General features: G+C 39.2%; 1 protein-coding gene across 1 annotated transcript; it reads left to right on the top strand.

Moving 5' to 3' along the window:
• Positions 1-62,214: 62,214 nt before the first annotated feature.
• NWD2 (NACHT and WD repeat domain containing 2) lies at positions 62,215-114,685 on the top strand (the record flags this gene model as incomplete). The annotated part of the gene is made up of 7 exons (XM_082282695.1): positions 62,215-62,365; positions 83,249-83,337; positions 88,082-88,198; positions 106,355-106,555; positions 108,132-108,276; positions 108,582-109,171; positions 110,750-114,685. 7 exons carry the CDS (start codon positions 62,215-62,217, stop codon positions 114,683-114,685), a joined length of 5,229 nt encoding a protein of 1,742 aa, XP_082138821.1.
• Positions 114,686-144,179: the final 29,494 nt, after the last annotated feature.

Raw genomic sequence — 144,179 nt, 5'->3', positions numbered from 1 at the left:
ATTTATGTTTATTCACAACATGTTCCCCTTCTTATAGGTTATTGCATGGCACTGTCGCTGTTGGGGCGGTCACGACACACATGGACAGTGCCTCTTTCAAGGGCCAAAAAGCCATTTATGAAACAAAGCAGCCTCTTCTATACACTTTTTGTATGTTGTCATATGTGTTACAGATTCATTGGCTGCTAAACTACTACAATATACCTACTGGCAACTATTAAGTAAAACATATAGTCATTGGCTACCTATGGCACAAGCATTCAAGCATTCAGGAAAATAACAGGTGCGGATATGTTGCTGTTTTCTCCTTCTATTGTTTAACTTTCTTGCTTCTGTTGATACTACATTCTCATGGGTAAAAACTAATTGTTTTTCTTTTCACAGACTTTTCTCACAGTCCTTCTCTAGCCGAAGTAACAGGCCTGAGCCATAATTTTACAAAGGCAACAAGGCCTTCATTTTATAAGGTTTTACTTAAATGCCACATGGCACCATAGCCCACTCAGCACCTCCAGCAGAGTCTCACAACAGCTGTTCTGCTGTGCCTGAGGGAGCTGGTGTTCCAGACAAGGAAAATTTCTCCAAGTTTTTTTCTTCATACCAGGATATCATTTTTAAGAAATGTAGATAAATTAAACACCTACCACTGCCAGGTGCTTGATTTTCGTCCCAGATATTCATGATTCAATATTTCAGAAAAAAAACCTACATAGGTGTAGGGAAATTTAAGTACTATTTGGAAGTATTGTCCACACAAGGAAAAAGTTGGGACTCCTTATTCTAAAAATACATGTTTCAGTTTTTCAAAGGTCTTTGAGTAGAATTGACTGACAACTTCTGGCTTTTAACACATATTTTTGTACAAGGGCTATATAAGGTCAAGTCTCAAAAAGAAAAAAACACAAGATCTCTAACAAAAATTCACATCTCCTGTTCCCAGCTGTCCTAAAGCACCCAGATGTGGTCTCCCACAATTGGCTTAATACTCTTCTAAGATTTCTCATTGCCTTTTCATAACAAAATTACAGTGGATTTCTAGAAGAGTAGGAGACCTAAACCTGAGTTTCCAAACCTTTACATTTCATTCAAGTACTTATGTGCAAATGAAAAACACTAACCCACTAAAACTGACAGCAGAGGTTATATAAATGTCTTGGGCTTTTGATGGGATACCCTTCCTTCTCAGACCAGGGTAAGAGAGCAGAGGAGGCTGCTGCTCTGATGAGTTCTTTATTTCATAGTCTCATAGCTTTCTTGAAGGCAGAGTTCAAGGGGGTTACATGATAAAGCCAAGCAGCAATGGCAGGCAGAAAAGAGCTGCTTCTTCTAGTTTCTTCTATATTTTTTTCTTACAGAAGTGTGGATTATATTTTTGTTAATAGACCAATAAGATTAACACACAATTCTAGTCTTCCTTTTCTTAACCTATTCCGGTCTAATTCTAACAGTCGTAAGTCTTACGCAAGTGTTACACAGGTACTACACAGATTTGTGTGTACAGTTTCTATCAGCTCTTACTGTTTATGTGAACACTCTATCTAAAAAATGTGAACAGTATCGTTCTATCTATATTTTGTCTAAAGTAAAGAAATTCTGTGAAATGGCAACACTGCTGCAGTAAGAGCTGTGCTTTAAGGTCTCTGCTGCAGCTTTTTAATGTTTAAGGCACTTAGCATATATTTCTACTAAAAGTTAAAAATCTGTATTTCTATTTCACTTTGGTGTGACTGCATGTATCTCTGCCTGTCCAAAAGTTTTCATTCAACCCCTGTGCTTTAGCTTTCCTCTAGGCCTGAGTCCAGAGAAGCTTTCACTCCAATAGAAGTGAACTATTGACTGTGGTAATCGTAATCATTCAAAATAAACCCCAAATTAAAATCAAGCATAAGAGGAAGGACATCCATCAAGCAGATGGAAGAACAGTCCCCCTCCTGTCTGTTGTCAGACATTTACATGGGTAATTCAAATCTCCATAAAGACTTATCCATTTCCATTGTTGGTAAAATAAGCAAACAAAACAAAATAAATATAAAAATACCCTGTATTTTAAGTCTTCTAAACAACTAACCAAAACCATAGGAACAAGCACCAAAAAAATTACAAAAAAATTAAGATGCACAAATTCTGCCCAAAAATGCAAATTACTGTTTTGAAATATTAAATCAGACTGGATAACTGATAAACATTTTTTGTTAGATTTGGCTCAGTGATTTAAAGTCATCCCACCTTGTTAGGGACAGAAGTTGTTTTCACTTACCATCTGTTGAGTGGCTTTTCTGCAGCATGCAAGTGATCTCTACCAAATTCAAAAGCTGATGTGTCTGTACCACAGCACTCTCTTAGATGCCATTTGACAAAGCATGTTGTAACCAGACCCAGGTAGAACAGATGTTTTAGATTTCTCTTTCCCCCCAGTAATTCCTACAAATAAGAAAGGGTATATATGAGTGAATTACATGTACAGAGCTGTTTCCAAGGATGTCAAATTTTCATTTATTTCACAGGAGTATGAAGCAGAAGGCATAGTTTCATCACTGCTCCCCAAGCAGTGTCCAACAATGAACAGCCATGGGAATTGTTACGGCCGTCATTTACACAGGACACAGTTGCAGGCCTTATCTGGCCCTTATCATCAACTGCAAAAATGTCACTATGGCTCAGGATTATCAGGGCAGCACCAGATCTTCACACTGCCTTGCAAATGTTTTGTCAGTCTCTAAGTCCACTTTAAAAGCCCATATACACAAAAGTCAAAATAAAACTGTCTGATAAGATTTAATGGTTTACTAACACTATTCTTAAATGGTTTTTAATGGAATATTATGGTACATAATCTTATAACAGGCACTGCTTGAAGCTTGCTAAAAGCCTTTGGTAGGCTTGTTGTTTCTGCCGAAAATGGAGATAGATATGTTTATTTGATTGCGTTCAGTCCCTTTCCATTTAAACCACATTTAAAATTGCATCACCTTTATGTCAAGAAACGTAATGACAAACATACAGGCGGAAGAGGAAAGCAGTTGAAAAAGGTAGGCTGTTTTTAAATTTGTAGATCTTTAACAACAAAACTGAGTGGAAAAAGAGTATGTAAAACATGAATTGTGAAACAGACATAACTAGGTATATGAAAAAAAAGGAAACTACAATATTATCTAAATTCATAATTGCCTTAATTGGAATGTGCTCGGGTTCTTCCATCTTCACACATGATTTTTCTTCCAGGAAATTTTCAGTTTTTTATTTATATTGAAGCCAAATCTTCTGGGCAAGGAAGAGCCAGCTCTGCTTCAAGAAAGTGCTATGTAATCATTGATACAGAGCTGTGTTAAATACCTCCGTTATATCATCCTCTATTCAAGGCTTTAAATGTACTTCTGAGCTGCTTGAAAGTTTGAGACAGAGGCAAATCACTTGGTTGACATTCGTGATACAAATTCTGATGCAAATCCCTCTCTTGATAGATAGGATCCTTCAAGTGCAGAAAGGCAAGGTCCAGATATCAACAGAACTCATCTTCTTGCCCCTAGCTTGAGCTGATCCCCTTAAAAAGAACACGCACTGAAATACCAGCAGGTCCAAAGTAGGGCCACTGCCAGCATGTACACATCCCCCTGTGCCTGGTCACAAGTAGCACAAGAAGCCAAGACTCTGCAGTTCTGGTGCAGATGACACAGGAAGAACCAGAATTCTAAATAGGACCTCTGTGCAACTCCAGTGGATCAAAAGGTCTAGATATCACTCCATGGAAAGAAAGTACTGACCTAGCAAAAATTAAGCTGGAGGAGAATTTTCCATTACCATAGAGAAATATGAGCCCATGAGGCCTGAATTTACCTACAGATTTTTATAATTCAAAATACATTTTTTCAGGTCTTCAGTGTTTTAACAGCTTTGCTTTAATTAGTTTAATCAAATTGCATTTCAAGCAAAGTATTTATCTTAATACAATACAAGACACATTCAACTCTCCCATACATGAGAGTTAAGGATTCACAATACCACATATAAAGCAAGGAAAGAACAGCCTGGACTCTGATGTGAAAATAGGTAGGTTACAATGGCTGCTGGGCAGCAAAATATTTGAAATTCAATTTTTGCTGTCTCTGTCCTAAGAACTTGCAAGTCTGATGCTTCTCACCTATTGTGCTCTTATTTGACAGTCTCCCATGTCTGCTTTACTCCTTAGATTTTAATGCCTTTGCACCTATTAGTTTATCTAGTCTCTCCTTTGTCAGCTAACAAGCCCTGGATGAGCAGCAGCAAGCCAAAGCTTAGGATGGACAATATACCTCTTTTTGTTCTCACATCATCCCATTCTGCATTTTTCCATTCCTTTTGACAAACCCTTTATTGTCAACATATTTAATTTTGCAGCACAACAAAGCCTCAAACTTTCGTTCACATCTCATTCACTAAACTTTTATCAGCATAAAGGATAGCTAAGTTTTCTTTGTCCCATTAGCATTCACCCACACTCAAAACATTAAAACTTCATCTCAGTACTCACAGCACTGCTTTCTGGAAACTAATAAACATCTGTTCAATCTCTCTCTTTATTCAAATCAGATCTTTCCTTCAAACCTCTGCAGTACTTTCTTTCACATTACCATATCGGATCAGGTCTGGTCTTAAAGGTTTACCATCCCAAATTATCCCTTGGACCTTGCCTCCTGTCACAACAACTTAGTCAGAAACGCCTATTCGTCTCCTTCTCCTGCTACTTTTTCACACTCCCTCCATGCTACCCACTCTGCTAAAAAAAAGAAGATAAAAAGCCTTCACACTCCAATATGCCATCCCCCTTCCCCACACATGCACTCTCATTCAAAATCCTCCTGAGATCTATTTTTGGTGAGTCCTAATAAAAGTCACAGTTCTTCAACCCCAATGTTGACCTGAAAGTATCCTGAAGATCTAAAGGGAAAATTTAGATACAAATAGGCTCTTCTTTCCATTCTGCCAGAGCTTCTCCTTGTAGCCAGCTTCTCACAAAATCTCTGCTCCATCCTCATGTCCTCTACAAATGATGCAGTTCTCACCTTTTCTGTGCAGTCACTACTTTGCCAATACATAAATCACTTTAGAAGACGTACTTCTGAAGTGCTGCTTTTATCCTGTCTCAAAACTGATTTGTGATTTAGCTAAATTGTTATAAAACTCACTTCCATAATTGGTACTGAAGTTTTCAAAACCAGAGACGATTTCCCACTTTTGTTGAGATTACAGAGATATGACGTGCATTTCAAGCCCATCATGTCTATATTTTTCCCTCCTTTTTTTGCATTTTATAGTTATTAAACTTTTTTTGAAGAGCCGAACAGCTATTACATAGTCAATGAGAAATAAAACAAGAGACAAATCAAATTACATTCCCAGCTGCAGATTCTTTTTAAAAATCAGACCAAAAAATGTTCCAGAAAGATTAACAGAAACAAGCAAGTGTTCCTTCAATAAAGGTTAGGCAGTGGCTTTAGATTAAATAACTGTATGTTTAATTTTACTGAAAAAAAAAAATACATCAGTAATCAGCTGACCAGTGAAAAGATACAGTCTTGGACTACAATGTATAGACTATCATGGTTTTTTTCAGTCTTCCAGTATGAAAGCTGCTTATGTCTACTAAGACTAAAGTGAAAGATGTCCTTTCTCATTTGCATTGTAAATGCCCACAGCTACTCCCACACCCAACACCAAGAGCAAACCTGTATAGCAATTCAGAATAGATTTCCTTGCTGCAGCAAATTCAGTGCCTGCTGTCACTGCAGCAGACTTTCCTGAAGTGTTACTCAACTGCCAACTTAGAACCAATTTTGAAATAATCCTATTAATATATTACAATTAAAATCCTGTAATTAAGTCCATTGTTTTTGCAAACCTATGAATTCTCTATGAACTTCTTAGTACTTGGAAGCCACTTTCATGCTTAATCTCAGGAGGAATAATTAGTGTGAATTACCTCAGTCCTCCCACAAGTTCTCTAGAGAGGTACAGAAGGCCCCATGAGAGTGTGCTCCTTCTCATTCCTGGATGGACAGCAAATTGAAATGTAATGCAAACCAAAGAGAGTGTGTTCCAAAGAGAGGATTTCATTACCTCTTTAGTCATATACTGATTCAGAAAAGTTTTCTGTCTATATTTCTCTTCCTGACTAAGTGTCTTGACTAAAAATAAATGCTTTTGCTTTACTACTCCTAGCTTTTGGCTCAGAAGGGCTGCTGAGACCTTATTTAAAGGAGTTCTCACGTATCATAAAAATTTTGTTATGACACCAACTGCAATTACATGACTGAAGGTCAACAGCATTGCACATCACATTTCCTTACAGAAAGAGTTTCTGAATGTTTTCCTTCACTTGTAAGACTGTAATTTGAATAGTCTCACAATGCACCTAAAAATTGCTTATACTCAGAAATCATTGGTATCTCAAATCAGCAGCTAAGTTGATGCTATCTGTGAGCACAGTCAATACAAAAAAAGCATTTCTTTTCTGCATAAGTTTTCTGCAGCCATTGGACTGCACTTTCTCAGGTGTCTTCATCAAGAACACATGGATTCAATACACATATCTAATCTTGTTTTCACAGAGAAACTTAGAAGTAACAGAGCTATTCTAAATCAAAACTTATATAAGATGGCAATTGTCTTAATTTATAGCTATATATTCCATTTCTCCCTGGTAACCACTGACAGAATCTGAGAAAAGTTGTGTCAGGGGAGGTTTAGGTTGGATATTGGAAGAAAGTTCTTCACTGAAAGGGTGGTTGGACACTGGAACAGACTCCCCAGGGAAGTGGTCACTGCACCAGGCCTGACAGAGTTCCAGAAGCATTTGGATAGTGCTCTCAGGCACATGATGTGACCCTTGTGGATGGTTCTCTGCAGGGCCAGGAGCTGGACTCGATTATCCCTGTGCATCCTCTCCAACACAGCTTATTCTACAACTTAGGTACATCCGAACATTTGAGTAAGACATACTATTTCTTATGGGGATATGCAAAACATATTTTCCTGGTTGTTCTTTCATCATCAAAATGAGTATCTGCCATGCATAAGCTGCTCACCTGTCACGGTTTAACCCCAATGGCCACCAAGCCCCACAAAGCTGCTCACTCACTCCTCCACCTGCAGGACCAGAGAGATAATCCAAAGGGTAAAAGGTAAAATACTCATGGACTGAAATAAACTAAGTTTAATAGGGAAAGGAAAAGCCACACACGCAAGCAAAGCTAAACAAGAAATTAATCCACTGCTTCCCATGGACAAGCAGGTGTTCAGCCATCCTCAGAACAGCAGGGCCCAGTCACATGTAACACTGACTTGGGAAGACCAATGCCATCACACCAAACATCCCCCCATTGCTTGTTCTTCTCCCCACTTTATACACTGAGCACAATCCCTTATGGTCTGGAATATCCCTTTCGTCAATTCACATCACCTGTCCTGGCTGTGTCTGCCCCCAACCTCCCACACATTCCCAACTTGTAATATGTCATTATAAAAAGCAGAAAAGGTCTTGGCTCTGCATAAGTCCTACTCAGCAATAACAAAAATCTCTTTATAATCAACCCTGCACTCAGCACAAATCCAAAACATATCCACGTACTAGCCACTGTGAAGAAAATTAACTCTATCCCAGCTGAAACCAGCACACAACCTCATAATCCCCTCAGCAGTGTCATGAAGCTACCAGATGTTTGCAAGAAAGAAATGCCAGTGAAACATTAGAATTATTCATTTACCTGTTGACCCTCTTCCTGAGGGGATCTGAGACGCCTCTCAAAATCACGGGAATAATCCTAATGAGATTTTCTAGTAGATAAATTATCTGCAGGGGGAGACAGTACCACTCCACAACTAAAGAAATAAAAGAGCAACAATTCACTTAAAGATATGCACATTCCTTCTCACATTAATTTACAGTGAACAGGCATTTATTATGCTTGACATTTTTTAAAAGAAATGCAAGCAGCTGGTTGCTATTTATTTTAAGTACTCAGCATGAAGTTTTCCATGAAGTGACTGTCTCCTAACAAGACATGAAAGCAGCAGGTGTGGAGACCTGATTTCCCTCCTCCTCCCAGCATGCAGTATTGTTAAATGAAAAAACATTGTAATTTTGAACTTACAACATTAGAACAAATCTGTTACTGCGTTGAAAGCCAGACAACTTAAACAAGAGAGGCTTGACAGCTCTTCAGGTACTTTCACTTCAGTGCCTTTTGGGAAGAGACCAAGAAAGGCAGAGCTACAGCCCTTTTTCCATTGTTATTCCTTGGAGCTTATGGCTTTATGCAGCATGGCAGGTTTGGACAGAGAAAGTAGAATTAACCAGGTAGAACATGGAGCACCAGTGTCTTTTAGGGCAGAGCTAGGATTCGTGATCCTTTATACGGGCTAAGAGACTACTGCATGGTGCCTGAGCCACACACAGGAGGGGGACTGAGTAGCCCTGGTTCTGCTGTGGGCAGCTAAGATCATATCCATGAACTGTTAAGGAACAGCTCTCCAGCACAGGAAACTTGATCTTGAGACAAGTTCATTCATAACAATTGACCAGCCCTCAAAAGAAGCTGACACTTGAAATATTGCAATTTATTAATAACACTAATCATATTTTGGGTTTTTCTTCTCTACAATGCTTTAGGCCGTTAGCAATGCAGACAGGAGGACAGCACTGACATGCCATGGCAACACTGCTGATGTTACAGATTACGTGTTTGTCCAAAGGCATTGTACAACATTGCTCCTGGCAACAGAGACAGGAAAAACTGCATCACATGCCTACAGTCACATCCTGTAACCACTGGAACATGAGAAAACAGAAAAAACCCAAGGAGGTGTCAGACAGCTACTGCCACAGCTCACATCACACAAACAAATGCTGCCTGATGTCACAGCAGATCTCTTCTATCAGAAGGATTATCCCTACAGTGTAAACTCAAACATCTTTGATCTGTTAGAGCAATGTATTGGGTTTAAATTCAAACGGAAAAAGCATCTTCTCTTTAGCTTTGTTATGTGTAGAGTTATAACCAGGACTTCATAAAGCTTTATATTGGCCTTTTACCATTTCAGTAAGAGCACTTGGCCTCAGCATTACCAGTATAGCTTCCCTCTTCCTTTGTGCATCACTTTGCAAAGGTGTGCAGAGCACTAACGATACAGCTTTTTCTACCACGGAGCTTCTGTTGTCAGCTACTATGTCACTACTATCTCCCCTGCTAGCACTTCATGTTGCAGGAGTTCTGTAGAGTGTGTGCAAGACTTGCTTCCTAGTTGTTGTAAAGCCACAGGAGGTTCATATCTTATGCAGGAGAAAAATGATGAACTGCAGAAACAGAGACCTGGCAGACCATCTCCTGACTTCAGGGGTAACAGTGTCTCTGGCATGATAGTATAAAGTCTCAGTCTTCATACAGCACTTTTCCTGCAATCATATAATACTTCAGTTCTCTTCAGTTGAACAATGAACAGAAACGTCCCAGCACAAAACTTTCTACAGTATAACAAAAATTGAGTCACAACTGCCAAGACAGAAGTTGTTAAGGCATTGCCAGTAGATTCAAAGATATCTAATGATTTTAATGAGATGCTGTTGTTGTAGTCCAGAATACTAATCACTTCTCACACAGAAGAGAATACCCCGTGTATGCCCAGAAGATAGCACTGATTTCCTCAATTAATGTGTTTCTACACCTGTTTTGCATTAGGTTTTCAATGCTGAGGAGTGCATCTGTGTCTTTGTCCATCTCCTGTTCTGTATCCTGTATCTGATCTCTTACTCTTTTTCATGGCACTTTTTACTTTCAACAATATGGCATATTCCAACAAATTTTTAAAAGCCTTTATTTTCACAGTTCAGCCATTTCTACAGAAATTAGAAAGAGCAATATAATTACTTATATATTGATTATAGCATAAGTCAGCCTGACCTTCACATTAGATGCTTCCCAGTATCCTTGTTAATTACCATTTATTCATGGTCATAGCTATGAAGCTTCCAATAATTAATATTTTATGTTTTGCTGTTCCACTCCTCTAAGTTAGTCTTCCTTTTTGCCTTTCAAGTCTCTGGCACCGCTATTGGAAAATTTCAGGTTCAGAAGAAACTATTTTTCTTTCTTTCCTTTGCAGTAATCCCTCCCATCCCTCACATTATTTTTATGCTCTATCTACAAGGTGCATATTTGGTAGGTTTTGAGACACAAAAGGCACTTTTTTAGGAACACAAAAGACCCATTATAAAAACTTCATACTAAATCTTATTTTTTGTTTCTTGCCAATGTCATTGTCTCAAAGTCTCAAGCACATGGGAACAAGGATCCAGGCACGTGCTAACACATAGCAAGGTCCAAGGACTACTAATCTGATGCCATGAAGATTTTTTGCCTTTTCTTTTATACCCCTGTTATACCTTTTTACAACTTCTGTATTCTTAGTGCTTTTTCCCTACATTCTTGGACTTGTTTTTCAAGCTAGGAGACTAAACATTTTAGAAGCTTCGTAGCTAGGGATCAGTGTGCCCCAGACCCCAAGGTCCTCTCCAGAACATAGTCTGTAAACCAAGATAGAACCATCCAGGGGAAGGCTCCTTGGGGAGGGGGGCTCACTTGAGCCTCTCATTAGGGAATCTTTGATAGATGTGCTAATTAATAAAACCTATAATGTTATACCCGATCTTTTGGGATATATTTGGCAGGGTGCATTTCGATTCATACGACCTGGACGTGTACACCTAAGGATCCTTAAAATAAATACCAAGGTAAAATCCCTTTTCCCCTTCTAACCGTGTATGCCTCTTGATTTTAAGACCAGGAAAAGGCATTAATCCAAGAGGTTCATATTTTACTGTTACAAGTTCCGGTGCTGATACTAACAGCAGACTCATTCAAAAGAGCCTAGAATAGGTTCATGTACTTACTTGTATTTTAAATATGATGTAATTTAAAGATGCAGGTTTTTTCAGCAGAAACTATGTCTCAGCCCTCAGCAAAATTTTTGCTTACAGTTTACAGAGCAACTGTGAAAAAAAGTTTCAATTACGAGAACAGCCAGAGGAATCTGTCATAAAAGTCAAGAAAACTGCTTTATACAACAAAGCAAGCCATACTGTTCTTTATATTGGTTATGAAACTATGACTACATTTTGATAAATGAGACTAAATCAAACAAATATGAAAGAAAAAGCATCTAATTTTAAGCAAAATAATTCTCAAAGCAAGTTTGATTTAAGAAAATTAAGAGGGATAGTGTACATTGCTGAGCATAACCCCCTCAGACTATTCAGTCTATAACAAATATAGGAGGAACATGATTGATTCATAACATAACAAGGAACAGAAAGATTACAGTAGCTGAAGTCACAGAAGTCCTGAGGGCGGTAAGATACGATAAAATTTGGCTTGACATACAGTATCTGTTCTGTGAAATGAGATTACTCAAAGTGCAAACGGAAAGAGTGAAACACAGTACACGTTCATTACACTTATGGCTTCGTAATAGTTCAAACAGCCTAGATTTCCTTCTTTACATCTCTTACAGGGTCTGAGAAGTAACAGAACCTTGTACTTTCAAAGACATCTACAAGGATATATTTTCCTGTTTTGAACATTACAGTCCATTTTCAAAGTGTTTAGAGATGATAAAATCCCTACTTTGATCTCCACTTCCAATACACCACCACGGTCCTACAGCATATAGTAGATAAACCTCACTGCTGGTGAAAAACAGTTAAATACATTCTAAAATTAAGTATGCTGGGGCCCTTATCAAAAAGGAAAAAATATTTGCACATCCTTCTATACAATAAGACTATAGACTGTCCTGTCTTCTGGAAGCATTAACATTTATCTATTTATATCCAGGTTAAGTAGGTGGTTACCAGACTTTTTAAGTTTTTTTGGCCCTACACATGAGTAAAGGTAGCAGTAGAACCAATACATGCCTTAAGTTGCAGATGAGTTTGCTCATGCACGAGTAGGGCCATTCCAAAAGCTAAGATGCTGTTATCTTAGGTCCATCTTATGTTAAGTGGATTTTTGTGGTTTTTTCTGTAAGCTGCCTTTTGCCGGTTTATTTATTTATTTTTGACATGAAATTAGACAGCAGTCACCTTATGGGAACATACAGAGAAGATGGACCCAGACTCCTCAGCAAAGTGCACAGAAACAAGCAAGTTACAAAAAGGGAAATTCTTTTTAGGTACAGAAATTTCACCATGGCAGTAGTCAAGTATTGGGATAGGTTGCCCACAGAGATTGTGGAAACTCTATTCCTGGAAACAATCAAAATTCACCTGGACAAACCCCAGATTGTCCAGGTGAGTTTTGAGCATCTCCAGCCTCCTTTTGTTTAAACAAGGTTCAAAGCAACCTCCACAGCTCCTTTTCAAACTAAATTATTCTATGATTCTGTAACTGACAGGTAAGTTGAAGGACCATTTTGGTCCATTAAGAAATCAAACAGCTGCAATCCAAGCAAAGAACAGGTCACAGCTTCTCAAATTCTAATTTTTGAGTTAGACTTTCCTGAAAATTTACAGCACCTTTTTCATAATCCTTCAAAGAACAGCACATGTGAGACATTATCACACTGAAATCAGACTACAGGACTTGCTTTTTTTACAAGTTAGCTTTCATTTAGTCTTTCATCATATTCTTGTTGATGTTGAAATAAGTAACCTATGGCTTTTAAATAGCAAGTTAAAAGGGCCTTGCAGGTGGTGATTATTTTTACTCATGCTTGCTTTCCACAATGTAGATGCTGACAATTCCTCAGTACTTTGCAGCAATGATCCCCTCTAAAAATATAAGATCCAAACTACATAACACCTACACAGGCATTTCCTGATACCTACTGGTGAAGCTGTTATGCAAATGGTGAGGTGGTTTATACAACAAATAATTTTGGCTGCAAAAAAATTAGTTACGTTGGAGTTTTCTCAGTAGTTGAACAGAGCTGCGTAAGTATGATCCCTAGAAGTGTTATTAGAAACTGGTCCTCAAGCACACAGCTGGGAGCAGTGGGTAAGCACCTTCACTCCAGAAATTCAACAGCTGGTACTCTATGCACCCCAACCTGCCACTACACATCAGACAACAGCTGAGGGAAATAGAGATGCTGAAAATATGTCATTGGCTCAGTCTCAGACTTCATACAGCACTTTTCCTGCAATCATATAATACTTCAATTCTCTTCAGTTGAACAATGAACAGAAACGTCCCAGCACAAAACTTTCTACAGTATAACAAAAATTGAGTCACAACTGCCAAGACAGAAGTTGTTAAGGCATTGCCAGTAGATTCAAAGATATCTAATGATTTTAATGAGATGCTGTTGTTGTAGTTCAGAATACTAATCACTTCTCACACAGAAGAGAATACCCCGTGTATGCCCAGAAAAGCAGCATGAGCCAATCATAACAAACCAAAATAGCAAATTTAAATTTGGAATTTCACAGTGATTCATTGACCTGCCTTTTTCAAAAGAGCCTTTGAACAGATGTCATTGCTAAGTCATGTTAAAAGAAGCAAATATTTTAAGAATGCTCACTTTGCTCCCTGATACAATTGAATCAAGCCATCTGTGCTATAGTGGTCCTTAACCAATAATCTATCCCCTTAGAAGGTACTAAAAATCATCCCTGTTTAGTTCTCTGCACAGATCCTTCTATAAGATACACCTCTAAGGTGTTCTCCAGAGAGTTAGACAAAAGTGGAAAAAAACCACCAAAAACCCCCACACTTGTTTAAGATAGGAGTTCTGATTCTTGTTTTGTTTACCCTTTCCTCTTCACAGAGCCACAGAATGGGTAAGGTTGGAAGGGACCGCAGTGGGTCATCTGGTCCAACCTCCCTGCTCAAGCAGGGTCATCCCAGAGCACAAGGCACAGGATTGTGTCCAGGTGGTTCTCGAATATCTCTGATGAGGCAGAATCCACACCTGCTCTGGGCAATCTGTTCCAGTGCTCAGTCACTTGAACAGTAAAGAAATTCCTCCTCATATTCAGGTGGAACCTCCTGTGCATCAGTTCCTGCCCATTGCCTTTTGTCCTATTGCTGGGCACCACAAGAGCCTGACTGCTTCCTCTTGGCACCCTCCCTTCAGATACTGACAGACATTGATGAGGTCCCCTCTCAGCTGTTTCTTCTTGAGGCTGAACAGGCCCAGCTCTCTCAGCCTTTCCTCACAAGAGAGATGCTTCAGTCCCTTAATCATCTTTGTCACCTCCTCTTCTAGGAAAATACAAAATTTAAACTAGAAGAGTTATGTGAATATTTGGAATCAGAATGTTCTCCAAAGACTAGAAATATCCTCCTGACAAAGTAGAGAACTGCATCTTCAAAAGAACCATAAGTCTTAAGTATTTCTACTTTCAGAGCACAAATTTCAGTCCTCTTCGAGATACATAGATTTGATGACTTGATTACAATGCCCAAAAATAGCCTTTGTTTAATGGCAGTGATGGAAAGGCACAATCTTATCTTTAGCTGTTTCCAGATCTGCATGACTGTCTTAATTAGCATTGGAGCATTCAAACTTGGCACCCTGTGGTTTTTCTGTGCCTTTCTCAGCAACATATTTATTGCTTTTTCCACAAGACTGTTTGTATATTTTACTAAAATAGGGACACAATTATGAGGTCATGAGGGGTTCCACAGCATAAAGCAGTTTAATCTGTATTTTCTAATCCTTGAAAACAAACAGAAGAGAAAATTTTATCGTTAGCTTCCACCCACGCTGAGACTGAAAACTCAATTGGCACAATAAAACACAATTATAATTGCTGTTAGCAACAGGTAACTCCAAGAAGTCACCTGGATTTCTTCCAGTTAATCGAATACTCAAGAATACTTAACAGGTTTGTTATTGTGTGGGGTGTTTTTTTTCTTTTGAACAAAATATTTAAGTATTTCCCAATGTTGGATGATGAGTCTCAAAAGTTAACATATTTATAAAAGGTTACAGGAATGTTTTCTCAACATTCTGTGAGGAAAATTTTGGAAGGCAAATGAATTTAAGAGAGTAGGAGAAAAACAAATGCTATTACTGAATTACTCCACACACTTTTACTTCCAAGTACCTTCTAATCTTTTTTTTTGGACTGCAACTGCCAGTTTTCCATACTGCCATAGGAATGGAGTTTCTTTCGCTGCGCAGTATTGCTAAGGCAGCCATTTGGCTCTAAGATAAAGCCAGATTGAAGGTCAGTGAGCAGACGATACCAGTATAAGCATGAGGTAGCAACAGTGACCTGAAGCTAAGAGTACAAGGTAAATGCAACATTTTAATCCTTTCACCTGACACCTCTGTTTTCACATTCTTTTTCTGAGCACGATGGTCCTGCTCTCCTGCAGAGCTGGATGAGCAGAGACACAACCCATCAACAGACCACACTTCTTTTCCCTCTGGGAGGTCTGACAACTGCAGGTCCTTTGAGACATGCTCTTTATTCCACCCAACTAAAGTCTGGTGATTCTGCATTTCCAGAAGAGAATTATTTTGGCCAGATGTGAAAGTTACCACAGTAATGGTGATAATCAGCAAAAGTTACAAACTTACATTTCTTCTCTTTATTGCAAATCAGCTCAAAGTCAAAAAATGAACAAATAAATCCATTTTCTATTACTTGCTAACTTCTGGAACATTATCAGAAAATATTTAGATGGATTAAATGTTCAAACATTAAATAAATTTACTGTAACTAAGTCAGGCATCCTTTTCAGGAAGCTTCAGTAGTACATTAACTCATTTCTCATTTTGAGGTGAATGTGTTTTTCTTATGAAATAATTATTATGTAAGTATAATCCTGATGATACAGAACCTAACCTTAGGGGGGTTATTTTGAGCACCTCCAAATTTGATTACATAGTAATTGTTAGACCATAAAAAGGAAATATTACTTTCAGTCTTCATTCAGGCTCAAGTCTTTGAACTGTTCCCTCAATTCCTTACTTCCACAAGACAAAGTCCTAAACCAACCAATTTAATAAGTCTTTGTCTGGTTTCAATAGATTTAAAAAATCATCATCTATGCAAGCAAGCTTACAATCACATCCTAAGGGGAAGAAAAGTGTGTCTCTTTTACTGAGGAAAATGTTGCAAACACACATGGATCTGTTTTTTACAGCTATTTAAGTGAAAGACTGTGGCAAGAATCAAATGCTCTAAATCAATGTAACAGCTTCATTAGGTCACAATTTTCTGTCAAGCAAGCACGTGAAGCAATGAATTAATTCTACCCCCATTGCTGAAGATTGTGCTTCAATACATACCTAACAAATTAAAGAGATCTTTAAACTTTGGACTTAAACCAAATCAGAATTATTTGGATGCAGCGATCTATGTAGAACTCTACAGCAATGTGCTCAGGGTATAGTGGCCTTACTCTAAACACATTACTGTGCACCCACTCATAATATCAAATCATCTGCATCTCATAATATCAAATAATCCATCACTTGTGCAAAATAAAGCCAGTAAAGATTTACTCATCAATACAAAGAACATCCCTGGCCCACACACTCACACTGCCTTTATCACTTTATCAGAACAGAACAATATTCTGCTCAAACACAGACACACAAGACAACCAACCACCAAAAAAACCCCACCAAAAAAGAAAAAAAAAAAAAAAACCAAGCAAACACCAAAAAAAATCCCCAAACCACACCAACACCCAAGAATGCCTTATTCACAGCAGGAAAATAAAATACACAATTTTTTTTCTTATTTAAAACTAACAGCAAAGCAGCTTTTAAATTTGGTGGTCTCCTGGGCTAAGCTGAACTGCTACTTAAGCATTCTTTTGTGGGAACAGAGTCTCTTTGAAACATCCAGGGGAATTTTTAGAAAAATACGTAGCTTCACGATTGATAAGGAAAGAAAATATATATTTTACATGTTATTTAGAAGAAAGAAGAGTTATGGGCATATCTGCAGAGCAAGAAACCAAAATTAGCGCAGTGCTCCTCTGAATAATAGCTTCTGCTTTTCAACAGGACTATTTATCCCAAAGACTACGTGCTGTGATGCATCTCTAACAGTTTGATCATCTAAGCACACTCATTCAAAGCTCAACAGGGACAGTGCCTCATGTTATGTAGATACAGCCTAAATGTCAGCATCTGGAAAAGAGATAACACATTACAGGTATTTGTAGAAAGAACAGCAGCTTCATCCATTGTGTTTCTTCTGATAAACCAACCCAAGGATCTTGCATCAGGTTTAGACTGGAAAATACTTCTTTTTAGGAAAGCTGCAAGGACTAAGCATGGCTATAGTCTCTGTTGTCACAAAAAAATCATAATACTTACCATGGAGTTTTTTATAATTATGCATGATGTAGCAAATATGAAGTTGTAGGGTAACAACTAAAGATTGTTCCTAGTCATAAAAGTAGAAACACCATAAGGCCTTTGGAGATGAACCATTCAAAAGCAGAACAATGGCCATACTCCAGGAGCTTTAAGATACCATATATAGTGTTCCATAAGTGGTAAGAACACAAGGAATATATTAAAACATATTTGGTATTCTAAAAGTATAATCAAATGTACAATAATTATGATACTTTACACAAACAGCATGTTCATCATCATCATGGCTGAAAGCCATACTATATTACACTTCCTTACAAGCTTTGAGCAAGCTTCTTTCTGTGACATCTTCCCTAACAGTTACCTTCTGCAAATTGACTCAAAACCATTAAATGGAGATTGATAATACACGTTTCAAAAATTAAGAAATTTAGCAATGTCTGCAAGATATGAGCTTCATGTGACAGGAAAATCTCACTTTTTCTCTATTCTACATTCAAAGAATAGCAAATGTAATATTTAGTTTCCAAAAATCATAATATTTGCTATATAGAAAACATTTTCTATCTGGGGCAAGAAGCTATTTCATGACTCTACATTCACACTAGGTGTTAGCTTCTGAAGCAAGTGTTTGGAATAATCTTTCAATTCTAGCATACATCTTTACAAGTCTGGCTAAGAAAAATAAACCAAACAACTTCTTTATTGCCCAGAGAGTTCGGGATTCCCCATCCTTAGAAGCGTTCAAGGCCAAGCTGGATGAGGCCCTGAGCAACCCTGACTAGTAGAAGGGGTCCTTGCCCATGGCAAGGGTGTTGGAACTAGATGATCTTTAAGGTCACTTCCAACTCAAATCATTCTATGATTCTATTAACATATTTTGTGAGCAAACAGTTCACTGGATGCCACTCCCATAAATCACTTGAATCAGTCATCGGCTTCTGAAGGTTCAGTCTGAACATTAGACATGGCCTCTAAACATTAATGTAGCACTGGAACAGGTTAATTATGATTGTCATGGAATTTCCAGTCCTGAAGGCTCTCAAGATTTGGCTAGACTGAGCTGACCTAACATTGACCACAATGCTACCCTGAGCATGAGCTCAGACTAGATGACCTACCCAGGTCCTTTTTAACAAGTCTTCCACAATCCCACAAATGCACAATAAAGAATTTGATGCAGAAACTTTATGATGGACCTTATCCATGAAACATTCCAGTAGGATACACTCTAGTTTTTAATTTCTGATGGGGTACACTTTTCCAGTACAAGATTCCACTACCCCACATTAGTTTCCATGCTTCTCAAGATCACACAAGCCATTATCTTTTAATATTGCAACCAACTGTTTTCTCCTAGCAATAATCATCAAGCTCCAAGACCCTGTTCACTACGTTATTTATAGTGTGAGCCTCAAGGGCACTGGACGTAACATAGATCTCTTAAGGGAAAATTAGTCAAGTGTGCAATGTTGCCTGGAAAAGCCACTCTGGCACTTTTATATGGGCAGCTAACTTTCAAATGCCACTTTGACTGGCAAAACACTTGAAAGAGGTTTTCCAACAAACAATCTTCAAAAATTCTTTATCCTCTTTGAGAAAAAGGTCATGAATTCCATTCAAACCTTAGCTTTGATCCCCCTGGTCTCCACAATCAGCATATTCTGTAGCAAACATTTTAAAGAGAAACTGATAACTAAAAATGCATATGCACTCAGCTCCTGGATACGAAGAGATCCTGAGTCCCAATGATTGTAAAAAAAATACCAGCACATCTCAAATAATGCAATGTTTTTTAATCTCTAAGTTAACCTTTACTTGGCCTACATTTAAGACTTGCTTCTACTAAAAACAGGATTCAATCTTTTTGTTGATACCATCATTCATAAAGGCAGCAATAAAGAAAACAGAAGTCAACAATTCTGTGTTAATTACATAAAAGAAATCCACTCACCCCTTTCTTTCAGAAATCAGCTTTTACTGCTACAGAGTAGATCCAACAGAGAAAAACCTTACTTGCCAAGGGGAACACGAAGAATGTCTGTGCTCTAGAAGAAATAGGCAGGGAAACACTTCAGTTGTTTTACAAGGCTGTATTATCCTTGCTGCCAGTGGAAACGAAAATTTTCAGGAATACCTTGCTAATAGTATGAAGAATGACATGAATGTAAAAGACTTGGGGAATGAGTATCACTTGTGTACCTACTTCCTCTTATAAGTGAGCCTGCTGATGTGAAGCCAAAATTATACAGGTCTGTAACAAGCTCAGAGAGACCAGAGTGACACTCTTACCTGAACTTTTTCCTTTAGGCCTTCTAGTTTTCATCAGTTTAAGATATCTAAGTGACACAAATAAAACTAGAACTTTGAAGTTGCAGCCTGCAATCCTGGAAAGATGAATTAGCATGTCAGCATTCAAATAATGCAGATTTACACAAGGCTGGAATAAATTCCAGCATTCAAAATTAATTACACCTCAATTGTTACACTTTCTCTCTTTGACCAAGTCTCTTTTTTGCCAAGAATTGCAATAATATCAGGGAAACCAGACCTGGAGCATTTAGATCTTTATAGATTCAATAAAAATAACCCTACCTTCAAATAAAAATCCACTAACACAGTGAAAGGCAAGGACTACAGACTAGGCAGTAAGGAAATAGCTACCTAGCAACTATATAAAAGTTTTTGTCATCATTGCAATTGAAAGGATTTTGAAGCTTAGCCTATCAGTCCAGATACTCACACTGAAGACCTATAGATGCTTACATTTGAACGGCTTTTGGTGAACATGAAGGATTTCCCTCAACTTCAGGCAATTTGTTGTTTAGTAGTCTAAATGGGGTAGATAGATACAGCACCATTACTCACAGCCTGATTTTAAATTATTGAGAAAGTAACAAATGTCATCAGGAACCCTAGAGTGCTTTCATGCAACCAAATGTCACCTCTTCCCATGCAGTAAACACTCTCCCTCATTAGACAATCTGCTTTGCAGAGATGGCTCCTTGCTTTCCAATACAGTCACTGCTAGCACCTCACTTGGTATTTGCTTGAAAAAAATTGCTTTGACTAAGCCTACTCTTTGATTGCAGTCACAAATTAAGAAAGGAATTAACAAAAGGAAAAAGGTCACTCATCCAACCTATATTTATCAGGGGCTTTTTCCCCCCAATGGACCCTAAGGATAAAACTCTAAAGAGAGCAAGGAATATGCAGCAAATCAAACAGGCTGCTGGTTTAACTGAACTTGAAATCATGGATTAAGTTATTTCTCAGTTAAATCTCAGTTTTTTAATATAAACTTCTCCATATTTCTTCCAAGACAATTTTCTAATTCAAAATTAATAAGAAGTAGAACACCCATAGCAGGTGTTTCAATACTACATAGCATCCCATGAAAGGAAAATACTAAACTTCATCCCACAGCCATAAATAAAGCATCTTTTCTAATAAAACTTTATGACCTAGTTCCTTCCCAGGCTGGGAAAGGATTTATGAAAGGACACACACTTCACTTTCTCATTATCAAGACAGTAATAAATTGTCAGTTAAGTTTCTAAATTAACAGATTTTATTACATTTCCATATTTGCATTAACCCCTTTGAAATACCTGTGCAGAAAAATGTAGTCCTCAAAGCAGTATATTATGGTTACAATACACAATGAAATTGTGTTAAAATGTGATCCTGTGTGATACATACCCAGACAAAACCAACTGAAAGACCAACAAGATGTTTTTGGTGGGGTTTTACTTGAGATTCAATATGCAGCCTAGATTTCTAATCCTGTCACACTTTCAAGGCTCAGATACCAATTATATTTTCAGGTAAACATGCCTCTGATAAGTCAAAACTGGTCTTCCATCTGTGCCTCAGAAGTCTTTTGATATCAGCATGACTACAACTATCTCTGTCACCTCACAGCAAGTCTATTGCAATGACACCTTACAAATATTTTAAAACACTCCATTGATGCCTCCATTCACATTTCAATCAAGCTGATGTTACATCTTTAACATTTCCATAGCGTTTTTTACCTTCAGGATAGGACAGGTGTAAGGGATTTAAACCATTTATATGCTTTTATTCCGGAACTTCTAAATACTTGGATTTTTTTTTTCCACTTAGTTTCAACATTTTTATCCTATTTAAACATAGCCAGTCAAGAAATGACACTATCAAAGCATAAAGATCCCTTCAAAATTCATTCAGTACAGATGAAAAAAAGCTTATGAACCTACGAAACAAAAAAATTAGTTCAGGAGCAAGACAAGATAGTTACAGATCCAAAGAATAAACTTTAGGCCTGCCCTCCCCCCAGCTGAGCATGGTCAAAAGGATTTCCTGTCTTTGCTCCCAGTCTTACAGCAATAATCCCTACTCCTCTGGAGGAGCTCTAATTTTACTGACACCATGTGAAAGGGAGACAAATAGAAGGAAGACACTGCAGGAGCTGCAGTTACCATCCCCTATGCACACCTCATCTGAGCACCTGCACACCAAGAAGGAGAGGCAGCTGGCCAGCAGCTGCTGGTTCACAGGTAGCCTCTCACCTATTTCACTTCTTTGCTATAATGCATGGTGAAATAACCTCCAGGGATTTTCACACCTTTAAAAAAGGGCAACTCTCAAGATCAAAAAAACTAGGGACACAATCTAGGACTTCTCTGCTGTAGCACACACATTCCACCTCTGTCTCCGGTTCCAGCCATTCCACGGAGAAAACTACTCACCGAAGATAAAAGCACTTTGGATACAAAATCTTTTGTGGACTTTTATTTTCTGCTGCGCTTGTCTTTTTCTTTCTTTTAAACAAAAATTTGAAAAGCGAAAGGGCAGATACAAGACAGCAAGTCAGGAGAAAGGGCAGACTATGCCACATCACCACTACCCTTCCTTATTCATACATTTACAAAGGCTTTAACGCGTACATCTGAAAGACAACTGCACCAAGCAAGTTTCCTCCTGTTTAAATTATGTCTTACAGTAATACTCCTTCACTATACTAAAAGCTGAACCTAAAAGCATTTCACATTATGACTCAAGTGGAGCAATGATGCATTTTCTACATTAAAAACCTAATAGGAAGAGGCAAGCCTACTGGTTTTAGATAATTCTATTTTTATTTCTTCTAAAAATCCTTTCATCCATTTGAGTCTTACTTGACTTCCACACAGCTAAGGTTTCCCCTTTTTTCTGCCTCCATGTCAAGTAATATTTGCAACTACTTATGGAGATATCTCAGCCACAATACCATTAGGTTATAAACATTTAACACTTGCTCACATATTTCTGAAAAGCGGGGTGCTGTTCTTGTTACCTGATTCTAATAGGGAATTTCTAACTCATCACCACTTGTTATTAATCACAAGAAGGCATAAAACCTGCATTCAAATGGGAACTTTGCTATTTACATTTTCTGCAAACTTGGTTTGCTTGCAGACACACATTACACTTAAATAAAATTTTTAAAATCCCATTTTGAGATCCTAAATAGAACATAAAATGACCAAGGTTTGATCATTTCCCTGACTAGGTGCCATGGCTTAACACCAGCTGACAACCAAGCCCCACAGAGTGGGATGGAAGAGAAAATTGAAAGGGTAAAATTGAGAAAAAAATCCTGGGTTTAGATAAAGACAATTTAACAGGTAACATAAAAGCCACATGTAAAAGCAAATCAAATCAAGTAATTCGTTCACCCCTTCCCAAGGGCAGGCAGGTGTTCAGCCATCTCCACAAAAGCATGGCTCCCTCACACATAACAGGGACTTGGAAAGACGTACACCATCACTCCAAACATCCCCTTGTCCTCCTCCTCCCCACTTTATGGCTGAGCACATCACCATCTGGCATGGAATATCCCTTCAGTTAGTTGGGCTCAGCAGTGTTCCATCCCAACATCTCATGCACCCCCAGCCTCTTCACTGGTGGGGTGGGGAGAGAAGCAGAAGATGCCTTGCACTGCTCAGCAGTGACAAAAACTCCCCTCATCCCAGTGTTATTGACACTGCTTCCAGCACAAATCCAAAACAGTGCCATACTTGTCACTGAGAAGAAAATTAACTCTACCTCAGTCAAAACCAGCACACTATGCTTTTCTTACTGGATCCCTCTTCCACTGTCATTTGCTCCAGGGCTGTCACAGCACACTTCTGTTGACCTGCTGAATAGTCCAACCATTTAAAAAAAAAATAAAATAAAAGCCTCCAAGTCTGCTGTTATTCAATTAACTGGATTTTTTTTTTACTATTTAATTTACTTGACACAAATGCAGTTGGGCAATCTGGGAGAACCTTCGAGAATTCTGTTGCTTTTCTTCAGACACACACTTGGTATGGTCTTCTAGTTCTCATGAAGACCACATCCTCCCAAGAATATAGTGTATATATAGTATATCCAGCAAGAAGGAAGCTTCTTCAGAAAAACTGTCATTTACACAAATAATAGCAGCTGCAGTTACACTAAGGATATAACATTACAAAAGCTGATCATGTCTAAAATTAGGTCATGAGCTCATCTCAACCAAGTCATAAATAAGTTCTTGGAAAAATATTGCACATAGTCATGGGTACAGCACAGGCAAAGAGAACTAATTCCTCATTCTAAAGCAGCTACTCATTGCTACTTAATTTCATCAGTCTTCAACACGATTCAGGACACAGCCATGTTAGGAATTGTACAGATACAGAACTAAATAAACTCACCAGAGCAGGCAACCTACAGCAAAGAAAGTTGCTAGCTGTTAAGAGGGACTTGGCAGTAGTTGTGGGGAAGATGTCATTCAATTTTGAGTAGAAAAATGCCATAATTGTCATAATGCTTTGTTTAGATTTACTTACATGCTGCATAAATCGCTTTACATGAACACTTGTAACCACTACCACCTGCGAAGACAGGCTGCAAACTTACCAAATCAAGGCAACTGTGGCAAATACCCACTTTAACTTCTAATTTAAAGACTATCAGGTGAAAATAAATGAAGGACCAGGCTCATGAGCTCTAGTCATACATTCCTTATTCAGCAATACTACAGAGCTGTAGTTCTTCCTTTGTCATATTAAACCTTCAGCCAGCTCTCCTTTCAATTCAGTTTTGAAAATGTTCAAATCCATAGATATAATCTGTGAAGAATATCTTTCAGGTTAAAGTTGACAACAAGTCCTGTAAGAAAATAATTCCTTCATACGGTTTAAGAGAAAATGAGCATGAATATGTATAGTGTGAATACAGCTCTTCACAAGTCCATAGGGAGGAGAATTTTTGTTACAATAAAAAAAAAAAAAAAAAAAAAAAAAAAAAAAGTAGGGAAGGCAATCCCAAATCTCTTTAAATGCCTTTCCTGAGGTTTGATTCAGAACCTAGTAATTAGTCCAGAAATGCCTTCATTCCCTATTTTAAAATGTTAATTCCTACATCCCTTCAAAAACCACAGGAAATATCAGGAAGAGGTTTAGTCACTTGGAAGCCATTTCAAATGTAGTGTAAGTGCTGCCTCACACAACGTAAAGATTAAACTTGCATGATATTCAAATGCTACTATAACAAAAAAAAAGTGGAAGTAGAAGAGACACTGCATTTTTTTCCCCCACACCTCTTGTTTAATGTCTACAAAGTTGGTTTTTTATTGCAAGATGAAAGATTAATATGGAAGTTTTACTATAACTTTAGTTGTACATTGACAGGGACAAGAACTAGCCTGCCAACTGGTTCCTATAATTATAGGCAAACTACAAATTTAATTGTGATATTAATTAGTTCTCTGATCATTTTCTTTCGTAATTATTTGCTCTTAAGTTATGCATATTTTCACCCAGGTATTGTGTTTTACTGATTTTAAAAAATTAAAACTGACTATGTTGGACTATAGTGATGCAGCGGTTTCCAACTGGACAAATACAAGTCAAAAATACGCACTTCACTGTAAATAAAAGTACTTCTCACCAGTTTAATTATAATGTACTAGAAGTGATAAGTGATTGCTTTTCATGAAGAGGAATTGAAATGCTAATTAGCACTTTTTTTAATAAGCATTTCAGTTTATACAAGTGTTTACTTGCAACAAAAAAGGATTAATATAACGCTCCTTTTCTACAGTTGCATTGAAATCTTCCACTACATTGTCTTTATACAGAACTTCTTTCTTCTTAGAAAGCCAGTGTAGTGGTATATGCAATAATCTTTCTAGCTTCCTAAGTCTTGAACAAAAATGAGTGAAATCATGAATTATGCAATTGATCTTAAAACCTTTTATTTCTACTGATCTCCAGAGTTAAAATTCCCAGTTTTATGTGCTTTCTTGTCCAATAAATTGGATTGATTTTCATATAATCAGTTAAATAAGCACATGACCATTTTGATCTCAAGCATGTTCCTTTTCACAGAACCTGCATTTATTTCCACAGTCACAACATTGTTTTTATATGACTACATCTATAGCTCTCTTCCTTACACCTTGTTCATGAACAGTTTTATCCACAATTCTGCATGAGTGACCTCTTGATTGATATCCTGTTAAATATAGAGTGTCCCTGTCCAAATGTGCTACATTCCAAAGTATACAGAGCACTAGTTTCTCACTTCTTTTTATTTCCTTCCTCCTCCTCAGCTCAGTAGGTCACTATATTAACCTCACCTTTGATCTGCACACAAGCCACACATCATTTTCCAGGCAGATGTAGACAAAACAATACAGGGCATACGCCAAATTAATAATCTGCAGTCAGTATGGTGGGAAGCTTGGAACTAGCTATCAGAAACAGAGCTCAATATGGCTTCCAAACCCAGTTAGTTCAAGCTGGCTAGTGAAGAAACTGGGGTGTTACTGGCCTCCCACCACCAAGCAGGTGCAACCCCATTGCAGTGCCAGCCCAGACCATAAATACAGGTATTCACAATGTAATCCATGCAAGGCCAGGGAGGACGACTACTTCAGCTCCAATTTGGATTAATTAAATAAAGTTATAAGGCTCTAAAACCGCTCAAATCCTACCTACACAGATCTCACATCTACTTGGAGGCCCTGGCAGTACTGTGCACATGAGAGCTGTTCTGTCTGTTGTTCTTTCCAATTCATTTCCACAGAGATGCCAGTTCATAAATGACAAACCATACATGCTTTGGTACTCATCTTCGGTCTTAATCCTAAAAGCAAATCAAATACAGTAACCCTTCAGCTCAAAAGAAGTCTCATTTAATCTTACAAGTTTCCCTACAGACAGTAATATCCTTTTTTAATTTTCTAATGTCTTCAGAACGTTAAAGAAAATAACCCACCTGCACACTGTTCAGGCAGCAGTGTCAGGCACTGAGATAGGCAGCATTTGGTTCATGGCTTTAAGACTCAGATTTCACCCTCCCTAGAGGGTGAGTTAAGGGACTATCATGTGTAGCATGAAGCTGGTTATTTCATTCTTAATGCATCCTTGACTAAAATCAGCACTTCTCCCGAAAGGAAGACAAACTAAGCCAATATGCTTAAAATTTTACTCTCAATACCCATTACAAGGCCTTAGAAGATAAGAAAAGGTAAGCTTTAGAACCCAAGCCAATTTCAATTTGACAAAGACCACCTGTCTCAGAAAACTGAGGTCCCTTAGGGTGCAGGGAAGTCAGAAAAAAGGTTAAAAAAAAATCTAATTATCTGCTCACCCTCCTCCCTCAGACACTAGGCTGGCAATTTGAGGCTTAGGCTTTGGTAGTTCCAATTCTCAGAGGATTTCCATGGACTACCCCTTTAGAACAACATAGAAAGAACATTTAATTAAGTTGGAAGGCAAACCAGTTAGAACCATCAGGAAAGAGCACTCCCCAGTAGATCTGTATAAAGAATTCACAATTCCATTTTCTCTTACCAGTGACAGGAAAACAGATCTTTTTATTACAAGCTCTGGGTTTGCTGGACAGGACATGGCATACTAAGCCACAGTAAGAGCAAAAGTGTTTACATTTGGATGCATTAGTGAAATCTGAAGAAATAAAGTACAGAGTTCACACAGAAGAACAAAAGAACACACAAGGTTGAAGACCACCTGAAATGCACATTAGTCCTTGCAAACGTCTTTCAATTGTTTGCCATTAAAATATCTAAGTAAAAATTGAATATTAACTACAGAGTATTACTGTTTAAGTCCACTGTATGTAACATATTCATTTCACTCTTAAGTTAAATCTCAGTGCTCACATTTGCAATAAAAATCCACTTAGGCAAATAGAAACTCTGTCTTACCAGCTAGAATTCTAAGAACACATGCCAAACTTGAAAAATCAGGAAATTTCACTGAACTTGGCACAACACAAAATGTACAAAGTCAAAATTTTAATTGCTAAAATTGTGAGCACACCTACTTTACTCCAGCTCACACAAAATCATTTCTTTTTGAAGGAGCAGCTTCACCCTTAGCTAATTCGCTCTTCAGCAAACAAGGTAGTGTATTGGAGCCAGCACAATTATACCCATCAACACTTACTCGAGATTTATATGTACATTTATATAAAGACTAATACAGCCCTTAAATTTTCATGACTAGCTGCTTGTGATGAGGGCCTATTTTCTCTCTAGCTATACCACAATTCATGGGCTGCCATCTGGCCCTGTAAAAGCAGCCTTTACAGAGACAGAAATAAAACAAACTTTCATAGTTCATTCCTATTGCAAGAATAAAAGTAAAATCTGCTTATTCTACTCCTGAAGCTATTTTTAAAACTACTTATCCCAACATGCACATTACTTATCATTTGTCTGATACCCAACAGGCTTTAGGCTGAAATGAGATTTTACTCTGTATTAGGTGATTGCATCTTGTGCAGAATGCTTGCTGGCTACCAAAAATTGTTTGCTATTCTGCTTTGAACGCCCGACTCAGTAACTGACATCAGGAGCATCAGTTTGACATGAATATGTAGATATGTGAAAATCTGTGGTCAAAACAGAACAGACTATGATGAAAGGTCAAGTCTGACAGCTGGAAAGAAGCCTTAAGGCTCCTCTTCAAATCAAGTTTGAGTTTTATTCAAAGGTCAATGTCACTGTGACCTATTTCACTTTTCTTCACTAGAAGGACCCAAGAATGCTTTGAAATACAATTGGTCTAGGCATTTGGAGAAAACTTAGAAGTTAGTAAAAATTTATCACTGCATGACCAGCACAATGCCCGCTCAGTGGTTCAGTTCTTATGATTTAAGGGGTTTCTCCACATCATACATTTTTGCATCAAAATTTAGAAGCAGTTTCAGTTTTAGAATGTTGCAAAAACCACTCTATCAAAGTGGTCAGCCTAATGAATACTGCCTCAAATATAATATACATCTTTTTCACACAGCATTACTTCAAGTAACTTGATTTTTTTTTGTTTCAGAAAAGCCAGTGATTTTTGTACTCCTAGTGAATACCAGTCAATGGTCATTAGAGCACTCCCATGGGAGAGATCAAAATGATACCTACTCGTGATTTTTTCTCCCAGGAGACTTCCTCAAGCATCCTCTAAAGATGACATACCCTGTTTGTTCAAGTCTAATGTGACTACTGCATCAACTGGCATCACAGGTAAGATCCATAATTACCATCTAAAGTTACTAAATAAGACATTTCTTAAAATGAGATCTGAAGGTATAGGAGATAGTTTTACTCTGTCAGTTTAGGAAAACCTACACAAATTGACTATACGAAGCTCATTCTTATTTCATGTTTCAGATTATTGCAGCTTTCAATTTAGACCTTGGGGTCCTGCCTGATTATAGCTGAATCCTCAAACTTTTTATTGGAGTTACTAACTGCATTAAAATTTCACTAGAGTCATTGATTTCCTTGAAAGATTTTGCATTAAAGATGAGAAAAGGTGTAAAAATACAGCAAGCATGCATGAAGTGACCAAATCCTTCCCCAGACAAAAGTTTAGTCTAACATTTTCCCCTTGCATGGACCCTGTTTGATAAGGGATCTAGACCAGGCAGTGTTTCTAATGACTTGCATATCTTGGAAGCACACTAAGTCACAGGTGTAGCTATAACAAGCTACAAGTTAAAGAATTCTCACTTCACCTGTTGCAAAAATAAACAAATCTTAATAAGGTAGTAACATATATTTTCCTATCCTCCCCTCCCCCAAAAAAAAGCCCCAGAAACAAAAAACACTTCTATGGCAGGTATCTCAAGATAGAACTAACATTGTCTACTTTGTTTTGAAGTTTAAAAATCATACAAGCAACATTTTAATGAAAAAAAAAAAAAAATTGGGATTGGAGGACCTCATTACATACTACTACTTTTTGCATTAATTACCTCCCAATAAGTATACAGTTTCCCTGAAAATTCACAGATAAAGTTCCTTATTATCAATATCACTACACATCACAATTCAATACCTTAATATAAGAAAATAAATGTAATAATAGCTATATTTCCTAATGTATTGACTGTGGTTCACCCCTTATTTTAAAAACAACATTAGTACTGCTTATACCATAAGAAGCATTTCAATGCTTTGCAGCTCCTGGGCAAGAGATGCACAAAGGGTGAGATAAATATTCGTTTTATGGGTAATTAGCCAAATACAATTTAACATGAGACAGCTTTAGCATAATCTAACCCTTACAGATGGGGTGACATCTAAGCAATGGCATCTCTTCCCCTCCCAGTGGGAGATTGGTTTTTTCAGCTCAAGTACATCCAGAACTTTTGGAGACAGCACTGCTTTGCATCAGCACCTGGCTAATTTCAATGCACATCACAGCATTAAACATCCCTTTACAATGTGCAAGAGCACATGTCCCACACCTGAAAAAGAGACAAGTATTCATCCACTCCAACACCTGTAGGCCACACAGAGCTGTTCTGCAACTACAAAAGAGGCATGGGAGAGGACTAAACATTCATAGGAAACATAAGCAACTACGAGTCAGTTTACTGGAGCTGGAAGTTCTGCTTGCAACTCCCAAAATTCATAACTGCTACTATGCATGTTAGTGTTTCCATTATACTTGCACAGACAATTTTCAGGCGTTGTTAAGTCACCAGTTTCCCTTCCAAGGCATGGTTTAGAGTTTTCACTGCACAGATTTTGTGCAACTCTTTCATCCAAGCTCACAGTTACCTCATGGGGAAGCACCTTCCACAAAAACAGAGGCCAGTCTTCAAGAAGGTGCTGCAAAACTTAAACCACTAGCTCTGCTCACTCACACAGAGCCCAGACATAAGCTTCACTCACCTGTATGGCTAACCAAGCAGAACAAGAACTCAGACTGGGAAGGGGTGTATCATGGCTGCCTCAGGGGAAAGCTAGACTTCAACACAATGTACAACATGCTGAATTGAGAGAACAGTCAGAGAGAAGGACACAGCATTTTTATTTCTACAATCAGGTTGGGATAACCAGCCCATGAGCACGACTCAGTCGTTACCAACCAACTTAAAAACCAAGCAAGCCTCCCTCTCCCCTCACCTTCTCCTGACAAAGGATCTTTCTCTCCTGCCACATGCAAAGGCAGTGCAAACATCCTGCAGAGCCAAATTCAGTTACACACAAACCCCTCTTGCAGGAAAGATAGGAACATCCAAGTTCACCTCACTATGCTAGCAGAAAGCCAGTCTGTGTGAGGTGTGCATATAGAGAAGGAGAAGATATTTTCAAACATTAAAGAAAAGTATTTTGCACATTAGCAAAAAGCATCTCCACAGGAAAGCCTGCTCAAATTTGACTACACTATCAGTGCTCTAGCTGCTCTAAGTAAAGAAACCCTGCCCACATATTTGCATAGACTCTTTTCTGAAGCAGAGCAATAACCTCTAAGCACAATCACCTAACAAAGGTGTCAGTTATGGAGTTGAACGATTCCTTATCAATAGCAATCACTTTATGAAGCTTGCAACACATGAAGGCACTTCCTCAGCCCTTGCATATTTCCTTTCTAAGACAGCCTGTGTATGCCTATAGAAGCAGGGCTTTATGGAGTGAGCTCATCCCAAGTGGAAAAAATCATAAAAACTTGACACAGAAAACTTTCTATAAGTTTCCTTTCTCCTCTTTCCTCTTTTATTTCCATGGAAAACTCATCACAAGCCAGTGGATCACACCTCCTTTATCACCAATAAGCTATGGCTTCTTTTCTGACATAGCTGTACACTTAATTACATTTCTCTCCAACTCCTCCTAATGGAGTCATGAATTAGCCAGGAACAGGCACAGGGTATCTCTCCTATGTTCAGAACTAAAAATCCAAATATACTACAACAACACAAACATGCCCACACCTTCAAAATTCCTCTATTATTTTCTTTTTCTAATGTTCCTTCCAAGATCTTTCCTCAAAAAGAAACCCAGGCCCACTTCCTAGGAACTTTTGCCTGTCTCTTTTTCTTCCTTAGCTCCTGGAAAAGCAAACTTCTACTTATCCTTTTCTCCTTCAATTTCCAGGGAACAAGCAGACAGAAACTTATAGCATACTTATAGAATTTCTCATTCAAAACAAACAAAAAAAAACCCCCAACCAAACAAACAAAAAAAACCACCAGTGTCAGCAAACCAATCCTCCCATTACCTTTCCTACTGCAAGAGAGGCAAAGAGCACAAAGCAAACCCCAGGAAAACATGTGAATAGTGGTCTAGGTTTCCTTATGTCACCCCAAGACATGGGTGCAGGTGTCACCAGGCCTGCCCACTTCCCCATTGGAGCTGGATGGGGAGCACCTGCTCTGTGGGGCAGCAGGGAGGGCTGATTCTATTTGCTGTTATATGCCATGAGTCTGTAGACACTTTAATTGGCTTTCATAGCTTAGAAAGAGCTGGAATGTCAATAACTTTTCTCTTTCTAATGAAACCTTGCCCAAACTCCATTTTCACTTAGAGAAAGCTAATGGCATTGCTTTCTAAAAAATGCTTGTATTGAGTAACTATCGTTTATGAAGTAGCAGCTTGGAGGGGGGTATTTTTAGCTTTTCTCCAATTATCTATGAAAACTGTAGTTCTGTGCAAACTGGAACATATTTTCTTAAATCAAATACTAACTCACATTCTTTTTGTAGAAAAAAAAGTCTTCATTATATCTTCTGGACCCAATAAAAACAGGACAGTTATTCTGTGACATTTTGATGTGCCAGGAATTGCTGAATAATCTTCTTTTACTGATTTAAGCCTTTTGCAGATTCTGAAAAGCCAAAGACTGTCTTATAGTTTATGAACCTTGAGATACCAGAAAGGAACTGACCGAATAAGTCTTAACTACCAAAACATGATGTGCTAGCACCAAGGAGAGTTAATCCCAACCAAAACTAATCTTCTAAAACAGATGACCTGAGCCAGCTTTAACTTTAGCTGGGCATGTATATTATGGCTTCAGCTGAATTATTACTTTGTAGTTTCTCTCTTTACCCAAGGCACTAAAAGGGTCACTTTTTATTTTGTGCCCCTCTCAAAACTTAAAAAAAAAAAAAAAAAAAAAAAAGCTGAAACAGCAATAGAATAGCAGGCTTATGTTAAAAAAAATAATTAATTAAAAAAGCATAATGCTTGAACAGTGTCTCCTCCTGTTTCTGCCCCAGCTATACTTTGCCACAAGGGACCAGTGTGGCTGCTGCTGCAGGTGCAAATCCTTCACCTCTTGCCACCAGTCCCAAGCATCACCCCATCCACAGCCCAGCAGTGCAAACCAGCTCCCTGTGTGTCGCAAGTTCGGTTTGTAACCGGGCGGAAACACCAATTCAGTGTAGTGGTTTGGTCCAAAATACTCATTACTGTTTATCTGCTGTGAGTTAAGAATTAGGAGAAATGCAAAGCAGGCACCAAACTTGAAAGAATATAAAGAAGTTTATTAACAGACCTAAAAGAGGAAAAAATAATTATACCACCTTCAGAACTCTCCTCCTCCCCCCACCTTCCTCCCTTCTCCCACTGACAATGTAAAAAGACAACCCTTAAGATGTTCAGTCTGTTTACCACTTCCATAATAACCTTGTTCAGTCCATTTAGAAAGAGAAGTCTCTTCTTGCTCATGCTATGAATGAAAGCAGTATCACAACGAGCCAGCCGCCCACTTCCAAATATTGTTCAGTCCATTTAGGAAGAGGAGTCTCTCTGCCTGCGTGTGAGTCCTTTCCCCCGACTTGCAGCTTTTCCCGCAACTGCTTTTGAGGGTCCACTCTTGAAGTTTTTTGGGGTACAATTTTAAGGTTGAGCCGTTCAGAAACAAAAACAGAGGCCCTTCTCCTTCCCTGGGAGCAAAGGGTCTTCCTCATCTTCATCGTTAGGACTATCTCTGGGAGCATCTCTAGGTACTGAGGTTTTCTCCTTTCCCATTTGCAGCAAAAGTCCTCATCTGGTTCATCTCTCCCTATCCAAACTTCTCATGAAATTACAGCTGCGTCAGCATCTGCCTATCTCAGCGCAGGTGCTTTTGCTTACGAGTTGAACACTCCACCCCCCATATCTTCATGAAATTACAACAGGATACTCTGATATATCATAGCTTCACAACAGAATTTCAGCTTTAAGCATCTCCTCTCTCTCTTCCCTCAGGTTTCAGCTCTTCACAGCAGTAAAAGGGTTAATCTCACCTCGGCCTTGCAGCTTTGCAGCTGGAATGTTGAATTTTTCTTATCACAATGGAGAGGGGGGAGAGCCGAGCCGCTCCGGCTGCCCATGGCAAGGCAGTGGGGGGGGTTCCATGGCTGGAACAGGTCCATGGCTCCAGGATGGCCGTGGCCCGGCCCGGCCTGGCCCAAGCAGGGCCTGGGCCGGGCCCGCTGGCCCCCACATGGGGCCCGCAGCCACCTGTGCCAGCGCCGGAAACGAGAGAGAGCTTGGAGGGGAGTTTGTCTATTCTTAAATGTGGATCACAGAGGTGTTCACAACTTTAAGTGGCTTAAAGAATTGTCCATATTCAAACTGGCCAGCTGATAGGTTCTATCAGTTCCCAGAGGAAACTGTAAGCATCCCTTAGCAAGGACATCCCTTCCGGGACTATGCTTGCTAACCTATGACACTGTGTCAGGCAACAACCATTCCCCCACTCCTAGCAGTGAGAACAAAACACAGCTCACGAGGGATCCTAAACCCCAAATCTGTCCTATACAGCTGACAAATCTGGACCACCCGACAGGTGGGAATGAACACATTCATTATCTAAGTGCTGGATCTCTCTGCATTATATAACGTATGTTTGGGATTGTTGGGAAATGTTGTTTCTTCATTTTCTTGCAAGAAGCCTAGCTACTGTGTGTGCATCAAAGTTCTCTTACTGCCAGCAGCTGAAGAAGTGTGGGTGCCAGTGTGTGAATACCAAATAATAACAGAATCCCCAGGAGACATCTGATTCAATTTCCTCTGCAGTACAAGACAAACATGAAAATTCATTGTCTTGATTAGCTTTAGTGCAGGGAAACAGCTTTCACAGCTGATCGTAAATCTTTTGGATTATCTCATTTAGCTTTTAACCTTCCTCTCCTTTTCGTCCCTACACAGATTACTCCAGCCCAGACATTCATTTATTTGAATAGCCTAAGACATGCATATGTTGTCTCCAGTCAGAATGTGAAGCCTCTGAAGTGCACAAATAATACTAAAACCATTATAAATATCCTTCAGAGTTTCTTAGTGCAAACTAAGATCTTATTCCTAGAAATAAGAAAACTACAAGGAGCATAATCATCACAGATAAAATAAACTACTTTCCTCAAAACTGCTAGTATTAAAACTGGGGAATGGGAGAGCACTTTAAAAACTGGCAACTACTGTGTTTTAAATCTTTTCCAAGGACCTCCAGAATGACATGAAAGCCAGTAATTTGTGATAGCACAGTGTCAGTGGGGGTCACAGAAACAGGGGAAGAGTGTTGTGATCTAATGAGACGCTGGCAGCATACCCACATAGCTGCAATATTCTTATAGTCACTGCATCTGGATTATCTGTGCCAACTCTTCTGCTCTTCCATGGCTTCATCTGTGATGTTTCTGTTTCAGCTACCAAAGGAATTCTGCAAATGTCAAGAACAGTTATGACCAAGAGAGAAATCACTCTCCAACATGTTTTTCCAGAATTTTATTAATGCAAATGATGATGGAAATTACTTATCTGCTTTCAAAAGGCATATGGGAGATTAAATCACAAACAGAGCATCATATCTCAATCTGGTTTCTATCAGTAGTCATCCTCATAGGTCAGAAAATCTAAAATCAAAGCTGTTGCCTGTTGCACAACACAAAATACAAGGAATCAAAATCTCACGATATATAGTCCCATCCCAGATACTCTTTGGCCTTAAAAATGTTTTAGAAACTTTATTTAGCTATAAATTTCATAGAATCTTCACAAAATAATCAAAACATTGTCTCTCAAAGGTGCAAAATGTCCAGAAAAATTGGGATGTGCTTTTTCTCACCATCTCTTCTTAATATAAGTAGGAAGCAATGAAGACCAGCAGGAATATTTTGTTTATGTTTCTTTCATTCACATACATGCCCGCAAGACCTTAGAAGAAATATGAAAATTAATGCTTGCCTTCAGATAGAATTTGAAGACACAAATATTCAGGACATCTCACTTTCATTCTTCAATTTCAGACCTACTCTAAACTAGTTACCTCAGTTTCCTCCACAGTCTGCAGGGAGAGATGGGCATGTTTAACCAGCTATTCAATTCATATCTCCTAAAGCCTCTCAGGATGCAATATAGAGTCAGTAGAGATTTTCTCTCATCGTGAATGAAGACAGCCCAAATGATTGTTTAAACTGGATATCTGACTTTTAGAAAACTAACCCACAAAAATCCTACCTAAAACTCTTCATGTTAGCTTTTCCATACAAGCTGCACAGAAAGAACTGTAACTAACAAACAAACATTAGCTGACACACATTTTGTCTTTTCCCAGTTATTATCAAATCAATAATACAGAATACCAATAGCATTGAGAGAGTCTGAGGATCCATCTCCAGATATTCACCAACCATTGTCCATGCCAGGTACACATCTGGTCAACCTGTAGCAGACAAGTCTGGAGGAGCTTGAGTGAAGGCTGCCACCTCTTGGTGAACTAAATAGCACAAATTATGGCTTATCAGCTGGAAAATGACACGACATAGTTGTTGAGTTAAAATTCATTCATCCAAAAGTCATTAATAGATCCTTTATGTCATACCAGTGTATGTTTTAAGGTACGTTGGTGTGACATAAAAAATAAAAGAAAAAACCTAAATTATACCGAGTCTTCTACAGAAGCCAAAATCACAAAATTAAAAAAAAAAAAAGTGAGTTTTAAGAGTTTCAATTCAGAAATACACCTAGACTGTCATAGAGTAACACCAGTTGGGGTGGTGTCTTATATTCTAAACAAATTATATATCATGAATAGTATTTAAATGCCCCTTTAAATACATAGCACATCAAATAAATACTTAACCATGTGAAGACCCTTTTTTCCCCTCCAACTGAAATGTAAGATTGATTTATAAAAAGTTGCCAATTTCTTTTTATTTTCTTCTGGTGCAATGTCACAATTTGAGTACTCCAAGCTTTTTCTCTTCTGTGGCAATTGTTCTGTAATATTGCTAAAATCCCCAAAGCAGCAAGAGCAGCAGTGCAAGAGTTGCTGCTGTTGCTGTTGTTTTTATCACAGACCTGTATACTGAATTAAATCCAATGATTACTCTGCAAGATCTCAATAAATATCAGCATGTGTTTGAAATAACATTTGTTTTGTATTTTACAAATATTACATTGATCCAACTTGTCCTCAAGTCTTACACAGGACAGCAATCTGACAGTGATATAATCCACATATTTTTCTTCATGTAAAATCATACAAGGTAAACACAGAGCATTCAAACACCATTTAAGTTTACTTCTGTTGAATTTCTGCTTGATGAAGAAAGAACATATTTACTCCTCTGGCCAATACTAAGAAGAGAAAAGTAAATGAGAAGACCAAATTAAAATGATACTTCTATTTTAATATGAAGCAAGTGCACAGTGCATTTATTAGTATGTGAATACAGTTACCAGAATGATGCTACTTTTACTGACATGCTGTGTTTTATTTTAACAAGTCTGAGATATATGTTCTCCTGACTATACAAAACCCATTGCAAGAAAAATCAGAGAGGCCATTTTGCCCATCTGCCATACTTAGCCTGGGGTTTAGGTGTTAGGATGGGGGCATGAAGGGAAGAGATGAGGCACAGACTTTGTACCAACATCCACTGAACTTAATGAGACCCTCTCAAAAGAAGGTCCCCTTCTTCCTCTTCAGAAGAGTCATGGTTAAGCAGAGACTAAGTTCCTAGTTAATCTATAATTCTATTTCAGGTAAATCTAAAAGGCTCAGTCCCTGCAGAGGCCAGTGCAGCTGGGGTTTGGGGTCAAGACATAAATGCTGGGTGGATAAATTCTCAGAGAAGTGCTTGTTCTACGCAGTACCATATTCACTATTCTGCTGGCATCAGCACTGCTAAAAGTTCCTGAAACATTTTAAAAATTACCTATTATAACTCTTAAAGCCAACTGTAGGAATTGAAAACTCTTGCCAGGTATCTGCAATGCTGACAGATCTTTTTATAAGCCTATAGAATGTGTTTCTAAAAGTTTTATCACATTAATTGCTTTGCAAAGGCTCACTTTGACATCGCCCATTGGCTCCAAGTTTATAGCTCTGTCACATTAGGCAGTATATCCTACTTCAGTGGCACCAGATATTTATGGAATAAAGAAAAATATTTTAGTATCAAAGAAGTATTTAAACCTTTAACAGGATGGATTACCAGCTCTCTCTCAGAAGAGGTGTACAGACACATATAAATATTGTGGCTAAACTGACACTGAAGAATTACTCCCACAACAGGCAAATCCCAGAGAACAGGAAATTAATTAATTTGTTCATAGTGCAAATAATTTTACTTTCTACTACAGACCTAATTTAAGGAGCACATTAAGTTCTGGAGCCAATTTTTTACAGAAGATCTGTACAGTATGATTTATCTTACAGTAGCTAGTTTGCCAATGCCTTTTTTTTCCTGTCTTCTGCAGAGCTTTCTGACTTCTAAACAAAACCCTCAGCCAAAATTTTTTTTAGCGTAGAAAAATCATGAAAGAAACTTGAGTGTCAGCATGAAGGATTTGATTTTATAACAGCAAATACATTCCTAAGAGAATGAAACATTCTTGTAGCCTCTTAAATTCTGCTTTCTAGACTTCTAAGTATGAATTACTTCTAAAGACTGAATATCTCCCTAGCAGGAATTTTTATATAATGTATGGATGACTTGTTCTGGCCTGCTACACACAGAACATACTCCAGTGTATGTTCAAGAAACACATTTTCCTTAGCATTGGGATTATATGCCCTTCCCCACTGCTGGTCTCTGTGCATTACCTGTATCCCAACCCCCATTCATATGTACCTACCAGAGCATGCAGTGTTACCACATACTAGATTTGGAGTCTTCCAAGCACACAATGAAAAATATGACACGAAGTATAAAAACTAACTTGAGATCAAGCCAGGTTGTTTTTCACCTGGCATTTGGCCTCCTTCATATTTGTGACTTGCTCTCTGGGTACGAAACAAACCTTTTCTGTTCTGTTCTGTAACCTCTTAATAAGGCTGACATTCTTCTTGTAAAAAGCTTGAATACTTTTTTCCTCCCACAGGAGAGCTACAACTACCCTGTTCTAAACAGATTGACATATTAGGGGAAATTTGAAAATATGGTAGCCAGGGCATGCATGTAGTTTTTTTGCTCCAGTGCATGGACCTGTTTCATCTGGAACCAGACGATTTGAGTTTGGGAGGAATGGGTTGCTTCTGAGGGGTCAGCAGGTTCCTGGGTGGAAATGGGGGTGTTTGGTGATTTGACAGATGGAACTGCCTTTATCTTCAGAGCAAAATGAGTTTTCAGTGTAGAGATATGAGAAGCAAATGTATCATTCATATCTGAACAGGTGTTAAAAATCTTATCCCTCCAGCAATGCAGTAAAGTAGCTGTACTATTATGTCAGACTGTGCTCCCACAGAAGAGTCAAATCCATGGACAGTAAGTCTGAAACATTGCTATCTCTATTTTAAAATAATCTAGCATGGAATCAGAGCAGGAGCTCCAGACGTTGTCACCAACAGTTTGTGGTGTCTAGGTGGGTGAGTGGAAGATAATCCATATGGTGGTGATAATACAATATGGAACTTAAGCTTAAATCCTAAGAAAACCTACAGGTATCTACTGTAAGAATATTTTTTAAATCTGATTTTAGGTTCTTTAAGGAAACATGTTTAAATTATTGCCCACACCATTTATAATTAAATCAATAGAGGATCATCCTTGTTCATAAGCTCTATTCTATCTTGACAATCTGAATCCTTTTTGTTGGACATTTCAAGATTACTTTTCTCATGAAATTTGCATTTAATTCTGACTAGACAAAGGCATGTAAATGAGCCCAAAGTCATAGCACAGTGGCTTTCCCTATATAAAATATATAAGTTGAATAAGCAATAACAGAGCCTCCTCACGTATCAAGATAATTACAGGACATACCAACACTTCTCTGTTCATCTTAGCCACTGCTCAGCAATTTTTAATATCAGCTTATCTTGTGCTTTGACTAGCTATGAGCTGCCTGGACTAACAATAGCAAAGAGGATATTAATTTAGCACTGGAGATGCATGCTGTAGTTTGACCCAAATACATCCTATTGTTGAGGACTGCTTGGGGAAATTTTATGGCTTCTGTTACTTAGGAATTAAATTCAGTGGAAATGTTCTGATGAATACTTGTCAGAAAATGTCAATGTGTGGAACACAAACCTTTATTAAAAATGTCTTGGACTTGACAATCTTTTGCCAAATGCTTGAGTGTTCTAGGCCTGGCTGTTCTACGTCGTGGAGCCTATAATGGAATCAAAATCCCTCAATGGTGTGCCTGTCGCCAGGACCTTCCCAAAGACAGAAGCACAGCTCTTTCAAGGTCCACATTTTCAGGGTGGATCTTTTGATAAATAACCCAAGACTCTGGCTCTGCAGCGGATCTGGCAATCTAAAACCCCTGCCTCTATCCAAGACAAACCCTGGAATTTTAGACCACCACTCAGTGAATTCAGCACCTGGCCAACAAGAATTAGACAAGGCCATTACCAGCCAACATGAATTAGACAAGGGTTAGATGTTCATAGAGTATCTCCAAACTGTAGCAAGCATTTTTAATTTTTTAAAAAATAATAATGTTTTAAAACAATTTACTTGGTAACTTTTGAAAATAAAATGGTTCCAGTCCAGTTCTTATCTGAAAAAAAATTTCCATCATCATATTGTTACAGAGGGTAAGGACCCAGCCTTTATCAGCGACCTTGCTTACTAACACTGTATTAATGCCTGTACAGGTACCTGAGCAGCGGATCTTGAAAAGCCTACACTTAGGCCCACTTAGTCTAATTCTAGAGCTGAGAGCTTGAAAGACAGATGTTTTCCACTAAACAGAGAAAAAGACTCTCCTTTGCTTCTGAGAAATATAGAGGGAGTTCTTGCTAGCAGATAGAATAGGAGCATCTTTAAACTTTACAGCATGGATGTGGAATGGAAGCATTGATGGTTCCCTTATGATTTCATTGACCTTTCTGTAAGTAAGAGATCTCTTTAGATGGAGATACTCTTCAGTGAATAAAACCTGATTAAACTCTTTTCAAGCCAACTGAAAAAATGGAAGTAGAAGGCACCTGCAGCACCTTTTCTACCTCAAAAAAGCACAAGATAATAGAATGAGTTAAATATACTGATGCGCTGAAAAGATCACTTTAATCAGATTCATGTGAGGAAGTCAAATTGAAATTACTATGATGATCCATCTGAGCAGTGACCTGTTTAAAATGCGCATTTAAAATACTAGTTTGGGATTTGAAATCTGGTAGTACCTACCTCTATGTCGCGGGTTCGGTTTGTAACCGGGCAGAAACACCAATTTAGTGTAGTGGTTTGGTCCAAAATACTCATTACTGTTTATCTGCTGTGAGTTAAGAATTAGGAGAAATGCAAAGCAGGCACCAAACTTGAAAGAACATAAAGAAGTTTATTAACAGACCTAAAAGAGGAAAAAATAATTATACCACCTTCAGAACTCTCCTCCTCCCCCCACCTTCCTCCCTTCTCCCACTGACAATGTAAAAAGACAACCCTTAAGATGTTCAGTCTGTTTACCACTTCCATAATAACCTTGTTCAGTCCATTTAGAAAGAGAAGTCTCTTCTTGCTCATGCTATGAAAGCAGTATCACAACGAGCCAGCCGCCCACTTCCAAATATTATTCAGTCCATTTAGGAAGAGGAGTCTCTCTGCCTGCGTGTGAGTCCTTTCCCCCGACTTGCAGCTTTTCCCGCAACTGCTTTTGAGGGTCCACTCTTGAAGTTTTTTGGGGTACAATTTTAAGGTTGAGCCGTTCAGAAACAAAAACAGAGGCCCTTCTCCTGCCCTGGGAGCAAAGGGTCTTCATCATCTTCATCGTTAGGACTATCTCTGGGAGCATCTCTAGGGACTGAGGTTTTCTCCTTTCCATTTGGAGCAAAAGTCCTCATCTGGCTCATCTCTCCCTGTCCAAACTTCTCATGAAATTACAGCTGCGTCACCATCTGCCTATCTCAGCGCAGGTGCTTTTGCTTACGAGCTGAACACTCCACCCCCCATATCTTCATGAAATTACAACAGGATACTCTGATATATCATAGCTTCACAACAGAATTTCAGCTTTAAGCATCTCCTCTCTCTCTTCCCTCAGGTTTTCAGCTCTTCACAGCAGTAAAAGGGTTAATCTCACCTTGGCCTTGCAGCTTTGCAGCTGGAATGTTGAATTTTTCTTATCGCAGTGGAGAGGGGAGAGAGCCGAGCCGCTCCGGCTGCCCACGGCAAGGCAGTGGGGGGGTTCCATGGCTGGAACAGGTCCATGGCTCCAGGATGGCCGTGGCCCGGCCCGGCCTGGCCCAAGCAGGGCCTGGCTGGTCCCGCTGGCCCCCACACGGGGCCCGCAGCCACCTGTCCCAGCACTGGAAACGAGAGAGAGCTTGGAGGGGGAGTTTGTCTATTCTTAAATGTGGATCACAGAGGTGTTCACAACTTTAAGTGGCTTAGAGAATTGTCCATATTCAAACTGGCCACTGATAGGTTCTATCAGTTCCCAGAGGAAACTGTAAGCACCCCTTAGCAAGGACATCCCTTCCGGGACTATGCTTGCTAACCTATGACACTCTAACACAGACTTTCTCATCAGCTTAAGCAAGATGGTTGATATATCAGTATTTCCTGTGCAAAATGAGGAGAGACTTACAGAAGTCAGAGGAGCTCAGGAAAATATCTATTGAGAACTGCAGAGTGCCCAGGAAACTTAATAAATCAGCTTCTGAGTTTTTTTGTAAATACAGTGGGGTTTTAATGAAAACTATCCTCAAAAGTATAATATGTAAGCAATCTTACAGATAGTTCCTGCAGTTTTCATCTGTTCTATATTTAGAAATAACGTAACAAATTCAAAGATATTAAAATGGTAGGAAAAAACCTCAGGATTAGAAAAGAAACATAACAGCAGTAGCAACCAAAACAGATCACTTATGATTTTTACTTTTCCCCCAGTCTCCCTGAAAACTTACCATGTGTTATTTGATGAATAAAAATGAAGCCTCTCTTCTGTAATTTAGCTCTGTTAGGAATAGCAATAGAACTGCTGTAATAGTTTAAATACACAAATTATGTGCATAAAAATATGTTGCTCAAAAGAAATAGTTATATTCCACCTCCTCTAGAAGATCACAGTAAACACGTGAGATTTGCTTCAGAAAACTCAATTCAACAGAAGTCTTCAATTCACTCTCCATCAATACTAGATGTGCCCCCTCTTTAATACCTGGATGTTCCCAGGTTAGGTCCTCGGGCTCCCCTCTGTCTTTCATCCTTCAAAGTGCTTTTTTTCCTCACATCCTTCTATAACCCCTCTCTAAGACCCTTCCCTTGGGAACTGCTCTGGTATCTTCCTGCAACTGCCTTTTGCTGCAACACTTTTAAGCAGGGAAAGGAAAATTATCTCAACCTTACCAGATGGGAAATAGTGGTGGGATCAGGACATGGCCTCTCTGCAGTTTCCTACACTGACTGTCACTGTGAGAAGGTGGCTGCTACATCCTGAGTTTCTGAAGGCAAAATACCTCCAGGAAATACTATTATAGATCTTTCACATTTAAATAAGCAACAGAATATATCACTGACTTTCATTCATGACATAACATAAGGGTTGTCTGTAATAAGCTAAATGTTTCTGAGTCTGGACTGTGGAGCTCTTCCTACTCCTGTGCATTCAACCATCTTTCTCCTGCCTCAGCCTCTTCCCTCCTCCATAACTTTCTCTGGCTTGACTTTGCTTGCTACTTTACTTTTTCTCTCTTTTTGCATCTTGCCTTCTCATTGGACATACAAGGAATTGGTACTATCTTATGTTCTCAAAGTCCTTTAACTCCAGTTTCTCTCTTCAGCCTTTGTTCATACTATTAACTCCTCTGCAAAAAGAATCAAACATACATTGGTGATTCCCCTTCATTTAAAACTCCTTTAAAAGGGCAGTAACCTCTACTACCCTCCTTTATGTTTTTTACTTCAAGCAGACATACAACTTTAGCTGTGAACAGCCATTAATGTTATACAAAATCACAGACTTTCCATTTGACAAGCTCTTAGTGAACATGTGTAAATACCCAAATTCCAGTACAGAAAAAAGTTGTGCAATGAAAATAGCCTCTTCTCCAGAATACTAAGTGCAAGCTTATGCTTGGCAGATCTCCTTGTATTTTTATAGATTTTTTTTTTAAACTTTCAGGAGATCCTGGACAAAAAATGTTAAAAATTAATTCCAGATCACAGAATCACAGAATCACAGAACAGGTAAGGTTGGAGGGGGTCACTGGAAGTCATCTGGTCCAACCTCCATGCTCAAACAGGGTCATCCTAGAGTATGTTACTCAGGATTGTGTGAAGATGGGTTTTGAATGTCTCCAGAGAAGGAGACTCCACAACAACATTGCACAACCTCTCTGGGCAACCTGTGCCAGTGCTCAGTCACCTGAACTTTAAAGAAAATCTTCCTTATATTCAGGTGGAACTTCCTGTGCATCAGTTTCTGCCCATTGCCTCTTGTCCTATTGCTTAGCACCTCTGAGCCAGGCTCCATCCTCTTGACACCCTCTCTTCAGATCCTTATACACATTGATGAGGTCCCATCTCAATCGTCTCGTCTCAAGGCTGAGCACACCCAGCTGCCTCAGCCTTTCCTCACAAGAGAGATGCCCCAGTTCCTTAATCATCTTCATAGCCCTTCACTATCTCCTGGACTCACTTCAGGAGATCCATATCCCTCTTGTACTGAGGAGCCCAGAACTGGATACAGTACTCTACATGAGGGCTCACCAGGGCTGAGTAGAGGCATCAAGACCTCATGAAGAGGGAGGATAGTAGCAGACAAACTCTTCAAGAAAACCTGCCACAGTCCAGGACCTCAAATTTATTTTGCTGAATGGTTCTCTTCATACCTGCTACCACAGCTTTTTCCCAGAACACCACAGGTGACAGAAAACTCAGCTGTCACACCAAAGGGAAAGGCAGCACACCTCCCTTTCACGGCACAGGGCATCACTGCTGCTGCTGCAATCACCTCACAGGCCTGGAGAGCTTTGTCCAAGATGTGATGCTATCTAGAGCTGGATGTAACTGCTGCTTCCACCCTCTCATTTTACATCACAAGTTAAACAAGCACATTTAACAGTTCCTCTAGAAAACTTTTTCTATAGAAGATAGGATAGCCTGTGATACGACCCTTGTTAAATTATGACTAGAAATTAAAGGAAACTATGCAAGGTGTCAGATGAGACAGTAATCCGCACTTTGTTCAAAAAATGCTGGAAAAGATCCTCATTCTTCCTGTAAGAGCATGCAATAATATTCTCCATGACACAGAGTCCATATAAGCCCATGACACAGAGTTCCAGAAGGCACAATTCAGAAAACAAACAAAAGCTTGCTCTTTTTATTTTCTTTAATTATTAGTTTGTATTTATTTTATTTTTTGTTTGTTTTGGAAAATTTTGGGTTTGGTGAAAATACTGAAGCTAGCTTTCTGCTTAACATTTGCCACCTTGTTTTGCTCAGTCCTAAAAATTACCAGCCTCCTGTGCAAGTACACAGGGTCCCCTGTGACCACCAGGATGTCTCGGAGGGGAGCCACTCTGTGAAGGCAAGTGTCCAGTGTTATAACATTCATTCTGCTGTAGGGTATTTGTTTCTGGAATGCTGCCCAGTTACTTCTGACAAGCTGGTTATGTTGCAAGCCCAGTAACGTGTTGTGACACAATTAAAAATGAGGGGATTTTGCACCAATTTCTATTAATTTAAAAAGACTAATCCTGGTTGTTTCTTTTGTTCCCAAGAGAAGTGCATAATGAAGTCTAAAGACTGTGCTGCTCAAATGCTAGATTTTCCCTTTCATTTGGGCAAATAGACAGGCAATGAAGAATTTCTTATCCAAAAGAACTAATGGCTGCCTCTGTCACCTTTTCACTTCAATTATTTAGACTTCCTCCACACTTATGCTGGCTTCCTGCTGGCAGCACTGTCTATTAATCATTAACTGTCATTGTGCTTTAAAAGAAGGAAAGTGAAAAGACTGCTGAAGAACAAATATAGACCTTTCTTTTTTTCTCGTGAAAAATAAATGACAGCTGTGTGCTACCTGGATTTACAGTGTCTTCAAATATGGTTTTGGTTTTTTTGTTTGGTTTTTTTTCCCCACAGGGAATAATTAACATTCTAGACAAATGAGCAAATTGGCTGATCCAAGTAAATACATATTCCAGGACTCCCTTTTTCCTGTCATATCAAGGCCCAGTAGCCTCTGATAAAGCTTACAAGTCATCCTCTGCCACCAGCTCCAGACAAATATCAGGAGAATAGGAGTATGTTCTCTATGTAGCACTGAAGACTTAGCCTATTAAATCAATGGAAAGCTGTCTCTTCCCATGGACAGACAACCTCACCTCCTTCACTATTTCCCAGGAACCCTTCCAACAGTGTGCACTCTTTGGCCTCCTGTAACAGGACTCAAAAATCATAATTCTTAAACACTGTTGAGATCACCAGAGGACTTTGTCCACTGTAGCAAAGTGTGCAAAGAAGCAACTGCTCATCTGTACCACCAAAGCCCATCCTCCCCGGGGTGTATGTATCCAGTATGCCTCCTGGATTTGGGGAAGTTAAGCCACCTGACAGGAACTTGAGATAAAATAAAGGTGGTACTGTAGACCAATTATCTCAAGTCTAAAAAGATGTAAACAAGGCTGGAGGAGGCTATAACCCACAGACTCATTTGCTGAGTCTGGGTTTCCACACTCTTCCCCACGAACTGAGAAGGAGCAGGAGAGTTTTTGGGGGTGTGAAGGCAAAACCTCTGGTCTGCATAAGACAGAGGGTGTGAACATCCACCAGCAGAGACTACAAGCTGAGTTTTGGGCCAGATAAGAAGCAGACCCTGCAGATGTTGCTTTTTATGACACCAATTGTGTTCTCTTACATAAACTAGCTTGGTTGTGAAACTCCCCACCACCCCAAGGGAAGATCACATTCAAATGAGAGGCATCTGTCAAGTCTCAGAATGGTTCATAACCCATCAAAGACCCCTGAAGTGCCCCTCAGATGAATTTCTGGGGCCTTCCACCAGAGGACTGCACACAATCCACAAATGTTGCAACAGATCCAGTGTTGGAAAAGAAAATGTAAAACTCCTCCCACGGAAGGGGCTTGGGCGTACCCACCTGCACCTGAACATATCCTAACTCATTGAACTCTGTTTTGTGGGATCCTCACCACTGAGAAGACCAGAAGAGGACCAGTAGGACACTACTGGATCTGCAGATGTGGCGATTATCTTTCTATTTAGCGAGCACACACACGCGTAATGTGCACCTTTTCCGGGTTAAGTAAGGGTGGCCCGTCCACCCGAGTCAAAATCGGTAGGTTGCCAAAGATGTTACATTGGCTTGACGCGGTATGAATTCACGCCTCGTGGTGTGTGACGAGCAATAGTTCTCACAGTCTGGCCCGTCAGCAGACTCGGGCACAACCAAGGCTACCAGTGTCGTGGCCCTGTACAGCATGAATGCCACGTTCCTGTGTAGGCCCTGACCGTATAGGGACAGGGGCCCTGTGTCCGATGGGGTCTGGTACCCTGTCACGTCTCCACCGCTCGACGCCACTGGGTTGCGACCAGCGCGGAGCCTTCAGGTGGCAGGACGCGACGGCAGGCCCAGGCTTGCCCCCATGATGGAAGACACAACCACCGAGGAGCGCCTGCCCTGCCGCACAGTTGCCTGACTGCCATGTGTACCCCCTCAAGAACACAGAGGACAGCTAGGCTGGCCCTGGCTAGCCAAGGAGCGCCGCGTTCGAAAGTCCAGTAAACTGGAAGGTCCCATGAGTCACGGCAGCACTACCTTCCAAGCGCTGCCGGACTTTACCCAGCTATACCACCCCGTGGGTAAGGGGCTCGACGGCTCATGTCTCCAGACCCACTGGCAAGAGGTCTGGGGTTGCATGAGAATCCGCCACACAAGCTTTTGTCACCGAAAAGGTACTATCGAGTGGGAGGTGAAGCCACTCAGTAGGGCGGGAGGGTCCGTGTTCTCCCTTCCACACTGGGGCGGAGGCCGATTCGGTTACCCCGGATGGGGCATCCAGTGGGACCAACGAGGAGGTACGGCCTTCGCAGCTACGCCCAGTTTGTAATTTACTCGTCCCGCCTTAAGAGAGTCATAGTTACTCCCGCCACTTAATCTGTCTTTCTGTCACTCTCTTTCTCTCCCCTACTCTCTCTTTTCCCTAATTCTTTCTACCTCTCTCTTCTTCATATTAACTGTTAAATAAAATCCTTACTATTGACATTGGCATATGGTCTTGTTTGCACCTTAATTCAGGCAATAATCTAATAATCTAATAATCACAGTAATTGGGTTATAACACCTCCTGTGCTATCTTTCCCCGGTAGACCACAGACAGGATCCTCCCCTGCATGTCCTACCAAGTGTCCTTCTCACTGAGGAGTCCACAAGAATGTTCCAGGTCCAGACACTCTTTTCCTGAATGCTTGGATTTCCCACAACTTGTTTTCCTGCAGCTCTTCCTCTTCCTCAGTTGTGGGCTGCTCTGGAAGCCACAGGCAGAGCTGAATGCCTGCCTGTACCAAGCCAGACACTGCAGACAGAACAAGAGCATTCCCCAAGCCTTGAGCTTTAAGAACACATAAAGCACATGCCATGGAAAATACTCCAACATCCACTTCAATATATACTCTCAATTTCAGTTCTTAGAGACTGAAAAGCCACTATAAGCAGAAAATCACATCAAACTGCTGCTATTCACTGCACACTGTTTTGTACTGTTTTGAAATACACTATTGCCACATATCTGACCCCGTCACTCCAATAAATAATTCATTGTATCTCTCACTCCAATGCTTTCCTGCAGGGTCCAAGAAAACAGAATTTCAGAGAAAATAACGTCTGTTGAAAAAATGGCCATTTGAGTGTACATAATGAAAATCCTCCTTGAGTCGCAGCACATCCTGACAGAGATGGAAGTCAGCCCCAGTTGGAGAGGCAGATGTGAGGACTGAAGGGAGCTGAATCTATATGGCCAAAAAAAAATATTGTCATTGATCATCTTAGTGTGTCCCAAAAACACAGCAAGACTCTGAAATGTAACAGCTATAAGGTGCCATCTATTTCTATACTGTTTCAAAATGTCCCAAAAGCCCTTAGGAGTACAAAAGTAAACAGCTTTATACATTTCCCTGTGATACATAATTGTCTGTGAGTAATAAATTTACGAGATTAAAGTTTGTGAGAATTAACTATTGTCAGACATTTTCAGTGCCGTTTTCTCTGAACAATCATGATATTGCTGCACTCTAAAGGCACAGACAGTTATTTGCTCAACAGATTATCCAGCAGTGTGCTTTTATCTTCTGAACAGCTCAGCTGCCCATCTCCCTTGGAGAACAGCAAGCAACCTCTATAACACCTTTAATATGAAGAATGAAACTTTAATTCATTCCTAAATACAGGTCACACCCATGTCAAGAAACCTCTGTGCTGCTGACATCCCAAAATACTGCCAAACTGCAGCCACATTACTTGCCAAGCAGTGCTGCAGTGGTGAACAGATCCAGCAATGCAAATAGCCCCAGCACCTGCTATGAGCTGCTAATGTTTCACACCTCAAGTTTCTGTCTTCAAAGAAAAACATTCAATCTCAAAAATTCAGTTTTTGTTTTATACCTGAAAACAAAAATTGAAAAAGGAACACAATACAAACACACCATTCCAGGATGCAGTGTTGTGAAAAATTCAAAAGATACTGCTGCTCAAGGGAACCATGAAGTGGAAACCACCAAGGAGGTGCCATGGTAACTTGTAACACCTATCTGCTCTCAGTGATTCAATGCCACAAGTTGAATTTAACACAGAATATGAGTTGAAATGCTATTTTCCAGATGAAGAGTTAAATTATGTCTTATGCAGTTGTGTTATGACAGTACCAAAAGTAGTCCTCTCAAGACTAATAAACTCAAGTCCATTGTCCTGGCCAAATCCTGATTTGGTAAATTAGATTATTTCAATTTTTTTAATGAAGTTCTTTCATTTGAAGGATCACAACTACTGAAATTTGTAGTGGACAGCCAGTGCAACCTGGAAGGTCTTGTGCTTATGTTTTTCTCATGATTTCTAATACTTCCATCATTCCTGCAAGGTGAGGAGATACTACAGCTTGTCTCAGCTCCCTCACATCTTACTAATGAGGAAATGATGCATATAAACTTACTGTTAAATCTATTCAGTCATCAGCTGCAGCTTTGACTCCCTAGCTTCTGCATATCCTTGCAAAGAATTATTTTCTGAGGAAGGAGGCTCTCAGAAACCATAAGGCTGAATGACCTAAATTAGCAATTATGGAACTAAGGATTCAGCAACAGCCAAAGATGCATCATGATCACCTGGAATTATATCCTTAAATTTCTCAGATGAGGTAATCCTAATTAACTTGTTTAGTCATTGCAAATGTTGACAGGTCTGGGAGTTAAATCCTGACACCTTGACCATGCCTCATTCAGTAGACAATTCTGTCAGTAAGCTGAAGAGAATACATAACATATATTTGGGGCAAAGAAAACCTAAAGGAAATCCATTTTACTTGGCTGATTATTATAAAACACCATTACACATTTTTCAGCATGCAGTAGCAAACTGAAGCCTGCATAGTGCAGTATGCACTACAAAGACACATAAATACTGTAGGCATGAGAATTTGTGGGGCAAATGCGCTCAATGTCCTGTGTGGCCTGGAGAGAATCGTCTTCCTGACTCAGATTTAGTAATTTGTTTAACTGTATGTGTTTCACCCCGCTTCTAGCTGTGCTCTCTCTCCTACTGAAATCACCAGGTGTGAGTACTCACGTCCTCAAAGGAAGACAATTCTCCTCATCTTTCACATTTTTATGTGCTTTCTGGAACAAATGAATTGGGGGGGGGGGGGGCAATGATAAAATGCTTTCAATTGCTTTGATTCCTTTTTTTTTTTTAACAGAAAAGGAGTAAAACCAGCCACCTCAACTGAGACTCAAGAATTTGGGGTTGCATTCCCCAAATATGCCTGAACTGTCCCTTCACATCTTCAGGCCTCACTTCTGTCAATAGAAGACGGCTACAAAAAAAAGCCAATAAAGCAAGTTCACACACTCCTACTGGGAGAACAAGCTCTAATTCTGAAGAAGAGGGAATTTATTATTTTTAGATTTTTTTGTGGGTAGTTGGACACCTTAAAGCAAAGCTTTTACATAGTTGTTTTTATAAAGGATTTAAAGCTGTCCAACTGGTTTCAGTTGGCATCCAGACAAACAAGAGAAAACCGTGTCTCTTGGAAGAGCATCTGCCAACTCTCTTACACAGGAAGACTAAAAAAGGAGTGATCGCACCCATCAGACAGCTCGACTGATAGGAAATATCAAATGGCATGCTCGGCACACTTACCTGCTCACAGAGAATTTGGCAAAGATTGAGTCAGAGGTTGGTGCCTGGAGTGAAGCAGACAGTGAGTGTCAGGGCACTTGTCTCTGCCTGGTGCCTGCTGCTGCTCCCATCCAGCCCAAACAGGCAGATTTTCTTCTGAAGAAAAGCAATGCAGAAAAGGGGCTGGTACATGATCTCACCCTGACAGCAACCTTCAATGACTATAGAACTGGGAGCCCTGAAACATTTTTGCTGTTCCTCATAGGACAAGTTTTGTCTTATGAGGAACAGCTGAGGGAGCTGGGTTTGTTCAGCCTGGAGGAGGCTCAGGGTGGACCTCATTGCTCTCTACAAGTACTTGAAAGGGGGTTGTAGGGAGGTGGGGGCTGGTCTCTTCTGCCGTTCCTACAGTGAGAGGACTAAAGGAAATTACCTTAAAATGAGATGAGAGATTCAGATTAGATACTAGAAAAAATTTTTCACTGTCAGGGTAGTCAGGTATTGGAATAGGTTGCCCATGGATGTGGCAGAGTCACATCCCTGGAGGTGTTCAAGATGCATCTGGATGACACTGGGTGATGTGGTTTAGGGGTTACAGGGGCAGTGCTGGGTGGATGGTTGGACTTGATGATCTTAAAGGTCGCTTCCAACTTTGATGATTCTATTATTCTATTTTTGCATCTGCTGGTTTATACGCACCTACATTGACGAAAGGACAGTAATGATGTCATTCCCTACAATAAGCAATGCATTTAACTCATGAGAGGGAGTTACTGAATTATTTAAATAGCTCAGCAAATATGATTAACTGCCAAGAACAGACTAAACTATTCTTGCTTCTGTAAAAAAAAAAAATCATTTTACTGAAGCAATGAACCAAATTACAGATTTTATTTGTGGATAAAGATTATTTTGAATTAAAATTCACCCTTGGATGATGATAGTTGTCTTCATGGCTCTTCAGCAAATGTTTTTACATTAAGGCTGCCTAAGGGCCTTCACAACACTTCAGAGCACAGCACTGTACAACTGTGACATGGCAATGATTGCAAAACATGTCTGTGAAGGCATTTGGTAATAAGGTACTCTGTGCTCCATCAGCTTACAGAAATCACTATTAGCAACAGTAGACTAGACACAGAAATCCACTGCCACCACTTCTGTGCCAGAATAATCAGATCCATGCAAGCACACTCCCTTTTGTTCTCAGTACTTGTCTCCAAGATTAAGTACATTGTTCTGGACTCGGAAAGGTGGAAGCTTCCTTTTCCTCCAGCACAGCTGCAGTATCAACACGGGATCCAGATGAAAAATGATGGCATATACTAAACAAGATTTTAAAAAGTGGCAGCTGCTTTTCCAGAACCCCTGAAGGTTAAACAAAGCTTAGCAAGTTCTTTTTCCTTTTTTTCTTTATTTCATTCTTAGCATTAAAAAGACAAATTATTGCTGTTATTATAATCCTACTCTCCCAGGTCTTCATATGTCCAAAATAAACTTCCATGTCAATAAATCACATAAAATCACATTAACAATGGAGTGTAAATGGCATCATTTTCTATTAGCACAAACACATCAGAACACAGTGATTTTATTTTCCATGTAATGTGCACAAATAAGTAAATATATACACACAGACACAAATGTAAAATCAGATTGTTAAATTTTATTCAGCAGCAACCTTGCAACATGAATATTTTGACTTATGCATCTAAAATTCACTTGCCACTTGTGCAGTAGGTATAGCTCACTGAGAAGAAGAAAACACTCATGAAACCCTGCACAGCAGATGGGCCTCTCTTAACTCAGCTGCAGACATGTACATACTCCCTAGGCTCAGCCTCTCCCTAATTTCTGTTTCAGATGATTCCAAGATTCCTTCCCACAACAATCTATGCAAAAGCAGTGACACAGAAACTTGGACAGACTCGCAGAGAAACATCTCAGCCTTCTGTCCCTCCTCTTCCTTTACTTTCTGGTTTGTATTTGGATTGCATTTCCTCAGAGGGAATATGAGCATCTTCTTTGCCACCATAAACAACTTCTAGACCCAGAAGCCTTTAGGTCCATCTCAAATGTTCTCATCATATGAGACTTTACCACGCTTGTCACCACTACCAGTATATATTCCAGAACACTAAAGATCCTTTTCACTGTCCTAGGAGAAGTGTCTGTCAGAGAGCAGCAGGGGCCTCCCCACTGCCCTTGGGGAAAGGGAGGAATATGTAAAATGTAACTGGGGAGAAGAGAAGATCAAAACAGCTAAGGGAAGTTGTGAACCCTAGAAAGCACAGGGAAAGATGAGCTAAAAGTGAGTGGCTGGCCAAAAAATGAGGACAAGGCAGGGGAGGGAGAGGGAGTAACAACAGACAGACACTCCAATTGCATGAAAAGAGTGAAATTGGAGATTAGGACCTGCAGCTGGAAGAGGGGAAAAGCAGGTGTTGGGCAATGGAAAGAGACAGACACATTGGACAGGAATCTGGGAAACATATGAAAGAACTGGTTAAGACAAGCAGAATGGGATACCAAAATGGAGAGTAGAGTAGGATGAAGTCTGGGGAAGCAGACTAAGGTATGTGAGAAGACTCAGAGGGTGGGATGAGTAAGTTAAAAGCACTTGAGAGCATATTTTTCCTATTTTATTGTAACTACCTTTAAGGATGATGCAGGACCATAAAATAAAGCAGATTGCAAATTTATTTTTAGCTGAGGTTAGGAATGAGGCAAGGAATTACAGGAAAGAACCACTTTCACAGCTAAGAAAGTGAACATTGCAGAGGGGGAGGGAATGACATTTTGTCCTGGCTTCCGCCCCAGATTTCCTCTGATGCTAATTAAGTAATTTAAATTTTCAGGGGTGGTCATTAATTCTAGGTTCTTCATTTTCTGACAACCTGACTTGGAAGTCCTAAGGTTGATATACAAAAACACTGAACACTCTCAGTTACAACCAAAGCTGATAAAAATCATGTCTTGTACTCAGTATCTAATACCAGCTACTCTGAAAAAATGCAGTCCTTGCTATCTCAAAGAGGGCATCCAAAATTAATTGATACTTTAGGTGTTAGTTTTCCTGTGCTTTAGTGGAACAAGTTTGCTTCAATAATGAAACATGAAACTTCTTCTGGCTTGGCTGTTACTCAGCTTTTGGAAGTGCTTATGTACTAACTTAGGAAATTATATGGGAGACTTCAAAAGTAAAAAACCTGCTTCTAACAGGGTATTGATGGTGACCTGCAACCCTGCCTCCAAACACACCCTGACAAAGAGCTGAAAACTGTTCATTAAATGAACACCCCTCTTTTCTGCACTGAGTTATGAGAAGGGATTGTAAAATAGAATAGTGGGTCAGTTAATTATAGGTTGCCATAATGCTTATGTGCAACAGGGTAAAATTTAAAGGCATATGGGCAAATTTGAATGACTAACATGGAAATCTTATTGCTGCATACTCCACGTGATTTTATTTATCCATACGTCCTTGTGTGTCTTTTGAGCATGTACATGTGTGTATGCACCTGTGCTTGGGGAGTGTACACCTACATACATGTGAAAGAGAACTCTAATTGTGCATGAAATAAAAATTAATCTTCCAGTAGAAACTGACACACACACACACAAAAAAAAAAAAAGAAATTTAATCATGTTATTTTAGGTCTGAAGAACCTTTTAATCAAGCATCAGATGAGATAAAATTATAGATGCGGTGTAGCCACTTACAACATTACAGAAAAGGCTATGTTTGCCTTGCTCAGTTTCAAAGAAAACAGAAAATTTCTAAAGGACATTAAAAAAATAAAAAACAAAAAACAGCCACACCAAAAAACCTAAACAAACAAACAAACAACAAAAAAAAACCAGGGTGCAGACCTCTTCAATTTCCAGTCGATTGTCATTCCAGGGGTCAAGGCACATTCCCAGTGGTGCAGGATTTAGAATAAAATAACTGGAACTTGGAGGTGGAAATGAAGTACAGCTGTGCTTACAATGATACAAACCCAATCAGGTATTAACCACTCTCTTTTCCTTGAAATACAAAATAATCTGTATATTGCATAGGTGCATAATCACATTGCTTGACAGCTCCTAAAAGACAGGATTGTTCTTATCCCTCCATATTTGGAAATCACATTCTAGGCTGGAGTCGTCTCCTTAGCATTTGTGAAAGTGATTTGAAAATCTAACACATATCCCATTACTGTATATTCAAAATTAAAATATCAAAAGGGAAAATGAAAAAAAAATCATTATGAAATTGTGCAAAGAATATGGAGAAGTTAGCAGAATTTTATTACAGGCTCACCCACAAGGAAAATGTATTCCTGGATTAAAAATACAGAAACTCAAACTTGTCCTTGTTTTATGAGACCCAAGTTTAGCACCCTCTTTTGAACGTAGTAATGTAAGTGTTACAAAGAGTAAGAACATTCCAGTGGGCCAATGTGGGATAATCTCCCTCCCATAAATCTCCTTTTGATGACACAGGCATTGACTGAAGTTACAAAGTCTAAAGAAATGTAGTAGTTTTCCAAATTCTTATTACTTCTGAGGAGACAAAATTGTCTCCTTTTTGTAATCCATATACATTTCCTTTCTTTCTATTACAGACCTTGATGTGTGGTGAAGGCTGACCTACCAATGCTTTCAGTGCATGCCTTTGGACGACATGACAAACCAGCTGTGAACCTAGAGCAAACCAACGCAGCATCACCTCAGTCCCTGCAGTCAGCTCACAAAACTCTGCTGCTCTAAGCAGCTCCTCTAAAAAGCAGTAGGGCAAAATGACTGTCATTCCAGAAAGGTACTCTGTTACAGCTTGTTAACCATATTGTCAGTGATATTGAAGTCTCCACCAAGTCTATCTATTAGCAAAGCCTAATACAGCAACCTATTCAGAGCACAGAAGAGATCCTTTCCAAAAGTCTAGAGGTGTCAGAGCACACACAGTGGAGCAAAGGAAGGAAACATTTTTAGCGCTCAAAACTGGATGGAAAATGGAAGCCTACATCAAGCAGTGTGTTGGAACCCTGGGTTCAGAGAATTTCAGTCTTTCAGTGCTGACAGGCAGTGATCCTCAAAAGCGCACTGCATCTGACCTGGGGCTTTGGGAAAGCCTTCCCAAATTATGTGATAGCACTGAGATTGTTGCTGTGTAATTAAAAAAGAAGTTTGTTATATCACTGGGTGGAATATGTAGAGATGTAGAAAATTTAGGTTTCTGGGATATACATGTAACAGGATAGAGGTTTTTGGGTGTAGGTTAGTTCTTTCTTCTTCCTTCTTCACAAGCCTGGGTGATCTGGTACTGGTACAAAAAACCTGCAGTGTGGAACATGAATGATTAGTTATTGGATTATAAGTAAAAATAAATTAGTTGACATTCCATAATTGGGTAGTTTGGGCTTTAAGAAAGTAGAACTCTGGGACTATTTTCACCATGTTAACTTAGAGGCACATCCTGTGCAGCTGCACTACAGATAAGAAATAATAAACATCTGAGTCTGAAGAAAAACTCCACGTCTCCTGCATTTCAATCTGAACTCTGAGTAAAAGAACCAAAAGACAGAGGCAAAGAAAGAAAAGAAAAATAAGAAATTTAATAACACTGTTAACTGAGCCCTGAGATGGCTGTAAAAGATCCTTATAGCAATCCAGTACCCATGTAAGATTTACTAAGATATGTCTTACTTCTTGCAATGAGTTTCTTGACATAAATATAAACTCAGTAAGTCTCAGCAGCCTGTCATCCCTAATTTGCAAGGCTAATAATAACAGGGGTTTTTTTAGTGAAGCATGAATTTGTGAGCTCTCTAGTCTCAGCACATCTGTCCCTGCTCTCCTGCCAATCCAAGCATTTTGGCAAAAGTAATACAGCACTGTCAAGAAAAAGGAGCAGAGGAGGAGCATATAAAGTTTCTCCACTCAGTTTAAGCAGCAGCAAGTTGAAGTAGAGACAAGCACAAATAGATGGGATGTTCAAACAACCATGGCCATGGCTCCTGTAGTAAGGAGCTTGCTCACTTTCAGCACATCAGCACCTTGAGGAGAATGGTGCCTGGGGAATGCACTGAGTCCTCATTAAACCGGCAAAAACAGGCACAGAGTCACGGGGTCTCGTTCTTGCTTAGAATGTGATTTTATTGCCTCCTTTTGTCTGTCGCTCTAGGCAACTGCCTTCGTCGCCTGCTTGTAAAACTGGGCCAGCTTGCTGGGGAGCAGCAAAGTAACACTCAGCTTTGAGTTAGTATTTCATCAGATGATGTAACTCTACACAGGAGTCTTTTAACTTCTACACGAACAGCGAGATGCTGGTCAATTTGCTGACCCTTAAGCCTTGATTTTTGACCTGATCTTAAAACTTTGCCTTCCCAACTCCTGCAAATAGTTACTGGTTTGGAATGGAGACAATAGCAAGGCTGAACACACAGCCCCTAGCAGAACCAGGCTCTAAACATCTGAGGAGGACTGATGGGTATTTCAGCTATATACCACAGTGCCTGTTTTTTAGTGCATGGCAAAACGCTTCACTTGAAAGATATAAATAAAACCCCTCAACTGTTGTGACCCTGTCACTTATTTGGTATATGTTTTACAAAAGTGCCAGCTACAGGTAAGCCTTCAACAGAAGTACTGAGCCTGTCTCCTCTGATAGCAGTGAGACTGAAATTGAACTACTACCAAGTGTTTTTGCACACCCCACTATATATTGAAATATTAAAACACATATGAACAAGAACTTAAATTTAGCTTGCAGACAGAATAAGTGTTTCTCATAGTTAACTGCCTATAGCATATCACTCAGGTTACTTCCCAAGCTCTTTAACATATTAGAACTGATCTGTAATGCTCATTTTTAAACAACTTGACTCAGGATGACATGTCTCAGAAAGCCAGTTTTAATTTGCAAACCCTTATCATGCTGGGTTTAAGCCAAACAACTTGGTGCATTTTTTACGGATCACGATGGATTTGAATCAGGACTACTGAACTGTTCTTCCTACCTTCAGTGCCACTTCCTGTGGAACTACTCAAGAAATAAAGCAGTACTCTGTTTGAATTACAGCAGGATCAGGCCATCAGGAATAACTTGACTTTACTCATGTGTTTTACCAAGGAATGCATTCTGTTCCTTCATTTAAATGTATCTCAACTTGGAGCAAATAAAGACAGAATGATAACCAAGTAACATTATGTTGAAAGGGGGAAAAATACATAAGTGAGTATGTGCAAAGATTCCCTGTTACTATGCAGACTCCTTGATTTTCAGGATCAAGCCATGTTTATATGAAGTCACTTGCAGAATTATAGATCTGGTTTTACTCCTGTCTGACAAAAGGATACTTCCTGCATTAGCTTTATTGACAGACACCATAGATCAGCTGCCAAGTACAATAAAGTCAGGGTGAAAGTTTGGGGATCATGCCTTCAGGCAATGCTCTGCCATCTACCACCCAGGCGGCTTCCACATAACTAGTGTGGGACTCAAATACAGACACTGATTCTAACATATCACTTCTAAATGAACAATTTTAAAAGCATGTTATTCAATGCGAAACAGGGTAATTTTGATGTATGCTGAGAATGAACACAGAAGAATCCTAGTCATGATTTTTATTTTTGTTTACATAACATTTTTTCATATTGTTTTAATTTGCTAAATTAACAATATTTTTAATTTAAGAAAAGCTACCAACTAATCTCCCAGCTGAGTTCACCCAGAGTGCTTTTATACTGATAAAGTCTCAGGTAAAGCAATAAATTAGTTTCTCTGTAGTCATTTATTTATCCTCTCCATTTCAGCCTCATTCCCAGCATTGTATATTCACAGGTGCTAAAGCCTAGGACATTGAGCCCCAAACACAAACAGACTGAAGCCGGACAGCAGAAGAGATTACCACTCTGAGGCATCTGTCCATTTCAGCTTTCACAGAGGTGGCAGCTACCGTGACAGGAAGCTGAGTCATGCATAAAGGCAATCCAGTGTACAGATCAAAATAGTAATATAGATCAGCACAGGTTCTGAGCTGCACAGAGGCAGCCTGCAAGCTGCACGGACTACCTGCTTCATATGCAACACAGCTATGCCTGCCACCAGCACGGTATCAGCCAGGCAACGAACAGACAGGGTGAACAGCTGGAAGTGATACGCCTGGTCCCATTTCATTCAGCCTGGGTTCATGAAACAATATATTCAGTTAAAAGCTGACGATGTTGTCAACACTGTCAAAGAAAAAATTCCAAAATTATGCGAACTCAAGTTTTCAACTTCGTAAAGATAACTGCCAAAAAGAGTCTTAAAAAAACACTGCATTATGGCTGGCATGGGGAAGGGGTAGATCAATGATCAATCTTCCAAAGAAGCTGTCTGAGAAAATGATAACACTAAGGCAGCAGCAATATGAAATGATAGTCTCTGCATCCTTACCAGGAGCTGCTTCCACAAGCAAATTCCTACTTACGAACTGCCTAGTAGTTTATGCAAGAGAAGCAAAGGAGATAGCCCAGCTGAGAGTTAGTCTCAGCAAAGTACGTAAGACGTAACTCAGCCCACACTATAAATCATTTCCTTCATGCACTCATTAACTGTCTGCAGCCTCAAAGAGCTGCTTTTCATCTCTGTATTACAGAAATTACCTGTTCATGACACCAGCCAGAAAAAGGCACGCCTAAGCATATTGGCTACACAAAGGCAAAGGGAAGTGCAGATAAGACCAACAGTTTTGTAGGCAATGACATATATGAAGCCTCATTTCCTAGGGAATTGCATCTCATGACTGTCAGATTTTTTAACCGAATTATACCAAAGCTTCAGGCTAGTCTTAAACAGAGCATCAGAGAATCCAAAGAGAAGATAAATATGCGTGTCTACCATGACAGGCTTCAAGTGAGATCAGCTCCTTATTGGACACTGCTGAATCCTATAGGAATATACATTTGGATTAAAAGTGGGATTTTTCCAGTTCCTGGACACTCAGTTCCCAACAGTCCCACAACCCTTCTGCCCAATGCTGACATTCCAATATTAATGGTTGAAATATATGATGCATGTTTTTCCTTTTTCCACATAAGTACATTCTCCCCCACCCAGCTATGTTCACAGAACTTAGAGGAATGTTCTTTCTTTGAGAATTAATATCTCAAACTTTAACCCTCTGTTTCATTTGTTTGAAATCAGCTCAAAATTTATGGGGTGCAGAACTAACAAAGCAACAGCAAGCAAACAGCAGCAAATTTACTCCGTTATACTCACATGCAAATACAGGATGCAATTCTGCATATGCCATATTTCTTTAAGAAATCAGGAGGATTTTTTTTTTTTTAACAAATCTGCTCATCAGTACTCAAGGAACCCATCTGGCTGTCACCTTTGTTTCTAAAACGGAGCCGAGCAGTTTGCTTTCTTCTACTTTAGTAGCATTGCCTCCGCGAAAGTCAGCTCAGACTCCCCTACTGCTGCCACAGCGAGCAACTCGTCCGGCTGGGACCACGGCAGCGCAGGGGGTAACGCAAACGAGTACAGTTCTTAAATACTGTGTTTAAAAACACAGCAAGATTGTTTCGTATACATTGGACATACTGTATTATATACGTGGAAATACACAAATCAGCTTTGTATCAGTTACAGCACATAAAATATATAAATACCACCCGCGTTAAAGACTTTTGTCTCCAGCCTTTCAAGCAGGGACAAACACCTGCAGATCCCTCTGCCGAAGTCGCCATCCTCCTACCAAGAAGGGATTCCCACGGCCAACAGACCCATCAAGCTGTCTGCGGCCGCGTGCCCACCCCTCCCCTGCTCCCCCAGCCCCTCCTCTCCGCCGTGCTGCCATGTCCCTGCCTGCCCGCCCCTCCCGGGGAGGTTTCTAAACTCCGCGGCTCGCCCAGGGCCCGCCGCCCGCTGGGGCTGGGGCCGCTGCACCGCTCCGCTCCGCGCCGCCGCCCCCGCCCACCCCCGCGCTCCGCGGAGCCGCGGCCCGACCCCGCCGCCCTCCTGAATATTTCATCGGCGCTGCCCAACGGGATGCCCCGCCGCTGACTGCTGCAAAAGGACCGCATCCCGCCGGCGGCGCGTCTCCCTGCTTCCTGTCTCTTTCATTCTTCAAAACCGCAGCTTTTCATTTATTCCGATAAATAAATAACTGATTAAAAACAAAGGAAAGAAAAAAGAAGCAAGAGCATCTCTCTTTTGTATCTGAGCAGGTGGGACTCCTGTGCAGGAGATTACGGAACGCAAGAAGGACTCTGAACTCTTCCGAGCCCAAAGGATGCGCTGGCAGCAGTTTTCCTATAAAAATCCGATCCCGGGGCTGTGACACACTCGAAGGAGCGAAGGCGCCGTCAGCCTCACCGGAGGCGTCCCCGCTTTGGACACCGCAGACCCTCGCTGGCGGAGGGGGAACAGGAGGCACTCGCCGGCCAGACCGCGCTCCCGACGCGCAGCCTCCCGCCGCTCTCTGCTCTCCGCGGCGGCCGTGGCCGGCCGGGCGGCGCTGGGGGTCCGGCTGCCGCCGCGGGGCCGCCGTCCCGCCGCAGCCTCCGCCGCGCCCGGCACCGCTCCGCCGCAAACTTTTCTGCCCGCGCCCTCCTCGCCGCCGGCCGCCGCAAGGGAGCGGCGCGGGGGGCGGTCGGCGCCTCGTCTCCTCGCTGCCCCCGCGCTCCGGCGCCGGGCGGCGGCCACAGCCCCAGCCGCACCGCCGCCGCGGAGGCAGGCGGCGGCCCAGGGCAGCCCGAGGGTCCGTATGGCCGCTGCCCTTCAGCCGGTGGCGAGAGCCGCTGGCGCCGCCGCGGCGCTCCGGGGGCTGCTGTGAGCCGGCGGCTCGCCCTGCGGCGCGGCGGGATGTGGCCGGCCGGGGCGGGCGGCAGGCTGCCCTGCCCGCGGGACGCGGCGCTGCGGCGGGCGGCGTTCTCCGGCAACCTCTCTGCGCTGCCGTCCCACCTGGTGCCGAGCGGCAGGAGCGTCCGCGTCTTCATCAGCGCCAACCCCGAAGGTAACCGCGGCTGCCGCGCCCGCCCCGCAGCTCCCCCTGCCGCCCGCAGCGCCCGCGCTGCTCCCCGGCCCCGGCCGCCGCCGCTGCTCCCGGGCACCCCCACTCAGGGGCCGCGGCGTGGCCGAGACCGGCTCCTGCCCCTCTCCGCCTCGGGCCGCCAGGGCCCCTCCATCCCGCCGCCTGGCACGGTGTGGGGCGCACGGCCGGGCCGGGCCGGGCCAGGGGCGGGCGGGCGGTGTGGGGCGCGGCGGCCGCGGGGGTGCGGGCCGGGCTTTACCGGGTGTGGGTGTACGACCTCCGAGGGGGGCTTGAAGGCACTGGTGTACTCCGCTGCTTAAGTTCTATGTCCGTAAATGACTCGCCTGAAAGGCACCGGGGCGCGGGGCATCCTCTCATTTCTGCGCTGTCGGAGCTGCAGGGCCCACGGGGGCTGGGGACACGAGAACGGGCTGCCTTCCAGCGAAGGGGAGGCTTTTTAGGGGGAGATGTTTTGAAGAGCTCTCCTGGGGGGTCTGGTTAATAAGAGTTTCCGATTGATTTCATAGCACAATGAAAGCAGGTGTTAGCCCGCTGAGGCTGCAGCTAAGGTGATCCTTTGATCCTGGCTATACTCTGCTTCCAAGGAAGTATGCCTTGAAACCTGCAGTTTTAGCTTAATAAAGTCGGGGTCATAAAGTCGGGGTATCTGAATTAATTAGGCATCCTGCTGTTTAAAGCCTATTTTTAAAATTACCCTTTGATTCGAGGAATTTGCATACATTCAGGAGGTGTCATTCCCACGTGTAAGATAGGAGTTGCTGAAGCATATTCCCACTTGAAGCACGGAAATAATAAATTAAGCATTCACACTCATGACGTTTCTTGTCTGTAAAAAATGAGCCTGCTGTATTCACAATTAACTTTCACACCACCACCCACCACCTTCCCCCCCCAACACTTGTAATTCAACAATACTGTCACCTTTTATGCAAACATGAGAGATCCGAAAATCACGCCTGAAACGAAAAAATAGTTTGAACTTTGAATTGAAAATTGTCTTGGCACAAATACTTATGGGAGTATGAGAAATAGTGCTCACAAGTGAAAAAAACTGGGCATAGTGCTGCTTTGAAGAATTCCCACACCTCCAGCACTTCTTACTTGCTTTCGACACAAGGAAACTCTCAGCTCTCATATTCAACATCCCTGTTTGTTTAAAAAGATGACATTCTTTAAGGAGGGCATGAAGATGTTTGCAGTCTATTGCTGCAATCTAAGCAAGGAGATATAAAAATAGTGATAATTGAAAAAAAAAGTCTATTTGGCTCTGAAAGAAAATTACTGTGGATTTTTAGAAGATACGTTACTCATTAGAAATGGATTTCTGCCAGCATTGCCTTGACTGGGAAGCTACTGATGCCTCTGCATTTGATGTGAATGGCATTTAGGGTAGCTTGGTAGGTTAGCTAGATATTTGCTAAAATAGAAAACCTTAAACTTATTCTAAAGTTGGGATTTAAAGCTATATATATCCATTTGCAGGATTTTACCCTGGAATTTTGATTTGAAAAGATCAGCTTTAAAAAAAAAACCCAACACTGAAAGAAAACAGTGCAAACATTTTAGGATTGTTTACATTATCTTTCTTTACACATGGTCACAGTGATTAACACTCTTCATGTCAAATATTTTATCTGTGACATTGCTCCTGCTTCTAAAAATGATAGTGGGGGACAAAATTTCGGAGTTGTTACAGGTTTTGTTTATGAACATTTAAGGACTCTCAATGACAAGAAGCAACCATTACTATTTATTGGTGATAGCACTTCATCAACTTGATAGTTGTTGAAGTATTACTGACTGTGACTTTAAAAAAGCTGTATGTGGATAAACAAGAAATTAGCCTATAATGGGGTTTAGATGTCATCTAATAAAGTACTTTGAAATAGAACTGTTGTTGGTAAAACACTTGAAAAAATTCACAGTGCAAAAATTCTGGATGAAAACGTTGAAGTATTCCTACTAAATAAACCTTTTGGCACAATTCAAGCCCCTGACTACAATGTATATTTACATGACTAAGGCCTCTCTTGTTAATTTTCAGCATATCACTACAGTTTGTACCCATTCTCGATGCAGAGCATTCCTGAAAAGGGCAGTGAGCCCCTAAACTCACAGAGGTAGACTTGAACTGTGGTGTCAGAGAAGCATAGGGATTAATCCTGCTAGCAGTCACAAGAAAAATTTATCTACCGCTGAAAGTGTACAAACCTAAAAGAAGTTTTCTTGACTTATATTTAGTAAGTGTGTAGGGGAGAACTCTGGTAATCAGTTTTTGGTCTGTTCTTTACAAACATACTTTAGTATGACTGAAATACATTATGTTTTTATTATGCAACTAGGAAACTGGTTATATGAAAATTTTCTTAACGAGAAGCCCCTAAAAAGAACAAGTGGAGACAGTAAGCATGGGTAGTAGGAGATTGCTTCATTTTGCAGTCTTGTTTTCTAGAGGAAATTTTGTGGATAAATGAAACTGTATTTTCTCCTAGTAGTTAGCAGTATTGTCTTGCTGAAGTTGTTGATATCAATTAATCCATCTTCATATCACTGAAAATGACTGGATCTTTAATATCATGGAAGTTGCTTTATTATTTGAATACAAATAAATCTATTTTCATATTTCAGTAGATATAAGCAATCAGCAATATTTCAAATATGCATTTAAATAGGCATTTTGGCTAAGAGAGGTTGAAGATTTTTATTGGTTTTTGGTTTTCTCGGGATATTTTCGTATTTCAAAGTGATAAGAAAAGTAAGTCATTTGCCTGATTGTAATAACTGTTCCATATAGAGATCTGTGAACTGTAACAGCAAGTCTACTTTCTCTGCTACTCAGTAGTGCCTATGTAGATGCCTGCCATTTACATGCAGTTCATGTGAAAAACAATAGGTGTAAACTCCCATATGGTTCCATTACATGGAACTGTGGTATCAGCCCTATATAGGTTCAGAACATTCCAATGATTCTTGTCACTACTTCATATAGATTATTTGAGTTTCAAAGTTTGCTGTTTCAAGAAGTTATGTGGTGATGTAAGGAAATATTATGAGCTCTGGTTGAAACTGGTGCCTGAACTGGAGTTAGGAATTTGTCTTGAAAATGAAATCCAGTGAATTGGAACAAGCAGTCAAAACTCTGAACATTTTAAATCCTGTTGGTTCTTCTCAAAGTGGGGCTATCAGCCCTTTGCTAGTTTGACTTAAAGTCTTGTAATTTCTTTGATTAGCTAAGACATGGATAATTTTTTACTCTGAGCTCTTGGAGTTTTAGTTGTGAAGATGCCTTAGTAACTAGTAGAAACAGATGAATGCACTGACGAGGGATGTGTATAAAGCCAAATCCTACACACAGGTGGTTCCACTGCAGACAGGATGATAATAGCTTTATATAGAATCTGCGTGTGTCCTGACACAGGTGGTGTTAGCCAGCCTTATCTCAAAGTGTAAACAGGATTGCACCTAGCACTTCACATGGTATGGATTATACCTTTCCCAGCCACCATTTCAGCTACATACTACACTCTCCTCTGTGCAACACCCTTGCATGCTTCCTAAGTTCCAACACTGGATTGCTGTTACTAGATTTTGACAGTTAATAGTTTTTAGCCATTTTTAGCCTATTAATACCCTTCTGTTACACAAACAGAAACAACTTTGATGAGATCATGAACAAGCTTTAACAGCCCTGTTTAACTCCTCATGGTTTCTGTGCCTCCAGTACCCATTTTTTAAAACTATTAAACCAACTACTAGTTTTGACATGATTAACAATCTTAACTATGAAGTCCTGTGTATACATGTAGAAATATAAAAGAAAAGAAGATCTTATTCTATTAGAAGATACTACTGATATTACCACCACTTTAATGATTCCATTGCACAAGCACAATATAAAACTAACCTGTAAAGCTGGAACTTCACCAGCTTCCCCATGAATTGCCGGAGTGAGATTTCCTTGTCTTATGCTATTGAATGACTTCAAGTTTTCTTGATTTATTATTCAGTTTTTCACCTTAGTTTATTTCCATTGACATGCATCATCCAGAACATTGTATTAATTTGAAAAACACTCAATTCTAGTAAAGTACAAGTGTTCAATTGCCAAATTTACATATTTTCTTGTGATATATAAAGCAAAATTCTGACCAGCAGTTAGTTTTGCTGACTAGAGAAAGATTAAATAATGACTGCAGAAACAGGTCTTAGCAATGTTTTCATTTGGACCTATTGTTGTAAGCTTCTTTGCAGGAATTACATGTGTTTTTATCCATGTGGATGTACAAGTGAAAGAAAATAAAGTCATGTGATTTTGTAGTTTGGAACATGATGGTAGGTAACTCAAAACACATGAAGAATTATGATTGCTTTAATTACAAAGTTATTGCCGTATGTGATAGGAGAAAGGCATAATCTTGCATTCTTAGCATGTTCCAGGTCTGTTGTATTATTTTTACCTGAAATATTGTTTTCCTTAACGAAAATATAATTGTTAAAGTGGAAAGTTATTCAAAAGCCAGAAGAATGTTTAATGATGGTCCGTTCTGACCAGTCACAAAATACCATATGGTGTCCCTGCTTGGATACGTTACATGAAGATCTTTTTATAAAGACAATTTTATATAATCTGAGTGGAATTTATTCCTTAGCTAAAGAAAACCACAGATGTTCGAGTGCATGAAATTGCAAAGGAGGTGTTGCGGAGATGTGGAGACAAATAACTCCAGGACTTTTTTTGTGCTAAGTGTTAGTTCTGGTTACCTAATTTTGTACCTATTTATGGTCTTGTGTGACGCACATCACTGTAGTGTTTAAGAGTCAAAAACCAAGGTACCACTTGGGGAAAAAAAAAAAGGGAGTTCAGTAGTTTTAGAGATTAAGTATCTCAGAGTTTGGGGGAGAAAAATCATTCAAGTACCCAGGTTTGGTGTGAACCTTGATTTGAAATGTGTCTTATTTCAGGAAGTCCAGAGGTTAGATACCGAGCATTTATTAAGTTGGAAAAAAACCTGCCATTTTCAGTACTTCTTCTATGTGTAATTTTCTCTTTTCTCTTTTCTCTTGTGCTATGGAACAGCTCCATTGTTTTTGTGGTTGAGCAAAAAGCAAGATCTGACTCTCCTTGAGACTCTATGACCAAGTCTTATGTAGGCTTTAATTTTTTTTGCAAGGTAGGGTATCCTAGCAGATCTCAAGCAGAACCAGTACAAGACGATTTTTTGCTAAGGAGATCCTCAAGCCTGTTATACTGTCACGCAGATAAACTCCAAAAACTATAATAATCTGATAGTCTGTATGAAAAGAACTGCTCTTTGTGGCCTCCTGTTCTTCATGTGGGTTATCTGCTTATGCAGCCTGTGGACTGGGCTACGGATTTGCTCTAAACGTACCAAATACGCAAATGGCGACATCGAGAACTTTTGTTTAATTTTCCACAAAAGGTAGGACGTGCATTTGACAACAATACTATGATCAAGAGGTATTGGGTGGGGCTTTTTTAGTAAAAGAGCAAGCAATGTAATTTGTTGGGTTTGTGGTTTCTTCTTGATGTGTAGAAATATGCAAAATTATCTGAAACTCAGTCGCCTTCCTGCTAAGCAACACCTGGAGTTACCAGCTTCAAATGGATTAGGTATTTACACTATCTACTTAAAATTTTTGACCACATATCCATTCTTTTATAATATTTAAAATATTAAAATTTTTTTGTATTTTTTCTGTATCTGTAGGTGTCTGTAGACACATATGCACACATATACATAAATTATATAAAATATTATAAATCCTGTAGAGTGGTATAAGTGGATGTGTGACACTCAAGCCACACTGTCATAGACTGTATTCAAACTTGCTGGTAGTGCTCAGTCTCCTATGAGAACTGAATATGTTCAAAGGGTATCACTCAAGGTTGTATTTCTAGCAATGATGAAGAACTGCCTGGATTTTGTTGCATGCTATTGTAAAAGTAAAAGCTTTACAGAGGAGTTTAGAATTTATCCACAAGTAAACTTGTAAACAGAGTTATATGCACCTGCAGATTGGGTTCTATGACTGCTTTTCAAAGTGTTGAAGAAATAATATTAAAACAAAGCAGAACTTACAATTTCTTTTTTTTTTTTCTTTCTAACTTGGCAAATATTGCTTTGTTTCTTCAGATGTATTTGCATGCTAGGCTGTGCCTCGTTCTTGGGGGCAGTGGCTTTCTTTCAGTGATGAAGAGGAACTTCTGGACCCTTCACACGGTTTCTATGTACAGTGAGGGACAATGAAACAAGTGTGCAAATTCCATGCGATATTAATATCTCAAATAATATACTAGATGACGGACAGCAGGGGTATTGAATCGGGTCCTTATTGTGAATTGCTCCCTCAGCAAGGTGTGAGACCTTTGAAATGAGAGGCATTACCAAGCAGGCAGCATCCCAGTGCCTTCCCTCATCAAGAGAGGGGTGTTTGTTTTCTGCCTGCTCAGGGGCAGTGGGAAGACCTCTCAGCTGAGCAGCAGTCTGCTGTGCAGCAAGCTGAAGAGGATTTCCAAGGCTGTGTTTCAAGGAGGGCACGTGTATTCTGTGGTGGGATTTGTGTAATCACATAAGAGCAGTGTAGTACAAAAGGTACATAACTACATAACTTGGCATCCTATCTCTAAGCTTATGCAGAAAAATAATTCCTCTTAAGAAACTTACCTACATGACTGTGTGGGCATGTGTCCTCAGGTTTGTGAACACACAAGAGAAAATACTACATTAGACTTTGAGTTTTGTTTGGAAACTTTTAAAATGTATATCACATAAGCAAAACTTCAAGGAGTTACTAAACTTCTAATTCAAGATATGAGGGCAGTGCCCAAGTGGTAATTATTTTCATCTAAACAAGTCTTTGAAATTCCTTTGAATTTAGCATCTGAAAGAGTATTTTGTGATGAGATATCCTTTCAGGCTGCAGTAATAATACGTTACTAATATCTACCTACAGTAATTTAAGGTTTTAATATATTGAGGGTGGTAGATATAAATATAATATCATAAATCATCATGTGTATGGAATACAAAGAAATCTGGCAGGTTTTATTATAGGCAGTGCTGTTCAAGACAACTGCTTTATCCCTTTACTGGAATTTTAATTAAAGAAGGATAATAATAGATAGAGAACACAATTTAATCGTGATTGTGTCAGTGCTCCTCCAAAATAACTCCACTGGTTTGACATTTATTAATATAGGGTTTGTATCAGAGAGAAGTTTTTACTTACAAAATCTATAGTCAAAAGGGGAGTAGAGCTAAATCACAGGTAGCTGAAAGCAAGCAGTGTAGCAAAGTAAGTAGTAAGAAGGCCCGAGTCAGTGCAGAGTACCATGTGCATGCTGCTGTGCTGGGCAAGGAGGACACGTACCAAATGCAGGTCTTGTAAGCCACCTCTTCACCATCATAATTAAATGGCTCCCTCTGTCTTTGGCCTTGTCTTAAACTTCCTCTATCACCACCTGTTATTGCCCACTGTTGGAGACAGGGCACTGTGCTGGACAGAGCAGTTACAGTCATTCTTGTGCAGAATCTGGATCTAGAGGAAAAAGTCACCTTTAGAGACTACATTTATCAGAGTATTCAAAATACACTTCCTGCCAGAAACTGGGAAGACTAGCAAATGGCAGGACTTCCACGCTGATCTTAATCCAGAGTCATGCTGTTGTACGTATCAATCCTTGGGATTGATCAAATAGCTAAGCAGGTCAAATTTCAAACTGTCAGAGCCTGTCAGATACTCTTGTTCAGCCTGCTGTTAGCATTTCCTGGGGTGGAAGAGCTGCAGTCTTCAGTATAGTAACACTCCTCTGTGGTATGATTAAACCCTTGAAAAAATTTATTAATAGAGCCCATTTCACCCTACTAGCAATTGAGTACCTTTACAGTCTCATCTAGGCTTTATAAATCTCCAGACTGAAACAGGTGTTGAGATTATTATAGTATATGTATGATACATAGCAATGTTATTTGTGAAATTCTTATTTAGTCTCTAACTAGTAATGCTCTACAAAACATTAAGATGAAAAGAGAATTAATAACTTAGAGCCCTATCTGGACAGCTTTAGTTTCAGAGTTTAAGTTAGGTTAAAAATATTAGATTAAGATTACTTTTAAATGATTGAGAACTAGTGAGTAACCATGTGTGTTAAATACCTTTAGATGAGTTATCCATACTTACAGAGTTATGCAAATCAGCTGTTACATACAAGATAAACGAGAAGCAAATGCAGTAAGATCAGGCTTAGTAAGTTAGACCAAAGGAGCCCAATACTCCTCTCTGACCCTGGCAATTTCAGATGTATGATGAAAGAATAATGAATCACAACAGGGACAAAATGATGAAGGTTATGTCTTTGTGCTTAATAACCTGTGAGGCCCTTTGCTTCCATGAGTTTGTCTAGTTGCTTTACTAATTAGTCAATAGTCTTGGTGCTTGTAACAATCTTTCCAAATCTTGAGATAGATTATTGTCCAGTAAAATGCCTAGTCCTGCTAATTTTATTGGGATTTTTTTATGAACAAGACCATGCGTATTCAGCCAAAGAAGAGATCTCAAAAAACAGAAGTGAGAATATCTGTGGAGAAAGGATACCTAAAAGCAGATCTCCCTAAAACAGTAACTTTATCCAAAACCATCATTGTAATGATCCATTTTTTTCTATTTGTGTATAGAAAGAGGTTAATTGTGAAGACCTAGGTATCTGAATGTCCTTGTTCCTGTAGAGATATTAAAATGGAGCCATACTAGGAAATAAATAAGGAAATGACAGGGTTCAACAATCTAAGGAGCCTAAGATATGAGATCTGATCCAGAGGAGTCCAGTGTGTTATGCAGGACTCTAATCTAAGAGTTATTTTATTATCAAGAATTTTCCATCCCTAACTATGCCAACACGACACATCTAGAGGATCTTGCTTTACTGTCATAATTAGCATAAATAATGTATGACCACTTTATAAGTGATTTTCTTGAAATTAAGGAGTTAATATTTTTATTTTTCCATACCTACTGCTGTTTAATAAAGGCCACACAAATTCTAGAAAAGGAGATCAAAAGAAAAATATTTTCTTCCTTGATAATAGTCCTGGGGGCTACATTCATAGCCTGTACTGTTCTGGCAAGACAAAGTAGTAAGTTCTGAAGAAAATTTCTATTTTTCACCCTATAATATTTTTGATAGTTCAGATATCAGTGAGCAGTAAGTGTTGATCTTTTTAGGAGTGGTTGCTAGAAGATACTAGGAAAATTACAGAATCATATTATTATTTGAGAATGGTCTTGTTTTACCTATATATGTATTCTATTACATTTTAAAGTGATGAAGAATTACGCAGTGCTCTTGAAACAAGTTACTGAAGCATTTCTGTTTGTGTGATCCCTAATTTGGTATATCGAAACACTAGCAAAATTTGGATCATAATTTTCTTTGAAATGCAAGTCATTTCTAACATAGGATTATAAAAAATTAAGCCATCTGTGGTGAGCAAAGTTAATGCCATTGAGTTCCATGACATGCCATCTAAAGCAGGTATGTGTGCGTGTAACAGAGGTCCAAGGGACCTTAGACAGCTATTTCATTTGTCATTTTTTGTTGTGCAAATCACAGACTACAGGCTGGAAGGGACTTCTTGAGGCCTTCAGATGTCTCCTCCTGCCTGAAGCAGGAGCAAACATACCTGTGCCATTCCAGATAGATTATCTCACTCTTCATAAGCAGTCTCCAAACCAGTTAAGAAAATACAGGGGAAAGCAGACTGTACAGCACACTGCTGTGGTATGTCTTCCATAGCACTATGGTCATGCTTACAAGCAACATACAGATACAAAATAAGCTCATTAGTCAATAAAACGACCAAAAGTAAAAAGTTTCTTGAAAATTTCCTTGTTTAGAATGAGTTTCAGTAGCTTTCAGTAACTGCTGTATGTAATTATTCACAAATTTCTCAAATCCAGTTTCTGCCTCCTCATCCTTTTACCATGTCAGGAACTCGATCTGAGCATCTGTACAAAAGACAGATAATATAAATAAATGAAGTCCCATAAGGATGATTTTACCATGGATGCATGTGTCCTGCAGTGGTCTGCTTGTTTCAGGTGAAGCTTTTCTGGAAATCAGGCATTTATGAAATGTCTCTAATGTTATGGCTCATGTTACAGCTTTTGCTTTGATGGTTTATTTATGAATGGGAGGAGGAGACTCATTTACAGGATTTCTCTTATTTACATGGTGATTTGTTGGTCTGATTTGTTTAATGTCAGTCAGTGAGTTAATGCTTTTCAAAAGAGAACAGAAGACATGTAGAAGACACAGTTCATCATTTATTCCTCTCTTTTTTTAGAAAACAGATATTTAAATGCAAATAACCTCTTTATACCCTGCCTGTTTTAATTAAAAATGTTCTTTTTTACACTTTCTATAATCAACCATGTATAATATATAATTCTATTAAGCAATTCCATTGCTGGTATATTGTTCCAATCTTAATGCCACAGTCAGCTCCTCACAGTCATTATGTAAATTCAAAATAGTTTCAAACAAAATCTCCAGTTCCGGATTCAGTTGTCTTTAACCGTGTGTAGGTGTGGCAGATAAAAGATTATTTTTTCTTTATTCTGTGGCCAAGGGACAATACCTTTGTAGGCAGTGAGAAAGACTGATAGTGTTTGGCAGTGCAAGAAATGGAAATAAAGTCAAGTCCACCCTTTCAGCTAGATTCTACGCTGCCATTGAGAGCATAGCATCATAAAAGGTCTTTATCCTCCTTTAAAGGTAATTATAACTCATTGGGTATATTATCAGGAAAATAAGAGTGAAGAGTTGGGGAGGATGGATAAAGTAATTTGAAATTGCTAATCTGAGAAATATTCTGTAGTTCAGTCACCAATTAATTAAGTTGGTATGCCAGTTCTGGAAGTTTTCTTTAAATACTATTTTCTGTATCATACTTGTATAAGGTATTTGTGAGAAATTAAACTTACTTGTTTCAAATACATCTGCTTCTCAAATGAAGTGACTAGAACATGTGTTGGCCTTTTCCAGTTGCTAACTCCTCAAGATTGTTAAAATGCAGATTTACTGTTACCTTTACATAATGTGGTTAGCAAGCAGAAGAAATTAGTAAAACCTAGAGCAAGAAAGCAATAGCTAGGAAAATCAAGGCATCAGAAAAATATTTGACCAATAAAAACAGGTACATTATAGAATTTATTAAAAATGGCCTTTTCAACTGGATTATATAATCTTCACTAAAAATAATGCTTAGATGAATCATTAGAATTGGGAGGGTAACGAGAACAAGATCTGATAAATCTCTCTTCCTTTACATGTCAATCACTGTTTGCCTCTCAGACATTACATAATCCATCAAAACGAGCCAGCTTTGTAAATTATTTGGCCATGTTCAATGAGTTTCAGTGTAGACCCTACCTGGAATTCTCACTTTTAAAAACTCTTGTACCACAGGTCCTGTAAGTGGGTGTTAATACCAAGGCTGAAATTGTCTGTCAGTATGTGAAGTAGTCCTTTAAAGAAATCAGTTGAGATTCTCTTCTTCAGGCAAGCTGTAGTTGAGTTTCTGGCATCCCTCCCTCATGGAGTCCCATTTTTCTGGACTTAATGCCCTCTTGCAGCTGCTCTCCTTTGCTGGGGTTGTCATTTCATTTCTTCATCTTTGGTAACAGTTTCTACAGCAGCCATGAGCTATTCTGACTGATCAGTGATGTTATTTAAACCTCTCCATTTAGCATCGAGAAAAAAAAATCTGTTGCAAAGAAAACTCCTACTATGTATTCATGCAAGCTTACTGCACTGGCAGCAACCAGGAACTCTTATTCTTGTGTGGGTGCTTCTGCACACCCAAAAGTGTCAGGTTCGAGACTTTTTCATCTTCTGGCATAAAAGTCTTCACATCTTTCACTTGAAGCCCATACAGTAGGCTGCATTTATCAGTCATGCTTTTCCAGTTGACCCAGCCAAGTTCACCAGTTTTGTAGACCCAAACTGTGGCTGTATTGCACCAAACTTAACGAAGAATGCAAGCTGGATTGGAACTCTGTGACTTGTGCCCCTAAAGTAGAAAATTTAGATAAGGGAAGAGCAACTTCACTCAGGAGCCAACAGTGCTTGCAGAGCTCTTCAATTGTTCTGCAGTACTGCCAGATGCAAAGTCACATAGGAGTGTTTACTGGAATTTCTTCAGAATGAGGTGTATTTAATGGTCCTGTACCAGACTGTACTGTGAAATAAGTGTGTGCTTTTATGAGACTGGCTTTCTTGTGGTTTTTTAGGGCTCTGATCTGCTTTATGCTTTCTCAAAGCCTACAAGATACTACTTCATTCTCTTCAAGAACATGGACCTGCAGTTATGAGGAAGAGTGGGACATCCTTTTGCTTTATTGACTGCCACAGCCTCATTACCTTAAGTGCCTTAGTAACACACCCTGATGGTTTTCTCTTTGGTTTAGTGATGTGAGAAAAAGAAGTAGCAAAGCTACTGCAGTACACACAACTTAATGGTTAAAAGCATTTTCCAGTGTTGTAAGCCTTTTTTGGGCTTTCTGGAAAATTCCATAATTTTTTGAAGTGTAAGTTGACACTTCTCAATGAATCAGTGGGATTTTTGCCCATAACTTTGTTACTGCACTGGCCCTTACTTCTGTTCTCCATTACTCATATTTCCACAACTCATTCAGAACTCCTCCCTTAGATTTCACAAGAAGTTTTTCTTTCACATTAATTTTGATTATAGTAGCAAATTCTTGTCCCTAACAGGCCTTGTTGTTTTCCAGTGCTTATTTTAATAACCTTTGGTGTTCTGCAGAGATAATTTTCAGACTTAATTTAGGTGTTTCTAAATGTGCTGTGTCTTCAGTTTCTCCTGTCACATCATTTAATTGTATGACAATAATGGTTTGCAAATTGTCATGTTTTCTGGAGCTTTTCCTAACTTGCTTGCTTTATTAAATGAAAGAATTAGACATTTTTGAATTCTTCCACTTGTGCAGTTTGCAGAGTGCAAAAGGCTCTCCCCTTGTAGAGATTCTGCCTTCAACCTGCGGTGTCGCTGAAGCTCCTGCTGTTTGTTGGCATTTGCGTGCAGACGCGTTTGCGTTTCAGTGTTTGCCACAAATCACAGTCAAGGGACACAAGGACACCTATGCACCCAAGGAGCAGTCTAGGAGCATTTGCAGGCTTGGGAAAGGATTCCAGGTCAACCTAGCTTTTCTTGTTTTGTTTAAGAACATCTACATATAAGGGTGCTGTGTTCCCAAGGGGTAATGTGAGGTTAGTTAATTAGGACACGATATGAAATAAAATTCTCCTTCAGAGTCCTCATCCATACCATCATCACTAGACTGACAAAAGAGTATGTACTTTTTATTTACTGGTTGATTTATTTATGGATTGAGAGATTTCATGCAGACTGTGGAAGTCAGTAAGGTATCAAAAGATACGGGTTTTCAATATGTGCCAAATGATAGAACTTCATTTAAAATTTACTGAGATTAGCAGATCTCTCCATTAACTTCACCAATTTTTGGATCTGATTCCAAAATTTGTTTCATGTAAGCATGCTGCATACAGAGTAGAACTGTCAGAAACCAATATTTGTTTCAAATTGGGAAGGCAATCATGTGAATAATGAAAATTTGAATCTTGACGTTTGGATATAGGAACCACTTTTCCCGTCTGTTTTATCAGTTTAATATTGATGTTTCCCCTAAAGTCTGTATTTTAACATGGTTCTTGACTCCTCTGATTTTATTAGTCAACTCTTTTTGGTTTTAATTGTTTGGATGTTACTGTTAAGCCAATAGGTGGCACTGGTTAAGCATATTAGCAGTCAAGATGCAGAGCATTCTATAAAATGACACTGAGAAGTCTGGCCATTATAATTTTTAAAACATAATTTTTAAAAATACATGTTGCATATGTTTACTTACTGTTTATGTGGTTTTTTACATTTGACATCTTACTGAACTGACAACATGGAACATTTCAGAGAAAACTATGCCTCTTAAAATCAGGTATTGTTTGATTTGGGGCTAAAAAAGAAGAGGTAATTGCTGTAACTATAAGTTTTAGGCATATTATTATGCCCTACATTATGAATCCTGCCTAGTTAGGTCATTTGTTTGTTTAAGTGTTCTGGTGTAGATCGCAAATTTGTAGTCACATCCTGTCATTTCTTCCCACTTGAGAGACACATTTCAGAATTACTTACCATCTTAATGTTATTTTTCAATATTTATTCTGACTTTCATGACAAGCAGACATTCCTTTGGGCTGAAATGCTTCGTCCAATCTTGTATTTATGTTTTTTTAAAAACTGAGAAGGTTGAGTCACGTAGACTTTGTGCACGTCTCGTGAGAGAGCTCCAACCACCAGATGGAGTGAGGACATGCAGCTGTGTTACATCACAGTAATGTTGCAGTGTTTTGCTAATCAGAATTTATTTGGATGGTTAGTTAGTTGTGGGGTTTAGTTGAATTAATGAATGGTCTTCAGTTTGTCCAATTTCTCATTTGCCTTCTAGAGAGCCAGTAGAGATCTGAAGGTTGGCATTGTTGTTTGGGGAAGGGACACTGGGAATTGACCCAGAGCAGCCTGTTCCCATTCCCAGTCTACCTAATCTTGGGAAGCTTTGATGCCTATTCTAATGATCTCTCCCCACAGAAACTCCACGGGAAAAAAAATGACAAGTGTCCATGGAATTCATTTTCTAGGATGGCAAGGGTACTAGGGAACTCAAGTTTTTTTTCTACCTCTCTTACCTGCTATATGATTCAAGCTCAATTATTGCTTGCAAAATGCTCTGGTTCTGAGATGAAAGGCACTATAGAAATGCAAGTTACTTATTATTATGGTATTATTTTCAGAGACAAGTTTTCCATAATATTTAGGAACATGTTGCCTTCTGGTATTCGAAGTTTCTAGTAGCATGGGTAATACACAATGCTGTTGTGCCTTATCAGTAAAAAGCGTAGTTTAAAAGGAATAATTCAGTTGAACAGTCAAATGGGTCAAGAACATACTAGCATTAAGAGGCTTGACAGCCACTTCTTACTTGGCACTGCTGCTGAGTAATTTTTAACCTTAGATAATTAAAGTGCTGAAATTCTCACTGCAGCTACTAGACAATGGTTATAAAATACCCACATTTTTTTTAGTATTGCAATGCATTAAAAAATCCTGTGGCAACAATCTGTCCTACCCTTCTATTAAATCTAAGCACTCAAAAACTTAAGAGAAAGCAAACAGCTGGATATCTTAGTGAACATGCATTCAGGACTAGATCAGAAGTTCACTGCTCATCCAGGGCTTCCATAGTTGCACAAGAGAGTTCAACATCATGTGTTAATACATGTAACGGTGTGAAATGTGCAGGGGACTATGGCAGCAGAGAGGTGGGCTGAAAGCCGTGAGGTGAAGACCTCCAGCAAGTGTCTCTCCTGACCACTGCAAAGCACAGGAACACCAAGAGTGCAGGGTATGATAAAGAAATTGTATCTTCCGCACATACAAGGAGCTGCTCTTTCTTGGGTGACTGCCTGGAGATGAAACCTGTAGACAGCTCTGCGACCCCATATGACAGTCATTTCTGTGGTGCCTTAAACAGCTGCAAGAGCAGCTTTTCCTTTTTTTTTTTCTTCTTTTTCTGCCTGGGTTCTTCCAGGTTCAGCTGCCTGCCGCAACTTGTTACGTCAGTCAGCAATTTTCCTGCTGGCTCTCTCAAGCTGGGTATTGCAACGTTCCTCTGTCAGTCAAAAAGTGGTAGGGCAAACACACTCCATGCTTAGGATTTTCCTCTGCTTGAGGGCCAACCATCATGCATGGATATGGTTACTCACAGGTTACTTTTCCATTAACAGATTGTCAACTTGAATGTGCTGCTCCTTTGATAGTGGTTGAGGGCTCACTGTCCCCACATTGGCACCTCCTTTGCAACACAGGATAGGCGAATGGGGCTGAGCAATCTCCTTGTTCAGCTGCATTGAGCCTTGACTGAGTAGAGTCGTTGTGCGACTGCTGCCCCCATACATGAAAACAGCCGTTCACATCACTGTACTCAGACCAGTACACCACCAGCAAGGAGATAAACTGTTTGGTCTTAGGACTGAATAACTGCTGCTTGGGAGTGGGCAATTTCCATCAGGCTTACATGTTAACTCTTCCTGTTCACTTGCATCGACATTTTGAAATTTTCTTCAACAGAGCTGTGTTCCATGACTTAGATTTATCCCAGAGATTAATGTTTGGCAACTCTTTGTAAATTCACATCATCTGTTTACTAACACAACAATGAAAAATGTACTTGCTCTATTAAAATAAGTGACTTTAATAGCAGAACAGCTTGTGTTTGAAGGTCAGACTTTGGCATGGGAGTAGTTCACGCTAAGAAGCAGCACCTTGGCATATTCTAATGAAAACTGGCAGTGGTTTGACTGAGCTACAAGCCTTCAGAAATCACACTGCACACAAACAGTTGTGTTTATTGGAGAGGAGAAAGGATGTAGATGGATATGTGACTAATTCAGTTCAGTCCTCAGGATTACCCTGGGGAGCATAAGGGGAGGGAGGCTGCACATTCTCAGTCAGTTCCAAGTGCAGGGGTGGGCAGGGCAGTGTGGTTGTGGAATGGCTTAGGAGGCAGCCATCTGCAAGAGATGGCTCTTGTATGGGAGATGTGCACTCAGCAAGTCACTGTCTTGTGCAAAACTTGGGGTTTGGGTTCATTTAAATAGTGGAGAAAAGTTTAGGGTTGGGGGGGGTTTTTTAAGTTTTCTTTTATGTTTTATGAGATTTAGTTTCATTCCCACAGTTTATTGTGAACTATTATTTGTATTTCTGAGTTTCAGAATTAACATCAAGAGGTGTAGAAAGCTCATCTCACAACTACTGTCTCATTTTGTCTGCTAAAAGAATGTAATTTAGTTAATCCGTTCATCTGCAGCAGCAGCCTGGAAGGCGGAATTTGCCTGTGTGACATTTTTGTTGTTAGGAACTGCCAGCTTCACAGATTTGCTGTCACTTTAAATCAAGTTAGATTATATTTAATTAAACCAGCTTATCTGCCATCCATACTAATTACCATAGTTCATCTTAAGTATATACACTTCTGTTTCCTTAAATTTTCAAAACTTATTTCATTTACAGGAATTCTTTTAATTAATTAATATAAGCACCAGACTCAAATTCCAATTAGATAAACACATTCCATTAGATATGGAGGTAGGAATAAAAATACAGAATAGGTATGCTGAGTGTCTTATCCAGACCACAGTTCTAGTTGAAGAAATGTTTTATCTATTTCATTTTTAAGATATTACAAACTTAGAACTACTCCTGCAGTGTGTTGTTTCATTTTCTGAACACGACTACACATGTTACGCTGCAGGGAACAGCACCATGTTCTAAAACTAGAGCCAGCAGGGTTCTGCGATATAAATCCTGTGGGCATAAACACGAAGTAGCAGAACTGTTTTATCTGTTGTAAACCTCAGACAAAATATTTCCCATTTGTCATTTAATCATGTTTACTCTTAAATTCTGCTTTTTTCCAATACTTCCTTTTTTTGTTGTTGTTCCTGCAACTTAGGCTTCTTTAGATCCCTAGTAAGAGTGTTCTCTCCGCTGTCACGCTTAATTAACTGCAAACAATAACTGTGTATTGTTGCTTCCTTAATAACCAAGCTGTAGTCATGATTGATTTTCATTTAAAAAGGCAAGTATAATTTTGTTTTATCTCAGTAATTGAGCAGTAAGTTGGTTTTCAACAGAATTTATTCTACTTGATCATGAAGATATGATGCTCTGCATTTTCATAAACTTCCATGCCAAAATTAACCTGTATTAAGGCAAAGAAAATAGAATATATAGTCTTCTATGACTGACTGATCTAAGGGTCTCAGTTACTGTGAAGTTAAAAAATGAAGCGTTTCAAATAAAGCAAACTACACAGTTAGCTTTTATCACAAGGTACAGCAACACCATTGCTTTGGAGCCAAAATAATATTGCTGTGTTGGCACCATGGCACCCTCTGACTAATTAGCCTTGTTAGCTGTGTACTACATTCTGCAAGAAAAGGATGACTTAGACACTAAAGCATGAGAGAAAATTAATGACTGTGGATCCTGAGGAGGGAGAAACTCATCCATCCCTTTTATGTACTGACACAGGCAGCTCTGAGCTGAGAGTGCTGGTTTTTTCACTCAATTCCTAAATAATTGTAGGATGTGTCTATATTCATCCAGATCTGCAAGTGAAGTAAATCTCTCAATCATCACTATCTAATACACTTTGACTCACATCATAGTGGGGTCTTGGTGTGCATGAATTGGATTCCTTTTCGATGAAAAACTGGAAGATAACTCCAGGTGCTCACCAAATGCATTCCAAATGTTTGTGAGGGTTGAGCTCAATCTAAAGTAAAATGCCCTGAAAAACATAAGGCATGGGCATTGGGTCCTTGGCACCAGCTATTTTACTCTACAGCTTTGCTCCCACTAGCCCAGACAGGAGCAATTGTCCTCCCAGGTAGTGTACAAGCAGCCTGGATAACTAAGTCAAACCTGCAAGTTCTCCTGAGAGACAGGATTACTGCAGGTTGCAAGGGGTACTCAGGTCAGGTCACTTGGGCTAACCTCCCTCCTGAAGTGCTGTCAGCAGAAACTTGGTCGACTGTGAACTTGTCTAGTTGAGTCTTGAAGTTCTCCAAGGACAGCAGAGCTTCTTCTGGTGTCCAGCCTGAACTTCCAAGCTGTAATATGTTATCGTTGTCTTTGTTGTACTCTCTGGCCCAAAGACCTTGTCTCCATCATCTTTGTAAATGCCTTAGAAGTAACTGTAGGCTGCAGTTGGGTCCCTCTTACACTCTTTGCTGGACTAAACATGCCCAGGTCCCTCTATCTCTCTGTGTAGGCCACGTGCTTTTGGCCTCTATCTCAGTAGCTTCTCCAGTTTCTTCCCTCTCCTCCTGATTTGTGGTTTCCAGAGCTGGGCATAGCAGTCCTGGTGCAGCCTCTTTAGTGTCGGGAAGAGGAGCGTAATAACTGCGCGAGAGAAAGTGAGGCTACACTCCTCCAAATGTGCCCAGAGCAGGGTCTCTTATTGTCAGTGTTCAAATTGGATATATGAAAGCTCTGCACTTTAGATTTAAGGTCTCATCTTGCGTGGTGCATGGACAGTCAAATGGGAAAGCTTGTGATGAAGCAAGGACTTTCATGCTTCTTGGACCATTGACAGAACACGTAAGCATAGTTAGTACGTTTTAAAACATAAAAGCATAAATACATACTATTACATTATTGGACTTAGAGAGGATGTTTTCTGAAAGCTACTTTGTCTCTGAGTTTTTTCCACATCAAAAGTTTGTGAAGGAAAAATTGTGGTAATTCAGATGAATTGGATTAAACCTGACTGTACTTTTAAGCCCTTTGGTGTGGGCTTTTTTACCTTTTTTACCTTTTACCTTTTTTATTTCATGAGAAATAATTCTCTGGATGTTTCTGGATTGCTTTCTGTTCATGAAAATAAGTGGTAATTATATTACACTTTTGTGTAATATTCCAAATATATACTTAAATAGTAAGAAGGATATTATTAGTTTGGTGTAATAAGTTAAATTACAGATTTCACACTTTCCTAGAATTTTTTAAATAAAAACATTATAAATCTGTGACTATGATTCTATGAACAGACGTCTGACTCAGATAAATCAGCTGTGGCTCTGATTGTGGCTCTAAAGCATTGTTGGATTTGCATATATTTCTCTTATTTGCAACAATATGGGAAACGTCAGATCAGTTGAAATCTATTGTTTTGTTTCAGTGCAGTTACACAAATAATGTGTGCCCTGCAGTCGATGTTCTCCACCATTCATGAGTTAACACTTCATTTTTCATCATATGGCACTGAGAGCTAGTGGCTTACAACAGTTACGTTCTATTTTTGAAAATAACTTAGCAACAGTGCTACCTCTGTGTGGTCTCAACTCAGTTACAATATAGCAAAAGCCATCACATATCATAGTCTTGTGAAATAGAATTTATTATCTACAAAAGATTTCACTACTAACCGAATTTACTGCATATTTGACCATATGTGCAAGTGGTATGTTTTATATAAATGTGTTCAGATTAACTTGGACATACTGAACTTAATAATAATTTTGGTTTCATTGCCATGTTGTACTTCATTATCAAAACATGTCATTTTGCATGGTAAGAATAACATGATATCAGCACTGAGCATTTAGTATTATAGGAGGAACCACCTGGGCAAAAGATAAATAATGCTATTAATGATAAATAATACTTTTAGGATACTATTAGGTTAAAGATGGTGAAGAAAGTGATAGCATTTGACACAATGTTATTAGTTCATGTTGTTGATTTATTTCCAAGTATTGAGATCTCTTTCACCTTTGGTATATATCTTTGTTCCATGGTGTTTCTTATTTGTAAAATTCAGCTTTTTGGAAACTAAATAGAAGTCAAAAAAATAAAGAAATTCCAACTGGTGAATTACAAAATGAATTCAGCTGCACTGAATTGTAATGTGCTGCAAAATTAAGATGCATATGAAGCACAATTTTGCCACATACCAACACATTTACATGATTTTACATGTATTGTTACACGTGCAAACACTTCCATGTGTTTGTACAACATACAATTTGGGGACTAGATCCCAGCACTTGATTTTCATTAGTGCTGTGTGTGTGTTCAGGGTTCATTTTTAGTGAAAAATCTGTATCCCTGACTAAAAGAAGGGTTTATATAAATATTGTTAATAGCATCTTTTTCCACAATGCAGATACAATAGCAGAAAGGAGGGCCCTAAGAGAGCATGTGTATCCTAAGCTGAGAGAATTCTGCAGAGAAAACTATGGCTTGGAATTTCAGGTAGGTTTCATTGTGTTGAATCTTGCATTACTTTATCTTGAAATTAACTCTATTTAGAACAGATAACATTTTTAAATATCATTGGTAAAACAGAAAATTACAAAAACTTTGTTTCACAGAATCCCATGCAGAATTGTTGGGGTTGGAAGGAACCACTGGAGGTCATCTAGTCCATTCCCTGCTAAAGCAGGTTCACCTGGAGCAGGTTGCACAGGATTGCATCCAAATGGGTTTCGAATATCCAGAGAGGACTCCACACCCTCTCTGGCCAATTTTTTCCAGTGCACTGTCACCCTCACAGTAAAGAAGTTCCTCATATTTAGGCGTAACTTGCTGTGCATCAGTTTCTGCCCATTGCCTCTTGTCCTATTGCTTGGCACCACCAAGAAGAGCCTGGCTCCCTCCTCCTGACACGCACCTTTAGGTTATTTGTATGCTTGGATAAAATCCCTTCTTCATTTGTGTCTTCTCCAGGCTAAACAGGCCTAGCTCCCTTAGCCTTTGATGTACTTAAATTATTTTACAAGCAGATTTGAGGTAGATTCTGAATGGATGAAAAAACACCACCTCTATTTTAGATATTCAAAGTATGTAAGAAGAAATAATGTTACATCTAATATACTGTGTTGTGCTTCTTGAAACCATACTTAGGTTCCACTGTAATGTGAAAAGTAATTTAACCAGGTGAATACCAAAACTGATTATCAAAATGAATTGAACATGGAACATATTTATTGTGATTCTATGCTATGGAATTTGCTTCCCTTAACGTCAACTGTAGCATTCCTATATCTTCAGTAAGTTCATGTTTTCCTTTGTCTTATGAGAGACATAGACCCATGCACATCTTTGGCAAGAGCCAATTAGTAATAAAGACAGTTGTATTTGATTTAAAACGTGTTTGGCATCACTGTTAAAGTCACTGGTACTTTAAGTCAGGTATATCCTAATTCACAGTCCCTTATATGTCAGCAGGCCTGGAAGAGACCGTTTCTCTGCTAAGAGAAACAAATACAGCTTGTGATGTTGTAAAAATGTTGTTCAGTTTTCCAAAAATTCTGGCTCTGCATCCACAAGCTTTCCTCACATACTTATTGACCCCAAAAACTCATCTCTCCAGAGTGTAGCTTAGTTGGAAACAGCTAATGCCTTTTAGGCAACATCCTGTTCCTCCCAGTGTATTATTCTTGATGCACATGCAGCTGGTTTTTAATCAAAATAACAAGTTCTTAAATTAGGATATTTGGTTTTAATTCCCTGAGTCACAGTGGAGTTGCTGAATCTGCATGGTGGTAAATTCCAGTGATTTTTGATTATGGCTATGAAAGAATTTCATCTGAAGGTCCTAGCTCATCAGCTGGTTGGGAAGTCCCAGCTGCAGTGATACATGAAAGGAATAGCAAAAGATATTCAAATAATATTTTTCTTGTATTACTACCATGTGATATTCATGGAGAATATCAACCCCTTATTTCTGTCATCTTTGAGGAGTGATCTTGGTGAGGGAAGTGTCTCTTCCAAGTAGATCATAATCCACTGAATTCTTTGTGAGAGGAAACATTTCTTTTTTCAAACAGATTGTAATGCAGTCTCCAGGGAAGGAGTAATTAAGTTTACTCTAGTTGATATTCATGGAAGCAAATTATTTTATTATATAGTTTCAACACCAGGAGCATCTTCAAGTGATATGAGGTCTGAGAGACAGCTCTACTGACACAGTTCAGAAAACTGCTAGAAAGCTATCACATTTCTGTGGAAGCAAAGTAGGAAAATGTACAAAAATAACCAAGGAAAAGTAGTCTTTTGAAAGACACTCTGAGGTAGACTTTAGCAGAACATTTTTTTTTCTATTCCACACACTAAATTTCTTAGGTTAGTAGGCAAAATCAAGGCTACAGTTTTTAGTGCAGTGGTGTGAATAAAGTATTATGTACTTTTCAGATACAGGGATAAATTTATATTTCTGTGTACAGAGCAGAACACATAACTTTTCATCCTGATATGTAATCTTCTACTGACCAAACAAGAACTACTTTGCATGTGACTACTACAAATGCACTATGCAGTACACCCTCTACCTAATAAATCATGACCCAAATGAAATGCATTTGAGTACATGCATTACTCCAACTTTCACTGAGTCACCTGGCTGCACTCAAAATTGTTTCAGTTGTTGCAAAGCACGAGATCTGTCAGGTGTCATCAGTTTGGTGGGAGCTGTTACTGAACATAATCACCATATGAGGGGAAGCAGAACTGACTATATTCAATCACACTATGAATGTGTTTGCTTGATGGACTTCTTTTTCATTGTATCAGAAAATATTTCAGAAAAAGACATGTATTGACAAAGACTGAAAGCAGGTAAGCTGGGGAAAAGACTTTCAGAGCATAGGGTGGTTTTGACCTGAAATACAGTACTTTTACCGGGGAGGATGGAGTGGTTAAAGAAAGTAGTTGTAATTGAAAATTTTGGAAGATAACTAAACATAATTAATTAGCAGCATACACTTTTCTTCTTCAGAACAATGAACCATTTAAAATAATTTTCAACAGGATATATATGCTAAAAAGAAAGTGGAATTTTGCATGAATGAAATTTTTAGTTCTTTTCTTAAACTCTTGGAAGTGATTAAAATAATTCTATCTCCTAAGAAAAATCTGTGAAACTGTAAGATTGGTAGGACAAAAGCTAAAGTAAGCAAAAGAAAACACTGAATTATGAATGAAAAGTCTCTTTTTATGTGACTAGTGTGGAACTGTACTAGACCAGTGACAGCCCACTGCGTGTAAGGAGCTCTTGCAGAGGGCACTAGTTGTCATACGACCTTGGAAGCTTTACTGAAAGTCTGAGTGGGTGTTTGTCACACATTTTTCCAAGTATAAGTAAAAACATGCTTCAAAATCAGATATAGTTGTCTCCTTGTTCCATTTCTTAATTTTGTAAATCCTATTTATTTTAGTTAGCATAATGAGCAACTGATGAGATCCTATTTTGAAATTCTTGGTGTCTTCAGAGGTTTAATGGGTATTTACTCTTGCAGTACAAAATTGTAACATGTTAAGATACTATGCACCAAAACTGTTACCCCATAAAATAACAAACAGCCACTGAGCCCCTACAATTACCTGGTATTCCAGGGGGTTTCCTCTTCACATTTACAGAATTAATGTGATTTTTGAACAGTTAATTAAAATAAAAATTGCTTCATGTTTCCGAAGAACCTGAGCAGCACAATAAATTCATTCAACAAGTAATTGAAATATTTCTTACTGTATGCTAAGATCTGTATCTGAAGGATTTTATAATGAGAATATTTAAGCTTTGTCATACATCATGCAAGTAATCAGACAGATGAATACAATGTGAAGTTCAATAAAAAAGTTGTATTAATAAATAACAGAAAGTAGAGAGGAAGAAGGGAACGAATATTTTCCTGAGACTAAAAGAGAAAGGACAGCAAAGAAATCAGTGCAAGTGAGGGAGATAGAGAGGTTATTTGAAACGCAGTTTTGAACAGCAGAAAATGCAGGTTTCAGCAAAATTTTGCTTTGTTTGAGTCCCAAACTTTTAAGGCAGAAATAATCAATGAGACTGTTGGTAGTGAAATTGCACATAGGCATAAATAGCTCTAGGATTTGGTCTTAAACCTTGGTATTGGTATGAGAAATTTTCCAAGAAGATTAACCAGCTCTAAACTGCTGAAATTTAGTTTTACATCAACTCATTATTAATTCTTATATTAAGTCTTCGGGCTCATTTTATAATCCGTTTAGACAACAGCTAATTTTATGATTCTGTTTCTTGCAGAGTGCTTCCACAGTACAAACAACATTACAATAAACAATTTGGTAATATATTCATGTAATAATACAATTTTGATTGGTTTTTTTAACTGTCCATTTGAACTTCTTTTTGTTAAAGTTACGTACAAGATGTTAAGAATCAGTAGTAACTTAAAGGAGAGAGTAGTAGCTTGTACCATGAGTTTTGTTCCAGAAGTAATTCAGGCATATGATCTCTATCTTTTTAAATTCGATTTCCCACAGTAAGAATTGGGCCTTTTAGTTAAAATGTATGGTGAAATCACACTTAATCATTTAATTTTTTTCTTCCAGGAGTTTGTTTGCAACTAATTAGGGTCACAAAACTGAGTCTGTAGCTACATATGAAAGGCTGGACAGCAAGCTCTCTGCCACTGCATATCTGTACAATCTCTGCTTCCACAGTACAAAGAGCAGCTAACAAAGGAAGTATGATAATGGAGAACCATTCCTATTCTTTCTTTTGAGCTGTGTGCACAGGATGAGTTTATATCCTGTGGATACTAGTCACACATGGTGTCAAACCATGGTCTTGACTGTGATCCACAGTGAGATTCCCATTAATTTTCATGGAAACAGGATTTTTTCAATGCTTTTGTCATTATTCTTACCTATTCCTATAAGCAATTTAGTGGCAAATAAAAGACTACATCAAATCAAGAGCTTGTCATGCTAATCTCCCTATGACTATGAAATGAGAGATTGTCCCAGGAGGGACTATCTGGGGGGGAAAGTAAGAGGCTGGAATTCTCATTTATATGAGGAAACCCTGCCAGTCTGTGTAAGGACTGTACGCAGACCTCATTGCTTTCTACCACACTGAAAAGCAAAGCTTAGTGCACAGGATGTTGGCAAAGCTAATTTTTAATTTGATTGGTAGAAAGGGCATATGGTAACTATGTTGCATGCTGTTTTCCAGGTCATAGACTTATACTGGGGAGTTGAAGCAGATGAATGGGACAGTCCTGAGCTGCAAAAGACTCGTATGAAGCTGCTAGAAGATTGCTTGAAAAGTTCTGCAGGTCCATGTTTTGTTGTGGGTATAAAAATAATGTTTTACTTTATAAGAAAAATATGTTATCTATCCTAACGTGCATGATTCAGTAACAAATGCGTGGTTTCTTCTTTCTAACATATTTTATGTTCATTGCTGTGCATTTGCTATGCAAATATTTCCCTATGCGGCTCCGTAGACTAACAGTGATTACTCAGTATTAGTGGAGAGGAAAGAAGGATCTTTTATGATCAGTCCTCGTAACAAGATGGGTATGATTGTACTACTATCACAACAGAATTATTGACAACTTGTTTAAGGAGGCCACAGTTAATTAATTCTTGCCGCTTCTCACACATGCATTTTCAGCTGTCCTAGAAAGACTTAAAAAAAAACAGCAGCAAAGAAGAACTCTCTGGTTTGACCAGCATTTGCCGTTTCGTGTCATAAACCCAGGACAATTTAGGATGCCAGGTATTGGAGAATGAAAAGACTGGAGTTGAGTGACAACCTGAGGAGGCTCTGAGTCTGTGATATATACAACTGATTGTTCTCTCCATGGTCACTTGCTAGGCTTCAATGCAAAACAGTCTTAAAACCATGCCTTCACTATCCCAAATTTTCTTTTCTATGTTTGCCAAGAAAATAATTTATGAAAAGTACAAAGCTTTTCTCCTTTGTACCTAAACATAGCTAACTAAGTCAAGTCTAATTCTTAGACTTGTCATAATAAGACAGAGAAAAAACTATAAGTCCTTGTTTATTTTCTTAAGGGAAGAATGGTAAATATTTAGTGAACTGAAACCACAGAATCCGGTGGGATGGAAGGGATGCAAAACACTGGCTGCTGTGGAAGCTGGAGATAACATCTCTCCATGCCAAAGATTAGACAAAGAGCAACCTGTAGTATGTGTCATTCTGTACTTCTGTCACACCCTTACAACCATCCCTCTGGCTCTTATTCATTCACCTGTTTGCTTCCCTTTGTTACTTAGCTTCAGAGCCCTGGAGAACAGAGACTTGACCATAAGAACCCAGCGTTTGGAGTACAGAGTCTGGGCTGGGTTTGATGCTGTCATGACACTGTTTTTCACAAGCACACGCTGGCCCAGATCTCTAGAGAGTTTGGGTAGCTTTCATCTTGTGTGACTATATTTAGTTTTGTGGGTTTATTTTTCTACTTTCTATCTTCCCTTTGATGAAAAAACTAGAGCTGGAACAGAAAGGCATGGAGTCTTTCATGTAGCAACACCCAGTGTCCTTAGACATCGATGTTGTAAAATCTCTGATAGTGAAAGAGACCTTGTCACGTACTATTGCTGCATATTTTAGCAGCTCAGAATCTTGAAGCTTTTAAGAACTGCCTGCCTGATACTGTTACTAAGGAAATCAAGCCAAATCAGAATTTTTAAGCAGAACAAAACAGTTAGTGAAGAGGTTGCAGTGAGCCAATGATTTCAATATTTATTTCAGGTTTTCCAAGGATGGGCCAAAGTAGTAGCTCTCCCCATGACTAGACTGGCAAAACCACAGAAATCTGTTTATGCACATTTGTTCTTTGCTCTGCTGTACCATAGTGAGATGGGGCTTATTTCATTTACAATAAAAATTGAAGATGATTCTACTCCAACAAGCATAATTAGTTTTAATTTATAGTAACATAATGAAAAATTGACTTTGGCACTGCAGGCTTTGGGCAACTTGCCATTTCTTGAGGAAGTTCTATAAAATGTGCCACTTCTTTTCAGCTGGTGGGTTGGGGTTTCTTTTGTATTTATCAATTACCACTTTTTGAATTAAGACACAGATCTGGGATTAAATGGAACTATTCAGAAGTAGCTACTTGATATGGATTGATTTTAAAAAGTGTTTCTTTATGGCACTTTGTGCCTGCACTGTGATATTGGATGGAGAGAAAATGAAATTCGGTCCTTAAATTAGTGCAGTGAATAAGCTGGAAGTCCCAAGCTTTTCTCCAAAAATGAAACAACAAAATCCAAATTAGCACATATTCATAAGCACAAGGAGGAGACAGTTCTGAAAAAAATGCGGAACTAATTTCCTGTAAACAATGACTTTGGGAATGTGCAGTTCTTCTCTTATCTGCTGCCTGACCTCTATTAATACTGGATTCAGTTAAGGGAGAGGGAAGTTGTTTGGGTTTTGGTTAGGTTGGGGGTTTTGTTTGTGGTTTTTTCTGCTGTATAAAATCAGTGCCTATTATACTATCATTTAAGTCATTTAAATACTCAAAGCTTTTACTGTAGGTAAATACATACCATGCTATTTTTGATCTACAGAATAATTTATGAAGACTCATTTATGAGGGGAAAATACTTTTCATACAAATTTTATGCAGAAATCTTGTCTTTGAAATCTACTTGGGAAGATTGAAATCCAGTATATTTATAATTGTGAGCTGCTAAACTCTATATTGCACAGCAATACCAAAGAAAAAATGCATTCAGTGTATCACTGGAACCTTTACATTTACATACATCCTGCAAGTTATAACACATAGGTGCTCTTTCACCTGCATACCACCAGAGTCTCTACCTGAACTGCTGTCCTTACATGACTGTGTCCTGAAAGATCATAAAATGAAAAAGAGAAATGGAAATTAAATGTGAGTCTGTTACCTGTAAAGATTCACTCAGTTAATGCTTGGGATTGTACAAACCTTAGATGTTATCTCCACCTATCATTGAAAACCTCTGAACCAACGAACAGTAAAAGCATTCTCTACCTCCTCTGAACAGCAATTGTAATTTACATTAGCCCTCTCAAATTACTGGCAGCTTGTTCTTAATTTGAACCTGTTAATGGTATCCATAACCAGTTACCTGTTGCTGCCTGCTCGAAGGAGCTGCCCTTCCCCCGCCCCGGGACCTGCCGGGGCAAGCCAGGACCTGCCACGTGCTCTGAATCCCCTTTGTTCCAAGCGCGGGTAAAACCGAAAGGAACTCAGGCTCTGGAGCAGTGTCTGACTGGCCGGACAGCCCGGGTCTGCCGCCAGTCCTCCCCTTTCCCTTCCCCCGAATAAAGAAAGAGCACGGAGTGCGCCCGTCCTCTTTGGCTCTGCTGCCCCCTTCTGCGAGCAGCTTCTGTGTGTCTCTGTCTCGGACCGAGAGAAATCTACTGGCACGATTAAAGCATAGAGCGAGGACTGTATTTCTACCTCTTTGCTTCTGCTCTTGGTATTAGCTTTGCAGCTACCACTTGCCGCTTTTGGAGCTACTGACGTGCTAGATCGCCCATGCAGTCTCTCTAGGCAGCTCGGGGCTTTCTAAGGCACTGAACTATGAGCCTGGCTGGCTAAGTGTGCTGTGAGTATATTCACAGTTACCCTCCTTGTTTGCTGATGGAGAACAGGGCTGACCCTGTGAAGATGGCCACTTAGAAATATGAGAAACACCAAACATTTTGAATTGGATCTCACCATGTCCTCAAGAGTTGCCACATCTAAACAAATGTAACCTTACATCGTCATCCCTTGTGTTTTCACTGGTCTGCTGAGGTACCCCACAGAGTATTTCTGACGCTCCTCTCTCCACAGACCTACTGGGGATGTGGAAAAGCTCTTTTCCCCACTTCCAGTCCAGGGCAAGGACAGGAGGTAGCGACTGACAGGCCTGAGTTCAGGAGCAACGGATGCATCCCATCCTGGACAGTCCCTAGGGAAGCATAAAATTCTTTCAACTTTCATAGACCTAAAGAACCTAGCATTATAAATTTGGAATTCCAGTAGGATTTTAAAAGAATATTATCAATTTACAACATTTGGCATGTCCTTAAATCACACTGAAATTGAAGAGGAAATATGATAAATTATGGAGTGGAATGTTTCTAGTGTTCGTATCTTCTATCTGTGTTCCTCAGTATAATGCATGCTTTAATCGTTCCATGAAGTATATTGCTGCACTGTCTCTGAATAGTACAAATGGTTGATAATTAATGTTGAGTGCATTCCAGCTCAGAGAAAATTCCAAATTATATTATTCCTGCTCTGCTGGATCTCCTCAATTCCAGTTTCAGTTCTGGTGTTACTTTAAGGTTTAGTCTTAATGTGAAAACTAAATACCCAGGTTATGGAATGCCTGAGTTATAGCTTTCTTTTGCTTTCATAGGAAATCACCACACACTTTAAATTAGGGAGGCAAAAGTCAGTCAAATGTGTCTATACTAAAACATCCAGTTCAGGGGGAATGCTAAGTACCCAGTGCTTTTAGGGAATTCAACAGAAGTTATCTGTGCTTGGGCATTTCAGTATTTAATTTTCCTCAAGGATACATCTCTATTTATAGTTTTAAAGTGAGTGAAGAGAAATACCTGGAGCCAGACATGGCACAACAGTCCACCTCTTCCAGTAAAGTATATTCCAAGAAAGAAATATCAAATTACTAATTTTCTTCTCACTCTGCATCTGATTTAAAACCCATCCAAATAAGAACTTCCTCTAATATAAGTGGCTTTGGGTTCATATCAGGAATGGCTCCACAGGACTTTGTGGCATTGATCTGGAATAAAGTATATGTCTGCAGACATGAATTCTGTTTTAGATGGACTTGGCCAACAAGAAAGATTCTTCTGTAAATATCAAAGTAGATCTTTGTGTATTTTGAAACCCTTCAAAACAGACAAAGTGATCCATTTTAAAGACATAATATGCAACTTTCCCCCCAGCAAGCTTTGGTCTTCTTTCACAGCCTCCAGACTAAGAGGCAAAGGATGTCTATCACTTTCCATATAGTTTCGCTCTGAACAGCAGATATACACAGGAAGTGAAATCAATCATGGGGGGATATTACATGATTAAGCTATTGTAAGTAAATTCCTTCATCTGCTTTAGGGATGGGAATGTATTTTCCTGTGAATCATCTCTGATTCTCTAAATCTAAAATACTTATCCATTTTTTAAACTTAGCCCATTGAAAACAGGTACAAGATTCATCAGACAGCTTTTCCATGTAACATAGAAATTGCATGGGGTTTTATGTAGTCTAAAAATAACTTGCATTTTCAGTCAGAAGACTGCACATATTTTTGGCTAAGTCACTGTACTTCTTTTTCTTGACAGAAATACAATTTTTGGTGCTGTGTTCCAGAAAGGTTAAGTATTATATTTAATATGAATGACCATATTAGCAAGAATGAGGTTAACATGAAGTCATATTTGCATCATGCTGTGTAGTGTGTAGAGGAAGAAGTAGGCTGCATGAGATTTATGCAATTTATTTTCTCATGACCCTCAAGACCATTACCAAACCATCTTCTGAGTACTATAATCAGTTAGATGTAATGATCTGTCCTACAAATGAAACTGTAGATCAAAAATTCAGCATCAGCTATTCTGTAGAAATGAGTGGGATGGAGGGGATTCTAAACCTTGCAATGCTACTTCTGTGTAAAGAGGCAGCATACTTTGAAATATTTAGCAGGCAGGTGGTAAATTCAAATAGAGATACTAATACTGCTGCTTGCACCTAGCATATATACCTTCCCTTTTTTCAAATATAGACATCCACTTCTCCAAAAACAGACCCAGAAAGAAACACCTACTCAAAAAACAGCTAGTTCACTTTTCAGTCTGATTATTGTTAAATCCAGGTAGCAGTAGCTGGGTCTTTTGTTTTCTTTTTGGTTTTTGTTTTTTTGGGGGTTTTTGTTTTTGTTTGGGGGGGGAGGGGTTGGGTGGTTGGTTGGGGTTTTTTTGAATAATCAGCATGTATAATTTCACAGGATCACTCTTTCTTCAATAAAAGGTGCTAATTTGCAGAACTAAAATAGGAGAAAGTATCAGTGTTCTTCATAGTGATTCTGTTATGCACCCATAAGGTATTGCCTCTTTTCCTCTTAAAATATTTCCTTTCAGTGCAAGGTCCTATTTTGGAGTTAGTGTCCTGTTAATATGCAATGTAGTAAGCTTCTTTCTTTCGTAACTGGAAAACCTCACAGAGTAACTTTTTATTTCATTCCACCTTGAAAAAATGAAGCACAGAATATTGGCTTAGAGAACTAGGGAGACTGCAGTTATTTTGAGTAAATTACATGTTCTTTTCTTGTTAGCTCTTTTGCATAGTATAGAAATTACTTTAATGCTTGAAACTGTTTTAAAATGCTTTAGTACATTCTAAATACTTGAGTGCTACTCATGGCTGGAAAAACAGTTCATCACCTGGCCACATGCTTTGGCAGACCATATACTCTACCTCGTAGTCATACAATGGCATGGCACAGGCAAAACAGTGTTTTCATTCAGGAAAGTGGCGTGCACACACACACACACACACACACACATATATATATATATATATATATTTGCTATATTTTTTTCATTTTCATAGGAATCTGCCACAGCCTGTGGCGTAAATCAGACCTCTCCTGATGGGAGAGAGTTTTTAAAGTCCTTGCCAGGAGTTAGTTCAAGAGACAAATGGAGACTTTCAGCCTTTGCTGCTGCTAGATAGTTGTTTATTAAGTCTTATCAGAGAAACAGAGTCACTAGCGTAACCCAGACATAGCACAGTCAGAGAATGCAGGAGAAAGCCAAATTATCAAGATTTACACAGCCTTTTAAAGATAATTTAACCAATGGTTACTGAAAACGTATATTATTTTCACTTTTCTACCAATTATTCAGTAACACAGCCAGGAACTGCGGAATTTTTTGTCCAGTCATCCCAAATTACTTCTACTGCAGAATATGGAGTACTAGAAGAAGAAGAAGAAGGTTTAGAGAGCAACAACAATCCTCCATTTTGATGGTTTTTGCTCTTATCTATTTACTACAAAGAGAAGCCCAAAACCTCTAAATTTTTCACGCTGCGACAATCTTACATAGTAGTCTATCACCATTGTATTTTCTAGTTCTTGTCTGATAGTTGGCAATTTTTTCCATGGATGAAGGTCAAAACAGTGTTGTTCAGGGGGGTAAAAACCCTTCAAAACAGGCACTCTGAGTTCCTACAGGAATCTGCTGCAGAATTTTTAAACTTTTGGCTAATGATTAGCTATTACCTGCAGGCAGTACTTAATATTCAGTGTTTGTATGCTTACCATTAATTGTAAGTCAAATAACCTATTATGTAAACATTAGCGTTAGAAAAGTTATGAAGATATCCCAGTAGAAAGGCACTATTTCATTTTATCCCATCCTTGAAGAAGTATAGCAAGGGAAAGCTAAGAAAATTCTTAAAGTTGATTTTTTCATCTGTATTATAAATGGAAAACTAATATTGGGTAGTTTTGAAGAAGAACAGGTTTTGAAATATGGCAGTTGTAAAGATAACTTTATGAAAAGATGGATTTATATTTATTACAATTTAAATGATTTGGAATAGCAATCTCATTGTGATATTTGGTGATGTGAATTGGCTGTAAAGATTTTTGGCATTCTGAACACTTTAAGTGGTGCTGGGTTTGATATTCCATAACCTTTGTCAAGTGCCTAAAGGGTTTGGTGCTTGCCTAAGTTTTTTCCTTCAGTTCAGCTTCTTTGAAGATACCTTTTGCATTTTTACATTCTCTCCTTAACTGTTTAGATCATTAGTTTCTTTTCATAGGAAATAGTAGTTTTCATCCTGCAGCTGTGCTGCTGTCCTTTCTGTCCTCCTCTGAATTTATAATTTAATGAACAGTAAAAAGGCTTCTCTCCCTCCAAGCACGTTAAAAGCAGGGAATGCATGCAAATCACCCAAGAACATTAAAAAGGGACTAACAATTCTACATCAGTGAAGTTCACTGGGCCATCATACTGGTAGTATTACTGGCAAAGGAAAATTATACTTTTCTTGTGCAAGGAGTTTTCTAATAGTTTCTTTTCATATTTGAAGGACTAGACTGATAAAGTACCTGTTCAGAGAGTACCAGCCACCAATTGTCCCAAATAACAAAAGCCAATGCCAGCTGGCTTGGAAAAAAAGAATTATTTGTAACAATTCGCACATAAAGATACAAAAATCATAAATAAAAGTTATCAGGATCAAGAAACTAGTCAAAATAAATAATATAGGCCATTCCACATGTACTTGCAAAGCAGAATTGATGTTACCCTCTGGTACTTGTTTTGCATACTGTGCTAAAGTCTAAATTATGGGTGCATCATGATCTGCTAGAACTAATGTCACTTATACTAAAAATTTTTCTGAGGACCTCCATTTATGTTATACTTAAAATGTGTTTATTAACAATGTTTTAGGTGCTTCACTCCACACTACACAGTCATGGGTCATATCAGGCTCTCAATGACTGCATTACTCTATGAAAGTTGTGAAATAATTTTCTTGGCATTTAATTACAAAATTAGGTTTTCATTTGTGGACTCAGTGATTACCAATCTGTTTATTTCTAATAAGAAGGTGAAAAAAATTTAAAAATAATTTGCAGTGAAATGTCATGTCATGTTGCAACTAGTTTCGATATTCCTGAAATCAGGAGGGGTGTTAAAAATTCCGTTATACTATCAGCTGTCTCTGCTTCTTATAGTACTCATTAATTAACATTTTCTAATACCTTCCTAGTGGCTGTGTATGTTACTGAGAACACACAGCTTAACTGTGTTACAAAAAATCATAAATATATCAGTCTTTTTCCAATAAGGAGCATGTGTATGTGCGTATAGTGGGATTTGGATAGGTTTTGCAGTCCTAGAAACCCCTTCTCAGCTGATGTAACTTTAGAGTTTACTACAGACTAGATGCCTCTGTCAATCCCTTAAGTGTCTTATTCAGCCCTTTTTGCCTTGTTCAAATTTACCTCCATCTAAGCTCTTTGCATCATAGTTTAACACATTAATACCTTCCCAAAATGGGAGTTTAGAAACTTAGCTGCCTTTCTGATAAATACAAGAGGGAGCATATTTCACAGAAAATAAAGATATGGCCCCTTCTTGCATACAAAGCATACCAAAGAGGGCAGTAAGAATGCAGAGGAGTACCACCTTTTAACAGGGTTTGGTGTCCAGAAGCCAGTTCCCTGTCCTCCCAGCTGACTACATTGATAGGCTCAGACTATTTTCTTCCTTTCTGAGTCCATGATACCTGTGTTCCTGCTCAGGAAGGCACATTTAACAGCAATAGTAGGAGAAGCTTTTCCCCATCAGCCACACTTCACCTGTGACATGCAAGACAGTGTTTCAAGCCCTTTCACAATTCTTCCTGGTTTGGATGAGTGTTGTGATTATTTTGCAAAGCAGGGGAGATTACACCACCATGCCTTCCTCTAAAGGACAATATTGATCTCCTTGCTATTTCCAAGAAAAGTACATTTCCCGTTCTCTGTAGGAAGGGTAGTGATTTCCACAGACAAGGTTACTGACTTCAGTATGGGCTGTGTGCTACGGTCTTTTGTTAAACCTAACCCTTTTGGTTTGTTTTTTTTACCCAGTTCCACTCTTGTCAAGTGTTACAGGACCTGTCAGGGAGTTGACAGAAATCTGGACTGCAGTAGGAATTACCTGCAAGGTCCTTAGCTTTATGTGGAGGGAAGAATATACATGCCTGTCAAGAAATCTCCCATGCAATTTCAAAAACAGAGCAACGTGAGAATAACACATTTGTTTAGAGGAGAATCAGAGTGAGTGAGCACCTCAGATCTTTAGGCAGAGGTAGGCAAAATCTCCTCCAGTCCTTCCTCTATGCTATCTTTTTCGCTGACCTCTTCCCTAATTATGTACTTTTTGACTCATTTTCTCACCTGCATCTATGCATCAAAGACCCAGCAGTGATAAGCAATGAAAGAAAAGGCAACAAAATTAACTAAATTGGTGCTGCATGATCATGTAGAAGACAGGGAGAGTGTGGAGGAAGACCATTGATACTTTCTCAGCCAGGAGAAAGGAGAGTTCTGATTAAGCAAAGTGTATAAGGGAAGTAGGTCATGAATTTCCTCTGAGGAAGCACATTCACTCTTTATGATAGACTGTTAGCTCCTACACACTGTGTCCTGAGAAATTACTCATCCTTGTTTCATATCTCTCTACCACTAGGGAAAAGCTTTGAGATTTAAAAATACTGTACTGTGGGTGAAGCTCAGAATTGAGGGAATGGGCTCATTTACAGCCAGATTTGGCTGCTCTCTTTAATTTTCTGAAAGACAGGTCAAGCATCAAGAAACTCCACCATCATTTTCTTCTTTTCTACACCTTTTATGTCAGGAACTGTACTCACAACAAAACACTTCAGCACTTGCACCTTATTCTTCCAGTCCCAGTTACAGTCAGTTTTCTTAGTGTAGGTAGTTCAACAGCCCTTTTTGTTTTTCATGGAACTGTGATCAAGACCTGTCTCAAGTTTCTGAAATTCATATAGCCCCCTCAAGGTACTTCTACAGTTCCTTCAGGGAAAAAGAGAAGAGAGAAATTAGGGCATGGTTCTGTGAAACACCACACTGCAGTATTTCTCAAGCCAAGGAACATAAATATATATCTGGGCAGGTGGAAAAACAATTCTCAATACAGAGATGTCTTTATTATGCCTTCAGTTTCCTATTTGCTTCAGCAACTTCAATTAAAAATTGTATTTCTTATGTTTTCTACAGTTAGCTGAAGTTCTAAAACTAATTCTATTTACTCACAGGCTTCAACCTATGGAGAAAAAGCAAATGAAAATTTTTTGATACTGTTCTATGGTATCATTTTTCCCTTTAAAACTAAACAGGACAAACAGTGTAAAGTAACAGTTCCATCGCTGCTGATACATAAATACACATCCTTTGCATATCAAAATAGAAATACTCAAAATAAAATGCTTATTTTGCAAGCTATCATTAGCCTCATTTTATGGATAGGCAGTCTGAGTCAGTGACAAAAGTATCAGGAAGTTAGAAGTTCCCATACTGAGATGTAGTAAAAGTGGAAAGAAGATTTAAGACATCTGCAGCAGCTCTAATGTTCTGTCTGATCAGCTGCACTGCCTTACAACTCTTGGCAGAAGAAGAAAAATGCTGTTAAAAGACACTTTGACCTGTACATCCCAGAAATCAGATTATGACATTTTTGTCCTTTTTTCATATTTTTGATTTCTAATGGTAGTATTTTTGGGAGACTTAATACCAATGCAACATAACTTTTCTCCTTTGATAAGCAAGAAAAGCAATCAATTTTATTTATTTATTTATTTGGAGAACTTTCTCCCTGTATTTTTATCATGAGGTCCTTACACTGTACCTCATTGCAGCTAGAAGTACAATAAAAAGGAGTAGAGGCAATTATTTTCAGGACATCTGGGCACCAGCTATTCTGGAACTCCAGCTTCCTAAAACTTGGCTTAGATTAAACATAGTATCACAGCTTTCTTCATCTTGGTTTCAGTTTTCAGTACAATAGCTTGGAGTTTGCCCTAACAAGCAATTAACATGTATATTCCATTGAGGTAAATTGTAGTAAACATACTTTTCTGGTTTTGGTTCCGATGGGTCACTGTTGTTTATCCATTAGCATTTTTGCTTTGAATTTGAAATGGGTTGGCTATTTTTCCCTGAAGATATAAAAAAATAATAAAATAGGACATTCTTTCCTGTTTGTTTTTTGGGAGTAAATTCTTGGTTTCAAGGCCTGAGAGGCAGGGACCCAGCTAATCCTGTTATTTGAATTTTCTTTTTTTTTTTCCCTCCAAAATATCTCTGGCTGCACCTGCACATCTTGTATCACGTAAGTGATTTCTACAGGATACTGTTAGAACACAGTTACAATATACTTGCAAGAAACCAAAAAGAGCTATAGTTGTACTAAATTTCTTAGAATGGGATGTTAAATAGAAGGCCCTGAAAAACTGGTATCCTGACCATTTGATTCAGATTTTCAAGATGTTTACTGTATACTTGGTAATATCCATTAAGCCCACATTTCTGCAGACAAGGAGGGTAAACACGCCTGTATGTTACAATTCTGTGTGCCTTCCTTAACTTGAATGGCTTCCTAGGCAGGTTTGCATGTACAAATGCACTGTCTTACCACCTCCAAATTCAATATGAAAGACAACATCTTTCATATTTCATGAATGTAGCCAGTATGCATGTAAAAAGTAAGATTTGAAAACAATGGAGAATTTCTTGTAGTTACGCTGAAGTAATTCTGTCTCCATACATACAAATAAAGCAATTGAAAGAAATTGATGGGTACTGGAATCTGATCTTACACTAAGTATTCTTTTTAGAAAAAATATTTAGATGAAATCTGATGCTAAATATAAATGTCAATCTTTCACTTACTTTTTTTCTTTATGTGTCACTTTTGTCTAAAGAAGTCTGGTCCACAACTTAGTAACATAGGTTTTATCAGCTAACACATGTATGAACATCCCAGGAATCAGTGGAGAAAAAATCTTATTTGTCTGAGAAAAAATGGCTATTTGACTGAAATGAATGGCTTTAAAGAGGTAAAAAAGGTTTTATTTGATAAGAAAGATTTTACTACAAAAGGAAGGAAGTCTAGAAGCACAGGTTGAGGAAGCAGGGAGTTAGGTCTCTAACTACAGGATGAACAGAAGGCAATGAATAGTAAGTGACCACAGGAGACAGTCCAGAGGACTTTGTAGCCCTTGTCAGTCATGCAAACTGTGGAAAGATAACATTCTTGTTTCTGCTGCAGTAAATACTCAGTTACTTACACAATGCTATGAGACTGCTTGCACAGAAAGGAAGTGCAGTAGCAGGGCCTTTGATGTGCAACTGTTACCCCTTCTTTCATGCCCTGAACCCTGACGAGAGGGGTTTATACCTGGTGTCCACACACTTGTCCTTCTTGCCTTTCAGGGCAGGTTGTGAAACAGGGCCTTTGCTCCATGGATGTGCTTCCTTATTATGTGCTTTGCTCTAGATGGTAGCCCACAAGCTACAGCCTGCTCCTCACCAGATTTCTATGTGAGGCCTCCTGCTGAGGCATGGCATGATACCAGACTGCAATCCACAGCTCTCCTGGGAATGGTAGAAGGACACCTCTGGGACATAAGTGAGATCAGCCTTTCCCAACCCCTCACAACAGATGAACTTAATACCCCACGGTGTTCTAAAAGCACTTAAATCCCTCCAATTTTCAGCCCACAGCGTGAAGCATTCAGCACATCTTCAATAATGTGAGATACTCATTCTCCTAATGGAGCTGTTCTACTTTGAATAAGTGATCTTAGTTTAAGCTTATATTAATTTAGCAGGCTGAAATCTGAGTCACTCAGGACCTCATCACAAGGGGTCACAGCTTTCCTCCTTCAGTAGTGAGCAGTTTCTGTAAGAAGGACAGAGCTGAGAATTAGGAAAAACAGCTTCCGCTACATGGTTATGACTTAACCATTGCATACCTGTCCCAGCTCTGAGTCCCTGCCCAGGCTTAATTCCCTGCATTTAATTCCTGTGTCACATGGGGACAATAATACTTCCCAATTCCTCATGGATCTTGCAAAACCAAATTTTTTAAGGGGTGCTTAGTCCTGTACACAAGGAAGTATATTAAGTTAAAAAATTAACATTTTTTATGGTTATATTTTATGGTTAGATTTAATTCCTTCAAAGATGATTTCTTGAATGCTTGTTCTTCAAAAAGCTGGCAATCCAGGACTGCTCTGAGAAGAGGCAGAGAGGACATATGTATGCACTTCAGTGTCACATGTCTTCACAAGGACTAAGAAATAGGACTGATTCCAAGTAGCCCAGCAAAAGATCATTGGTTCAGATCTTTCTTCTGTTGGCAAAATGGCAAAAAAATTGTTGCTCTTAAGTTGACAAGTACCTGAAATTGCTTCATAAAACATTACAAATCTGACTTCTCAAATGTCTTCATTTGCAGATGTCAAGATATAATTTCTTTAAAAAAAATTAATTAAACCAATCAGTAATTAATATAATTTGCTGTTATTTGATAGCTGTTTTTTATTAAAATTACCACCAAATGTCTTAGATGGAATTAAATATATCTTAAATTTCAGCTTGTTCTGGTTTAATATAATGTATGGCATTAGAATTCATGAATATTTTAGTGATGATGTCTGAACTAATCATATGACATGCCATGTGAATCCCTCATCTCAAAATCAAATCTAAATCTACTTTGTGTCCTCCTTTTGGTCATTATTGTGTCTGCGCCTGTAGTTGTAATACCTTTCCACACCACGAATATTAGAATGAAAAATACTTCCCATCTTGTTCTCTACAGTAGTTTTTTAACCTTAATTTAATAATGATTTCTTAGCCCCAGGCTCAACAAAACATCCCTGGAAGTGTTCAAGACCACAATGGATGGAGCTCTGAGCAGCCTTGTCTGTTGGAAGGTGTCCCTCCCCATGGCTGGGGACTTGGAAGTAGATGATCTCCGTCCCTCCCAACCCAACAACCTAATACAACCTCCCTAATGCAACCCAACCCATTCTGTGATTCTGTGAAAGCTAACAAGGCTACTGCTGAGGTTGCTGAGGGTTTTATATGTTTGTCAGCCTGGTAGTTTTATGCAGTTCAATCACCTTCAATCTAATGAATCTTTAATTTGTTGTTTTACTATTAAAGGAGAATGACTCATTAGGTGGGAGATTTTGCTTCACGAGTCTGCATATAAAAGTGTCTCTTGATATTGAACACAGTGTAAACATTACTGTTCCCTTTAAAAATAATTTCCTATAAAAATCATCAAAATGCTACAATGCTGTTATCACAAATTGAAGTTTTAGGTTCTTACTGTAGAGTGACTATAATATATTTGAAAAGGATCTGAAATAATTATAATTCTTATTTGCAGACTAAGTATGAAACAACAAATATTGTGAGAAATTATATTTACTTTCAATCCTGTTGCTTCATTTTTCTTTATTCTTCTAAGAAGAAATCTGCATTTACTTGAATGTAGAAAGAAATGGAGATGGGGCAGATATTTGAAGAGGCTGCTGCAAGCCTCTGACACAGATGCAGTTCAGACACTGAAGCTCCTGAAGGAAAAGTGCAGTTCACAGCTCCTCATTTAGGCCTCTAAGGTTTGAGTGGTTTTGTGGTGCCCTGATAGGCTACACTTACACAGATAGATATGAATTTAACCAGAATGACATCAAAGGGAAGGAGGTACTTCTAAGCCTTACCTGCAAGACAGGAAGATGTCATTTTCACAGCCTGTGCTGGCAAATGCACCCATCCTAAGGCTGTCATGCAGCCTCAGAAACAAATAGTGTATTAAAATTCCAGCAAATACATATAGTCTGTTTATACTCCTTAGTCTTTCTTTTTATTTACTAGTGCCACTGCTAATGGTAAACATGCAGGGCATCTAGAAGAAGATGAGTTTGGGTGAAGAACTGTTCCCCAGGAACAGGGTGTGTTTATGTGGCGTAACCCAGCATTTGAGCATTAGTTTCTCAGTAGAAAACAGCTGCGCTTACTCAGCATGCCTCCTGCTCCCAGCCTGGGGTGTGATACCACAGTCCTTCAGAAAACCAGTGTTAGTCACTTTTGTACTCCCCAGAAAAATGAAGAGTTTTGTTTCAATACCTCCAGTAAAACTGGTCTGTAAGTTGAGGCTAGTCTGAAGTTACCAGAAAGCACAGGCACAACTCCATGAAGAGTTTTCTACCTCATAGAATTTTCTACCAGACTATTCTTCAAATGACTACACAGAGTCAGGTGTTGATACCGGAACCTCAGGCAACTCCTGTTAGGGCTTTAACAGGAACACAGCTGCAGTGCAGTGCCTGGCATTGCCCTGCTCTAAATGATACACCTGCTCAGCACTGTATTTATTTGCTGGATGATGTCAAAGTTCTTTCTTACTGTGTTTTGCTCAAGTAGTCAGGAGGATAATCCCTAATACAAGATTATATGCATAACATCTTTTGCAATGACACATGAGAGGTATAAAAAATGTCTTGTCTTTTCATCTTAGAGGAAAACCAGTCATTATTTAACTATAGTATGGTGGAGAGAGAGCAGTATAAACTGTACCAGAGAAGCAGAAAAGTACACAGAATAATTCCAAAACAAACTTAGTTGATTAAATGCACTACATTAAAATCAGACATAATAATGTTGACATTTTAGTATTGTTAATGAAGGGCCCAGCTACTGATCTTTACTCAGGCAACTGTCTATTGAACCCACTGGGCTTACATTCAGAAAAAGTGCAGTCTAATGAATTCTAAGTAATAATTTCTATACAAGGTAAAAGCTCCTCTGAGAGAAATTTATGAGATTTCTACAGCAACCTGAATGTGAAGAGGCTTTCCAATTCAGCATGATATAAGTTATTAACCTCACTTGAGTGAAGAAGGAAAATAATACTGTATTTTGTTTAACCTCCGCAGCTTCAGAATTCCAAAATTATAGGGCTCTATGAATAGATCAGAACAGCAAAAGCTTCAAAATTTTCCCCAGCTATCTCATCGTGTGAAGCAATGCAGCCCTCTCTGAAGGGAGCTACTAACTGGAATGATCACGAATCAAAAATAAATTTAGATTATAGATAAATACTGTATCATTTTATTTCATGAAATTTGTTATTATATAATTCTAGTTACTGAACACATTCATTCCATTCTCCTGACTCCTTGATGTGTACTCTGAATGAAGCTGTGGTGGGGTCTGAATGGGCAGCCAGGCAAACTCAATTTTCCCCTAAAGCCTCTCTACTGGAGAAGCTTCTTGAAGGACCCAGATGGTGTGACTTGTCAGAAACTGGAACCTGGGCCATATGAACTATCACAATTCCTACATTCCTTTGCTTCTCCTAAGCAGTGGACAGACATTGACTTTTCCTGTTCACCAGCTCTTTGTCAGTGTCCCTCTGTGGAGGATGCCAGCTACTTGCCATCAGAGCCAGCATGGTAGTTCATGTGAGTTCTGCCTAGTCTGCTCCAGGCAAAAATCAGCCAGGTTAGTTTACACAATGTCAGGTGGGGTCTGAGCTAACTGATTTTCCCTGAAAGGATTAGGAAGTGTTCGTGCACTGCTCTGATGTCTCTGCTCTGGAGCTGCAGCATCTGGCATGGTGAGCCACTGGAGTACCATGTGCCAGCATAGCTGGGTTCCACAAAGTGTTCTGCTGCTTTGTGCTTTTATAATCAGTGAAGCAGGCTTCATCATCATCAATTACTGATTTTCAGGGTGTTCTGCTGCTGGAATAGTTTAAAACGACTTCACATTATGACAAGTAGTTTAAAAATAATGAATATTTAGATGTTATTTACAAACATGGTCATTTACATTTTTAGGGCACTGCTATATTTGCATTGGCATTACTTTACTAAGAGATCTTTCTGATTCAAGTCAAGATTCTGACACTGTTGGTTCCTCTCCACATTAAGTACTCCTTCTCATTAACTCAAGATCTTTGCTGAATACATTTAAAACGAGGAAAGAATTTTTTTTTATTTCATTTTAAATTAAGTAAGAATTCTCAGTGACTTCTGTGGACCAAGTATTTAATGCAGAATTGATCTGATGATCACAAATTTGAAAAAATTTGTCAAAAGATTGCAGTAATTTTCTGTAACTGTTGTCTATGAAATTGTAGGGCATTACAATCATATTTTTATAAAATGTTTACAGACAGTAAACTACAGAATTTTTTTTTTTAAAGAGTATATTTAGAGCATCATAACCAGTGTTTTAATCCTTGTTTTTGAAAGTGAAACATCTTGTGTGCCACAGTTTAAGAACTGACTTCCACAAACGTTTACCTTCATGCAGAGGTACTAAAGTGGGGTTTGATCCATTTCTACTCAGTATTTGCTGCTTCCTTGCTCCACTGTTCATTCAGTGGACAGCTACTGGGGCAAATACAGCAAAGGAATAGAAGACAGCAAAGCGGTTTGTGGTTCTGCAACACTGATCCTCGGTGTTGCTGGTATAAGCCACCATTTCAATTTCCTTTTGCATGTGAGGATAATCTCAACCTGTGACTAATGGAGTTCAATAACACGTGAGTCAATACCATGCTAGGTATGTAGGGTATTTTTCAATTACTTCTTTTGAATGCCTTTGTATTTTTACTACCAGTTAGTACTATGAAAGATAATGTATCTACTTCAAATTTTCTAAGTCATCATGGTAAAATACAGCTCAGTACGGTACCCTTACCAATAATTCCTGTCACACATTATCTGTTTCCCTTCCTAGTAATTTCAAAGTCATTACACTGCTACCAGACTTACTTTTATGAAATTCAGATCCTGAAGATGCTTTTTGCATAATGTAAAAGAAAAATTTAATCCCTACTTTCCTCTAAATACATAGGGCCTGTTGGGAGAGAAGTATGGGAACATCCGAATACCAGGGGAAGTTGAGTCAGCAGAATTTGAAATGATCCTGGATGCTGCTATAGAGGCTAAGCTAGAGACCAGGATTTTAGAAGAGTGGTACTGCAGGGATGAGAATGCAGTTCCGCCAGCATATTACCTCAGACCAAAATCTGAGATGCTGAAGAACCAGAATACGGTAAGTCACAGTCACCTGCTCACAAAATTTTTCTCTATCAGTTACAGTGGCAGCAAGGCCAGGCACTTGCTGCTGTCTAAGAATTAACTTCTACAGCCCAGTCCACACCTGAACAGCTGCTGCTGTGGTGCTCCTTTCCTATACATGGTGAAGGGAGCAGCTGCAAAACACTAAGGAACGCAACTCCTGCATTGATGTGCCCTCTGATAACAGCTAGAGCAAGTGGGCTTGGGTCATCTGCAACCTGTTAGGGCTAGTGGGACAGTTGTACAGATTTCCCTTCCTTGATGTTGTAACATGGAGAACTCAGGCTCTTCGGCTTGGTATTGTGCATTTGCTAGATTTCAATGAATAGTACTTGCAGAGGAAATGCACATTTTCCCTTCTATCCCCATAGAAGAAAACTCTTAACGGTCAAACAAGTGCTTATCACTGTCCTGAGTCAGATGTCATGCTTTTAACTTATTAACTGTAATCTAACGTATGATTTTTGAACACTGTTAATTATCATTTTTAACGCAGGCATTTGTCTTTCACTGATGACAATAAAAAGTGTATGTATTTCTCAGGGCTTAGTTCTGCCCTTCTGTACATCCAATATAAACCCAAGGACATATTTTAGTGTACAAAAAATGAAGTCCTTGAAAGAGTTTTCACTTCCTTTTGAGTGCATACTGTATAATTGGGGGGTTTTGTTATTAAATCTTTGTACTTTTCCTGAGGCTACTGGTAACAGAGGACTAGGTAAAAAGATGTTCATAACTTAAAGCTGTAACTTAAAGATGTAACATAGATATAACATAACTTAAATACGTAACATAGAGTTGCTTGTCGTAAACTTATAGAAAGTAATAAAAGATACACAGCTCTGACAAGTGAGAGTTGCTAGGGAATTTATCCTAGAGGTTCCACCCTCCAAGAAAACTGGAGACCCCTGAAACATTTCAGCAGCAGTAAGTAAAACCTAGCTGCTTCAATGAAAGCACCAGTGTGGCATTTGCAAGATACCATCTGAAAGGATTAGTGAATTTATATTACAGTTCCTCTCTGATAACAGTAAGGTTAGTGTTACTATAGCAATGAATGAATGAATGTAATGTCACATAAAATCCTTTATTTTTAAAATATGGTAGCTAATATAAGGCACTTAATTACAGGTACCAAGATCCTCATTTTCAGTTTTGAGATCCAAGTTTAGATTATTATCATTATTACATCTCATTAAAGGAGTGGTAATTTTAGCAGTATTACTGTGGCTTTATTATCATTATTTCAGTCTTGGTTCTCAGAGCCCTCTTTCCATAAAGGTGTTATTTGCCTTATTCTTGAAAAATACTGCATTAGCTGCCTACACTAGGGATTTAGAAAATATTCCAAGGAGCTAACTCTTAAAATTCTAAAATGGAATACATTATGATCATCTGCAGTATAAAACATTTTACTTCTATTTATTTTTGTTAGTATATCTGCTTCTCTGTTACCATGTTATTTTTGGCGTTGCATATTAGACTTCTACTTTCTGAAGTTGTATATGTATGCATCACACCTACTTTTTAACTATGGATATTTTTAAAAGATGGAATCTTCTTCAAATTCTATGAATGAGAACAAATGGCAAGATATATCAGAAGAGATTAAGAAGATTTTTAAGACTGCTGTGAAATTGCTGTATGAGAAAGGAAAAATGAAACACAGCCAAGCAAAGAGATATCTTTCCTCTGGTAAAGTTCACACTAACAATTTTTATGTATTCATTTATTGTGTTTTCTGTCAACCTTTCCACAAACATGAAAATATATTTCTGTTGGCATTTCTCATATAATTAAAGGGGGGGGAAAAAAGGTTTGTTGTGCTTGCTTGAGACTAAAACCCATACAAAAGCACCCAGCAAATTCTCTGTTTCTTTGGTTTTTTCTAATTTTTACAGAGATGCAATCAGGAGTCTGCCTGTTGCGGGTAGGGCATGTTCTTGAACTGTTTATAAAGAAAAGTTAACAGAGGCTCTCTGTTCTCTTTTCATCTCCAGCTATTGAAGATGAACTTGATTTTGCCTTGGGTAAGCAAACACCAGCTTTCCTAAAGAAGTGTGTTTGCTACATTCGGAAAATTGCCAACATTGAGCGTTTCGTTAAAATTCCAGAGATGGGAAAATACATGGACGTGGTACATAAAGCTGGGAAGTTTCTACGAGATCCTGAAGCCCATGAGAAACTGATCAAGCTCAGGGACGAATTCATTCCTACCATTGTTGCATCGTCCAATCTGAGAGTGTACACATCTGTCACTCACTGTGACATGAAACTGGGTTACTCCCAAGAAGTGGAGAGCCATTACATTGAAGGACTTGGTAAACAGTTCTATGAAGACATGATTGATATAATCCAAGCTACAGTGCAGCAGAATTTTGACACAGAAACAGACATGCTGTACGATGAAGTTCTTCAACACTCATCACTGTGTAAAACGTACTCCACTTTTTATGAGTATAGATGTGAGGCATTAAACATAGTTCACAAATATGTTTTACCTAGAAAAATAGGACACATTAATCCTCTTATCATATATGGAGGACCATGCACAGGAAAGACTCTTTTATTAGCTGAAGCAGCAAAGAAGGTAAATAAACACCTTACATACGAAGGTTATGTTGAGAGCATTACTGCATGTAAAGGCCAACTTAGTTTAATTCTTTTCTCAACAGATCTATCAGCCCTCGATATATAAAATAAAAATAACTTAATGTATATTCGGCATATTATTGTACACATATGCAGGAAAATACCTTTCAATAGTAACATGTCTGTATCGTGCTTAGCCAAAACAAATATAGTTTATCAAAGCTCTTAGAAGTCTAATAGGAATCAATATATTTTGAATTAACTATGTGTATTTTAGAATTATCTTTTTCCTTCTTGTGCCTCTGAGGCCCTATGAATCCACAACCATCTAAACATCTTCTACTGGTTTTAGTCAAACACAAATGCAGTATGTCTTTCCAAGTCATGCCATCTCATGTTGTCATCAGAAATTATTCCAGAATTATTCTAATACACTGGCTACAAATCTATTCGTAATAAGCTGCAAAAATACCCATACTTATTTATCTGGTCTATGCTGTTTAAGTCATTGAGCTGACTACTAGGGGGAAATGAATGAAACACTTTGTGCAAGGCAGGACAAGATGCAGGAAAGGACCAAGCTGGCATCACCAGACCTAATTCTTCAGCTGGGAGTCACAACATTGGGTTCCCAGCAGGGTGGTCCGAGAATTTAGCATAGTGAGCTGGGAAACAGCCATAGCAGCCAGAAGGAAATGGAGAAGGGAACAATGCTGTTTAAAACCTCTGTACCTACTTCCTGTGGAGTCACATTAACTGTATATGAAATTGGGATTTGCAACTCAAGATCTCGTTTCATATCTGAGTACATAAGTCAGCCTAGAGAGTCTGGTTCTGGTTTTCTTTTAAAATACTAATAACATAAAGTGAGGTGAAGATATGTAGAACCAAGTGTGTTAGCCTGCACAGACTGCGAAGATTTAAAGAAGTCACATTCCTCACTGGCTTGAAGTGCTCTAACCGAAAAAACTTCAAGAGATAGATACTTTTTCATTTTTGTGGCGGTGTTTTCGAGTAAAAGTCATAGGCACACCAAAGCAAAGTGTAGTTCTATGGGCCAGGGATTAAGGTAACCAGCTAATTAAGGGCAACCTTATTCTGTTGTAAGATCATGTACTCTGATCCATGTCCTCTAGAGACATGCCTTTATACTCGTTCAGAATCAATGCTAAACAGGTTTAGGTGGTAGGCTGGTATGCCTGACCAAGGACGATGTTGTGTAGTGTCTAAGGAAGTTTATTTATAAGAGACTCTACCTACTTACATTCAGAACTGAGACTCAGATTTTGCGAGGAGTACCCTGGGATTTATGGGGTACTTTCTAGTCATGTCCCCTTTGGTGTCCACCATTTTTGTGGAGCTCAGTCGTTGTGTTTTGAGATATTACCTGTGCTAACAAAGATGATATATGATAAGAATTTCATTCAGTGCACCCACCTTGGACTCTGCTAGTGAAAGAATTTCTATTCAACCATTAATATTTTAAAATGTTTATTTATATATAGACTATCACTATTTATAAATTCTGTTACTATGCTTCACTGAGATATAAACTGAATTATGCTCTGTATTCTAGGCCTATTCCTGGTTGCAAGAAGAGATGGGACCAGATTCTGACCCTGTGGTAGTTATAAGATTTTTGGGATCTACTGAAACAAGTACAGATCTGAAGAATATACTTCAAAGCATTTGTGAACAGCTAGCAGTCAACTATCGTTGCCTCGTACAAAGTTACCCGAAAAAGATTCATGACCTTCGAGACTTGTTCATAAATCTCTTGAATGAGTCTTCATTTCACCGGCCACTGGTGATAATATTTGATGCTTTAGAACAGCTAACAGATAGTGATGATGGTAGGAAGCTCTGGTGGCTTCCCATTCACCTTCCACGTTCAGTACGGATAATTTTGTCAACACTGCCAAACAAGCATGGGATCCTGCAAAAACTGAGGTGCCTTATTCATGAAGAAAGCAACTATATTGAATTGACTGCAAGGGACAGAAAGATGTGTAGTCAAGTACTGAAACATCAGCTGCTGCGAGTTAAAAGGAAAGTAACATCAGGGCAACAAATCTATGTCAATGAGGCATTCTCCAAGTGCACACTGCCTATGTTTGTGAACTTAACCTTCAGAGAGGTCAGGAACTGGAGATCTCATAAGGATGTGGATGATTCCTCCCTCTGTGTCACTGTCCATGAAAGCATAGAGCAGTTGTTTTGGTCACTGGAAAACAAGTGTGGACCAAGACTATTGTCAAGAGCACTTGGCTACATCACTATGTCCAAATCTGGCCTGAGTGAAATGGAACTGGAGGATATTTTAGCCCTTGATAACAGTGTTATGTATGAACTGAATGAGAGAGTCAGAGAGAGTAACCCATTGAGAATTCCATATATATACATTGCAAGACTTAAGGAGGGCTTACAGGGGTATTTAATAGAACGACAGGTGAAAAATGTAACGCTGCTTCTTTGGGCAAATAGGCACTTGCATTTAATTGCCCAGAAATTGTACCTGCACAATGAAGAAGACCTGCGTGAAATGCACACAGTCATGGCTGAGTATTTCCTTGGTGTTTGGTCAGGTGGACGAAGAAAACCTTTTTACAGCAATGACCGATATCTGAGTGGTTGTCCTGACCATGGCAGTAGAGGTCTGAATGAGGATGAAAAGCAATGCATGGATCAGGCTGCTTTTGACAGGCAGGCACCAGATCAGCCATGGGTCTTTCAGTGTAACCCATTGGAACCTGATATCTTTTTTATTAATCACAGAAAAATGACAGAGCTTATTCATCACTTAACAAGATGTGGAAGAACTGATGATCTTCTGTACGGAGTCATCATGAACTTCAGCTGGCTATACACCATGATTAGAATAGGGCAGTTTGATAAAGCACTTTCTGACATAGAACTGGCTTACACTTACTCTCAAGAAAAGGAGCTGAAATTTCTGGCCAGCACCCTCCGCAGTATAAAGTTCAAAGTAGTAAAATACCCAGGTTCACTCTCTGCTGAATTGCAGCAGAGACTACTCCCAGTAGTAAGTTCATTGCCCAAACTCAGACATCTCCTCTTAGAATGTGACAAGGATGGACCCAAGTACTGCTCTATCGTCCCTTTGCATTCCTCCATGGATGTGACTTACAGCCCCGAGCGCCTGCCACTGTCATCCAGCTGCATGCATGTCACTGAGATTTTGCCTACATTTAATCCCAGCACAATTATTGCTGCTTTAGAAAATGGCTCCATTAGCACTTGGGATGTAGAAACCCGCCAGTTACTAAGGCAAATTACAACATCTCCATCTGTTATCTTAGGGATGAAGCTTAGTAGTGATGAAAAGTATCTCGTAGTGGCTACAACAAACAACACTCTTTTGATATATGATAACATAAATTCCTGTCTTCTGTCTGAGGTGGAAATCAAGGGGTCAAAACATTGTGCAATTGCAGGGGGCTCCAGTTTCATAAATGGATTTACATTATCAGTCAACCATGCACTTGCTTGGCTGGAGGCCAGTAAAGATGTTACTGTAATAGATCTGCTTTACGGTTGGCCTCTCTATCACTTCCACTGCTGGTATGAAGTGACCTGTGTGCAGTGTTCTCCAGATGGAGTTTATGCATTCTGCGGGCAGTATTTGAACACTGCGACCATTTTCCACTTGGGCAGCGGAGAGAAGCTGACCACCGTGACCTCTGAATTTTCAAGTGGATTTGTGAAATTCCTGCTCATTTTGGACACGGCCCAAGAGATGGTGATGGTGGATAGTGAGGGTAGCCTCTCTGTTTGGAATACAGAGGAAATAGCAAAACCCCAGCTTACAGATGACTTTGACTGCAGAAGAGAAGACAGTGAAGTTGTCAGCATAGAGCTTTCTGAAGACCAAAGTGCAATTTTAATTTGTAAGGCTCTCAGCATTGAACTTCTTGACACTCGTGTGTGGAAGGTGGCTGAAAAGTTCAGAGCTAAACACAATGAGCGCTTTATATCTGCCGTGTTGTCCAAAAATGGCAACTGTATAATTGCTTCCATAGAAAATACCTCAGCCATTTTTGTTTGGAGAAGAGATACCGGACAGTGTATGGCAAGCTTACAGGAAATCTCAGGAACTATAGTCAGGCTAATTAAATCAAATCATCATAACATGCTGCTATCCTTATCCACCAGTGGTGTCCTTTCTATCTGGGATATAGACATCATAACTGCTATGTCCAATATTGACAAATCTGGCAAACCTATCCAAAGACTGGTGTTGCCAGCCAGAGGTGAATTAATATACACATTGGATGGATCAGATTCTGTCCATAAGTGGAACTTCAGCACTGGATTTATTGAAGCTGTGTTCAAGCATGAAGGTATTGTTGAAAACTGTGTGCTGACCTCTTCTGGAGAGATAATGGTTACATCAGATGATAAATGCAGCCAGTATGTATGGCACACGGTTAGCGGTGAAAATATCTTTCGCATTAATGGACAAAAAATCTCGGAGCTAATGATTACTCATAATGATCAGTTTGTAGTCTCTCTCTGTGAGCAAAATGCATCCAGAGTTTGGCGACTGGCTACAGGACATAGGGTTTGCAATATTTTAGTTGCCTTACAGAATGCATTTATAACAACTGCAAACACATTTGTAGTCGGAATGGCAAAGAACAAAGTGTTGGCAGTGAGTCTCTGGACAGGCAGTATAACAAAGAAGTTTAGCTGTGATGATGGTGCAAGCATTGTGGATATTAAGTTGATACCAGACTGCCCAGATATTATAGTATTTATAACATCTACTGAAACCGTGAACATCTGGAGCCTAACAGAGGAAGTCATCTGCAGACGAGTTCAATTGCCTACCAATTTCTTAAAAAAATTGGAAGACTTTGAAATATCTCCAAATGGGAAGCTAGGAATTATCACCCGTGGTGATGAGAACATCAATGTGCTTGATTTATACAGCGGGAAACTTCGTGTGGTTCACGCTCCAGGTGTCATCTGGCGGCAGAGGCTGTCTCGTGATGGCCGCTATCTGGTGTACATTTGTTGTCGTGGGGAAGAAGACGATGACAATGGTGCAGTCTCTAGTTTAATTGTAATGAGGCTAGCAGATGGCAAAAACATCGGTGCCTGTTCTCTTTATAAAACTCCCACTTTCCTTGCACTCTCACAGAGACATTTAAACATTATTATTGGATTTGATGATGGAAGTATAGGTACTTACACTGTAGTGGATCGAGTTGATGCTGCGCTGAAAATCAAAATTGCTACTTCAAACAGCCGTCAGATTTTCAACAACGCAACACAAGTGATTAGGCCAAAGTGTCACAATTACAGTTTCAAGGTGACTGCAGACTGCATTTGGAGGGAATCAACGGAAGTATTTGCAAGAGATAGCCCCATTACAGTTACAGAGGCTGAGGTGAGTGAAGCAACACCAACCAAAAAACACAATTACTGCTATGAGAAAGTGTGCTCAGCCATAGATTGCAGAGGACACAGTTTTGCCTCTGACAACTAAATAACCATCTGGATGAGCTTATCTGAATAGTACACTTGCTTAGGTATGTTTTCTGACTTCTTGTGAAAACCAGTGCATTTCCTGGAAGACAGATAGAAACAGCAGAGGGCAGACCAGCTGTTTTTTCCTGTCTTACATTTCTGTAAACATGGAAGCAAACATAAAGCAAATGGGCTGCAGGGTTTTTTTTAATTTCGGAATACAAGGTTTAGTCCAGAATTTCACCAGGGCCTTGATTAAAAATTTCTAGCAATACTATCAAAATTGTTATGCTATTACAGAAGTTAGGTGATTGTATCTGTGGCTGACAGACTGTTTCAACTAGAACTAAGGCTCTAAGTGATTGGTGAGAAGTCAGACCACTATTTTACACTCCAAGTCACCTAAATGGGTCTATAGCTAACAGTCAACTTTATACCCACTTGCAAAAATGTGTTTTCTGCTTGATGGTGCAATGACAAGATGTCACCTGCCAACCTGGAACACTTGATACATTCCATCATCATTTTAAAAATACCTACTTTTATTTTTCTTTTTAATTGGGATTAATCTTTGGGTTGAAAGCAGTAGGTGCCAGTCAGCTGCTAACGTGTCAACATGTGAGGTGACAAGTATTTGTTCACCCTAGTGAACAGAATGACAGCTTTTTTTTTTTTTTTAATTGCATGCAGGGATTTCAGGTTTCTGTATTGTGATAAAAATTATAAAAGTCCTAAGTTCTAAAGGAAGTATAGGGATTGGGGTTTTATTTTTGGTTTGGGGAAATTTTTTGTCTCCATAGTGTGTATTAGTACAGGTTGTAATGAAAATTTTTCAAAGAGAAGAGGTGTTACTGATAAACACTTAAAAACATTAATTTCTTTATGTTAAAAGGTTACTATCCATTTTGTTGTAAGAAAGTCAAAAGTATCTCCTATGTCTCCAAAGTAATCTTAGTAGTTTTCAGACACGCCGTGTATTAGTCCTTATAACATTTGCCTTAGTATTGTTTCTGTTCTTCCCCATGATAAATTCAGATCAAATGACCAAGCACTCTGGGACTGTTTGTATATCTACTCAGATATTCTACTAAATGTAAAGGCTGTCCAGAGGTCCTTTCCTAGTCCAGTTTGTAATGGGTTTTTCTTACTTTCACAAGCTTCACTTTCTGCTTTAGAAACTGTTCTGAGCCTTTTGTACAGTTTTACCAGTTTCAAGGCAGAAATTGTGAAATAATGACACATGCTGTTAAAAAAAAATTACATTTTCCTAAGAAAATATCTATACTGGACAACATCTGAAAGGATAAAAAATTTTTCCCCTACTTACATATCTTAAAGATGGTACACCCATGGAAATATTTTCAAATTATTTAGACAGAATAATCTTATTTTTAAAGTCAGAATTCCATGTCACAGATTTCCAAGAAATGAATGCTAAGCTAGAACTTAATGTAGTGTGTGAATGTTCAATGTACAAGCCAATATAGTATATTAAGTGACTTGAATGATTTTTTCCTAACTTGTTTGCAACTAATAGATCATATTGAATGTTTTTATGTAAACTTTGTATTGTTGGGAAAACCTACCCAATCAGAGATTTATATTTTCATAAATGTCAAATTTAGTTAAATTTTGTTACAGAGTTGTTAAATTAGAAATCTACTGCAGTCTTCAAACAAATATACAGTCTTGTGTATGCATTGTTTGTACTAATAAACTATGGAAGCCGACCTGTGTGTGTTCCTTAATTTCACAGAAATTCCGCTCTGGCAGAGGGACACAAGCCCTTTGCAGCTTCCTTTGGCCCGAATATAAATAATTTTTAAGGACAGTATTGATAAGGAAAAATTCCAGTATTTTTCCCACTGCAGTTAACTAAATCAAACATTCAAAAAAAAAAAAAAAAAAAAAAGATTTGCCAAAAAAACCCGCACCATTCTTAAATGATATTTATGACTGGATTGCATACTGCCAGTATGCAAACCAACAGACATGAGGGCTTGTGTGACCAACCCAGTAAAAAGCACCAGAAAAAGGGACCTGAAAGTCCGCTCCCAGTCAGACCCGTAAAGCTATGGGAAGAGGCTGTGGGCACCAAAGTTCCCAGGATCCTGCCCCAAAGGTAGGCAGCTTCCACCTTCTTGCAAACACAATGCTTGACTTGCACATTTTGGCCTTGAACTTCCTGTCCACAACCTGTGTAATACTGGAAAGTTAGTTCTTTCATTATCTTGAAAGGGTAAAATACATCTTCTATCTTCCAGGAGAGTGGCTGATTTTGGGTAGTAATGGAGTATAATATAATCACAGAACCACAGAATATGCTGAATTGGAAGGGACCCCCAGGGATCATCAAGTCCAACTCTTAGCCTTGCACAGTACACCCCTGAATCACACCTTGTGCCTAACCTACCTCATTCAGCTTGTCAGCTTTCTGAATCAGTTTCTCAGGGGTCAGACTCCTCACACCGAGCCTATGCAGCAGACACAGGCTTCTGAATGGCTTCAGGCTGCTGCTACTTGCTACTGCAAGAGTGAGCGTTCCATAGCCTTTCACAAAGCTGTCCCCAAGTACGTGTATCCAGCAGTACTGAGACAGAGTAGTTTCTCCAGTAATGAGCCCTCCATATACCAAGTGCTGTTCTACCCCTACACAGGAGTAGAGCCATTCACTTTTTGTTAAGAGGCATTATTTGCATCTGGAGAACAAAGCTTTCATTTATTCTTTAGATAACATGCATCTATAAACAAGCTCAGATGGGGTCTGTATTTTCTGACACAGAAGATTCTAGGAATAGGCTGTAGCTGCAAGAAAGCTTTAACAGGGAATTAGCCGGAAATTCTTTGGCAGACAAAGGTAAGCCGGAGGTCAGCTAGAAAAAATATTTTTATCAGTCATTTCCTTTGCACCACAGCTGGGGAATGCACAGCCCGTGACTTCATTTCAAACAGCCTGTGGCCATTCAACTTTTTTTCACATTATTATCAGATAACATCAAAATGTGGGTTAACATGTAGCCTGGAAAAGTTTGCATTCAGAAGTCTGTGTTTCAGTGGCTCCCCAGCCCTGATTTCTCCCTGATGCACACTCAAGCCCTCTACCTGTGGAAACAGAAGTTTTAGCCATCTTGCAAAGAGAATTTAAAGCAAATATTGATTGCTAAAATGGTGTTTGTGTGCAGAGGAGACTGTTTCAGCATAAAATCCTGAGAGTTTGCTCTTTGTCAAAAACTATGTGTGTCTGTATGATACGTCATAAAATGGGTCCTCTGGGGCACTTCCATAAAGCTGTTAACAGCAATGTGCATAGTTTCATTTTGTTGATTAAAGATTTAAAAATACCTGGTTTCATATAAATATTAAGACTGCAAAAGGACAGACTTCTGAAATCTATTTTTATTTATTCTAATTTTAAAGCCAAATGCTTTCTAAGGCATTTTTTAATATAATCATAAAATTGATCATGTAATCATCCAAATGTGGACTAGGGCCTCTGGATAGGTTTCATTAACAAGGGTTTGTTACTAAGAATCATTAGAAAGTATTTATGCTACAAATATAACCTACTTCAAGTTCTTGTAGCCTGTTACGGACATTACTCAATATCTCTTCTTAGATCACCACGTGGCTGCAGGGACGCCAGTGAGCTACATTTTTTCCTGTGGTTTACCTTTCCAGCCTGGTTACAGAACACCATTCCTTGCATTTTGGAGGTAGTCTCCGACTTCTACCACATGAACTGATGCTCTCGGTGTGGGTCTAATTCATAATCTCAATTCAACAGGAAGGTCAAAGGCTGCAGGAATAGTCATCATGATCCATCCCAAGGCAGGATCAGGCATTTTATTGTGTGTTTCTCCAGAAGGGGCAGTTTGCACCATCACCCTTCTTTGAAAAAGGGTCTTTCACTATCAAGGACAAGCTATACAGTGCTCAATACACTTGAAAACAGAGGCCAATAAGCAGAAGAGTGTGAGGGAATATTTCCAGTCCAGTATAACATGCTCTTAAAATCACTCATTTCCCCAAGTAACAGTTAAAACCTGCCCCTAGCTCTTCTCCCTGCCTCTGCTGTCCTATCATCCCAGATCCATGCTGTTCCTGCTTACCAGGGTGAGTGATGCTCCCATTCCAACTCAGCAAAGCCCCGGGTGTGTTCCCAGCCATGGTACAGTCTCCATGTGCAGCACCTGCTCTTTTGGTAGCTCACTGGGCTCCTCTCCAGCCTCAGCAGGGAATATACAAAAATGGATTTAAGGCATGTTCACATGTTCCCACTGTTAGAGCTTTCACCACACAATACTGTATAAATAAAATCATCTGCCAGCTCTCCTACTACATCTCTGATTCCATATGCATTTCAGTGCATGTGAGAAAGCTTCTAGACTGAAATAGACCTTGTCAGCATGTTTAAAGTGAAATAACACAGAACTGCAAGGTGAGAGATGAAGCAAAAATCCAGATATGCTGTAGCACAGATGAAAACAACATCCCCAAAGCAGCTGGATTGTTTGCTGCCATTTGTCTACATTATCCAATTGCTTGCTAGTAAATTGCCCAGCACTTCCCACTGTAATATCACATTGACAATAGTATATGAAGTCATAATATTAGCCTTTTAGGCTGCAATTTTTCAAGGCAGCCTTCTAGCTCAGCAGGAACATTCTCCAGAAAACCTCAGCCAAAACAGTCGACTAAGGTACAAGAATGAAATTAGAGGAAAAAGAGGATTTCTGCAGGCTGAATGTCTCAACTACTTTTCCTTTGAAAAAGTGTCACACCCGTGTTTTTGAATAAGCACTATGGGTTGATGAGACAAGTGATCATTTCCTGCAGTCCACATCTGTGAAAACCTGTTAAGCAGTCAACCCAGAAAGATCCTAGCAGTTTGCACATACAGAAAATGATAGGTTTCAGAAGCACAGCACGGCTGGGATTGCAGGGGCTGGGGCAGAACCTCTCTCCTACGACAGAAGTACCGAGTGCTGATTCAAGAAATTTCAAGAATGAACAGTCTGTGGAACAAGAAAGAATACGGTGGCCATGGAAGGGGTCTGAAAATTATGCCAAGCATCAGGGGAAGGAGGAAGGCCCTGTGTTTGCTTTGAGTGACCTCCGGGCTTAAAACGCAGCTTTTCAACCGGGACATTTCTTGGCCTGTTAGCCCACCTCATTATCCCAGCAGCCACGAGTACAATGGCAAGATACCACAGGCAAAATACCGCAGAGTCGGCCATGGGGTGAGCTCCGGCTGGGCAGGGCCATGAGCCGGTCCAAGCACATGCTGTGCACACAGCAGCAGATCCATGCTGCAGAGGTAGCCCTAAATTGCCTGCATCTCCCGCCTCCCTCACATTGTCTCGCAACCTGGGGATATGTTAGACTGGCAATTCTTTACTTACTGACCAGAGAGCCTTTGGAGAGTTTAGTGACTGGTTTGTACTAAGAAATTTCCTGGCTCTTCAAATCCATTTTCAGCTAACCCTAATCGTTTGCAGGAGAAAAATATTTAAAATGTGCCAAAGAACAGTTGCAGAGCTTTGCAGCACTCTAGCTCGTGGCCTGCAAATGATACTTGGCCTTTACGTTATGACATAGTTCTCTGCTTAAAATAAGAATATCCAAAGCAGCTTTTATTAATTTCTTTGCTGGCGCTGGACGTTTCACCCCGTGTGTGCTGGCTCCTGTAGCGGGAGGCTGGGGCCAGGTGGCGCATCTGAGTCCCTGCTCCTGGGCACGGGACCTGCCTGCCCCAGGCCACTGCTGACATGAGTTTGACAGTCTCAGCTTCAGCTCACTGCAGAGGATGCGAGGAGAAGTACAGCAGGGCAAACCTAGCCCATGGTGATTTTAGAAGGATAGTTTGCATGAGGAAGGTAAGCAAAAAGCCAGCACCCTCCTTCCACAGGGAAGGCAAGGATGCAATCCCTGCAATACAGGGAGGCAACTGTAAATGTGGTATTACTTAGAGTGAGAACAGCACACTCACTCAATACAGCAGCCAAACCTCATAAAAGTGCTTCCATGAGGCTTAACGCCACAAAAAACAAAAACAAAAACAAAAAACAAACCAAAAAAAAAAAAAAAATCCCAGAACACAACACAGAGATTTAGTTATCGAGATTTATCTATCAAGATTTATCTATTGAGAAGAGATTTATCTCTCGAGAAGGTTTTGTTAGCCCTGCTTTGCACCCCCGCAGCTGTGACACAGGCACTTAGATGATGCAATCTTAGTGCCAGTTCTTTCCAGGAGTTTGTTTTACAGTTTCCAGGTACATTGACATATGTTAAAGATCACACATGACCCAGGTGTTTGCCTAAGTTAAATCTCTCCTCCTGCACAGGGAAAACTCTCTTAACTGATTGTGGCAACAGAACATCTTTCATATCGCTTCTGGAAACGCCACACTCAAATCAAAATGACTCCAGGAAACAAGGCAGCTTTCACAGGTAAATGTGACATGACGCCTGCAAATACACCTTAGAGCTGAATTTCTCTATAGTGAATCACACAAAACAGTGGGGAATAAACGTCATTGCCAGGCAACAAGTAACAGAGGAACTTTCTGCCAAATCCCTCCAGCACTGTTTGTGATATGGGGAGATTTAATTTTAAGAATATGCAAATGGCAGCATGAATACACTGACAGGCTCAGACTTTGTTTTGGTTGTTGTGACCGTCCTGGAGGAAAGGAATTATTTGGCACGTGTTCTTCCACTTCTCGTTTTTTTAACCCTGACCAGAAAACGGTGAGTTCTATCAGGTTTTTATCCTGCTTGCAGGTAAAGGGTTACAGATTCTAGGAAGTATTAAATACAAACTTTAAAGGATTTTATTTTCATCTACAGTCACATGATGCTTTAATACCCAATGACACTAACTACAGTGTCTCATTAAGAGGTCATGCAAACTCCCAAGCTAAACAAGGCATTCTTACATATTTAACATTCAAATGCAGAAGCCAAGCTAAGTCATGGAAGATTGTAATCAGGAAATCTACACTTCCTGATCCACACAAAAGCTACAGGTAGGAAAAGTTCTTTTAAACTTGTAACATTGTGCTTTCTAGAGAAACTGTTTAGAGGGCATATTTTGTACTCTCTTTCTTTTGTACTTTTCAAAATAGTGTAAGAACATTATCCTGAAAATATCTGATCTCTCTTGTTCCACCTGTTGTAGAGTTAGGATTGTTTTTACACTCAGAAATACAGCTGGCTCAGTGGAAATTCGTAAACAATTTTTAAGCCAAATCTATTTAAAAAGCAACTATTTTTAAAGATCTCTTAGTTATTGAAACGGTTGAGTTGGAGTGTGTGGGGTGAAGGAGGAGTTAATATGTCTTTGATATCTGAAATGAAAGGATTTAGAACTCTTTTAACTTCCTTATACCATGAATTGCACATTGTTTCAGTCACACTAATCCAAGTGTATTTTAAAGGATTTGTCTTCCTCACTGAACTTACATGATTTCTAAATTCCCCTCCTAGAATTTGGTACATTTAAAAATAAAATCTTACAAAAGCAAATGAAAGACAGGTGGGGAGTACTACAATGCTCCATAAAAGGAGAAAAAAATTACAAAATAGGGAGTAAGAGGAAAGTAATTTAAAAGTCATTTTATTCTAAATTGAGAATTTAAATTGCATTAAAGCATATCAATTTTCACATGGAGTGACAGAGTTTCACTGACAATTGCTGGCAATATTGCAGGAGTTAACTTTTTTTTTTACTTGCACTGAAGGAGTTTTCCAGGCTACAGCATTTGCATTTTTATTACAAAGATCTTTTTCTCATCACAATTTTCTTTAAACTGTAATTGTTTTCAGATGGTGTTCTAAATACTCAGTACTTTAATGCCTTTATGGGAATTTAGTTAAAGACTGCATACAATAGGGTTACAGAATCTAAATTTACTAAAAGGTTTCTAGTGCATCATAGGATTGCCACATCCTGAGGATTCCCACTGCACAAAAGTAGCAAGCAGTGTTCATTGTTTTGCTCCTACAATGGCTGGGTGTTGATGGTCAGCAATGCAATTTTTCCACAGTTCATTCTATAAAACACATCTCTTTTTCTTCTTTCCACATACTGCTAGGAGATACTAAAAGAAGTGGGGAACAATAATACCTGAAGGAACTTGCTTCAGATAGGCTCTCAACTTTCTTTAGAAAAAAAAAGGAGGTTGTCATTACCAGTATTTAAAATAAATTTGGGTCCAAAGAAGTTTACCAGTGGCACTTCAAAAAATTGTCATTAACTTTCAGGGTACCCATCTTGAAACATAGTAGGTCTCATGTTGAGGAGGGCCAAGACCCGAGCACAGCCTAGATCAGCCTGAGCCATGAAGTATCTCTTTATCAAACTCATTGTACCAACGTCCTGAGAGAGTCACTCACAACTGCGCCAGTGGGAGCATAGCAATAAACCACTACGCTTTAAAAGAGCTGCTCCAAATTTACTGTAACTGACACCTGAGCCTATATTATTTACAAAAATCTATTTAGAAACTCTTGTAGATAAGGGGCTTATTTGCTAAGCTACATTTATATGTCAGGGGAGTGAGAAGAACACCCCAGCTCCCAAATACACAGCCAACTACAGGCTTTCACTGAGAGGCACATTGCACCCAAAACACCAAAAGCAGCCTGCTGCGGCCAGTCTCTTCTAAGAAATGTTTATAAAAGTTGCATGTGTCATGGTAAACCAGCTCTCAGTAGCTCAGTAGTTAAATTAGTTGATTAATTACACAAAATGTCTTTGTAGGGTGGAAGGTACAATGCACACTGAAGTTACTCTGTGACCGAAAAGACAGAGTGGCCATTGAATGACAGGGAGCCTTAACTCCTTTCCTAGGGTAAGGAGTACAAATGAGGCACTTACTGTCTAGCACTCTAGTAGTTCAGATGTGTTTTATGCTGACAATTTTACCCCTAGTGCAGGAATTTGTACTGCTCTAATTATTACCTTTATTTTTTTCTGATGAAACAAACCAATCTATTTTCTTGCTTTGTCAAATCATTATAGAATCAAATATAGTGTTGTTTCACAGGGAAGACACACAACTCAAATACTTCCTGCTCATAACCAAAAGAAGAGAGAGGTTCTTGGAAAATGTGATAATTGGAAGCCTAAGGGAGAATTTTTCTCTAGACTTTCGGGGAAAGCCAAGCAAATATAAAAATCAAAACACTATCAGAAGTTTAGAAAAATTTTCTCATTATCTCAAAGTTAAGACAAGCATTGATCAAAAGCTAGTCCGGATCTTCCAGTTTGCAGATCTCAGGGAATTTGTACCACATTTAAGGCTAATATTTAAAATCAACCCGATGATTTTTGCACAGCTCTAGGTAGGTGGGAAGATAGAGCAAATCTTCAAGTGAAGGGAATCATGCCTTCCTTCCTTGGAAAGCCCGGTTAAAAGTGGTTCACTGTGCAAGGCAAACATTTGTGAGTGTTGAGGCCCTTCCCTAACCACACTGTTGTTGGCACCTGAGCTCAAGGAAACAAACTTGCTGAAAGTATTTGATATCTGACTACTGAATGAAAGCTAAGGAAAGTCTTTCTTCACACCTTTCGGGAAGGGATGGTCTTTTGCTGTGTTTGCACTGTATCCAGTTTAACATAGCCTCCGCATTGTCTACGGCTTTCGCTGATACTGTTTCACAAAGGACAGGGTGGGGGGAAACACTCAACACACTGAAACGTGATGAAATGTACTCAGGCAATAAACATTTGTTTGGAACTTATAATTTCTCCTTCGGACCCTGTCTTTCTGAGGATTATATATGATCACCTGTGAGCAGAGTATTCCCATGCCTTCCACGCAAAAATCGGGGGGGGTGGGGCATGGCTAACCAGAGCAGGTGGCCAAATCCCACTGCTCCGTAACCAGGACCACCTCATTTAGCACCTGATCATGCTGGAGAACCAATGTCAAAACTTCATGCCCAAGCAATGATAAATGAAAATTGTTGATTTTTGCTGAGCTACAGAAGAGTGCTGGCAAGCAGGATGTATTGCTAAGGAGAATAGGTACAAAACACAATGTAGTTTTACTTATTGAAAGTTTGATATCAAAATGGATAAAATAAATGAGTTACAGTAGAAAGGTCAAAAGGGATTGTTGGAAAAGGGAAAGAAAAAGGCAGTAATTTTCCTGTGAGCTCTCCTCTGGGTCACTTTCACTTAGACATATGGAGGAACTTTAAAATTTTATTAAGAACCAAAAACATTGCTTAGAAACCAAACATTTAATCACTTACAACAGGAAGCAGGGGGAAAAAAGGTCAAAGTTGGGTTTTTTCAGTGTGACTTTTTTTTCTGTCTGCCATTTTTATACAAGTTTGTTTAACTCCCTTTTTTTTTCACTTTTGTCACAGATGTTTGCTACAAAGGCACAGATGCTTTGTGGTTAGAAAAATATTCCTGATTGAATATTCTATTTTTAATTCACACAAGTTACTATTTCATTTAGGATAGCAAGGAGGAGTAAGCCTTCTCCTTGGGGCTTACTCTTTTTAATGTTACCAGCTTGACCCGGCTCAACTTTGCATCACTTCCAACTTTTTAATAAAGTTGAGGTTTTCTATTAAAGAGCAGCTAGTTGCATGATTTTGTGTAAATGAGGTCCAATACCTTGCTATTGCAGGCAATCTGCTTTTCTGAAAGAGCTGAGTAACAAGCACAAGTGTACCCCATGTCAAGAATAACACACACCCAATGACTGAAAACCCTTTCAGTATGAAGTTGACCCTGGGAACTCTTCTCACTGGTTCCAGTGCAAACAGTATCACATCTTCACCCTGCCAACAGAGGACAGGAGAAAAGAAATAACCTGATGCAAGCGGTGCCAGTGCTACCCAGCACAGTGCTGCCAGCAGAAACAGCATGGCAGCAGCACAGGTTTGCCTGTGCTGGACAGAAGCTCTCCAGACCATAACAAAACAGATTATTTCACATCTGCCCAGTCTGCCATGCTCAGAGCAGGTTAGCATTGATGTCCTCTGATGATATACTCTGATGCAGAGTATCTGACAGCAGCTTTCAAGCAGGAGACAGGGAGTGACCCAAATGAGCCATGTGGAGCCACATGTCCACAGTCCTGAAGACCCACCAGACGGCGGGTCTGTTCCTCCCCTACCTACCTACTTTCCCCACTGAATTTATTGCAATGACTGTATGTGTTGACTGGACTGTATTTCTTAACACTCACTTCCCCCTTCAACCCACAGCTGCTTTGAAACCCTTTTTTATCAGCAGTAGATTTGGGAGTGCCCAGTTTTATCTACCTGAGCACCTTTATTAAGCACCTGAGCTTTGTGCAACAGCCTAGGATGCAGAAAGCACCACCTACACCCTGGCACAGCCACCCAGCAATTTCCTCCTCTCCCTTCTGGGCTGTGTGCTCCTTCCCACAGCCAAGCTGGTGCAGAAATCCCCCCACCAGGACCCAGGCCTACTGTGCCAGGGCACCTCCCAGTCCTGGGATTGCAGCCCATAGCAAATCCAGACTCCCTTGCCAGCTGCTCCACTTGCCCAGCCAGTGAATCCATGCTGTCCCACCTGCAGTACAGGAAGTTTATTACCTCCAAAAAATGTGTTATCCACTCTTCCTCTCTTATGGCAAGCAAGCTTGATAGCAATCACATTAACATGACTTTAACACTGCACATTTCCTTGGAGTTATTCTTCTCATCTACTTCTGATCTACTCACAGTAAAAGAAGCCTAATTCATGCTTTCGAAGTAAGCTGGCAGTCTTGTTCACTTACAGCTCAGTGGAAAACAAGCAGTTACTGTCAGCTGTCAGGAACCTGAATCAAGCTTTGTTAAGGCCTCCTCTCTCTCTATTTTTGGTTTGGGTGTGGCATGGAAAAAACAATATTTACCATCTCAGTAGCTGTGCCCTTTGTGTATTTGTTTTTATATTCCCTTTCCCCATGTGAATTTAGCAGATGTTGCACAGCTTGGTATCAGCCCTGAATTTTGTTTTCAGTGTACGTGCATGTCTCCGCTGAACATTAGTAATGAATAGGCTATGTCTGCACAGAAAAGATAATACAGATTCAGCTGCCAGGCACCATTTCAGGGGCAAATGTGGATAAAGGGATAAACACCAAGAATACCGTAAGATTTCACTTTCAATGTAAATGAAACAAAAACTACAGCCATCAGCCCTGAATGGAAGGCTAACAGGGGCCCAAGGAGCTACCACCATGTACCATGTCCAATTTTTGTCTTTAACATCTCTTTTTAAGTTAAAATCACTTGGGAGTATTTTCCATTGCTTTGGATGAATGCATGCAGATTGCTAAAAGGCTAGTTCATATTTACCAATATACATTAAAAACTAATGCTCAGTTCAATTATCCGATTAACTACCTTCTATAAAGACATTTCCATTCACTTTATGTTTATATAGAGTAAAAACACAGGGATTTGCTAGGGTAGAGATGATCAAAAAACCTCAAAGACAGTTTAAGAAAACAATGGAAAGTCAAGGGCAAAAAGCTAGATGCTAGGGAAAGGTCAGCTTGCTGCTTTCACAGCCAGTACCAGCACCTGGTATCCATCAAACTACAGCCTCAGCTTTCTTTCATTTCCCTGCCATTCTTCCACAATAAAGCTTTACAGTGGCACCACTGAAAAGCTGGACTGTGGCTGGACTTTCCTCCTGGAGAGTGAGAGAGAACCTATTTATCCCAGAGCACAGAGCTACCCAGATTTTCCATGTGGGGGAAAGCCAGGTTTGAGAAGAAAGGAGATAAATCAGCCCCCATCTCTGGGTAGGAGGCAGAATTTGAATCCGATCTCCCAAATGCCCTGAGAGCCAAATCTGCCTCTAAAGACTAACACCCTTTAAAAATCCAACCCAGTGACTTTCTTGTCACAGGGCAATATGTCAGATTGACCAATAAATAAAGTTCCAACACAAGCAGCGGGTATTTGTTTTATGTGTGACCTGAGACACACCATTTATAGTCATTGGAACAAGGAGTTCTGCTGGAAATGTCAGCCTGCTGTTAGCATACAGCATTATAACATCAGGAACAACTCCACAGGCAAAACACAGTCCAGCAAATTACACCTGATAGTGCAATCTTCATTGGTAATTTTGGTGAATATAACCCATTCTTTTGCACAGGATTAAAAGAAGAAAAAAATTACTAAGCTCTCTTGATGCCAGACAAACTGTCTTTTAAGGCAATGAATCCTTTCCTATAGTTTTCAAGTATTGTTTTACTGAAAGACTAAAAAAGGTTGCAAAGGCAATCAAGATCAGCTATTCAATAATATTACAGAAAGGCAGCTGTATTACACTGCTATCTCACCATTATCACATTTTAGCAACATTTGGACCTTTTTGATGCGATGGTCAATACTTAGGATCTGCCTTGTACTGAGAAATAATTATTGTAATTATAACGGAAAAGCTGTTTGCTCTTTTTCATGAAATTGTTGTGTCTAATCATTCCCTTAGCCACCCATCATCACTCAATATCTGTGAAGGAAATTGGTTTAAAATAACCAAATGGAAAAGTTCACCTGCACTCTAAAGAGCTCTAGATTAAATTATCTCTATGCTTTACACTTTAATCTAAGTGCTGCATTTAAAACCAAAGAAAACCCCTTTGAATCAAAAAAGAACTCATGTAAAAGTCATATCACATAGAAGTATTAAATATTTTATTAAAGTATTGTATCAGAGTAATTGCTTGAAAATTTTTGAGTGTGATTTCTCATTGCTTTCAGTATTTTTCTGTTTTAAAAGGTTTGTTATCCATTTTCACAGTCTTCTGTAATTATGCTTTTCTGCTCTCTGCTGACCAATCTTTATGTGAAATGCTCAGGAACAATGAGGTTAAAAAAAGCATCCTGGTATGTTTCTCACACTTGTTAAAGAAAAGCAGTGTGTAGGAGAAACATCTTGACCAGTGAAACTGGGGGAAAAGAAACCCCCTAATCCACCACCACTCCCCCCAAAAAGGGGGTGAAGGGAAAATAAATGCATCAGGTATAGGAGAAAGTTTCACAAAGGACATCTGGACTTCAGGCAGCTCTCTTGAAAGCTGTTTATTGCATAGGCAAAGTTACAGCATTTCAGGGAGTGGGTATCCAGAGCCAGCCCTACAGCTGTCAGCTCCAGCTGTAGGCATACCTGAAGCCGCTTTGTGTTCAAGTTACAAAGCATTTTATACTTTTCTTTGCTGAGTATCTTAACACATAACAACCAATAAGCACCATACACAATACCTTTACATTTGCCTATAGCCTATCATAGCTACTACCATCACCATATTATAGTCATTATTATCCAATCACAAGAGTAACTAAGTTACAATTTAAGCTGACAGTGGAAAATTCTCAGACCTCTCTTCTTGCTACATCAACATTTCTTGTTTGCCTGCAATAGCTCTTTCTGGTAAAAACACATTTTCTATTGACTTATGCTCTTCTTGAGACTTATTTACTTGGTGAAAAACACGTCTTTGTTTGTAGTCACATACCTTTGTCCTAATCATAAAAATCTCCCTCCAACTCATCTCCAGCTTTTGCCTTCTCAGTTACTCATCGATCAGTGTTTCAGTAAAACATCTTTTACTCCATATCAAAACTTGCTATCTCATCTTCAGTTTCTACACTCAGAGATCTTTCTGCCAAGCCTACATACCTGTGAAACTTTCTTACCAAACTTTCATCCTCTCCAACATCAGATGTATTAATAACTTTCAGACTATGTCTGATATGAGAGAAGACATAGATAAAATCTGATAAGGAAGCTGAGTTATATGGCTGATACTGTTTTAGAAGGATTCCTAATTTTAGTGCATGTATTTGATCCTTCTCAAACATCCCCACAGCTTCCTAGGTCTAAGCACTTCTAGATTACAGGCTGCAAGATCATCTCAGAAATAATGGCCCAAGCCAGGCACACCCCAGCCTTACCACTCACTCAGATACCTGATAATAAACAATTGGTGCACCTACCATGCCAGGAATTTCTGCAAACTCTGGACCAACATTACCTGACATAACTAATAATATCACTACTTTGCTCACAGAATAAATCAAATTTGCTCCCACAATATGTAAAATTCTTCTGATGAGGAAAGCATCTTCTCCAGGTGTCTCAATGCAAGCCGTATTACTTATTTGGATTTCATGTTATGATCCAATTAAAAAGCAACAAGGATAAGGAATAATGATGAAAGTGATAAAATTATTTTTATCACCATTTCCATACAGAACTGGATGAGGTTTGCTTTTTAAAATGAGCAAAATCAAATTTTTCTTTCAAACGTGACTCTTCTGCACCAAGTCTATTGTTCTCCAGGTTTTACTTTTAACTTCTCAAAATCCATTCTTCCGTGAATGCCTTAGCCCAAACATTGTGCTTTATGCATAGCTGTCTGATTCTCAGACCCAGTAGGAACTATGAATTTGGGAAGGTGGCCAAGTTGTTAATTCATCATCTTCTATCTCAGTCTTGCCAGGACAATACAGGTTTTGTCTGAACAATGAATTAATAGAACGTGCTTTGTGGGTCATACCTACTCCTTTGTGTAGGACTCCTTTTGGGCTAGCAATAACAAACCAAGGCTGTAACTCTTGTAAACTCAAGCTATTTATAAACAGGTTTCAGTATCTTTTCTGTCCGTTTCATTCCAATTTGAAAATCCAGTTATAACCTTGAAATCTTCCCGAAAGAGTTCTCAGTCTTCCAGCCACAGAAAAACAACATTTTTTCCTCTATCCACCTAAATTGTCTTTGAAATACTGAAACCAGCATTGTCTCTTTTCCCTGTGGCCTCTGTTTGCTCTTCAAGGAGTTAAAGTTTCATATTTTTCCCCCAAATGTATTGATTCTTTAGCCTGTTAAGCTGCCACACATGTTAAAATTGCCTTTGTCAAACAATTATGATGTCTGTTAACCACTGATTCTTCTTATTTTCTGAAATTATTTTCCATTCTCTATATCATTCTAGTTTGATGAGAAAAAGGCAAATGTGCAAAAAAGTTGTTTCATAGGACCAGTATTTGAGATGAGCCCCAGGACTATGGCTTATTGCAAACTTGTAGTTTGCACTGCTGTAACTGTTGCATTAAATTAGTATTTGTTAGCATAACCTAAACCTGACTGATTTTCTCTAAAGTACATTTAGGACAAATAATCCAGCAGTGGTATGCTCTGTGCTACAGGACTTGTATTGCTCAGTATCATGCCATGAAAGAGCCTAGATTTGTATGTTCTGCTCTTGACATGAAATAAAGTTAATCATAGACTGAAATTTCTTTGTTCAGTACAACAGATTTTTTTCTGGCCTGTACAGTTCTAGTTTATCTCACATTCCTACAACGTGCAATATTGCTCTGTCCACAGAATTCACTGTGCAGTGCAGTGCTAACAGCTTACCTAGATACTGGCACAGATTCTCTAACCCAAGGACTGAGTCCATCAAGAGCCTCCTGTTTCCTAGATTTGGCCTTCTGTTTCCTAACCTGTACAAGTCTATTATTACCCTGCAGGATTTGTACTTTATTCAGGTTGTTTTGGTTTTCCTCATCTCCATGGCATTCCCAGCATAATATTCTAAGATATTATAAAAAAAGCCTTTTGTGCTCCATACAGAGTTTCCTGACTAAGGCTCTGGAAAAGAAAGTTTCTTGCAAAAGAAACTACATGATTAAATACACTACTGCCCAGGAAAAGTCATGCTTCTCCCAAACAAAATGGAAAGGTTAACTCCATCAACGCCTGCAGATACTGGAGTCTTCATGCACAAAACTTCCTCTTCACACAGCTTTTGCAGCTCCTTTGACAGAAGGAAAATTAAGTTTAAATTGGCAAAGACCCTATGCATTTATGCCAGGAAAATCCCACACAATTTGAAATTAATCAATAGCACAGAAACCCCCTCCTACCTACCACATGGAACCCAGTCTCCAAAAATCTGCAGCTTCTCTCTAGGGTGGTATTTGAAATAAGCATGTTTGCAGAACTAGCTTCACCCTCCTCCCATGCCACCTTCCCACACAGAGAGATCTTTAGGTACTTTCCTCCCGTGGGAAAAATAACACACCTATGTGGAAAATAAAGGCTAGAAATGCCTGATTTGAGAAAATCTCTTTATGGAGCCAATTTTCTTTTCTCTCTCTGAGAAATACTCTATCTCTAGTCCAGCAAAACACAACACAAATATGATTCAGCCTTCATGTCAAAAAACTTACTTGAAAGGCCTGGTAAGAAAGGCTTGCCTGAAACAGAGCCTGAGCTCTACCCTACTACTTTTTCCAGGCACTTTTGCTTTCCAGGAGGCTTATGGGAGCAAGATTGCAATTGCTTACCACAAAGATTTCCATGAATGGCCTTTTTGAAGCACCCAGGTGAGACACCTGGAAGACTCTGAGGTGTTTGTTACTCATAGCGTACAATTACCTAGCTCCCATTACACTTCAGGGTTTTGCCCCCCTCCCTTCCTGCAGGACTTCCTCATGTAAGGAGGTTATAGGTGCCCTGTCTCGGATTTGCAGCATTTCCTTGCTTTGTTACAGCAGCATCTACAGGCACCATAAGTGATAAAGGCCTCACTGCTTTGGCTGTCACAGAGACACCTAGTAACACATAACATATATAAACATTTATAGATTACCTAGACTGTTCCAGACTAGATCCAGACTTCTAGCACATCCTTACTTTAGGGAGGATGAGGAGGCACAACCCAATCCCATCTTGCTTATTATTAAAGAATACATTATCCCTGAGAAATAAATGCTCTGGGTTTTAATCCCTTTGGGTTTAGGAGGCACATAATTGCAGGTACCTCAAGTCCCAATTGATGTGTGTCATCAGGAGGTTATTATACAACCAGTGGTGACCACTGCCTCATGTGGCTTTGGCAGCAGTGGGTTCCAGTGTCTGCACTGGGCATGAGGTGGCTCAGAGCTCACCCAGAGCAGCAGGGACTCTCCAAAGTCAAGGAAACACCAGGTTTCTGAACTTTAAGCTGCTTTGGATAATGTGGCTGTCAAGCTGCCTGGCTCAGACAGAAGGGATCTACCAGTAGCATGCTGCTGTCAAGCCCAGTAACGGGACCTAATACAACTAAACAGATTTTTCTAGGCAAAGTCTTATGTGTAAAAACACTAATATCCAGCGAGGTAGGTAGGAAATTGTGGATTTTTTTGCCATGGAGTGGCTCTCGACTGCAGCTGGAGCTGGACTGGAGCTGTGTCTCATGGACCACTCCCGCGGTGCACCCACTACTACAACAGAGAGCACAGGCAGGCAGTGCCAGCAGGAACTAGACTGCTGGGAGTTAGTCAGGCCTGTTAATCACAAAGCTGTCCTCCCCAGTCATTGCTCCACCCAAAACACACAGGTAATTTCCCTCATGTTGATGTTTGCCACCTGTTTCCTTCTTCTTAGGTTTTGCCTATGGAGACATCATTTCCCCAGTTTCCACGCTTCTTTCACATTTGAAAACCTTTCTGTTCTCCAAAAAAGTAATAAATGAAAAAAAAAAAAAAATCAACAAATCTTTCAATATAGCTTGAACTAGCCAAGCTCTGTTCCTTTTGTACAGTACCACATGCAGAGTGTTCCTTTCCAGAGGCAACAATAGTGAAGAGTTTTCACCCTCCTCTCCCAGTTCAGGCTTTAGCAATGCTGGTGTTTTAACACGATGTCACAAGTACAGGCATTACATATTAAGCCACAGGCTTGTTTTGCCAACTCCCATGTTGGTTTTTGGCTATTAAACACCACCTGAATAAGGAACTGACTAACAAACCCAACCTTTGTTACAGGAAGAAAGGAGGAAATCAGCAGAGAGTTGTCTCTCTGTCTCACCTCTGGGGAAAACCACTCCTCCCTATTGTCAGGGGCCACTTCAGTGCTGCACTCAGAGCCAAGGGGACACCTTAGAGACACCCTCAGCCCCAGCTGTCTTAGGGCAATGCAATGGTTTCTGCGGGTGTCTCTGATAACGGGCTCTCACCTTATGAACTCAGGTTAAACTCTAGCCACAGCAGACTGGTGGTTTTTTCAGCACTTCCGTTCATTGTGAATATTCAAATTCACTTTTTCCTGTTGAATACATACAGCATAAAGAATAGGTGAGAAAAGGCCTGACTCTTGGCAGCAATTCAGCATCACAGAAATTTAATTGTGACAGGAAACTACACAGCAAGTCACTCATAAGTCACTTTTGCAAGAACATTTTGCTACAGAGGAAACAAAAACATACAGCTTGATACAATTAAAGGATTTCAGGAGGTAATATGCCAGATAGCACAGTGTGAAAAGGCTTTCTTTCCTGTAAAGGACAAAAATATCTTATTCCTTCAGACCCCTTCCTTACCTCATCACAATGAGATGATCAGATAGCAGAAGGGTTAGGAGAGCACTGACTAAATTTTTATGCAGATTTGCCTGTCCATCCCAGCTGAAATGAATTCCAATGTCTTTCTGACATGAACAAGGCAGCATCTGAGAGAATCTAGCATCTGTCTGTGTCTCCATTAGTAACTCAACCACTTTCCTGTCACTTCAACATCTCATCTTTCCAGAACTGTGATCCAAACTGGGATAAGCAGCCCAGTTGGATATCAAACTGGGAAGGAGCACAAAAACTAAGCCCTGATATTTTTTCCAGGGGCCCAAGAACCTCAAGGCTCTCTCAAATAGTTAAAGATCATCACAAGGATCATGCTATAAAGTTAAAGGGGAAATGGTCTTTTCACAAAGAATTTTAAAAAGAAACCACAAGAAAATTATGTTTTCTCAACCAGAACAAAGCTACATCTTTGTGGCTTCCGTAAATCAGATTTACCTTTCCCCAGCCATCCTTATTAGCACATGCCATTTGAAAAAATATATACAATAAATAGGAATACCTCTAGATGTCAAAATCTGGAAAGTGTATATGGTAAATCACCACAACAAAAGACCTAGAACACTGCAGTGCAAGGGACAGCACAGGCTCTTACAGGCTCCTGTCCCTGGTCCACACAAGCATCCCTGGAAGTAGAACCTGAGAAAGAGTTTAAACAGCTAAGAGGGAAAAAAAAGTCCTTATTGGAGGTAATATTCATTCTTAGTTCCCATAAATCACTTAGGCCCTCAGTTAAATGTGATTTGTTAAAGAAAAGTACTGCATCCTTATTTGCTTTGGGATGCATAATAAAGCTCCAGGATTTTAATTGATTTTAACATTAAAATAATAGGTTTTGTCAAAGCTGAGGAACCATCCATTTAAAGAATGAAATCATGGGACTGAAGAACTGGTATCAGTCACCTCTGAGTACATTGCAGAAAAAGGAAGTGTTTGCTAGACTTATCCATCCTCAGCAACTTCAAAATTTCAATAAAGCTCATTCAAGGTGTGATATATAGCATTTGTGAATGTAAAATCAAAAGAAATACTGAGTAATAATAACCTTTGCATTGTGTTGTCTGCTTAAAATCCCTGGAATACATACAAATCACACCATTTAGTAAATTAAATCTACAACAGAGAAATAAATACCTGAATTTCAGACCTTCTGTACACATGAAGTGATAAAAGACTGCAAACAGGGAGAATGTCTCTCACCATTTAAAACTATCCCTTTGGTTTCAATCCTGTATATGTATTTTGCAAGTAAATACCAACGCCTACCAAGGAAGGCAGTCTTACACCAGCACACGACAGGGGTCTCTTGGCACTCGAAATGTGACAATCCAGCCTATATTAAATGCCACAGCAGCATTGCTTCAGCTGCAAAACCATTGCCAAAGCACCTCGTGGAAAGACCAATATGTACTACACACAGCTCTAAAAAAAGGGTGTTGCACTGGCACAGTTAAACTGAAGCAATTCTGTACATAAGAATGATGTGCTGATTTAAAAGTGGATTGTTTATTTGTTTATTTTTGTTTCACAGCAGTGCCATTTCTATGGCCAAAGTATGCTTCAGGCTTAAATAATTGCTTGGATTGTCAGTCTTATAGGATTAGCGATTTTAAATGAAGGAATGGGTTGCAAGAAAAAGTCATTTCGTGCTTTGAAAAGAACTTTTATTTATTTCAAAGGCTTGGAACCTAGAACCATCACTCCATAATCTTATTCAAATGTTGGTGTCATCAATGCATTTTAAATCAGCATTTAATTAGGTTAAATAAAGAAAATAGAAGCTGCTAAGAAAGCCCAGTAAGAATTTCTATTTCTAGATAAAGCTGCTTAAAATGCATAACCAATTCTGCTAACTGTGGGATGTGAAGCACACAACTGAGTTTATAGGTGTTTAGTGAGAATTTGTGCAACTTAGTGTGTCACTGTGAGTAGTCAGCACAAAGAGAATGATATAAATATAGAAGAGTGGGCCTATAACCTCTACCTAATTGAAAAACTACATATATATATATTGCATAAGTCATACCCAGCAGCATTGGCCCTGGGCTGCAACAATGCTTACTTTCCGTCTATAAACGTTCATCTGCCCAAATCAAAAAAGTTCTTTTTACCTTTTTTTAGCTCAAATGAACATACAGACAAGGCAAGCTTTAGGGAACATTTCTGGTATTTAAACTCTGTCAATTAACAGTGCTGTACCCAAATCCCATCCAAGCCATAGCATGATCTTAAGAAAGCAGAATTGTATCAGTGTGGAAATCTGTAGCAGAAAAAGAAATAAAAATTAGGTAGGTCTAATTGAATTGCAGTAGCTTGTCTGAAAAACACCTTTGCTAGCCACTTTGAAAAGGCATTAGAGACCACATTAGGAAACTGTTTTGATTTTGAAAATCTTCATTACTGCCTGCTTTGCTGAAATTACTTTCAAAATCATCTTTGCTACTCCTGCTTTGCTTAGAGGACTCACTGCTGATGCCTCCTCCTGAGCCTTTATTTGTCTGGAGGTTGAAAATAATGCCAACGTTACAGCTAAAACTTTCAAATGGATGAGGATAAGCCAGCTTCAGCAGGATTTTATGTGCCTTTTAGGCCCTTATGTGAACACTAAATTTTAACAAAAAACTCCCCAGAGGAGGTGCCCCACCACAGTCTGGTCTCTGCATTCACAGAAAGCAGAAGGAGAAAAGGGTAGAGCTATCTACTACTATGGCAATGGGGTTTTCTGGCCTTTGGGTACAGCTTTACACTTTCCACACACAAGTTGGGGAACTTCAGGAAAGCAGTAAGCATTGATAAGCCTCATATTAGCACTTCACCTCACTGACACCTGCTCCAGTCCTGGCTCTCCAGGACTAAGTGCTCCTGCTGCTCCGATGCAGACCCCAGAAAGCTGTCAGCCAACTTCCCCTGGATTGCAAGGCCCATCCCCTAGATGTGACAGGAGTGTTCACACTGTGGGTGCAAGTATTCATAACAAATAGTAAACCAAACATATGTGTCATTTTTAGCAAGGCTTGATTACACTGATTACTGATGTAAGACGAGCTACCTAAATGTATGTCAACTACAGAACAAGGGCCCATCCATTTGTTCTGCTCCTTGTCAGTGAAACAGTATCAGGATCATACTTCTGAAGCAAGACAAAAACTGGTTCCACTCTCTCAAGGAAAACATATTCTCAAAAGGAGGATGCAGCCTACCAAAAGCAGAAGAAAGAAGCAGCAGTCACTGCTTAATAATGTACATCATTAAAGACTAAATTTGGTTGTGTAGGACTTTCCACAATCTAACTACAGTGAGTAGGATTATATACATATATATATATATATGCATATAAAAAAAGTGAAGAGGAAAAACTGCTCCCAATTCTGTGTTTCCTAGCACTGAGGATTCAAAATATCATCTGAAGCACCTCTGTCTCACACTGGCTCATTCTTTAATTGTGTCAGTGTAATATTCACGCAATTATGAACTATAATGACCAAGTCCCACTCTGAAATCTGAGCCCTAAAGGCTACATATGTTATCCAAATATATAACTGAATGCTAAGCACATTGGGATTCTTTCAACCACAAATTTACTTAATTACAAATATTCCTAATGTTGCAGTAGAAGCATCATGTTCAACTAATTATAGCTCAGAACAATTTTCTACTATATCTTCTGGAAAAGAAATAGCATTTTTCAAAGGTATCCAATTTTCATAGCCTTCAGCAAAATACTTCAGCTAAATTTCTTACCTCTATTAGCATAATCTTTACTATTAAGCCATTTGTGTACATTAGTTTTTGACTAACTCTAACCTTCTGACTGACAGGATTATAGACATAATGTTTACTCAGGGGATTTTTCTACTTACAGAATCAATCTGCAAACCTCTCACTGTCTTAATTATAGCCCATGATTTCATGTCATCCATTTCCACATCCTCAAAAACATGAGGAGGGAGACCCTATTTCTAGAGGTGGCTCCCCATGGCTCTTTGCCAACAAAAGTGCTTATGACAGTGAATTATACTCTTCAGAAACCTTACTAGTTTTTGTAGCTAAATTAGACATTGCTTTGTCACCATTGCCTGAAAATAGTCAGAGACTGGGAGATGCCTGGGTGCCTGGAAATAGCATTTAAGAAACAGGCCCTAAGCAAGATACTTGCAACCCAGATAAAAGCTGGCAAGACTAGCTAATTATATGGATATATTTGGGTCAGGTAGTACATGCCACATCAGACAGTTTCAATGAAAAAGGTAGCGGAAAGAAACGTCTACAGCACACACACTTCCCCCTCCACCAGTAAATACGTGACAACACAAGCTCCCCAGTAAGGGCAAGCCAAGAGAAGATTCACAGCAGGTCTACAGAGAGGAGAGCATCAGGGAAACATGAGGTCAGGCTTAGAGCACATCCTTGGCTCTGCCCAGCTGGAAGTCACCTCTTACTGCTTGGTGACACCACAGCATTCCAGTCAGGCACTGATCCTCCATGGCACTGATCGGCCTTCAGCACGAAGGCTGAAAACAAGCCTTTCCCCAGCGCATCCCCATGAAGCTCCCAGCACAATGTCGAGACAGATGAGATTGGCTCAGTTGGACAGAGCATGGTGCTAATGCTGCCAGGGTTCTGGTTTCAATAGCTGTATGGGACATTCACTTAAAAGTTGGACTTAATGAACCTTGTGGATCCCTTTCAACCCAGAATATTCCATGATTCTGTGAACAGATAAACTCAGGGTACGATTGTGGATAAGGCCTTGCCTTTAATTTGTCAGATGCTTCAGCAGTCAAGTAATAAAACAATACAGAGCCAAGTTTAACACTCAAATACAAGTGATTCACTGTCTAACTTTTACCAACCTTAAGGACTAAACAAGTTTCTTCCCTTTGAAGAAAGACCCAGTGCCATGAAGAAGACACAGTAGAACATGCAGCAGTGATGGCTAAAGAGCAGTAAATTTCAGTTCATATTAATACATGCTGCAAACCCAGGTAAAAAGGAGTAGAAGAAATGCATATTCTTCTATATTCCCTATACTGAAAATAGTCTTATCCAGTAATGCAGATGAGATGATGATTTACTTTTACAATCACCCCTACATAAGACCCCAGAGTGTGCAAAATGGCCTTTACACAAAGTTGTATACGATGAAATCAGGATGATAATATTTTTTTACGTTATAAAATGCAGTCAGATATAGCTGCAATAATAATTTTTTAAATTATCAAAGTCTTCTATTGACAATGCTATACATAGAAGAGAAAGCCAAATATTTATTCTACAGTTAGATGGAAAGATGTCCTCTTATAACAAACACAAAGAACAGTCGCTCAGTCCCTGGCATTCTTTGTGAATATTTCCCAGAATTACTGGTGACAGCGTCTGGCCAGTACAGCTATAAGTGTGCTTAAATATTTAAAAGTAGAAAAGAAGAAGCATTTTTTAGCTTAAATTTGTCATGAATATTTTTGGCATGAATTTTTAAAAAACATGATCATGGATCTTGTCAGGATATGAGCATCATAGTGATGCCTTAGGATTTTAGCTAATTCCACCTCCCCATAATACCAGGGGTGTTTGCACAATTTCTTCTGAGTTACCTGATGCTGACTACAGCACTGAACTGGGGTCTGATCCAGCTTGACAGTTTCTGTGTCTCTTTGCACTTAACAAGGTAGAACTAAAAATACAACAAAAAAAATCAAACAATGCAGAGACATTTCTGGTGATCCATTGCAGAGACAATTTTTAAAAAAAAACTAGATTTTCCCTTTTTTTTACCAGAGTGGCAAAACAAATCTACTTGGGTTTTTTTTCATATTATAATCAAATTTGCAATCATGGAAAACAGACAAACCCACTCTTTTTGTTTTCCCCTAGAGTTTTCTGTAGCAGTCATTACTAATGCATTTGTTAAGCAGAAGCCGGGTGGAACCAAGAAAACAGGAGCTAACCTGCTACTCCTCTGATCTGGGTGTCCAAAGAACAAGGATTTGTTGCAGTCATTGGATTGCCACCTGCCTAAGGCATTCAACTGTATCTAGCACAATGATGCTGGAAAGCATTCATGAGTGAATACACAATAACATCTGTATGTTTACAGCATTTGTGAAAGGTGTGGGTGGGGCGATTTCTCTACAGTGTGTTTCCAGAGCAAGTCAAACCCATTAATTAAATTCATGCTCTTGTCCTGCTTCAAAAGCAAAAACACAGATGATTTATGGGCACTGACAGCTGCAGGAACCAGGAGCTGGTTTTGCTCACTCCCCGTCCTTAATTAATTTTGAAGCATCTGGATAGGTTGATTTTTCAGATTGTGATCATACAAAAGGCTACATATCCTGAATTTCTACAAAGGAAGAAAAAGACCTGTTCCATGCAGAGAACTGCCTGCCATGGTTTCTCAGTGCTGGCTGAACAGTGTGTACTGAAATTGTGTACCTCAGCATCCCTGTGCCTGCCCAAGCAACTTGTAGGATAAAGCTGTAAGAGGTCCCAATCTTAAAACATTTCTTCTCCAGTAATTATTTTACTTGTCCTATAAACAAAAACTCTAAAATGAGAACCTGCAGAACAGTGTAATCTACAGCAACAAAAAAAAATCTCTATTAACAGACCTAGGGAAATTGCCACAAACACTTCCTTCTACAGGGAATATCAATATCTCTGTATTGCCAAAGCACATAATGATATATGCAAATATAAACATAGAGCAATACACCAGCGTGTTTATTTCTTCTTCTAGGTTCTTTAAACAGGAGACAGATTGCTAGCAATTGGGGCTGAAAGCTGGAGGCAAGCAATCAGAAGACATTTAACACACAAGCTAGGAACAGGAAACTGTGACGGAAGTGGAAAATTTTGGGTACTGGACTTTCACCCTTGGCTCCTGTGAGATTTTTAATGCTAAAGAACTATATAAACATAGACAGATTATATTGACATTGCTTTACCTGCCCAGCAAAGCCATATGCTCCTGCAGACCTGGCCAATAAAGATCAAAGCTTTCCATGCATTAATGAGCTAAACCTGGGTGTTACATGTTTCATACTATGCTGTAGATCTATATCGACCTATATTGACAGAGAGAAAGGCTGAGCCAGAAGAACTCTGAATCTCTCTTTCAATCAATTATTTTATCATTCTGTACCACGCTTTGTAAAACAGAAGGCAAATTTATTTTGTTGTGATTCATAGGCCAGGCAGCAGAAAGGCTGCCAGGAGCAAGGATACTACCATCTAAAACAGCTCATGATCACTAGTTACCAGGAAGAAATAAAAAGTATCCAGCATGGTCTATAAAAGTGGTGGAGCAAACAGAATATAAAAGTCTTTCTGCCAGTGACCCAAAGTGGCCTCACTAATAGATGACTATGACTAAGAACCTCTACCTAGACATGAATGGGCATATGAGACAACACTATCCTTAGCTAATAGAAAGATAGTAACTCCAGAAAACTCTTCTACAACTGGCAAGACCACAGAGCTCTTTCAAACAGCCTATTTTCAGCTGTGAATCAAAATCTCTCTTTTTGTCAGCTTGTCTTTACCACTCAGGAAACAACTTGTGCCTTTTAGTTACTGATGAGGTGCTTCACAAATCAGGGAGATTGGTCAGATTTCAAAGAATTGTTAAACAATGTTCATTAAAGATTACCTGTTGCATAGCATCTTACCTGCTAACATTCTTCATGTTGTTGGTGACAAGTTTGATATTTATAAGGAGTAATGTGATAACAGAATTCAAGAGCTGATATACTGATATACAAAAAAATTCTTAAATTCAAGAAAGTTTGATAGAATAACTAAGCTCAACATGACTATAATTCCAATGTACTTTTTGTACAGAAAACTGACTATTCATTTCTCTTCCTCCTCAATTCCCTCAGTAAACCAAGACCCAAGAAAACTATAGTTACCTACATTTCCTTCTTCTCATTCCTATAGAGTCTAAGAGAGAAGTGTGCAGTTTGACAGCCGGAAAATTATTTCTTCACTCCAAGCATTCCCAGAAACAATTCAGGATTTTCAAATTCAGCTCTGATTTCACAAAACTGCTCCCTTTCCTGAGCTTAGAACAGAATCTTAAAGGCTTTGAATCCATACCTAGCAAGGTTAATCAAAGTTTTACCATCAAAATGCAGTGAGCACATTAATACAACCATATGTAAACAATTATAGTGAAACACATGGGCACAATCACAAAGAATGCAAGGAAATCAGAGTTTTGTTCCACTGAAACTTAAATTGCAATGAAGAACTGAACTCATCAAAAAGACCCCCAAAAAAGCTGTTGAACAGACTTTGCAGCATAGAAAATATTTGAATGGTACCACAAAAGCACAAGGGCCAAGGCTGATAGAGAAGGAAACTATGAGGGGAATGCAAACCTCAGGGCATTTAAATTAAATGGGCAATTAAAACCACTATTGATAGCTAAACATTTGCTGAAACTCTCGGGGGCAGCATAGAATTCTAACACTTTTTACCAACAAAGGAAAACAAGTAGTGCCTACAACCAACTGATCTTCAGCTCAGCATGGAAGACCAAGCTATGATTTCCAGAAAGAAAGAGTTAAACCCTCTGTTGAGTAAAATATGTTATTTCTCTTTGATCCTTAGGGTGAGGGATACTTTTCTTACGAAAAGTGCTCATCGACTTCACACATTATACAAAGACAGGCTGTGTGTGGTGTTTGAAAGTTTCAGGGTGGGAGCTCCTAATGGAGCAGGACCATAGGTGGATCAGAGTGACAACTGTCCAGCCTGCTCAGAGAACACAGCACCCCATGCACACTTCCAGTGGAGGACAAACACAGCTTTTAAAACCAAAAGCCTAGAAAGACATTCAAGAGCAGCACAAGAAAGTAACTAGGGAAATAACTTCTCTGTGTCAAAAAAGTTCCGAAGCTTATGTATGGTCTGTGCCAAAGCAAGTTTAGAGTATTTCATTTTGATTTTGGTTTTATGACTTCAAGATAGCATGTTTTCAGCAACTAAATGAGATGGAAAATGCTAATATGACCTTCTGAGAGCCTGATGATTTTGTTTAAATTCCAGGTTATTTTGGAATGTGAAAACTACTTGCTGCTTGCATCCATGACAACCATGTAGATACTGTTCACTTCAAGAATCTACACCACCATGGTAAGCCATATTCCAAAGATTGAGTCTCACTGGTAATTGTGTTGTGCAGTAAGCTGGAGTGACTAGATGTATAAGGCTTCATGTTTCTGTCTCAGAGAGTAATATAAAAACTATTAAACAACCTAAGCAAGAAGCAAGCAGGATATGGCAACGTACCTTGATTTATGAACACTGTTTTACACACCAGACAAGTATTAAGTTTCCTAGAATATCTCAAAAAGGATGTTGCTAAGCAAAGATGATGGTAAAAAGAGTATTTAATTAAAATGTCTGTATGCAATTTGTAGGACTAATCGCCATGCTCCAAATTATCACCACCAAGCAGAAGAGGAAAAAGGTCGAAATACAGTGAAAAAAAGGATACTTTTAACTCAAGTTTAAGAACAAATATAGAATGGTTTATGCCTAATACTATCTGACAATGAGAAAATTTTCTATCGGCCGGTTTCTACACTTACTTTTCTGTTAAATATACCTCACTTGAGACTGAGTTTTTAGCACTCATTTTAACATTATAGGCAAAGAGTTTCACTAATTTATTTGCTCCCCTTTTCCTCAAAGAAAGAAAAGGCACAGTCTACTTTTGGGTCAAAAGCCAATTACACACATCAGACAGAAGCTGACAATAAAACCAGTTATCATTGGACATGATAGAAGGAGTCAGCTGACAACTTACCAACAGCTGTGACTCCCAGCAACTCTCCTTTTTGGCATTTTCATTTTAAATTTCTACAGAATTATAGGAATTTCCCAGAGGATTCAAAATAAACAAACACAACCCAATAATAAATTAAAGGAAAACCCTATAGCTAACCTCCTACTCCAGAATTTGTTAAACAGACAAAAGGAAAGTACAGCATTTAAGAATGCACTTGAAAGTTTAGTTTTAAAAGTTACCTCTTTTGAATTTGTTAAATGAAATCTCTATCCTTTCATAACTGGACCATGGATTTTATTTTTCATTTTACTTTCACT

This window comes from Coloeus monedula (assembly GCF_965178545.1).
Source record: "Coloeus monedula genome assembly, chromosome: 5".
Lineage (NCBI taxonomy): Eukaryota > Metazoa > Chordata > Aves > Passeriformes > Corvidae > Coloeus > Coloeus monedula.
Note: the sequence above shows the minus strand (reverse complement) of the source record. Positions and strands in the feature narration are given on the sequence as shown.